Source organism: Aquarana catesbeiana, linkage group LG10, assembly GCF_042186555.1.
Source record: "Aquarana catesbeiana isolate 2022-GZ linkage group LG10, ASM4218655v1, whole genome shotgun sequence".
In the NCBI taxonomy this organism is placed as follows: Eukaryota; Metazoa; Chordata; class Amphibia; order Anura; family Ranidae; genus Aquarana; species Aquarana catesbeiana.
This window is the reverse complement of record NC_133333.1, coordinates 163,818,604-163,962,782: the sequence shown is the minus strand read 5'-3', so window position 1 is coordinate 163,962,782 and position 144,179 is coordinate 163,818,604. Positions and strand designations below refer to the sequence as shown.

Below are 144,179 nucleotides of genomic sequence, written 5' to 3'. Positions count from 1 at the left end.
AAAAGATCAAGATATCATCCAGGTATGCGATCACAAACACATCTAGAAAGTCCTTGAGAACATCATTAATCAGGTGTTGGAAAGTCGCAGGGGCGTTGCAGAGTCCGAAGGGCATAAATAAGTTTTCATAATGCCCGAATCGGGTTCGGAATGCTGTTTTCCACTCGTGCCCGGCCGGATACGGATCAGATTATATGCCCCTCTTAGGTCAAGTTTAGTAAAAATGACGGCAGTCCTTAATTTCTGGAATAGTTCAGGTATCAAGGGTAGGGGATACCGATTCTTGTGATTTTATTCAGTTCTCAGTAGTCTATACATGGGCGGAGAGATTTGTCCTTTTTGGTGACAAAAAATATTCCGGCACCAGCTGGGGAGGTGGAGTGGCGTATGAAGCCCTTGGCCAGGTTTTCATCTATATACGTCTTTAGTACTTCTTGTTCCTTTTCTGATAAAGGAAAGATGCGTCCGAAAAAAACTCGATGGGGCAATCGTAGGGATGATGAGGTGGAAGAGAGTCTGCCCCCTTCTTACTGAAAACATCAATGTATTCATGATATTGTTTAGGTATGGCCTGGCAAATTTTCTGGTTGGTGTCCAGACACAGCAGAGTGGCTGGAGGATCCGTATCTTTCTTTCAGTGTTCTTGACAGTAGGATGACAGGAATTTTACTTCTCCAGATGCCCAGTGAATGTGTGGATTGTGAGCCTGCAGCCAGGGAATGCCCAGGATAATGGGAAACATAGGAGAGGTGATGGCATCAAGAAACAGCAGTTCCTTATGTTGGGAGGAAGTGGTAGCAGACAAAGGCAGGGTTTCTTGAGTTACTTGTCCGGATCTAATGCGGGAACCATCAGCTAGGAATACAGAGAGTCCATGGGTTTTAGTCCGTAACGGGATGTTATGTTGGCTGGCAAAAGTTAAGTCAATAAAGCAGCTGCACGCTCCGGAGTCAATGATGGTGTTGACCGGGATTATCTCTTCTTGGAGCTGTAATTAGAGAGGAAGGGCAAGGTGGGTAGAACTTGCAGACAGAGCAGAGAGACTGGTATACACAGGAGATGGGCACTTGCTTATTTTAACTGGACAATTAAGGACATAGTGCCCGGTTCCACCACAATAGAGGCACAGATTAAGTTGCCGATGTCGAGCAAGTTCTTCGGACGACAAGGCAGGTCGCATCAGTCCTAATTGCATAGGTTCCGAAGTGTCAGGCGTGGCATTAACTGGATTCGTACTAGGTGAGGGTAAGTAGCGTGCTGCAGGAACCGGTGCTCGTGCTGTCATCCAGGCCGGGCGGGATTGTAGAGCAGAGCGTTCAGACCGACGCTCCCGGAGGCGACGGTCAATTTGAATGGTCAAGGAGATCAAGGCCTCAAGGGTATTTGGTATACCCACTCGGGCAAGTTCATCTTTTAATCCTTCAGATAGACCCATGCGGAACTGGTGACGCAGGGCCGCATCATTCCACTGAGTGTCCGCGCTCCAGCGTCTGAAGTCAGTGACATAGTCCTCAGCTGGTCTGCGGCCTTGCTGGAGCGCGAACAGAGCTAATTCAGCTGTGGCAGTCTGTTAAGGGTCCTCGTATAGTTGCGCCATGGCTTCAAAAAAGGATGACAAAGATTGGGTTAGAACTGAGTCCCCCTCAAGTAATTGATGAGCCCAGGTCTGAGGTAGGGATGAGCTTCGAGTTCGAGTCGAACTCATGTTCGACTCGAACATTGGCTGTTCGCAAGTTCGCCGAACAGCGAACAATTTGGGGTGTTCGCGGCAAATTCGAATGCCACGGAACACCCTTTAAAAGTCTATGGGAGAAATCAAAAGTGCTAATTTTAAAGGCTTATATGCAAGTTATTGTCATAAAAAGTGTTTGGGGACCCGGGTCCTGCCCCGGGGGACATGGATCAATGCAAAAAAAAGTTTTAAAAACGGCCGTTTTTTCAGGAGCAGTGATTTTAATAATGCTTAAAGTCAAACAATAAAAGTATAATATTCCTTTAAATTACGTAGCTGGGGGGTGTCTATAGTATGCCTGTAAAGGGGCGCATGTTTCCAGTGTTTAGAACAGTCTGACAGCAAAATGACATTTCGAAGGAAAAAACCCATTTAAACCTACTCGCGGCTATTGCATTGCCGACAATACACATAGAAGTTCATTGATAAAAACGGCATGGGAATTCCCCACAGGGGAACCCCGAACCAAAATTAAAAAAAAAAAAATGACGTGGGAGTCCCCCTAAATTCCATACCAGGCCCTTCAGGTCTGGTATGGATATTAAGGGGAACCCCGGCCAAAATTTAAAAAAAAAATGACGTGGGGTTCCCCCTAAATTCCATACCAGACCTTGGTATGGATTTTAAGGGGAATCCCGCACCAAAAAAAAAAAAAAAAACGGCGTGGGGTCCCCCCAAAAATTCATACCAGACCCTTATCCGAGCACGCAACCTGGCAGGCCGCAGGAAAAGAGGGGGGGACGAGAGTGCACCCCCCCCGAACCGTACCAGGCCACATGCCCTCAACATTGGGAGGGTGCTTTGGGGTAGCCCCCCAAAACACCTTGTCCCCATGTTGATGAGGACAAGGGCCTCATCCCCACAACCCTGGCCGGTGGTTGTGGGGGTCTGCGGGCGGGGGGCTTATCGGAATCTGGAAGCCCCCTTTAACAAGGGGACCCCCAGATCCCGGCCCCCCCCCTGTGTGAAATGGTAAGGGGGTACTTACCCCTACCATTTCACTAAAAAACTGTCAAAAATGTTAAAAATGACAAGAGACAGTTTTTGACAATTCCTTTATTTAAATGCATCTTCTTTCTTCTATCTTTCTTCATCTTCTTCTGGTTCTTCTGGTTCTTCCTCTGGCGTTCTCGTCCAGCATCTCCTCCGCGGCGTCTTCTATCTTCTTCTCCTCGGGCTGCTCCGCACCCATGGCATGGGGGGAGGCTCCCGCTCTTCTCTTCGTTTTCTTCTCTTCTTCCTTCTTCTCTTCTTCTCTTCTTCTCTTCTTCATTTTCTTCTCCGGGCCGCTCCGCATCCATGCTGGCATGGAGGGAGGCTCCCGCTGTGTGACTCGGTGACCCTGCCCCCCTCTGACGCACAGGACATGATGGGACTTCCCTGTGGCATTCCCGTGATGTCACAGGGAAGTCCCGTCAAGTCACTGTGCGTCAGAGGGGGGCGGGGTCACCGGGTGGCCCCGCCCCCCGTTATTTAAGAACTGTCAGACGAGGAGACGCCGTCACACAGCGGGAGCCTCCCTCCATGCCAGCATGGATGCGGAGCGGCCCGGAGAAGAAAATGAAGAAGAGAAGAAGAGAAGAAGGAAGAAGAAAACGAAGAGAAGAGCGGGAGCCTCCCCCCATACCATGGGTGCGGAGCGGCCCGAGGAGAAGAAGATAGAAGACGCCACAGAGGAGATGCTGGACGAGAACGCCGGAGGAAGAACCAGAAGAGCCAGAAGAACCAGAAGAAGAAGATGAAGGAAGATAGAAGAAAGAAGAAGCATTTAAATAAAGGAATTGTCAAAAACTGTCTCTTGTCATTTTTAACATTTTTGACAGGTTTTTAGTGAAATGGTAGGGGTAAGTACCCCCTTACCATTTCACACAGGGGGGGGGGCCGGGATCTGGGGGTCCCCTTGTTAAAGTGGGCTTCCAGATTTCGATAAGCCCCCTGCCCGCAGACCCCCACAACCAACGGCCAGGGTTGTGGGGATGAGGCCCTTGTCCTCATCAACATGGGGACAAGGTGTTTTGGGGGGCTACCCCAAAGCACCCTCCCAATGTTGAGGGCATGTGGCCTGGTACGGTTCAGGAGGGGGAGGGCTGCACTCTCGTCCCCCCCTCTTTTCCTGCGGCCTGCCAGGTTGCGTGCTCGGATAAGGGTCTGGTATATATTTTTGGGGGGGCCCCACGCCGTTTTTTTTTTTTTTTGGCGCGGGGTTCCCCTTAAAATCCACACAAGACCTGAAGGGTCTGGTATGGAATTTAGGGGGAACCCCACGTCATTTTTTTTTTAAATTTTGGCCGGGGTTCCCCTTAATATCCATACCAGACCTGAAGGGCCTGATATGGAATTTAGGGGGACCCCCCACATCATTTTTTTTTTTAAATTTTGGTTTGGGGTTCCCCTGTGGGGAATTCCCATGCCTTTTTTATCAATAAACTTCTATGTGTATTGTCGGCAATGTAATAGCCGCGAGTAGTTTTAAATTGGTTTTTTCCTTCGAAATGTCATTTTGCTGTCAGACTGTTCTAAACATTGGAAGCATGCGCCCCTTTACAGGCATACTATAGACACCCCCCAGCTACAAAATTTAAAGGGATATTACACTTTTATTGTTTGACTTTAAGCATTATTAAAATCACTGCTCCTGAAAAAACGGCCGTTTTTAAAACTTTTTTTGCATTGATCCATGTCCCCTGGGGCAGGACCCATGTCCCCAAACACTTTTTATGACAATAACTTGCATATAAGCCTTTAAAATTAGCACTTTTGATTATTCATGTTCATGTCCTATAGACTTTAATGGTGTTCGCGCATTCGAACGAACTTTTTTCCTGTTCGCATGTTCTGGTGCGAACCGAACAGGTGGGTGTTCGGCTCATCCCTAGTCTGAGGTTCCCCTTGTAGGAGGGAAATCACTAACCCCACCTTGGTGACTTCCAGCGAGAAGGTTCGGGGCTGTAGTGCAAAAAAGAGCTGGCAGGCATTGCGAAAGGCCCGAAACTTAGCCCTGTCTCCAGAGAATCTCTCAGGGATGGGGACCCTTGGTTCAGGTGGAAGCATCACAACTGAAGGGGCTGGAGCAGTCTGTACAGGAGCTGCGGCTGAAGAGGAGGCCGGAGGGTTAGACCCTGCAAGATTCTGAACTTGTCCTTCCAATCTGTTATAGTTATCCTGAAGGGATTGCACAGCTTGAGTAAGGGCCGCAAGGTGTGTGCATATTTCCTTCATCGGAGAGGTGTCTCCTGCAGGCTCAGTCATGGCTGCTTCATACTGTTAGGTACCTGGTAGTAGAGCCTGACTTGTAGGAGAAGACCTCTCATGCAACGCTGGTTCAGGAGCCACTGGAGTGGGGACAGTGGTCTCCTGAGCGCAGTGGGGTAGGAGTGCCTGTTGGAGTGTAGTCTCTGATGCTGGATAGAGGTAGAGATCCCTCCAGGGATGGCTGGACTGCAGGTAAGGTGGTGACTGGAAGCAGCAGGCTGACACACTGGAGTTGCAGAGATCACAGGAGCTGGAGCTGGAGGTGCAACAGCAAGAGCAAACGGCAGGCACAAGCAGGGTCAGACAGTCCGGGTCGGCAGGTAGATGAGACAGGTAATCACGGCAGGCAGAGGCAGAGTCGGTAGTCAAGCAGAGGTTGGCAACGGTATCTGGTAGAGGCAGCAGAGTTGTCAGGCAGGCCGGGTCGGGTTGGAGCAGGACGGATGGTCAGGCAAGCCGGGTCAAATCAGGTAATAGTCACTCAGATGCAGGTTTGACAGGAATCACAGAGCTGAGACGAAGCAGCAATGCACCCATGGAACAATGGAACAGGGGAACTCTTATGCGCTCTTTGGCGCCAAAACGTGCGCTAACGTGAACGCGCACGCACAGCGCACCCGCACGCGCCCGAGCGCCGCGCTGATGCATGGAAACAGTAGCAATTTGTTGCCGTGTTTGCACAGGGGCGCGCCGGCGCATAGAAGCGCCCACGTCTGGCGCTGGTAGATCCCTGACAGACAGTCTCTGCAAGCCCAAATGCCTTATGAGGGTCCGGGCAGCCGAAGGAGCGGAGGAGATAACTGCAGGGTGTATTATGGAGTCCCAAGATGGCTGCCGGCTTCCAGAAGTAGGCCGAAGCCGCGGTCTATCCTAAGAGACGGCCACCGAATGAGTGAATACAGCCGCCTCTAGTCCCTAGATCCCCTCCGGGACAGGCAGTGGTAGAGGACTGGGCAATCTAATGCCCCCCCGGGGACTCAACTGCGGGTGGTTGCGCAGTATGGGCTACTCACTGTGTCCCAGGGGAGCGTCCGCAGGCCGCAACAGAGTGGAAGGCTGCATGATGCCGAGGCTGACTGTCAGGGGTACTCCCAGGGCTTCTCCGAGCTGATGGGCCATCCCGTGTGTTCCTCAGAGATGGATCGACTGTCCTGTATGGATATATTGTCTGTCCACTCTCCGGATCACGGGTCCAGGCTGCAGGGATCGCCAGTCAACCTGTAGGCCCCAAGATGGCGGAGGGCCTCGATGATCCAGAGGAAGCTTCAGTAAAGAAGGGAATCTGGCCAGTTAAGTCCCAAATAGGCACCGGGATCAGAGCAGCAGGGGTCTGGGGTCAGAATTATGTTTTCTGCGGTTGCGACAGTGCAGAATAAGGCAGCGGATGGCACTAGATTGGTGCGTTGTATGAGGAGCTGGGCTCGTACACGTCTCTCCCGGCCTTGTCTTATTTTGTTGGCCACTATTCAACATGTTTTTCCGTGTTTTTGGTGTTACGTTGGGCAGGTCAAGATGTAAGGTCCTGTGACGGTGTTAACAAAAAATTTTGGGTATCATTGTTGATCCTGATTTTATGGTGTGTTGATTACCAAGTGATAGGCTATAAGATCTTCGTGGGTTGGTGGCGGCCATGGCTCGCCGCGCTAAGGTGAAGTGTCGGGACTTTTAGCCATTGTTAGAGAAGCTCAACTTGGCCGCATTATGCCGTGGGGAGGGTATTCTGCAGATGCTTGGCGGCTGCTACGGCGGGGGTCTCTGCCCCGTATCACTTTACTTTGTTCGGATAGGTCGGGTTCATAGGGAAGATTTGCAGGTGTGGCAGGTGTTTCTGGAGCTGTACAACAGCAGTCGTTCTGGTTGGCGCCAACGGTACAGGCGAGGGAATGTGAGCTGTTTACGGACGCTGTAGGGTCTGTAGACATTTCGGCTTATTTTCAGGAGAGGTGGTACACAGACCGGTGGCCAGATTAGTTGGCGGGGTCCGCAGTGCTTGGGAATTTAATGTTATTGGAATTGTTCCCCATAGTGTTGGCAGTGGAACTTTGGGGCGGGTTGTGTAAGAACCGGAGGGTTCGTGTTCATTGAGATAACATGGGGGTGGTACATGCGATTAACTCTCGGTCAGCTCGTCTTTGCCGGTAGTTCGTTTGGTACGCCATTTGGTACAGTGTTTAACAAGTAATTTTGTTTCATCTGCTGCGCATATCCCGGGGTTCGAGAATGAGGTCGCTGATGCGCTTTCTCGCTTGCAGTGGGACACTTTCCGTCGGTTGGCACCGGAGGCGGAGCCAATAGGGATCCTGTTCTCCAGTGGTTTATGGTTGCACGTTCTGGCGCTGTGCTGTCGTTGGTTCGGCGGGCGGTAGCGGAATCCACCTGGTGGTCTTACGAGCGGGTTTGGTGGGAGTGGCCTTAGCTGGTGAGTGACATTGGTGATTGTGCCAGCAGTGGCGATAGGCTCAATACGTTTCTTTAATTTTTGTGAGGAACTGTGAAGGAGGGGTGTCTGTTGGGTCCTGGAATTACAAGGTGGCCGTTTTGGCAATTTGTTTAAATTGGTGGGTTTAGAACGTTACCAAGGCTTTCATAGTGAATAAGGCTTTTAGGGGTTACAGGAAGGGGCACTCCGGGCCTTATTCCAGTACGTCTGGTGTCGCGGGAATGTTAGAGGTGTTATAGGGGTGTTGCCCCGGGTTTGTTTTTCACCTTTGAAGATCAGCTGTTTCAGACAAATTTTGTGGTGGCGGTAGGCGTGGGTGAATTGGTCATCCCTTCCGAATCGGTAGCGGTGGTTAGGATGTCCTGGATGTCTTGGGATGAGGTGAGCTGGTTATGCTCCTTGTTCGCAAATCTAAGATGGATCCTTTCGTCAAAGGGGTCAGGGTTGGATTGGGGAGGGCTTCTGGGCTGGCCTTTGGCCCGGTCACAGTACTTTGGGAGTGGTCAGGGATATGGTCTCCTGGTGGGGGGGCCCTGTTTATTCACGAAGATGGGTGGCCTTTGGTCAGGTATCATTTTGTGGCAGTGTTCAAACTATGCCTGAAGGTGGCCGGAGGGGTTTCTCTGTGAAGGACTATTCGTCCTATTCATTTAGAATTGGGGCGGCGACTGAGGCATCGCGATGGGGTTAATGATCATATCTGCAGCGCGTTGGGCGTTGGGAATTGCATCGGTTAGAGTGTAGATTCGCCCTCTACTGTGATGAGTGCGCGGAGGGGCTTCTTCTGGTGCTTCCAGTGTCTGTGTTTTTTGTTTGTTCTGTTTATCATCAAAATTTTTTGGTTTTCTTTTATAAATACAACTTAGTTCATCATTATACAGCTTTGTATTCCACTAAGTCATAGATAAAAACTGTACAATTACAATACATTCATTCCACGATCTAACATGTATAACCCTTCACCCTAAATAATAAAGAAAAAAAGAAAGGAGGAAAGAGAGAAAAAAAAAAAGGGGGGTGGGGAGTTCCTCAATTCTCTCGCTCCTCACCCTCAATTTGTTTAAATGAAAGTCAATTAATTACGTTCTACTCTTCCTTGAGATTACCCTTCATTCTATCATACCCCCCTAGCCCCTTATATTCCAATACATATGGTCAAATCTTACCCTCTTCCCTTTCAAAAAAACAAAAAAAACAAAAAACAAAACCCGTGTAAGTGCCCTTATCCTCCACTCTGTTCCCCCCAAAAAACAAAGAGTAAGGGGTTAATAATAACCACTTTCTCATTAAAAAACAAAAAAAGATTAGAAAAAAGATTAGAAAATTGTGTATGAGGCCTTTCTGGCCTTATTATAAAAAAAAAACTGTGAAAGTGAAGTGTCTTTATCGTCCACACTAATCCCTCCGAAAAACAAAAAGGAGTGAGGGGTTAATAATAACCACCTTCTTCTTTACCCTTGTGAGAAAAAAAAAAAGCGATTGACAAGTTTGTGTAAAAGGCCATTATTGGCCATATTATCACCCAAAAAAAAGAAAAATACGAACCCTTGAAAAAAGCCCTTCGGCCACACTACTCCCCCAAAAAACTAGAGAGTAAGGGGCTACTAGTAACCACCTTCTCATTAACCTTGTGAGAGAAAGAAAAAAAAAAAACACCCTTGAAAAAGCCCTTTTCAGCCACACTATCTCCCCAAAAAAACTAGAGAGTGAGGGGCTATTAATAACCACCTTATCATTAACCTTGAGAGAAAAAAAAATCCCTAAATAGATAGGATCAGTATTCAAATTATTCAAAATTCCACCTCTGTGTCAACCTCTTAAGCTATACAAAGTCCCTGGGAACTACACCACTTTCTAATCTCACCTACTTCATGGTACTTCCCTCCTAACTCTGTGGTATAATGTACCCACCCTGCCCATATCTTTTCGAATTTCCCTTGTTGGTCCTTCACTACATGGACCCATCTCTCAGCTTCCATTATTAAGTTAACTTCCTTCCTTCAGTCCATTAGAGTAGGGCAGTGGGTCTGTCACCTTCTGGTGCTTGCAGTGTCTGTGTTTTCTGTTTGTTCTGTGGGCTGTTTCTGGGGCTGTGTATGGTGGGTAGTGTGTGTGGGATTGGTTTTGTGTTTATGTTCCTGCTGTGTTTCTGTCTTCCAGTCCCGGTGTGTATGATGTGTATCCAGGGTCATTCTTACGTGCACTGGGGGGCAACAGGGGCATTGGTGAGGCCAGAGAGGAGACAGTTGGGTTCCCCCCGGACATAGACCATGGCACGGTGGTTAGGTATAATGGGTATGTGGTGGCCCAGAGTACTGCAAACAGTTCAGCAATACGCTCCAAGGGATGTTGCCCCTGGATGTACTGTTGTGGTATGTGGGGGGCAACGACCTTTGCCTCAGGGCTTGTGGAGAACTCATTAGGGATGTGAAGTGGGAATTTTTCTCCGACTTCGTACGTCCTTCCTGGACACGGGGACAGTATGGTCAGACATCATTGGTAGGGTGGACCTGGTCTGTGATGGGCAAAAAATAAGACGAGGATATACTGGTTAACAAGGCAGTGGCTAAGTTTGTGGTCTGTAATGGGGGGACTGGTGGTTCGCCACCGCGTATGGAGGGTGACATAGGCCTTTATTTGAGGGGCGAGGGGGTACATCTGTCCGCAGTGGGCATTGATATGTGGTTTCTGGGGCTCCAGGTAGGGCCATAATGGGCCTTAAGGCTGTGGCGGGTCACCCACGCGTAAGGTGTCACTGGTGGGCATCTGTGGCAGGGGTCTCTGGTTTCTGAAGGTCGGAATTGGTGGTTGTTATATATACATATATGGATGTATATATATAATATATGGAGTGGTACGGGATGAGACCTATTTCGGTATGGGTACCTTCCCTATCTGGAAATATGGGCTATCGGTCACCGAGCTGAATGGTGCAAGAAGGTGATAATCATTTGTCCCTGTACTGGTCGGATCTCGTGGCTAGGGGCCAGGATGCTGTGGTGGTGGTGGTGGTCAGCCGGTGAGATAGAATTCATTACCTTTTTTCAGGAACCTCAGACGTAGCAGCCAGTTAATTGGTTCTATATTGTATATATGTTAATTATGTGAATTGGTTATATATGATATATATATATATATATATATATATATATATATATATATATATTATAATAAAAGGTTATTTTATAAAGTGGATAACCTTGGAATTAATAAAGGGGCCATTTATTTAGCCATTTAACCAAGAAGGTGTTATGTGTTTAATTCTAAAAATTTAAGTTCAGTGGGAAAGATGGGCTAAGGTTGGTTAGTAGGGCAGCTAGCAAATCAGCTTTATACCAGTCAAGTGTATTCTGATGACCTGGAAGCCTCCTCGCTGTAATACATAAGCTCAGCGGGGAGGGTTCCCCCATGCACATCGAGTGTGTCAATGGGGGAATTGACTCAGTTTTTTTTGTTCAGCCCACTGCTTAAAGGAATAAAACTGATTAATCTATGGGCTACTTTAGATCTACTAGCAGATCTAGATGCACTAACAAATTGAAGCCACACTCCGGCTAATACTTTATAAACAGTTACAGCAAACATTTTTTTTCTTTTTGGGATAAAGGTTTTACTTAAGTGAAAGCCGACTATTGTAAGCACCCCTGTCGGTGTTAAATGGTTTGTCTCATCTCTGTAACTGATACATTTGCAAGACAGCTAAAACAACAGACTTACTGGCTGGATCAACCAATGAAAATAGAAGAAAAAAAGCCTAAAAAAGAAAACTAATACAGCCATCACATCTAAGAATTGGTAAACTGCTATAAAATAAATGTTTCCTTTGGGATTATTACTGCTTTAAATCTCAGCTAATAAAATGACATGTAGCTGCAATCTATTTGTATTATGCAAAAAATAATTAAAAAAAAAACACAAGAAATTATGAAGACAGGTTATACAATGCAATATTTAGGCTTGCCCAAAGTAGTCTTTTAGGAAATATTCTCAGAACATTAATTGTTGACTAACTATTGCTAAACCACTAAAACAATAAATGCAGTCAAATGACATACAATAACTAGGTGTGGTTTAATTGCTGTATCCAAATTAGGTTTTAGCCTAGATGAGTGGTTGTCATATAAAAAAGGGTTGACAGCAGTATCAGTGTGTAAAGGTGAGATACGGTGCCAATATACTGTAATCAAAGTGAATTCCAGACAAACTAAATACACAGATTAACTACATGGGAGCTCTTTTACCTGTCAAAGCATTTGTATTTCTGTCCATCCAGTCCTTACTTTTCACAGCTCTGCCACACAGCACAGTCCTGTCTGCCAGAATAGAAGACCTATTTTTTTTCTGCTACAGTTAATGCAGATCTTCTACATCAGTAACAAAGTTTATTTATTCAAGGTTCTTCCCTCCCCTCCTAAAATGGTGCAAAATAGTACCTGTGATGGGAAAAATAGATAATATACTTGCCTTTCCCTAACTGCTGTAGTGCAGGGGGTGATATCCTTCTGCTGTTAAGAATAAATGCTGAGTAGTCCAAAACTCAGGTAAAGTGCAGGATTATCCACTCCTGAGATTTGGGTGACTCGGCATTCCCTGGATTTGCTTGGAAGGAGGATGATGTCACCCCCACCAAGGTGCTACAGAAAGAAGTCAGAGAAATGTAAGTATGTTATCTAACAAACCACAACATAACCCCTGTAAGAGGGAGGGCCACATCCTAAAAAGGAGGAGGGGACCTCAACAACCACAGAGAAAGGGACTCTTATTGTGCCAAAAAATGAGGAAGAATAAAACCTTCAATAGTATTAAAACACCATTTTATTGTATCACATTAAAAAAATGAAGTGCCATCAAAAGTAAAATCATATCATATAAAACTAATAGAGTGTTAAGCCTCATACACATGATAGGACTTTGTACAAACTTTCCCGTGGATTTTCGTACAAAGGGCGTTGGCCTTAAACTAATTAAGCACACACACGGCAGGACTTTTTCATCCAACTTTCTCCAAATCACGTGGTTTTTTTAGCTCTTTACTGCCACCCTTTGGTCAACTTCTGTATTGGCGAGTTTTTTCTTTCGCGATGAGCGACAAGCATTGCCGACAGGTGTTTGTTATGAATCATGAGGGGGAAATCCACGCCAAATTTTAAATAAAAAAATGGCATGGCTTCCCCTCCAGGAGCATACCAGGCTCTTAGGTCTGGTATGGATTTTGAGGGGAACCCCCTACGCTGAAAAAACAGCGTGGGGGTCCCCCCAAAATCCATACCAGACCCTTTTCCGAGCACGCAGCGCGGCCGGTCAGGAAAGGGGGTGGGGGTGAGCGAGCGCCCCCCCTCCTGAACCGTACCAGGCCGCATGCCCTCAACATGGGGGGTGAGTGCTTTGGGGCAGGGGGGCGCCCTGCGGGCCCCCCCCACCCCAAAGCACCTTGTGCCCATGTTGATGAGGACATGGGCCTCTTCCCGACAACCCTGGCTGTTGGTTGTAGGGGTCTGCGGGCGGAGGGCTTATCGGAATCCGGGAGCCACTTTTAATAAGGGGGCTCCCAGATCCCGGTCCCCCACCCTATGTGAACGAGTATGGGGTACATATTACCCCTACCCGTTCACCTGGTGGAAAAAAGTGTCAATAAAAAAACACACTAGACAGGTTTTTGAAGTAATTTAATAGGCAGCTCTGGGGGTCTTCTTCCGACTTCGGGGGTCTTCTTCTGACTTCTCCGCTCTCTCCGGCCTCTTCTCCCGGTGTCCGGTTCTTCTCCCGCTCTCTGGCCTCTTCTCCCAGTGTCCGATTCTTCTCCCACTCTCCGGTTCTCCTGCCGGGCTCTATCCTATCTTATGCTATTTGCGGCTCTTTTGCTAACGGTGGCCCGGTCTTCTCTGCCGTCTTGTTCCCTCTTCTCTTATTCCGATGTTGACACGACACTCTCTCCCGCTGTAATGCTGTGTGCGAGGTGCGCAACAACCTATATAGGCATGGGGCGTGGTCACCGGGTGACATCACCCTGCCCCCTTATGACGTCACAGTCCTGAGTCATGATGGGAGGGGGGGCGCTCGCTCGTCCCCACCCCCTTTCCTGACCGGCCGGGCTGCGTGCTCAGATAAGGGTCTGGTATGGATTTTGGGGGGGACCCACATGCCGTTTTTTTGGCGTAGGGGGTTCCCCTTAAAATCCACACCAGACCTAAGGGCCTCGTATGCTCCCAGAGGGGAATTCCCTCTCATGCTCGCTGCAGTAGGAAAATGTGTTTTTCCTATTGCAGCCAGCGCGATATGTACAGTACCCTGACACCGAGAACCAGCGCGATGGGATCGCGCTGGAAACATTCTTGCAGGCGGGTACTGCAGTTTGTACAAAAGTCTGATGCTTTTGTGTACACACAATCGGACTGTTGTTGCTGGAAAGTTTGTCTGTTCGCACAGCCAACAAAAGCCCGATGAAAACTGAAAAAGTTTGTCCGATGGAGCGTACACACGGTCGGATGTTGCCCCAAAACAGCTAATTTGCATGTTTGTTGTCAAAAAGTCAGATCATGTGTACGGGCCTTTAGACAGTCAAACACAAAAAAGAACACCGCTCTGGTCAGTGAAGCCCACTATGAAAGGTTTGAGAAGCGGCATACCCAAATCCAGGTGCTCCAAGGCTCAGGATGTCCTTCCTACATCCAAAAACTGTATCCTGAATGATGAAACGAAAGAGTCAGCACTACTGGAAGTTCCATCTGTGATCTTTATTTAGTCATGACCAGGTTAAAAATGACAGCTATCATTTTTTAACCTGGTCATGACTAAATAAAGATTGCAGATGGAACTTCCAGTAGTGCCGACTCTTTTGTTTCATCATTCAGTGTTAGAGGACAATTATACCTTTGTTCATGCCCCCAATCCCTTGGGTGCAGCCCATCTGTTCTCATACTTACCTCTGTCCATGTTCTAGCAATCACAGGAGCATACAGCCTCTAATTCCAATAGCATCTCCACGTGGTCCTCTTCATCTTGCACATGTGCGCCACAGCCTCAAAATTCCTATGAAGAAAGAAGAATCAAAGGACCACTGGAGGCCATTGTGCACCTGGCATGGGTTTTTTTTGGTGGAAAGGATGTAATGCTCTGGGCAAGAGAGGAAAAGAAGAGCAGCACCATCTAAGTGTAGCAATGTGAAAGCTTTAATATAGTAAAAGATGAAACATTTACAAGATTAAAAATAGAAATCGCTGTGATAATGGTGATCATCCGCTCGGATCCAGGATCTGTGTTGCTGAGGGAGTGATGCTGATCGCTCTGACGGCGCTGGTGGCTTCCAGTGCTTCCAGATGTCTCGGGTACACTTGGAGAACGAAGATGACATCACTACTGGGTCCTTGGTGAGCGTGCGTGGCATGCGTTCGGAGCGGAAAACTAGCGTGAGAAAGGAGCCTGCATGCAACGAACGCGCGCATCTCTCTCTCTCTGCATCCCGTAGAGCTTCTTCTTGCTCCAAGACAAAGCTGCCACTACAGTGGGCTGTTATATTTATGGACTACCTATTCATGGACTTATTCATTTTAGTGACTTTTTAAAGACTTGTCCACCAGAGCCTCATCGTTGTCCCCTCAGTTGTGCCAATAATGTGTGTAGCCATGGTGTTAGCACTACTGACAAACAATGCGCCAAATCACCCCACTGCCAGACTTCATGCATCCTTTCCAGAGACAATGAACAGTCTTTTGCAAGCTTTGTTTTTGTTTTATTGGGGGGTACAACTTGGATATGGATTGGGATATGGGATGCCCATAGAATCAATTCTTGCCATCATATTTACAGATTTAAGTTACTTTGATCATAGTTAGAGCCTGAAGATTGAATGTGCATACTTGACTAAGTAGAAATCTTCTCCTGCAGCTCCCTGCAGACTGTTACTCCCTCTGGATCTCCATGCAGACTATTGCTCCCTCTGCATCTCCATGCAGACAACTGTTCCTAATGCTGCGTACAACTGGTCGGACTTGCAGCTCCCTGCAGACTGTTACTCCCTCTGGATCTCCATGCAGACTATTGCTCCCTCTGCATCTCCATGCAGACAACTGTTCCTAATGCTGCGTACAACTGGTCGGACTTGCCAACGGGATAACCTCCGTCGGCATTTCCGACGGAAAAATTTAGAACATGTTCTCTATCTAAGTCCATCAGAAATTCTGACAGAAAAAAGTCAGATGGGGCATACATACGGTCGGAATATCCGACCAAAGGCTCCCATCGGAATTTTTCTGTCGGAAATTCGATCGTGTCTACGCGGCATAAGAGCTTTCCATCTGTCACCGTGTGAGGGACAGAAACATCACTTTTTTACACTTTTGTAAAAGTAATGGTCTTAGTTCTCTTCACCACCTGCCCAAACTTGCTTCCTCTTGCATAACTGGTTTCCTTCTGCACAACTTGTAATTACGTTTAAGGTATAACACATACTCTTCTAATGGGTATGAAGAACTCACTCTGAATAAGCCCCTCTACTGGCTCTGGTGACTCGCTGCTACTAGGCCTGAGGCCTGCAGAACCTCTCCCCGGAGGCCTAGTAAGTTAAAGTCTATCTTCTAGGAAATGGACTACTGCTTCCAGCCAGTCCAACTTGCAAATCATGTGCCAGTGGGCCACACTGATTTGACACAACTCCCCACAGTCTCTTCTCTGATCCAGGACTCTTCACCATCCACCGTGTACATGATAAAGACTCTGCTAGTGACTGTGTAGAAGCAGAGTTCCCTTACAGAATCCCTGGCACCTCCAGCCATCCACTGTGGTAACACTCACCGACCTTCCAGCCCTGAGTCCTTGATGAGAAACCATCCCAGGACCTTACGCTCCAACAGCTTCTCCTGCCCCTCTGCTCCAGGAGTTCCCTGCCACCGACCGTGTGGTGACAGAGACATTGCCAATGACCGTGTAGAGGCAATGTTTCTCACAGTTCTCCCCGGGCCTCCTCCTGCAATCCCACCCCCCCCCCCAGATGGGGGTGTGCTTCTGTGGCTGTCTAGCTCCCCATTCCTCATGTCACCCAGTCGACTACTCCTCCCCAGCAGCATGTGACCTCAGCCTATATAAGAGGCCCGCCCCCTGCCAATGCCAGGGATTGGTCAGGGCTCCCACATGGGCTGCCTGCCACTCCAGCTCTAGGCCCAGCCTCCTCTTCCAGAACATTCTCCCTGGAAGCAGGGGAGGCGCCTGAGACTGGCGCACAGGTGGTCACACCCACTGCTACTCTAACCACTCCCAGCCCCAAGATCAAAACAGACAGGCCTAGCTTGCAGCATAGGCCTGCCTAAATTTGCCTGTGCTGAACAAACCTAGTAAAACAACCCTTACTAGCACCTAGGGATGAGCTTCGAGTTTGAGTCGAACTCATGTTCAACTTGAACATCAGCTGTTCGCCAGTTCGCCGAACAGCGAACAATTTGGGGTGTTCGTGGCAAATTCGAAAGCCGCGGAACACCCTTTAAAAGTCTATGGGAGAAATCAAAAGCGCTAATTTTAAAGGCTTATATGCATGGTATTGTCATAAAAAGTGCAGTTTTTTCAGGAGCTGTGATTTTAATAATGCTTAAAGTGAAACAATAAAAGTATAATATTCCTTTAAATTTCGTACCTGTCGTGTCTATAGTATGCCTGTAAATTTCGTACCTGTCGTGTCTATAGTATGCCTGTAAAGGGGCGCATGTCTCCCGTGTTTAGAACAGTCTGACAGCAAAATGACATTTCAAAGGAAAAAAAAGTCATTTAAAACTACTCGCGGCTATTAATGAATTGTCGGTCCGACAATACACATAAAAGTTCATTGATAAAAACGGCATGGGATTTCCCCACAGGGGAACCCTGAACCAAAATTTTTTTTAAAATGGCGTGGGGGTCCCCCTAAATTCCATACCAGGCCCTTCAGGTCTGGTATGGATATTAAGGGGAACCCCGAGCCAAAATTTTTTTTTTAAATGGCGTGGGGGTCCCCCTCAAAATCCATACCAGACACTTCAGGTCTGGTATGGATTTTAAGGGGAACCCCGCGCCAAAATTTAAACAAAAATGGCGTGGGTCCCCCCAAAAATTCATACCAGACCCTTATCCGAGCACGCAACCTGGCAGACCGCAGGAAAAGAGGGGGGGACGAGAGAGCGCCCCCCCTCCTGAACCATGCCAGGCCACATGCCCTCAACATTGGGAGGGTGCTTTGGGGTCCCCCCAAAGCACCTTGTCCCCATGTTGAGGGGGACAAGGGCCTCATCCCCACAACCCTTGCCCAGTGGTTGTAGGGATCTGCGGGCGGGGGGCTTATCGAAATCTGGAAGCCCCTTTTAACAAGGTGACCCCCAGATCCCGGCCCCCCCCTGTGTGAAATGGTAAGGGGGTACCCCTACCATTTCACAAAAAAGTGTCAAAAATGTTAAAAATGATAAGAGACAGTTTTTGACAATTCCTTTATTTAAAGTCTTCTTCTTTCTTCTATCTTCTATCTTCTTTCTTCTATCTTCCTTCGGTTTTTTCCTCCATCTTCTTCTTCCTCTGGTTCTTCCTCCGATCCTCTGCTTCTTGCTCTGGTGTTCTCATCCGGCATCTTCCTCCGCGGCGTCTTCTTCCCTTCTTTGTTCTTGGGCCGCTCAGCATCCATGATGGGAGGCTCCCGCTGTGTGACGCTTACATAACCGGGTGACCCCGCCCCCTCTGATATCACGGGGAAACCCATAGGGAAGTTCCCGTCAAGTCCCCGTGCGTCATATAAGTGGGAGACAAGAGGAGCCAAACACATCTACACTTTTCAAGGTGTAAATCTCAACTCTAGGACATACAGTAGTTCAAGAAAGTACATTGTAGTATCTAAAACATTTTCAGTCATAATTGGTCTTTGCCAAGTAAAGGTAGCTTAACCACTTGACCTCCGAAAGATTTACCCTCCTTCATGGCCAGGCCATTTTTTGAGATACGGCACTGCATTACATAAACTGACAATTGCATGGTCGTGTGACACTGTACTCAAATAAAAAGTATGTCCTTTTTTTCCTCATAAATAGAGCTTTTGGTAGTATTTGATCACCTCTGTTTTTTTTTATTATTTGTGCTATAAACAAAAAAAAAGACAATTTTGAAAAAAACTGAAAATACTGACCCTAATTTTCCTTTCCTGATGAACTCCATGGCAGCATACGTATGGGTTAACCCTGCCTTCACTCCTCCCCTATAGGACCCCACTCCCATAAATCTTTGCTCTGAGCCAGAGGCCACGTTCTGTAACTAGCCTCCTCAAGACACTTGGGGGAAACTCCTGCTGCCATGGAGTCCATCAGAAAGAAAAATTATGGTAAGTATTTGATGGAAATTTTCAGTTTTCCTGACAGACTTCATGACAGTATACATATGGGAATTAACTCGCCATACACCCCAAGGCTTTAATTAGTACCATCAACAGACAGGACCTGCAAGCCAAAATAAACAATGGATAAATAAGCAGACTCTACACAATAATGAGCCATAAAACATATTGATTGAGGTCCTTTAAGACCACCCTACAGACTACTTTGGGAACCACAAGCTGCAAAGCTGCCCAAAATGTAGACCTACTCCTGGTCGAGTGAGCAGACACTACCTCCAAAAGGAGCCCAGCACTTGGCTCTCTGAGCTTGTTGGATGGCCTAGGCAAACCGTGCCATAATCATCCTAGATGAGGCATGTTCCTCTGTCCTTTCTGGTGAAAGAATGAACAGGCGTTCTGAATACTGAAGGAAGTTGTAACTTTGTAGATATAACTTCACAATATCTGAGGGATTCCTAGAACTGAATAAAGGCACTGCTGGGAGTCAACTCAGGACTCCCTGTTTACTAGACATGCGCTTTAACCAACTAAGCCACAGCACGCCCTCTCCCACGTGTAAAGGACGCCAGCTAGAATTCTAAGGATGGAACAAATTTTTTGGCTCCCATGAAAGACTCATGCACCCTTGAGAATTGAGTCAAGCATAGGTAACAGCACCGCTCAAACGGGAAAGAATGTTAAAAAGGTTCTTCGTGACCAGTGAATCAATCACAGAGGCTTTTTATGCCGACGTTATAACCAGGAACTTGACAGAGAGGCCTTTAATGGAGACCGCTCTAGAACAGTCCGCTCCGATTCCCAAAAGGGAGTTGAGAACAAGAGGGAGACTCCATTTGGAAATTTTTGCTTACTCCGAGGTCTGAGCCTAGCTGCTCCCTTGAAGAATTGTTGGACAGGAAAGATGCCTAGACTGGGATACACCTGTGACGGCCGATAAAGCTGACACTTGAACTCTGAGGGAGCTGACCGATGGAGCCAGGTCTGAAACCAACTGGAGGAAACCTAGAATATTTGAGACTTCTAGATTACTACATGATCTGTCAGCAGCAGACATGTATTTGAACAAACTTTGACCAGATTCTCCCATAAACTTTGTTTGCCTCCGATTTTGAAAACCAAGCCATCAGACACAACCGTGCTAGTCATGGATGTAGGATTGCACCCAGTGACAGAAGGTCTGGCCTGAGGAGAAGGTTCACTGGGTCCCGGAAGCTGAACCATGCTAGCAAGGGAAACCCTGGCCTAATTGGCCAATAAGGCTTCACATCCACTACCTTCACAACCTCTGTTCAGAGTCTTCGTAGAAACCCAAGGTTGACCAGGACTGGAAGACATGCACAGATCCTACTGCATTTCCAATGATCCATCAGGGCATATATGCCTGAAAACCTGCACCATTCGTTGTTGTCCAACTAGACTCTGGAAAGAAAGTCTGTTCGAATATTTTGGACTCTGGGGACATAGACCACTAAGATGTAGGCTTGAATCTTCTGAGCCCAAAACATAATAGGCTCCACTTCTTGTAATAGAGAACAGGCTGTGAGTCCCCTTTGTCTTTTAACATAGGAGACCGCTGTAGTGTTCACTAACCTAAGAACACTGACGTTCCCTTCGTTATATGGTGAAAGGCCTGTAGGGTGCAGAAGGCTGCCCATAGTTTCAGAATGTTCAACACAACCTGTGAAGTTGACCGCCCTGCCTGCCTTGAGCCCCCCCAATCCGTATTGCTTAGTATCGGATTTGAATGTGAACCAGGAAATGGGGCGATGGAATGGCAAATGAGCCAGTTTTCCATTGCAGCCACTGTGGGACTCATAACTGAGGTAGATCACCTGAATTCTGCTTTCTGGCTCCCCACTGCTGGAGAAACCCCTTCCGGAAGGGCCAACTTCCCCGGCTTCCACTTGACCGTTGGAACTGTAAACCCCAGTGCCAATCATTTTAGACACTGAAAGAAACGCAGGTAGGAAGAAGACAGGGCCAGGAGTATTCTGTTCCAGAACATCGGGATCCAGGGTCAAGGCAATGGTCCTCTTGATTATATTGAACTGAGCCCCGAGGCACACAGGAGACTGAGCTACCATATGAATTCGAGGAGCATTACAAAGACCTTGTCAGGGCTGGGCTCAGCCCTTCCTTCTCTGAGCTGGCCGCTGAGCTGTCGGCTAATTGCCAGCTCCTATCTCTCCACAGTTACTCAGCTGTTGATGATATCCTGCTAGTCAGTCCTGCCTACTTAAGCCTTCCAGCCCAGAGGCTCTCTGCCTTCACCTTAATCAACATCACAGAGACGCTCTCCTGCATTCCTGTTAAAAGACTTGCTGAACTCTGGCTATGTTTTGACTACATTTGTTCTATTTACTTTTATTGTTAAACAAGTGTAATTTAACTGTACTTCTGTCACGGTCTGATTTCATGGTTTCTGATAGTAGGCGAAGGCCATGAATTCAGAAGATACAGTCAATCCACTTGATGGTAATATTTTTCCAGATTGGATGAGCAAGATCACTGCATGGAACAGTTTGCCATGGCATTACAAACGCTCATGAGTCGCACGGCTGACCTGGAATCTCCCACTGTGGCTGCTCCGGTACAATCTGTGTTGAAGGCTGTTCCTGCTCCTGCGCCAGTCTCTGTGCAGGCACCCGCCTCGAGTATTACCACTATAAGAGGTATGTCTGGTTTCGCTTGGCTTCCCCAGTGATTTGGGGGTGATCCAGTCCAATGCAGAGGGTTTCTCAACCAGGTTGAGATATACTTTGAGATGCTGCCCCAGGCGTTTCCCACGGGCAGAGTAGGTTTCGTGATATCTTTGCTTTCTGTGAGAGCCTTGGCCTGGGCAAACCCTCTATGGGAGACGCAAAAACCTGTTGTCTTGAGTTACCCTGAGTTTGTGGCCTCCTTTAAAAGGGTATTTGACGTTCCCGCACGCTCCGCTTCTGCTGCCAAAAGTGCCTCATGTCCATCAAACAGAGTATGAGAACTGTTGCTAACTACGCCATTGAATTCCGTACTGTGGCAGTAGAGGTTGCTTGGAACAATGAGGCCCTCATGGCTGCTTTTTCTCATAGTCACTCGGATACCATCAAGGATGAGATAGCAGCCCGAGATATACCCACTGAGCTGGAGAAGTTGATCCCGTTTGCCATCCTCATTGACTCCAGACTCAGAGAAAGACTCTCTTTTAAGGGGCGCTTGCAAAGCCTCCTGTACGTTTGTCTCCAAACTTTGCAGTCCCACCTGTGCCTCCCTCACCTCCCATGCCTCCTGGTACCGAGTCGGGCAGTGAAGGTGAACCAATGCACTTAGGTTTCACGCGTCTCTCTGCGGATGAGAGAGCCTTTAGGAGGAGGGAGAGATTGTGCCTTTATTGTGGCCAGGCAGGTCACTTTTTGAAGTGCTGTCCTACCCGTCCAGGGAATGCCCGAACCTTGAGGTCCTGTCATTGACAGACCTTAGATGGCGTTGTTTCATCCCCAGTTATCCAGAAGGATAAGCCTCTGGTTTCGGTCACCCTTTCCTGGGCTGAGTCGTCCGTCGAGATACAGGCTCTAATTGACTCTGGCGCTGCAGGCTTGTTCATTGATGCTGCCTTTGTATCAAAACACTCGATTCCACTGCAGCTGCGTGACACTCCACTTGCCATTGAGGCTCTTGACAGGAGATCTCTACAGCCTGCCCATGTGACTCATTAAACGGTTCCGTTGTCCATGGCCGTAGGGGCACTTCATCATGAGATAATCCAATTCCAAGGTATTTCCTCACCTAAATTTCCACTGGTTATTGGTTATCTTGGTTACAGAGGCACCCCTCTTTTGATTGGCTCCGTGCTGAGGTTCTTTCCTGGTCACCACAATGCAGTGAGACATGCTTCCAGAAGGTAGCTTAGGTCCTGTGCACCTCTTCTCTCTCCTCCCTGCCAGAGGAGTACCATGATTTTAGTGATGTCTTTGACTATGAATGCGCAATTGACCTTCAACCTGGTGCCATACCTCCTCGTGGTTGGGTTTACCCTTTGTCGGTCTTGGAGGATAAGGCCATGGAGGAGTATGTTGCAGACGCACTTTCTTGAGGTTTCATCCGCAAATCCTAGTCTCCTGCTGGTGCTGGTTTCTTCTTTGTGAAGAAGAAGAGTAATGAACTGAGACCTTGTATTGATTACAGGGGTCTCAATCATTTCATGATTAAGAATGCCTATCCGATTAGGTTGATTACAGAGTTATTTGACCGCCTCAAGGGAGCAACGGTTTTCACAAAACTTGATTTGAGAGGGGCATACAATCTCGTGAGGATTAAGGAGGGCGACGAGTGGAAAACTGCGTTTAATACCAGGACAGGCCATTATGAGTACCTTGTAATGCCTTTTGGCCTTTGTAATGCCCTGGCAGTTTTCCAGGAATTTATTAACGATGTTCTCCGAGATTTGTTGCAGTTATGTGTGGTGGTTTATCTTGATGATATTCTCATATTTTCCAAGTCCCTGGAGAGCCATCACAAAGATGTCTGTTGTGTGCTTCAGAAACTAAGAGAGAACAATCTCTATTGTAAACTGGAGAAGTGCGAGTTCCATCGTGAACAGGTTAAATTCCTGGGCTATGTCATTTCCACTACTGGTTTTTCGATGGACCCAGAGAAACTTTCGGCAGTCCCACAGTGGCCCTGACCAATGGGTTTACGTTCTCTGCAGCATTTCCTGGGCTTTGCCAACTATTATCGGAAGTTTATTCATAACTTTTCGTCTCTGGTCAAGCCCCTGACTGATATGACAAGAAAGGACGGTAACCCACAGAGTCGGTCTCCGGAGTCAATTAATGCCTTTTGGAGTCTCAAGGCTGCCTTTGTTTCTGCTCCTGTGTTAATACATCCTGATCCTACGTTACCTTTTATCCTTGAGGTTGATGCTTCTGAGACTGGTGTTGGTGCCCTTCTGTCTCAACGTCCTACCTCTGAGAGCGCTATGCATCCTTGTGGCTACTTTTCCAAGAAAATGTCACCTGCAGAGTACAATTATGAAATTGGTGAAAGAGAGCTGTTGGCAATCATTTTAGCCCTGAAAGAATGGAGACATCTCCTCAAAGGTACCACTGTGCCAGTTCTCATTCTTACTGACCATAAGAATCCCACATTCTTGTTTGAGGCTAAACGCCTCTGTCCCAGAAGGGCGCAGTGGTCTCTTTTCTTGTCAAGTTTCAATTACATTGTCTCATTCTTACCCGGTACTAAGAATGTAAGGGTTGACGTCTTGTCATGACAATTTTCCTCCACTTCCAAGTTGGAGTCGCTTCTGGTTCCTGTGATTCCTCCTGATCGTATTCTGGCTACGGTTCGCACCAGTCTCACTTCTCCTTTGGGTGGCAAAATTCTTGCTGCTTAGGTCCATGCTCCTCCTGAGAAACCTTGTGACTGCTGCTTTATCCCAGAGAGTCTCTGTACTGCCGTGCTCCAGACTTACCATTCTCCCAAGGCAGCTGGCCACCCTGGGAAGAATCAACCCGTTTGGGACATTTCTCAACAATTCTGGTGGCCTAGTCTACGTGCTGATGTAACTGCCTTCGTAGCTGCCTGTTCCGTGAGTGCTCAGAGTAAGACTCCATGACACCTTCCAGTGGGCCTCCTACAACCCATACCCAATGGAGAGAGGCCCTGGACCCACCTGCCTATGGATTTCATTGTGGAGTTACCCAACTCCCAAGGCAACACTATTATCCTTATGGTGGTTGACCGGTTCTCAAAGATCCGTCATTGTATTCCACTTAAGAAGTTGCACACTTCTAAGGAACTGGCTTCCATTTTTGCTCGGGAGATCTTTCACTTACATGCAATGGCGTCCCTAGGGGGGCCAGAGGGGGCCCTGCCCCCGCAACATTATGCTGCGTCTTCCTAGCAGGTTGGGGACAGGTTCTGGCTGTCATCTCGCAACCTCTGACTTCGTGTTCCCTCACTGAAGTTCGCACCTCGGTTTATTGGGCCTTTCCCTATTCTTTGCAGGATTAACCCAGTGGCTTAAGCATTAGACCTTCCGTTTAATATGTGTATTTCAAATGTATTTCATGTCTGCTTATTAAAACCTTTGATCTGCAACTGCTTTACCACCTCGGTGCCACGTCCTCACCCTGTACAGGTTGAGAACCATGAGGAGTATGAAGTACAGTCCATTGTTGACTTCCGTAGGTTCCGTGGGCGCATACAGTACCTGGAGCATTGTAAAGGTTACGGTCCTGAGGAACGTTCTTGGGTCTCATCCTCGGATGTACATGTCCCTGTCCTCCTTGATTTCCATAGACGTTTTTCCCTCAAGCCTGGTGGTCCTCCGAGGGGAAGGGGTCGTGGAGGAGGGGGTACTGTCAAGGCTGGGCTCAGCCCTTCCTTCTCTGAGCTGCTCAGCTGTCGGCTAATTGCTAGCTCCCATCTCTCTCCACAGTTACTTGATGATCCTGCTCATCAGTCCTGCCTACATAAGCCGTCCAGTCCAGAGGTGCTCTGCCTTCGCCTTGGTCACATCACAAGAAACTATCTCCTGCATTCCTGTTTAAAGACTGGCTTTGCTGACATCCCTTCTGGCTCCAGATCCTGCTTACTGTTCCACTACTTTGATCCCTGACTTCTGGCTTGGCTGACTATCTGTTCCAGTTACTGAACTCTGGCTATGTTTTGATTATGTTTTGTTACCCTGAAAAATCTATATTTAAGATTTTTCATATCTCATAGATATGATGTGGGTTAAATAAGAGTTCTTTTCAACCAAGAGTGAAAGCTTCAAATATAATAACATTTATTAGGACGCAGTTGAAAGTCTAGCTAATACACAATCGTCTATCTATCGTCTTACACCAAGGAAGAAAATATTAGGTTGAAATAAAGTATTTACATGAAGGAATACAGGGTATATTCCTCAATACAGTAATCTACACACATATTTAGTTACAAGTAAAAGGGCATTCCTTTCCCATAATTACCCATCCTTACCAAAGCTCCTTTCAGCTTGCTGGTCTATCAGAAAAAGACCGTTACCTCCCCCTTGGCTCTGAGTATATCAAACCAGGCTGATGTCTCATTGGTTGGCCTAGCTTGGATCATGATTGGAGGACTGACTCCATAAGTCGGCTCCTTTTCATGCAAATCCTTGTGACTATGCTGGCCGGGAGTTAATTGAATTTCCCCAGGAAGTTAGGTGTTGATTATGGGTTGGGCCCCCTCCAATGCATATCCCAACATGGGATCCTTTCAAAGGAGTAGGTGTAAAACAATTGAATTGGCTCTGCATTGTTTGTATATACAAGTCTTGGCCCACATTCTCTGCTCTTAGCACAAGCTTAAATGAAACCCTTTTTGCCCGGCTTTCATAGATGCCAGCTACATGAAATATATTCATTATTACAATGTTTTACAGTTATTAATGGAGATTTCATATAAACTCATAAGGCAACAGTTTGTTCTTTTTACTTTTATTATTAAACAAGTGTGATTTAACTGTACTTCTGTCTCGGTCTGATTTCATGGTTTCTGATAGACCTGAGCTCTGGGCTCCAGCAGCTGCCCTTTGTTTTTGGACAGTAGGAGAAGAACATCCACATAACTATGCAGGTGTATGCTCCTTGTTTTGATAAAGACCATAACAACCAATAATACCCTGAAAATACATAGGGTGATGTTGAAAGCCCAAATGGCTGGAGGAACCACAGGAACTTGTGGAAGTCTTCTACAATGGGCACATGAAAGTAAGCATCTTAGATCCATTGGAAGCAAGCCAGTCACCTGGCTGGACCCCCTATGACATTGTCAGGGACAATGTTTCCACCTTGAACTTCTCCTTTACTGAAAATTGCCTCAGGTGCGCAAGGTCTAAAACCAGCCTCTGCAAGCTGTTCTTAATGACCATAAAGAGGGGCAAGTACCTGCCCTGAATTCTCTCACGTTCAGAGACTGGCATGGCAGCAGTTTGCGACACCAGTGACTTATGGACCATGCATGTCCCAAAAGACTATTTTGACGACCCAATAGTCTGAGGTAACGTCTTGGATATCCGAGTTCAAGCTTCTAGCATACTTCTGAGGGGAAATCTGGTTTCCACACCAGCTCTTCGTAAACTCCCGACCTGGTCTGTAAAATGTGAACTTTCTATTCTCTAGACTGTCATCTTCTGGCCTATCAGGTGCTGGTCTTGAGGCAGGACCCCAACTTGCCAACTGTGGCCTCGGGACACGGTGCCATCCAGCTTGCCCAAGATGAAGCTCCCTCAAAGGGATTGCTATATTACACCTGCTAGAGGCAGGATCAGCAAGCCTAGACTCCAGCCATAGCACTCATTTGCCGTAACTGATGAGAGCATAACCTGTGCCACTGTTCGGATTATGTCAATTGGAGCCTCACTATAGAAAACAACACCAGCTCGGGGTCTTGAACTACAGAGTTTCTGAAAACACTCTTGAATACTGCTTCCACATTCTCCAGCCATATTTTCATCCTTTTCAACATGGCCACATAAGCCCAAGCTGACTTTTGGGCTATTCACTGCATCTTGCAAGTTACAAATAGAGTGTTGTTGCCAGTCTACAAAGATAATGAATGCAAAAATTATATATGGTTACAATGGACAGACAAATGCTATCAATGTATTAAGGCAAATCCTAGGATAGAAAAAGTTAGAGAAAGGAAAAGAGAAATAGCATAATACGGATATGTTACACAGACAGCCCTTACATGACCATGCTCTGTCTTCCATGAGGCTAAGAAAAGAGCCAGGGGTGTGTATTCTGATATATACACACTTGTAAAAACCCACCCCTCCTCACCCCCCTTCCACATGCTAAGACTGCTACATTGAGCCAATGGGGGTGGGGGGCTCTCTTAAGCTAGGACACCAGCTATCACCTCCTGTTCCCTTCCCACCTCCCACCTCCTTTGAAATGACATTATTATGCTACCAAATGGTCAGAGAACAGGCTTTTGTCAGATAGCTACTCCAGATAAATTTCCACAGCTGGGCATGGTGTCTTGGTTTATTCTAAACATGTTCTGAAACTATAGAGTCATTGAAAGATCACTGTAAGTCACATTAATAATAAAGTCTATAATTTTCAGGGCTTACATTTCCACATTTCCCCCTGAAGTTCATTCTTGAACTTATGCCCTCCCACAATGATTTTGTACCCACCCACAACAGCCCAGAAGCCCTGACCCTCCCCACCACCAATGCGACCTCCTCTTCTTTTTTCGAGCACACTGGAACCCATCAAGGTAGACTTGAGACAGCAGAGAAATCCTGGTGCTTTTTAGACTCCACATTCTGACCATGAGTGCCTGTGCTGCGATGTTTCCATGCTCCTCTGTCTTGGAAGAGCGTAACTCCAACATCAATGGTGGGATCCTGGCATCTTTTAGTCCCGTAACTTGGAAATGCTGTGTGATGTTTGCAAAGATCGGATCGGACTGCAAAACGACACTGTTCAGCATGGTGAAGGAAAGTTAAGGACAGTCTAGTCATTGCATCTTGGCTTCAATATATGGCATTATGGTTGTTGTTGCTTCTTCAGGCGGTGGTAGGGTGGGCCCCAGACAGTTGAGCATGAATATAAAAAGAAAAAGGAGAATGTCAGTGTACAGTTATTGGAGGAATGCCAGACAGGAGCAGCGGTGTGGCCACTAAATACTTATAAGGGGTGTAATGTGGACGAGTAAAATGGGATCCCCACAGGGTACGGAGTCCGAGCCACAGCCAGTATCCACTAGAGCCCTTGAAGGTAGGGTTAGTCAACATTGCATGCTATTACCAGGTCCCTTGGTACACCACACCTGCTCACTGGTCTCAGGTTAAAGCAATAGACAGACTGGGAGATGTAGAATTACAATGAAACATAAGAACTGGATGTCCAGGGATACTTTGTGAAATGTGGTACTTGTATGTTTCAGGAAACCATTATATAGGACCCACTGGACTCTTAAAAACGGAGTCAGGCAGAAACGGTAAAGCCTTACAATTCACAGCTCATCTCTGATATTCAAACAAAAGTTCCAGAAGACAAATATATTTACCTTTATAGATATAGAAGAACATTATCAGCTAATGGACTGGTACCATCACCTAATGTAATTAAAGATGCAAAAATGAAACAAAGAAAGTAGGAAAGTGAAAGAAAAGAAAAAAATAAAATAAGCAAAAAAAAAAATTAAAAAACATACAGGTTTAATGCTGCTTCAACCTAGACTGTTTATCACACACATTTCACTTTATGTCAAAGAGCATTGAATCTGCATTCATAAAAACAAATGTAGGCATGGTGTTAGCACTACTGTAAAAACAATCCGCCAAATCACCCCACTGCCAGACTTCATGCGTCCTTTCCAGAGACAATGAACAGTCTTTTGCAAGCTTTGTTTTTGTTGTTTTATTGGGGGGTACAACTTGGATAGGGATAGGAATAGAAATTGGATAGGATGCCCATGGAATTAATCGTTACCATCATATTTAAAGAATTCAATAAATTTTGAACAAAATTAGAGCCTGAAGATTGAATGTGCATGTTTGACTAAGTATAAATCTTCTCCCGCATCTCCATGCAGACTGTTAAGAGTTCTCCATCCATTACCGTGTGAGGGACAGAAACATCACTTTTGACCGTGTAAAAGCAATGGTCTTAGATCTCTTCACCTCCTGCCCAAACTTGGTTCCTCCTGTACAGACTTGATTCCTCCTGCACAAACTTATAGTTGCCTTTTGAAGTATGACACATCCTCTTCTATTGAGTAGTATAAACTCTCTCTGAATAAGCCCCTCTACTGGCTCTGGTGGCTCGCTGCTACTAGGCCTGAGGCCTGCAGAACCTCTCCCTGGAGGCCTAGTAGGTTAAAAGCCTGTCTTGTAGGACTACTGCTCCCAGCCAGCCCAACTTGCAAACCATGTGCCCTCCGGCCACACTGAAAGGACACAGATCCCCACAGTCCCTTCTCTAATCCAGGACTCCCCACCATCCACCGTGTGCATGATGAAGACTCTGCTAATGACCGTGTAGAAGCAGAGTTCCCTTACAGATTCCCTGGCACCTCCAACCATCCACTGTGGTAACACTCACGACCTTCCAGCCCTGAGTCCTTAATGAGGAACTTGTCTGGACCATGCATTCCGACAGCTTCTCCCGCCTCTCTGTTCCAGGAGTTCCCTGCCACCGACCATGTGGTGACAGAGACATTGCTTATGACCGTGTAAAAGCAATGTTCCCTGAAAACTGTCCTGAAAAAGTATTATAAAGTGCCTTGAAAAATAATACATTGCAGCTGTTGCAGCAGCAACTTAGCAAAAAAAATAATAAAGAGGAAAAAAAAAAAAATAGATAACTCCTCTCCCATATTAGTTAACAACAGGTGAACAGGATCACTGTCACTAAAAATTTACAAGTCTTGTACAAAAAAAATATTAAAAAGGAGAGAATAAAACAATGGTTGCCAAAAACGTTTAGAATTTAGTCAAACCCGACTGCACTTTATTGCTCAAATTTTTTTAGAGCCTTTTAACCAAAGCAACAAAAAGAAAAATATAGTTCTAGGGTCTTTTAAATGCGCACTATACTTTACATTGGTCTCCTAATAGATACCCACATCAAGACAGCAACAGGGTGGAGTTTACTAAAGCTGTGGCCCTAAGACTGTACCTGAATAAACTTTTCCCACTAAGAAACCTTAGTGTGAGATATTTAGATTAACCTCTTTCGATCTTGAGATATCACCCAAAGCGTCCACTCCGCTCCTCCTAAGACATCCTGATTCCCAGCTTCCTTGTTACCTCCTCCCATTTTCATCAGGACGGCTCCAGAACCTCTGGTACTCCCCACCCCAATATGTCCAGCCAGCCTACCCTGTCCACCACTAGATGATCCCTAAAAACTCTTTTATTCCGGGAAGCCTACCCCACCTCCACCTAAAATGTTACCTCAGCCAGCTCCATATCAGATAATTCCCAGCAGCTTTTATTTTTGTACCACCCTCCTCCCCTAAGATCATAAACCCCTTGAGCAGGGCCCTTATATTCACACCCTGCATAAACTGTTGGCACTATCTAAATCCTGTTGCCCAAACTACTCAACTACCCAACTTTTAACTCCTCCCCGAATCCCAACAGAGGTTTCAGTAGGTGTAAGGGGATGTCAGGTTTGCTATAAATTACCCGGGGGTTTCTTCTATATCCATGCCAAGGACAAGAGAATAGGTACAATAGACTCCCCGAGGTAGTGTACCCTGCTGGAGTACAATTTAACTTGATGCTGAAAACAGTGCATCATTAGACATGTGATACCAGCACCAGTACCCTGGCCTCAAGTATTTTTAACTTTGTTTAGGACCAGTTGGGACACTACCTCAGCATCCATTAGACATGACCCCTTCCTGTGCCAGCGTTGCTGTCTCATGATTCTGTCCTTTTCCCCGATGCAGAACAACACCTTCCTTTCTCAAGCACTCATCAGTACCAGTCATCCGAGGCTGTCCAGACTCAGGCCATCAGAACAAGAAGGACTCCAAAGTGTAACACAGTAGAGTCTGATAGTATAGTACCCAAATTGACCGTGATATATGCACAATGTTCTGTCCCTGCCATTAGAGATGAGAATAGTACAAGTTAGATTTTGAGAACCCTGGAACTGAGTCATCCACCAATCCATACGACTCATAGTCAACTCGGATACTACCCCCACCTGCCTGTCTTTGCAAAGTGGAAATTGTCCGACTGAGAAAGAGTCAGTCACTTCTCCAAGGTCCTGGATGCTGGACAAAATAAGTTGGATTTCCTAACCCCTTCCCTGATATGTAGCACAAGACCTCCCAATGTGTTCCTGATTATCTCCAGCTACATAGTGTTTAAGGTACCCAGTGACCCGCCTCCAGCTCCAAAGGCAGTTTCCCGTAAGCCTCTCTTTTTCTTAAGAATGGGAAATAGTCTGAATAGCCGGAGATTGAAAACCACCTGCCAATGGGTACACTTGATTCTTTATAAAGGCTACACACCTTTTCCCTCCTTTATCAATTCGGTAATCAGACAATGTTATCCTTCACCCATACAAAATAAACTGCCTACACTATTCAGACAGGACTCAAACGAATGACAGGGGCATAGAGCAACACTGGGGCGCTGTTCTTCCTGGCATGCAGGACATGGACAACTAGTTAAGGTACACAAGGAGTCTAGGACAGGAAGGACCCCTATGGGTATTAACTGAGGAGAATACAGCAAGCCCACAACCTATAACCAAAGTGAGGGCCCTTGGAACAGCCTCAAGAGCTGGTAACACCCTTTACAATCTTCCTGCACAACTCTTCTCCAGACTCACCCAAAACTATACAACACGAGGCCAGACCTATACACTCTCAACTTGTATACAATCAGGAAGGCCCTCGTACTACACATCTGAAGGTAAATCTAAAGGAAATTAAACAACAAAAAATGCATAATGTGTATCCAGCTCTAGGAACTGCTGCTACCAGACACAACTGGCCAACACGCAAAGAATAATCCCTTGCAGCACTGAGGTGCTGGGATCACTAAACAGTAGGGGGTACAATTCAAACTGATCGGTGTACCTTGAAACACACAGATATTAGTGACAGATATGCCAAAGACACATTAGACAATTGGTAACAAATAGCCACGTAAAAACAGACAAACAGGAAACTCTTGGAGCAAATAGAATTGCATGGTGACACTGGGCAGGAAACAGGCTTGAAATACACTTGAGTACACACAGATAGACTGCTAGGGACATTAACATACCTTAGCCTGAGACAATGAGCAGAGCTTGAACAGCCAGGCATGGCTGGTCATGTAACTACTTACAATAACAGCAGGGGGGTTAGTCAGTCTTAAACACAAGTCTACACAAAAGTAACATCAGACCTTTACCCTTTAAAGCCATGGAACTGCAAGTATCAGCATAGCCACTGATCTTTGGGAATAGGAAACAGATATGTAACAGATCTATGACAGATCCAATTCAAACTCTGGATAATACCAAAACACTCTTGCCACTAAATGCAGTACCACTGACAGAGATTTATAACACTTCTTATGCCGCTTACACACGACCGGACTTTACGGCATACTTTGCCCGGCGGACTTTTCGACGGACTTTACAACGGACTTTCCGAATGAACGGACTTGCCTATACACGATCAACCAAAGTCCGACGGACTCATACGTGATGACGTACGACCGGACTAAAACAAGGAAGTTCATAGCCAGTAGCCAATAGCTGTCCTAGCCTAGGTTTTTGTCCATCGGACTAGCATACAGACGAGCGGACTTTTCGACCGGACTCGAGTCCGCCGGATAGATTTGAAACATGTTTCAAATCTAAGTCCGTCAAACTTTTGATAAAACAAAGTCCGCTGGAGCCCACACACTATCGAATTGTCCAACGAAATCCGGTACGCCGGATCAAGTATGCCGTAAAGTCCGATCGTGTGTACGCGGCATAAGCCTAATATATGTGTCATGATGCGTACACACGAGCGGACTTTTCGGGCAAAAAAAATCCGACGGCCAATCTGGCGGACTTTCGTCTGACTTTTGACGGACTTCCGACGGACTTTAGAACAAACTGACTTGCGCACACATGGTGACACAAACGTCCGCGTTGACGTGCACCAGGTCTGACGAGTCTATAAAACAGAAGTTCAATAGCTCGTGCGCCACCCGTTGGGCCCCTTCTGCTAATCTCGTGTTTATCTCGTGTTAGTAGAAGTTTGGTGAGAGACGATTCGCGCTTGTGAGCCTCGTATTTTTCAGATCGTTTAACTGTTGTTCAGTTTGTGCTTGTGAGGTTTGTATCTGCTTTTCAGTGCGTGTAGTCAGTTCGCATTGATATATGCAGTGTGTTATTGTCCGCTCGTTGCTGATTTTCAGCTCGCTCTTCACAGGCCTTGCTGTTCTTCAGTGCGTTCTGTTAAGTTCGTTCTGACCAGCCGACCGTTTTGAAGCCATGTTGCGTTATGTACTCATTGTAGAGCTCATGCATTGTATGTGCTTGGTGCTGTAGTTCATTCTTCAGCCCAAGCCCAGTCCGTGAACAGGGCGAGGAAGAATTCATGGACGAAGAATTGGTTGCTTCAGCGTGACCAGTTCTGTCACATGCCTTTGCTCCGTGAGATCCGTGAGAATAACCCTGAGGTTTTCAGGAATTTTCACCGGATAATGGACCCCGTTTTTGACCGTTTGTTGGCTTTGCTAAACCCCTTATATCAGCAGGCAGGATACCTGCATGAGGCAAGCCATCACCGCGGAGCAGAGGCTAGTCGCCACGTTACGCTACTTGGCAATGGGGAGAAGCCTGCAGGACCTTAAGTTCTCTACAGGCTTCTTCCCCCAAGCTCTGGGGATCATTATCCCAGAGACCTGTTCTGCAGAAGGTCCTGCAGAAGGACTATATTAAGGATCAATTTAAGGACACACAGACCATTTGCAGACATATTGGGGGGAGGGGATTGTAAATCAATTTAAGGACACACAGACCATTTGCTGACATTTTGGGGGGGGGGGGTTTAAATCAATTTAAGGACACACAGACCATTTGCTGATATTTTAGGTAGGGGGAGGGGATTGTAAATCAATTTAAGGACACACTGACCATTTGCTGACATTTTACGGTAAAGCAATACAATGGAGCTGACAAAATACATTGTTAAGTGACTACACTAGGTGGATATGGGCCCAGCATAGCATGCTGGGTAGGTTAGTGAATGCTAATATGCATGCAGTACAAAAAATATAATTAAAATATTACAGCATGCATGAGGACAAAGGGGACATTCACACTATATTGCAATCATGGTAATTAGTGCTTGAGTAAAGAAATACATTACATTAGCAAACATTAAATGCAATAAAATGTGATGCAAGGTAAGAATTTTTATCCTTTAACATCACATTTTATTGCATTTAATGTTTGCTAATGTAATGTATTTCTTTACTCAAGCACTAATTACCATGATTGCAATATAGTGTGAATGTCCCCTTTGTCCTCATGCATGCTGTAATATTTTAATTATATTTTTTGTACTGCATGCATATTAGCATTCACTAACCTACCCAGCATGCTATGCTGGGCCCATATCCACCTAGTGTAGTCACTTAACAATGTATTTTGTCAGCTCCATTGTATTGCTTTACCCTAAAATGTCAGCAAATGGTCAGTGTGTCCTTAAATTGATTTACAATCCCCTCCCCCTACCTAAAATATCAGCAAATGGTCTGTGTGTCCTTAAATTGATTTAAAATCCCCCCCCCAAAATGTCAGCAAATGGTCTGTGTGTCCTTAAATTGATTTACAATCCCCTCCCCCCCAATATGTCTGCAAATGGTCTGTGTGTCCTTAAATTGATTTACAATCCCCCCCCCCCTAAAGTGTCAGCAAATGGTCTATGTGTCCTTAAAACTGATTTACAATCCCCTCCCCCACCCAGGGCCGTTTTTAAGGCAGGGCAAAAGGGGCAGCTACCCTGGGCCCTATCATTGTTGTGGGGCCCAAAGCAGCTGCCTCATACTTGCCAACTATCCTGGTTTAAACTTCCTCGTCCCTTGAGATTTTAGTCCTGTGCTTTATCCCAATATCTCAGTGTGAAGTGCTGTTACTAATGCTGCCCAGCTCTGCCCTTTTGTTGTGTACAGATAACTCACCTGCAGACCCTGTGTTTACATGTAAATTACTGGCATTCATATGTAAATAGCGACTGCATTCATATGTAAATAGCGGCGGCCGGTGGCATTAATATGTATATCATGCCCCTCCTGAGGTCATATCCACAGTAATCTCTAGCAGCCAATCAACAAACAGAAATCATGTGCTGTAACCTCTAGCAATGAATCAGTAAGCCGTAATGTGTGCTGTAACCTCTAGCAACCAGTCAGTGAGCGGTAATGATACACTGTAACCTCTGGCAACCAATCGTAATAGCTGCCTGATCTGATTCAGTAAACTGATTTTGAGTCTAGCTGCTATTTATTGTATGTCTCAATGCTGGTGGAGAGCGAAACTGCATGGGGGGGCCCAAGAAAAGTTTTGCCCAGGGTCCAATTAATATTAAAGACGGCCCTGCCCCCACTCTAAAATGTCTGCAAATGGTCTGTGTGTCCTTAAATTGATTTACAATCCCCTCCCCCCTAATATGTCAGCAAATGGTCTGTGTGTCCTTAAATTGATTTACAATCCCCTCCCCCCCCTAAAATTTAGCAATGTGCCATCAGAGGGGGTGATGAATCTGATAAGTGGGCCTTACATTTTAGTCTTTAAATAATACTTATTACAATTAATGTTTTACTGATGCTGGGCAAGAATGTTTTTTGTGTAATGTGCTTGCAATGTTATGTGCAAAAGTACTTATATTTTTTTTTCTTGTTTGAATTCCCAGTTTCCTTCAATGCCACAGGAATGGCATCCCATTTTGCCACCCGTTGGGACTTTCCCAACTGTGGAGGGGCTATAGATGGGAAACACGTCCACATCGTGCCACCACCCCATTCGGGGTCATACTATCTTAATTATAATGGGTTTCATAGTATTGTCTTAATGGCGGTGGTGTCGGCACAATATGAATTTCTGTATGTGGATGTGGGGAAGAATGGCCAGATGTCGGATGGAGGAGTCTTCGCCCAGACGGAGTTCTACCAGCGTCTCCAGAGTGTTGGCCTGGGATTGCCATGTGATGCGGATAACGTGGAAGGACTCCCGTTTTTCTTCATTGCAGATGAAGCCTTCGGTCTGGGCGAGCACATGATGAGGCCATTCCCCTAAAGAACATTCACCCCAGAGAGGAGGGTATTTAACTTCCGGCTGGTCAGAGCGAGAAGAGTTGTGGAGAATGCCTTCAGGATCATGGCCAGCCGGTTCCGCCTGTTTAAGACAGATATCCACATGGCGGAATACAAACTAAATCACCTTGTCCTAGCGTGCTGCATCCTGCACAATTATTTAAACAAACATTCCAGCAATAATATTGCATCACTTGGGCCTGATCCCGGACTTATAGAGAATCCTCTGAAGGGCATGGATACTGGCTGTACTGGCTTGGCCCCCCAAAGCAGACGTCAAGTTCAGGATCAATATGTTGATTATTTTATGGGTAGGGGGGCCATTGCAATGCCAGACAATCTCTAATTTTTTTGAATAAAAAATAATGATAAGATAAAATCTAGAATTGTATTTATTGCTTGCCTTTCTTTTTGGCTATCTCCTAGGTTATCCTAGTGCACTTGTAGTGCCAAGTGTATTTTCCTTTAGTAAATAAGCCCATTGTCACTGTAAACACCAAATAACTTCCAAAACTGATATTGAGCATTGAAAGAAGAAGCCACACATCTTGTTGTTTAATAACAGATGTTTTAATCTGTGCACATTCACATGTGCGTTTGTGAAAATGTTATGATTTAAAATAGATATAATTTTTTGTTCAAACAATCTAATTTTTTTTTATTCCAAAAATAATTTTTTATTTAGAAAATTTTTATAACAACCAGGCCTCTATTTTTTTTTTTGTTTTATTTTTTTTTTTTAACAAACAGGCCTCTATTTTTTTTTTTAACAAACAGGCTTCTATATTTTTTTTTAACAAACAGGCCTCTATTTTTTTTTTTTAATAAACAGGCCTCTATTTTTTTGTATTTTTTGTATTTTTTACAACAACCAGGCCTCTATATAATTTTTATTTTGGTTTTTGCTAATTTTTTTTATAAACAGGCATAAAACCTTTAAAAGTCAAAGCCCAGAATGGGGTCAGCAAAACAGAAAATGAAGAACATGCATGATCAATGTTTTTTTGTAAAAAAGTTATTTAGATTCTCCCCAAAACATTGATCGTGTTCTTCATTTCCTGCTGCATATTGTCCAGCCAATTACGGATTAGGTCAAGGCTAGAGCGCATGGCCTCTATATCCCCATTCCAGGCCATGATCTGCCCAATTAATCGTTGGGCACTGTCGGTGGTAAATGGTTCCCCTTCCACATCACCTAAAAAAAACGAGTAAAACTTGTACAGTAAAGATAACCACATGGAGCAGCATGCAAGGTAATAATCACAATATGAACACACGACAAGTACTTACTTTTTTCAGCACTTTCTGGATTCGTCTGTACTGATCCAGCTCCCTGAGTTTAAGGTCGGACCATCGTTTGCCCCAGCTGATCTTTAGAGTGTCGTACCCCAAATTTATGATGCAGGCTCTTCATCACTTTCGCCATTATTTTTGCATTTCTTAAATTAGGCTGGGGGTACGGTCCATGCTTCCCATCGTAATCTTTTTTTTTTCAAAATTGATACCATCTCCACCATCTCTTCAAAGGCCATATTGAAGGCCTTAAATCTCCTCTTCCCGGATCGGGACATTTCGGCTCCGGGCTTTCTTCGTTACTGGAGTTAGTACACACCTGCTGTGTCCCCGCCATTGTTACTTCTACTGCGCACTGTAAAGAGAAGGGGCGGAGAATATTCTTTAAAAAAGAACGTCAGGGGCGGGCGACGCAGGCGGAGTTTCACGCATGCGCAGTTTGTATACAAAGCTATCACGCATGTGTCGTACGTAACTTCTGTGCACAGAGGATAGAGGAACAGAATTTGCGAGCATCCAAAATGAAGGTAAATTTTATTAACTTTGTATCAGCCTATACTGCTTAAAGTTTGAGGCCTATGTTGGGATAAGTAAGATTATGAGAGTTTAGCCTAACATTAGTGTTTTTGTCTTGTGTATTATCTTTGACAGAAAACATGAATACTAAGTTTAAGGACCCTGAATTTCTGAGAAGTACAGGGAGATGAGGAATCTATGGGAGGTCAAACACCCTGCATATTATATTAAAACAATAAGGAAGTCAACGCTGAAGAAACTTTTATTATATATTTCGTGTTTGTGCAGACTTTCATCCCAGAAGCAACCTTTAAGTTTGTGGAAAATAAAATTGGAATCTTGCGAAATATGTATAGGAGGGAGCATAACAAGATCCAGATTTCCCTGAGATCAGGAGCATCAGCAGATGATGTGTATGTACCCAGGCTGTAGTACTACGATAAACTATGTTTTTTTGATGACCAGACTGAAGCCAGGGCATCACTTTCAACCAGGGCCGTCTTTAATATTGATTGGACCCTGGGCAAAACTTTTCTTGGGCCCCCCCATGCAGTTTCGCTCTCCACCTGCTCTGAGACATACAATAAATAGCAGCTAGACTGAAAATCAGTTTACTGAATCAGATCAGGCAGCTATTGCGATTGGTTGCCAGAGGCTTCAGCATTCTGAACTACACGTACCATGATGCTTTGCTCTACATCCTCACACAGGAAGAGAGGAAATTCACACATAGAGTCCAGCAAACACTAGAGGGAGCCAACCCCACATTAACAACACAAAAAGTGTCTCTAACTTATAAGCATAATAGCTGACCTTGGCTACACCTTAAAGCAGGGTTTCTCAACCTTTTTACTGTGGAGGAAGCCTTGGCAAAAAGTCTGAGATCTCGGGGAACCCCTAAAAAAAGATTTCCGACCTACAGCTCACGGAACATCGGATCTGATCAGCAAGCTGTAGATATAACCAGTATCTAATAAATAAGAAATAGTCAAGCATAAAAGATTGATACCTCCCCCCTAGCATTCATGAAATCACAAATTGATGTTTAAAAATAACATAAGCAGCCACTATAACAATAAATCAATAATCACAGAATATGCTACAGAAAAACTATAACATTAGCGGCGCTAAACAATCACACAACTTTGTTGGACTGGAAGAGAGAGGCTGAAAGATGGGTGCATGTAGTTAAAGACAGAAAGGATACATTCAGGGAAATATGGGCAGGATGGGAACACTGCTCTATATAGATTGAGTAGAGTAATAATATATAGTGCAGCATAGTATCCAGGCTCGGATGCAGGTACCCCTGGGAGGGGAATTTTCCCTTTATTTTTTTTTTCCTTTCCTTTCTCTGTTCTCATCATTTTTCTTCCAGGTGATATATGCAGGGTATAGAGTGGTACACATGATTTTTTGAAGGGTGGGAATTGACATTGGGAGGGGATAAGGGGTTGGGGAAAGAGAGAGGGGATAGAGCACATAGGAGGGAAGGGTAGTTGGGGGATGGAGGGAGGAGCCGGATGTGGGCGTCTGAGTGGACGCCAACACTGAGCCCGTGAAGCCCAGGATCTCCCTCCAGGTAATGCAGACATATGACGGGATTGCATCCCAGCCTTACTCGAGCTCCACATGATCCCCTCCCTCCCAGCACCTTTGTAAGCCACAGACGAGGTAGATGAGATAGACAATTTTAGAAGCCGGCGGTAAGTCTCTTATCTGCTGCTGCGAGTGGGTCGGTGTAGCGTCTTCCCCACCCTGGCTGAGAAGCCGATCACGAGTTCAGTGGAAGCTGGGGGCGCTCTGCCCTTGCCGTGGAGACGGGGAAGCGAGATGGGGAGACGCACATGCGCAGTGTGATAGTGTGTCATGTGTGGAGATGGACAAGCAGCGCTGAGGACTAGGAGATAAGACCGTTACAAGCGTTTGCATATGTAAGCGGGCCATAGGAGCTACAGGTCACCCTGAGAACAGCAATCTTCATACAGACCACAGCTATGGAAAGACTGGAAGGCAAGTAACTCACTCACTAATATTATATAAACAAAAGAAAAATTTCCATGCTGATAGTGAGATTGTGAGAGACTATGCTCATTGAAATATATGACTCTTATGATTCTTGTATCCAACACACACACTGCCCCGGTTTCATGAAGCTACATGAATGATGAAATTTTAGAGCATACACAGGCTGTAGAAAATATAAACGTGGAAAAAATATTTAAACCAAGATTTGTGGAAGTGTTGTAGGATTGACATCTAAAGAGGACTGACTAGGCTAACCAGGATACCAAAGGCAGTATCAGCATTTATCTACGCAGGTTGCTGGTTTTTTTTTTTTTGTTTTTTGTTTTTTTCTCAGCCTGCGAGGGTAGATAAGAGGACCAACAAAAGGACTGAATTTGTATTGCTTTCAGGCTGGGTTTATCTTGGAATCTACATCTTATACTCTCACAGGTGTACATTAAAAAAGTAATAATGTGTAATTAAAAGTAATACTGAGAGGGGAGTCCTCATATACGCCCGCCACCTGGGAAGGGGGTCCGTTGCATAGGAGGGGTAAATCAACTAAAGGGGCTGGCACCAACCCGTCCAGAGTAAGTGCAAGTCCGGGGATCATCAGAAAATATATGGTACAGGAAGGCGACAAAGACAGTCCGGGTAGACAAACAGGGGCAAAAGTAAAACACCTGAAGGAGTGCCAAGGACGGGATTGAGAAGACAGTGCGCCGAGTCTGACACCCATACGGCAAATAGCGAGTTATTAGAGGAAGACGTAATGACAGAATACAAACAAAAAAAGCAGATTCCAACAAAAGGCGAAATGGCGGAAATGTTTGCGAGGCTGGAAATATCGATAAAAGGAGAAATAACAACTTTACATGAAGACATTTACTAAAAAGGGTAGAAGATATGGAGAAAAGGATGGACATGCAAGAGGATGTGATAAAAAAGCTTAAGAATCAGATGGGGGAGATGCAGAAGGAACAGATGAATATAAGGTATAGAATGGAGGACCAAGAGAACCGGAACAGAAGGAAAAACCTACGGATCAGTGGCCTCCCTGAGATTCAAGGAGAAAAGGAGGAATTGCAAGAAAAAATCGACAACATTTTTGGCCATATGATAAACACATCCGGTGAAAGTAGTAAAATAAAGCTTGAAAGAATCCACAGGATTAGAAAGCCCGCCGAAATAGCTGGGGATGTTCCAAGAGACGTCATCGTAAGATTCTATAACTTCCAAGATAAAGAACAGATTAGGGCATACTTAAAAAATAACCGATCAGCTAAATATGGAGAGACTAATCTGCAGATTTTTCCAGACCTGGCAGCGGAGACACTAGCCAGGAGAAGAACCTTAAAACCCTTGCTTGAGTTGCTCAAAGTAAATAACGTTCAATACTCATGGGGCTTCCCATCCTGCCTACTTGGACGCAAAGAAGGCCGATCTGCAACCCTAAGATTTCCTGAAGATGCCCCAAAATTCTGTAACTGCTTAGGGAAGGAGGGGGTGGGTGGGAGGAAGCCAAAAAAGGGCTCCTACCGGGAAACTACGATCTATGACTACACAGATCACTACTCTGATGGAGGGTCAAATACAGAGAATTCCAGGAACTAAGAAAAAATGACTAGTGCAAATATAATTTCGCACAACGTCCGAGGCCTAAATTCCCCCCATAAAATGCGCTAATATTTTGGGCGAATTAAAATATTTCAAAGAAGAGGTTGTATTGTTACGAGAGACACATTTATCCCTGGGCAAGAACCACAACATTTTTTCAAAAGACTTCCCAGTATGGTTCTATGGGGATTCACCTGTAAGCCGTGCGAAAGGAGTTGCCATAGGGTTTGCCAGGGGGATAAAGTTCGATTTGGAAGAGAGACTGACCCGGAAGGGCGTTATCTGTTCTTAAGGGGGAAACTCAATGGAACCGAATGCTCACTGGCAAACATATATGGCCCCAATAAAAATCCAAATAGATATCTCCTGGGAATTCTGACTGAGTTTATGGAATTTAAGAAAGGGGTTGCCATTATGGCTGGTGATTTTAATCTCTGTCTGGAGCCAGGAAAGGACACTACGTCGCATGCACGGGGGACGGATGTGGCAGGTATGAACAAGGTGAAACAGAAACTGCATCAGTGTCAACTTGTAGATGCATGGAGGGCGCAACATTCCAACTCAAGAGACTACACATTTCACTCCCCTAGATTTCTTGTTGATTGAGCACAGATGGCTGGAGGCAGTAACTAGCACTAATATCGGAATTATGACCTTCTCAGATCATGCGCCCGTGAGTCTACAACTGAATATAGGAGAGCTACAAAAAAATAGCAATATATGGAGGTTTAACGAAGAACTATTAAATGACAAAGAAATAGGAAAACTTATAAAAGAAGAACTAGAACTCTACTTTAGGATGAATGAATCAACAGAAATATCAGAAGCCATTGTTTGGGAGGCCCATAAAGCCTATATAAGGGGAATATTTATTAGAGCTGGGTCTGAAAAAAAAAAGGTCTAAGCACGATATAATAGCTTTAACAAAAGAAATCTATGATCTAGAGCAGCTCCATAAGTCAACTGGGAAGGGGGAGGTGTTATTAAAACTTTACCGTAAAAAAGAGGTAATGAGAGACCTAGTAGAGCAAGAGACTCGAGCGACATATAATTTAATTAAGAAAGAAAGGTATCTAGGGGGGAACAAACTGGGGAAGTTCCTCGCAAAGGTATTAAAAAAAAAGAAAGCTGCCAACTATATTGAGAAAATAAAGACAACAGGGGGGATATGAGATATAGAACCAGAGAAATTGCTAAAATTTTTTAAAATTACTACGGGGAGCTATACTCAATTAATAAGATCACACCAGTAGAGAATGGGAGAAAAAAAAAGCTTTCTTAAAAGATATAGGATTAACTAAAATAGCAGAAGAAAAAATGTAATGTCCTAGAGGCCCCGATAACAGATGACGAGATACAAAAAATGTTAAAAGAAACACCGGTTGGTAAAAGCCCTGGGCCCGATGGCTTGACTATACTTTATTATAAAAAATTTCAGGACATATTAATCCCTAAATTATGTTCCTACATGAATGGGATTGGGGCAAAATGGGATATGAGGAAAGAGGCTTTGGAGGCCATTATTACCATCATGCTGAAAGAAGGTAAAGATAGCACACTCTGCTCCAGTTATAGGCCCATATCACTCTTAAATACGGACACTAAACTATTTGCGAAAGTTTTGGCGGGGAGACACCTTGATCAGGTCGGATTCATCCCAGGCAGGGAAGGGAGGGACAACGCCATTAGAACACTCTTGGTAGTGCAGAGAATAAAAGATAGTGGAGCCCCAGGACTACTCTTGTCGATAGATGCTGAAAAAGCTTTCGATAGGGTAGACTGGGGTTACATGCAGAGCATGGTGGAGAAGATAGGATTTGGGCCAAATATGTCCAGATGGATAAATTATAAATTAAATAAATTATACGTATGACCTACGGCAAGGGTTAAGGTGAATGGAACACTCTCAGAGCCGTTTGAGATGTTCAACGGTACAAGACAGGGGTGCCCACTCTCCCCCCTACTATTTGTGCTAGCGTTAGAACCCCTCTTAACAAAAATAAGGCAGAACCCGGATATTAGTGGAATAGAAGTTGGAGAAGAGGTCCATAAACCGGCCGCTTTCGCAGATGATATTTTATTCTATATAACCCGCCCGAGGATTACCCTACCAAATCTGCTAACAACCTTAAAAGAGTATGGAGAAATATTGAACTTTAAGATAAACCCTGCTAAATCAGAAACATTAGAAATTAATAAAGGAAAAAAAGGGGATCTCTCTTTTCAAAAGGACTTTCCATTCGTGTGGGGGAAAAAAGAACTTAAGTACCTAGCAGTTAAGATAACTACATCAAGAGGGTCACTATACCACTCTAATTTTGTGCCACTCCTCAATGAGATTAAAGAGAAGTTGAACAGAATTACAAGAGGACAGCTATCGTGGGGAGGTAGAATCAATATATTTAAGATGACAATCCTACCCAAACTCTTGTATAAGATGCAAATGCTACCAATTCCACTCCCACAGGCTTACTTGAAAACATTACATACACTATTTTTAAAGTTTACTTGGAGAGGGAAAAAACCACGTATTAGTTTTGCACAACTAGAAAAAGAAAAGGAGAAGGCGGGTGGGGGGGGGCTCCAGATATTAGAAGTTATTATGAGGCAATTATTTTATCACGATTACTAGAATGGGCAAAAAACAATAAGGAAAAGCGTTGGGTGAAAATGGATAGCACGATATGTAAAGTAAAAATGGGAAAAATAATATGGATCCCACCACAATTTAGAAAACTTAGCACAGATACACATGCCATCACTAGACATGCATTAAAAGTGTGGGATAATTTGCACAAAAAAAGGAATGGGAGTATAACTCACCTTTAATCCTATTGAAGGACACAGAATACTTTGCACCAGGGATGGAGACATTGTTTGGGAAATGAATCTTACAAGAGGATGTACAATTAAAGGACGTGATGGAACAGGGTAGAATCTGTACATACCAGGAACTAGAAAATAAAGCGTAACTCATAGTAATAGATCGATGGCGATATAGTCAATTGAATCACTTTATCGAAACTCTCCCCCAACCCGTCAGATCAGATAAAAACTTACACTCCCTGGAGAAACTATGTGTGGATAAAGTAGGGAAGAAGGGGATTTCTAAGATTTATAGAGCGCTATTGGAATTGAAGGGAGTAGAAATGCCGCCATTTATTAAGAAGTGGGAGTTGGAATGGGACATACAGCTGAAAGAACCAGAGATTGATGTGTTATCACACTGGGGGCGTGCCTGGATGTTGGAGTGAGAGGAGGTGTGTGAGACCTCTCCCCCGCTCGATGCCTCTGTGACCATCCAAACCAGCCTGGTGGAGTTAGCCTAGCTTGACGCGCTCTTCCTCCCTGCAAACCAGACGCTTGCTCGGCTGCCTGGCTCTCTCTGATCCTACCTGTGCACACCGCCGGAAAGCCGATGCTGTCGCTCGGACAGCGGGAGAGGACAAGGTCCAGAGAAGGACGGTGCTAGCAGCTCCCCCTTAGAGCAGCGAGGAGGAGCTTGAGACGCCCGCTGTGTTTGGGAGGGCTGCCGGGGCAACGGCTCCGGCACCTGCGGGAGGAGGAGGCGGGGACGGCGTTCGCCGAAAGTAAAGAAGGCGGTCATCAGGAGCGTCCCTGCGCTGCCCAGTTAGTCTGGCAGCTTCAAGGTACCAACTATTTTAGCTATCATAAAAGTGATCTGTCTCCCTTCTCCTCCTAACGGCTGAATTGCTGCCTTTGACGTGGTGGGGGGGAGGCTCAGGTGACTCGATCCATCTACAGCGGCTTGCCCCCTGCGAGGGAGAGAGACATTGAGCTGGTCCGTGAGGGCTGTATAAACAAGCTAGATGCTGGCTTGTGGTAATAATGTAATAACCCAATAGCGTTGAACTATCTATTAAATAAGGCTGGGTGATAGCACCAATAGTAATTAAAAACAAGAAGGATATCATTGGGACTGTGATAACATTGAAACAACGCAAACTTGACGAGCGTTAACCCCTTCACATATTCCCCTGGTCTATATATTCAGCTATGACTAGAAAAAAGGGAGAGGAGTCGCAAGAGCAGGAGAAGGCTAGCTCCCAAACTACCTGTACATCTAAAGAGAAGGGGAACCAGGCAGCAGCAGCAGCGGCCAAACTGGAAAAATTTGCACACTCTTCTACCTCATCACCAACCAAAAGCACTCAGCAACAGAAATCTTATGTGGGTGGTCCTGGGGATAGGAAGAGCCTAGGCAAAGGGTCGGCGACAATGCACACCACAAAAACTGCGAGCAGCAAAAGCTCTGCGGGTGAGCCCTTGGGAATAGCAACCAATAATGTTGCTGATCTAAATGTATTAGCGACAGTTGAGCCTACACTGAAAGATGTTTTATGCGCTGTTAATTCCTGTAACTCCTCAGGCGATCTGTGTGATCAGCTGAAGGGGTTAAAGGAAGAGCTACTCACAGTAAGCCAAGAATTGCAGAGGACTATTGCTAGAACAACCACTCTGGGGGAGAGGTTGAGTCAGGTAGAGGACGATTTAACCCCAATGAAGCTAGAGCTCAAAGCAATGAAAACGCAGATGGGTCTATATAAAGCCAAAATGGAGGAAATGGAAAATAGGTCTCGCAGGAACAACGTGAGGGTGGTGGGCCTTCCGGAGCCGTGTGAGGGTCCCCACCCCGAGGAGTTCTTGGAGAAGTGGCTTAGGGGAATATTTGGGAGGAAACCTTTTCTCACCTCTTTGCAATCGAAAGAGCCCATAGAGTGCCATCCAGGGCCCCATCATCAGGGGGGTATCCCAGGCCAAAAATTATGAAATTTTTCAACTATAAAGACAAGGTGATACTGATGTGCAGGGACAGAGAGCTGGGGGATATCCTGCACAATGGAGCTAAAATCTTATTTTTTTTCCCAACTACTCTCCAGACCTTCAGAAATGAAGGGTCGAATTTAGGGACATTAAACGTAACCTACAGGACTAGGTTCCGACACGTCTACGCATCACTGCCTTAGGGGCTACCCATTTTTTTGATACAACGACAGGTGCAGCAAAATGGCTCGACGACAACAAAATGGACCTGTAGAGTTATGGGTTGAATAACGCTAATCAAGTTTGAATTTTTTTTTCTCCTTATACTTTTTTCTTTTTTTTTTCCCTTCTTTGTTTGCGGTATATAGTGGATGGCATGAGGGAGGGGGGAAGGGGCCGGGGGTGTGTGATAGATGGAAGCACCGATGAAGTATGTGGGTTCACTAGTTATGTATGTTTTCAGTATTACTTTGATGTTTTGGAATTGGGTAGTGGGAGGGGGGGGGGAGTTTGAAGGTGAATCACAAGGTAATTGTCCCATACCTGAGTAGGGGTGGGGTTTTTTTTTTTTCTTTGAATGGTTAGGAGGGAGGAAAAAGGTCACAAGTAAAGCCCCTAGGGCTAGCCTAGTTAGGCGGGAGGGGGGGCCACGAAAAAGGGTGTGGAGTAGGGGGATAGACAACATAGAAGATGGGGGGGGAGGGGGGCTCATAGAGAGAAATAGGGTTAGATTACGGGGTGAATGTAAGGCACATGTATTTAGGAGGAGGGGGTTTATAAAAACAAAGTATATTTGCACATGCTGTTCATATTTGCAATTAAGCAACATGGGGGGAGAGGGTAGAGTGGGCCCTGGATGTGGGGGCCCCTCACCCCTCTCCCCTTTCCTCTTTCCTCTCCCCTTTCCTTTTTTTTTTTTCTGGTTGTTTTTCTTGCTTTCATTTTCACTTTTTCATTTTTAGATGCTTTTTAAAACTCTAAAAATAGGCTCTTGGAACATCAGGGGTATGGGCGACCCTGTAAAAAAGGCAGCTGTGTTCTCGGTGTTGGAGGCTTATGGTGCTGAACTGGCTTGCCTGCAGGAAACTCATCTTACTAATGAAACTAAATTATATGTTCGGAATAATACATTTCAAGAACAGTATCACTCAGTCTATACCTCTTATTCAAGAGGGGTGAGTATACTAGTAAAGAAAGGTATTTCATTTTCCTGCAGGGAAGCCAGGATAGACACACTGGGATGTTACGTCTTCTTGAGCTGCGTTGTGGAAAATAAACCTTTGGTGATAGCAAATGTTTACATCCCTCCCCCGTTTAAAACGGAGACCATGCTGGACCTGTTGGAGTTTGTGGACAGTAGGGTAGACATTCCGATAAAAGTGGTGGGGGACTTTAACACGGTTCTGGACAACAATATGGATCGTTTTCCGCCCGTGATCCAGGCGGAAAGGATATCAGAGGGGCGCCTAGGCCAACTTCTTGAAGAGATTGGATGGTGTGACCTGTGGAGATCTCACAATCCAAACACTCGGCAGTATTCCTGTTACTCAGGGTCATATTCTACTCTCTCGTGCATAGATATGGCAGTGGGTAACAGTGAAGCTTTGCGACTAATAAGGAAAATAGAGTATGGGCCGAGGGGAATATCGGACCACTCGCCCCTGACCTTGACGCTAAATTTAAATGTTAGATCTAACCAGAAAATGTGGACAATAAACCCACTATGGTTGGAGTTGATAAGCAGCCCAGCAGAAGTAGTCTCCAAATTAAAAGAGTTTGTAACATTCAACTCAGGTACAGCACCAGTAGGGGTAGTGTGGGATACCCTAAAAGCATACCTTAGGGGACTACTACACCAGCAGGTTGCTATAGTGAGGAAAAAGTCAAGGGAATGGGAGGTAAAGGCAAGTATTGAAGCCACGGAATCAGAAGCACAATATGTGTTAGATCCAACCCCTGAGAAACAAGAGACTTGGCTCAAGAAACAACAGGAGTACAAAGCAGTAATTAATAGAAGAACAGAGAACAAGAGACTTTTCCAGAAACAAAACTATTTTGGCGAAGGGGAGAAAGTGGGTCGGATGCTTGCACTTGTAGCTAAGTCCAGTTTATCCCCATTTATCCAGTTTATCCGCCATCTCCTCAATTAGGACACCGGCTAGAAAGATTACATCTGATCCCGCTGAGGTCTTAGAGTCTTTTTTCACATTTTATAGAGACTTGTACAAGTCGCGCCGGAGTTCGGACCGGCGTGATATGGACGGGTTTTTAGAAGGGGTTGACCTGCCCGTACTCTCGGAGAGGGATAGAAGAGAGATGGAGTCCCCTTTGACATTGGAGGAGATGCAAAAGGCAGTCGCGGAGTTGTCAGGCCAGAAATCTCCGGGCCTAGATGGGCTGCCACTGGAGATCTATAGGAAATATGGGGAGGCTTTGCTTCCGGAGCTCCTAAAAGTGCTGGAACAGGCGGCCAAGGATGGAAGGCTACCCTCTTCAATGTCGGAGGCTGATATAGTAGTGATACTGAAAGAGGGGAAAGACCAACCGGAAGTCTCTTCGTACAGACCGATATCACTGTTGTGTTCAGACGTCAAGATTGTCGCAAGGGTGTTGGCATCCAGACTGAATAAACATATTGCAAAACTTGTGCACCTGGACCAATCGGGGTTTATCCCCAGTCGGTCCACATGTACAAACATTAGAAGGGCCTACTTGAATCTTTAGGTACCAACAGAAAATGCAGGATCTAGAGCTATACTGTCTTTGGACACAGCTAAGGCCTTCGATAGCCTAGAGTGGGAATACCTCTGGTGGGTGCTAGAGAGGTTTGGATTTGGCCCCGCATTTATCGGCTGGTTAAAAATCCTATACAACCATCCAAGGGCAAGGCTTAGAATAAATAACGAATATTGAGATAGTTTTCCCCTCAAAAGAGGGACAAGACAGGGGTGCCCCTTGTCTCCTCTGCTGTTTGTTTTGGCCATGGAGCCACTGGCAGGAGCGGTGAGATCATCATCCGAACTACAGGGATTTCAGAGAAAAGGGGGGGGAAGAGAGAATAGCGCTGTTTGCGGACGATGTTCTATTTTTCCTGGGGGACACGACCTCCTCACTGGAGAAAGTGATGCACTTAGTGGAGGACTTCGGAAAGTTCTCGGGATTAGCTATCAACTAGGAGAAATCATCGCTCCTACCGGTTGACCCACTGGTTAATCCTATCTCGATGTGTCTGCCCCAGCTAAAAGTCACGGGGAAGATGAAGTACCTTGGTATCGTGCTGTCCAAGGACCCTGGTGCGTTTATTGAGGTCAATTTGGTCCCTCTCTTATCAAAATTCAAGAGAAAACGTGATATCTGGAGCAGGCTCCCCTTGTCCGTGGCGGGTCGAGCCAATTTGATCAAAATGGTATGGATGCCGCAGTTGCTATATTTACTTTACAACTCCCCAATTTGGATTGGGGAGAAGTGGTTTCAAAAAATTCAATCCCTCTTTAGGGAGTTAATATGGAAAAAAGGGCAGGCCAGGATCGGTCTGCAAAAACTGCAGCGCCCCGCCACGGAGGGGGGACTAGGGGTTCCCCATCCGTTTAGCTATTTCTTGGCAGCCCAGTTACAACAATTAGGGGGATGTGCCATCGAGGGAGGGGGAAGCAATAGAGTTAAAATTATCCTACAGGGGAACCCACACAACTCATTAGTGGAAGCACTGGAGGCAGACTCACTGAAAGGAGAGAACCCGACACTCAAAATGATTACTAGGGTCTGGCAGGCAGCTAAGAGAATTGACACGTACCTCGTATGTGAGCCTGACGTGCAGAGGGAGACCTCTCGTACAGCCCTGGTTCCCAGATCACTGGAGTTGAGGACAGTGACCGTAGAAGCACAGTGGGGTATGAGTGCCTGGTGGATTCTCTGGAACTGGAGATGATGTCCACTGGGAGACACTGGAACTGACTGGAGTGCCGGGTGCAGGTAAGCTGGATACAAGTCAGCAGGTAAGCCGGATGCAGGTCAGCAGGGTGCAGGTGAGCTGGATGCAGGTCAGCAGGATGCAGGAAGCTGGATGCAGGTCAGCAGGATGCAGGTAAGCTGGATGCAGTTCAGCAGGCTGCAGGTGAGCTGGATGTAGGTCAGCAGGATGCAGGTAAGCTGGATGCAGGTCAGCAGGGTGCACACAGCAGGCAGAAGCAAGGTCAGACAAGCCGGGTCATACACAGTGGATCAGTTCAACAGATTCGGCAGGCAAGGAATAGTCAAGTTCGGGCTGGTTTCTGGTAACAGGAGATCAGACAGGCAGGTAAACAGAATCAGAGTCAGGGAAAGCCAAGGTTCAGGATTGGAGACAGCAGCGTGGTCAGAGAGCCAGGTCAGGTGATCGGATGCTGATTACAGGAACAGGTCACAGGTGAAGCTGCAGATAAAAACAGCAAGTGCTGAATTGTGGAAGCCCCTCTTAAAGGCCACTGGGCGCCAAAGCCGAATCACTGTGCATGCGATCTCTGCGATCGGCACATGCGCATTGGCGCACGCCTGTTCGTTACTGGGAACCTGTTGGTGGGGATGCGCCTGAGCCCTGTTGCAGGTCTGGAAGTAGTATGTCCATGACATTGCCCCCCCCTTAAGGGCAACCTCTGGGTGCCCAAAAGAGCTCTTTTCTGAGGATGTCTGCGGAAGAAGGCCTGGATCAGTTCTTGGGCATGCACATTTTGCTTAGGTTCCCATGAGTTCTCCTCTGGTCCATAGCCCTTCCATTTGATTAAAAATTGAAGTTGGTTACCTCTTCTCCTGCAGTCTACGACAGCCTCCACCTCATACTCCTCATCCTTATTAATAATAACGGGTCCGGGTGGCCCCGTTCCTCTGTCCGGGAAAGGGTCGGGTACTGTGGGTTTAAGCAGAGACACGTGAAACACCGGGTGCACTTTGAGCGACTCAGGCAGGGTAAGTTCATAGGAGACCTCATTCAATTTCCTTTTAACTGGGAAAGGGCCAATGAATCTGGGTGCCAGCTTCTTTGAAGGGCAAGCCATCTTGAGGTTGGTGGTAGATAACCACACCTGATCACCTGGTTGGAGACGTAATTCACCTCTTCTCTTCCTGTCATAAAGCCTCTTGTTGGTTGCCTGCGCCTTGGCCATAGCTTCTTGCAACAACTTGTTGTTGCGACCCAGGAACTCGACAGTGCTTTGTACTGCTGGAACAGGAGATTCTGGAATAATGTTAGGCAGGAAGACAGGATGGAACCCATAGTTCGCAAAGAACGGTGACTGACCTGTGGCTGAATGGCTGGCATTGTTGAAAGCAAATTCCGCTAAAGGCAACAGTGCTACCCAATCATCTTGGACAAATGAGGTAAAGCAACGGATGTACTGTTCCAGGGTTTGGTTCGTCCTCTCAGTTTGTCCGTTAGTCTGGGGGTGGAAAGCAGATGACATGGAAAGTTCAATTTTCAGAATTTGGCATAGTGACCTCCAGAAGCGGGAGGTGAACTGGACTCCCCTGTCAGATACAATGTTGGTTGGTACCCCGTGCAGCCTTACGATCTCCCTAATGAACACCCGGGTGGTTTCCAAAGCAGACGGCGTACTCTTTAGGGGTATAAGGTGGGCCATCTTAGACAGACGGTCAACCACTACAAAGATAGCTGTATGTCCTTCAGAAGGGGGTAGTTCCACTACAAAGTCCATGGCAATCATGCTCCAGGGTCTGTCAGGAATTGGTAGTGGTCTGAGGAGGCCCCAGGACTTGGTCCTGGCAGACTTGCTTTGGGTACAGATGACACATGACTTAACATAGTCCTTGCAATCTTCCTCAAGCTTCGGCCACCAAAACATGCGCTGGATTAGTTCACGAGTCTTGTGAACCCCAAAATGTCCGGCCAGCGGGTGGTCGTGACACAGGCTCAACACTTCTGTCCGGCAACTTTCTGGCACAAAAATGTTGCTGTCCTTCCAAAGCATCCCATCCCTGGGTATCAAGATTGATCCTGGAGGACCGGACACCCCCTCTGAGGCTTGTTTTAGACCAGACATCAGGTCTGTCTGGAAAAGCAGAAAGTTGCCCTCAGATAAGATGGTGTCCGGAACTGAAGTTTCTTTGGGGTCATCGTACATTCGAGAGAGAGCGTCAGGCTTGATGTTCTTTGATCCTGGCCGGTAGGTGATGTGAAATGAAAATCTGGAAAAGAATAACGCCCATCGTGCCTGACGCGGCTTCAAACGTTTGGCAGTTCGTAAATATTCCAGATTTTTATGATCCGTGTAGATAAGTATGGGATGTGCCGCTCCCTCTAGCAGGTATCGCCATTCTTCAAGTGCGGCTTTAATGGCCAAAAGTTCACGGTCCCCCACATCGTAATTCTTCTCTGCAGGCGAAAGCTTCCGAGAGAAGAAAGCTATGGGGTGCATGAGATCCTTGAGTCCTTGGCGCTGAGAAATAACTGCCCCCACAGCTGTTTCTGAGGCATCAACCTCGAGTAGGTAAGGAAGAGAGGGATCCGGATGGCTCAAGATGGGGGCAGAGGTAAAGAGTCCCTTTAGGGTAGAGAAGGCAGCTTGAGCCTGGGGATTCCACTGGAATCGGACGTTTTGTCTTGTTAGCTGGGTGATCGGAGAGATAATTGCAGAAAATCCTTTGATGAACCTTCTGTAAAAATTGGCGAAGCCAACAAAACGTTGCACCCCCTTTTTATCTGAGGGTGCAGGCCAGTCCAGAACAGCTGTGACTTTTTGTGGGTCCATCTTGAACCCTTCTGTGGAAATTACCAGGCCCAGAAATTGGATACTCTGCCGCTCAAATTCGCATTTTTCTGGTTTGGTGTATAAGCCATGCTGACGGAGTCGGCAGAGTACCATCTTGACGTGTTTCCGGTGCTGATCCAAGGATGAGGAAAAGATCAGGATATCGTCTAAGTAGGCTATGACGAAAATGTCCAGATAGTCTCTGAAGATATCATTTATCAGGTGCTGGAAGGTAGCAGGGGCATTACACAGGCCGAAGGGCATCACCAGATATTCATAATGGCCAAACCTGGTACGGAAGGCCGTTTTCCACGCGTCCCCTGCACGAATGCGAACCAAATTGTAGGCCCCACGAAGATCGAGTTTGGTGAACACAACAGTAGTTCTTAATCTTTGAAAAAGCTCAGGTACCAGGGGTAAGGGATACCGGTTCTTGACCGTGACCTTGTTCAGCTCCCGGTAGTCCACACAGGGACGCAATGAGTGGTCCTTCTTCTCCACAAAAAAGATCCCTGCCCCAGCTGAAGAGGTGGATGGCCGGATGAACCCCCTCTTAAGGTTTTCGTCAACATATTCCTTTAAAACCTCCAACTCCAGCTCAGACAGAGGGAAAATTCGCCCAAAGGGGATTTCAGCTCCGGGCAGTAACTCAATCGGGCAATCGTAGGAACGATGAGGAGGAAGTGTCTCTGCCCCTCGTTTACTAAAAACGTCTAAGAACTCGTGATACTGTTCAGGTACTGCTGAGCGTAATTCTGAGTCAGCTTCCAGGCACAGCAAAGGACCAGATATCTTGGAAGGTAAGGGCAGACAATGTTCTTGACAGTAGAGGGACTTAAACCTGATTTCTCCGGAGCCCCAGTCAATTTGCGGGTTGTGGGCCTGAAGCCACGGTAGACCCAAGATGATCGGGAACAGAGGGGAAGCAATAGCATCAAACCTAAGCAGTTCCTTGTGGTTCGAGACAGTAATTACAGGCAGTGGGGGAGTCTCATGAGTCACCTGGCCAGATTTAATACGGGATCCATCTGCCAAGAAAACAGAAAGTCCTTGAGCCCTGTGCTGGAGTGGAATGCGTTGTTGGTTGGCAAAGTTCAAATCAATAAAACAACTGCATGCACCAGAGTCTATTATTGCAGTAACAGACACAGTCTTTCCAGAAAACTGAAGGGTGATGGGAATAGCCAGGTGAGTAGAGAGAGCTGGGTGACTGTGTGGTGGGATGGATGAAGATCTACGGTACTTGGCAGGACACGAATGTACATAATGGCCTGGTCCCCCGCAGTACAAGCACAGGTTGAGCTGTTGCCGACGTAGACGTTCCTCGGCAGACAATGCGGGTCTCATTAGTCCGACCTGCCCAGGTTTCTGAAAGTCCGGTATTAGTTTGGTTGGTGCAGGATTAACTGGGACCGGTCTAAGGGGAACAGGACGAGAGGTCGTAGGCCCTTGGGGTAACATCCAAGTTGGTTGAGTTTGCTGGGTCACCCTCTCCATCCTGCGTTCCCGAAGACGACGGTCTATCTGAATAGTTAGGGTCATCAAGGATTCCAGGGAATTTGGTACACCGACCCGAGCCAGTTCATCCTTTAGTCCTTCTGACAAGCCTAGGCGAAACTGGTGCCGTAAAGCTGCATGGTTCCACTGGGTATCCGTGCTCCAGCGTCTAAAGTCCATTATATAATCTTCGACCACTCTGCGGCCCTGCTGGAGCGTGCTAAGAGCAGCTTCGGCAGTGGAAGTTCGTTGGGGGTCATCATATAAGAGTGACATTGCGTCAAAGAAGGATGACAAAGAGTCCAGAGAAACATGGTGTTCTTCCAGCAGGTGATGAGCCCAGGCTTGTGGTTCTCCCAGCAGAAGTGAGACAACAAACCCCACCTTGGTGTTTTCCCGCGAAAAGATTAAGGGTAGTAAGGAAAAGTACAGCTCACATGCATTACGGAAAGTCCGAAACTTGCTTCGATCCCCAGAAAACTTCTCCGGAATTGGGACCCTGGGTTCTGGAGATAACATCATTACAGGGAGTGCGGGGGAAGCCTCTGATGACAACCCACTGGAAGAAGGGTTTGTAATACTCGTCCGGGACTGCACTTGTCTCACCAGGTGTTCATAGCTGTCCTGAAGCGATTTCACCTCTTGAGTGAGGACGGAGAGTAATTGGCGGATTTCATCAGTAGCAGAGGTCCCTCTTGCAGGCTCAGGCATGGCTGTTTGATACTGACACGTACCTCGTATGTGAGCCTGACGTGCAGAGGGAGACCTCTCGTACAGCCCTGGTTCCCAGATCACTGGAGTTGAGGACAGTGACCGTAGGAGCACAGTGGGGTATGAGTGCCTGGTGGATTCTCTGGAACTGGAGATGATGTCCACTGGGAGACACTGGAACTGACTGGAGTGCCGGGTGCAGGTAAGCTGGATACAAGTCAGCAGGTAAGCCGGATGCAGGTCAGCAGGGTGCAGGTGAGCTGGATGCAGGTCAGCAGGATGCAGGTAAGCTGGATGCAGGTCAGCAGGATGCAGGTAAGCTGGATGCAGGTCAGCAGGCTGCAGGTGAGCTGGATGCAGGTCAGCAGGATGCAGGTAAGCTGGATGCAGGTCAGCAGGGTGCACACAGCAGGTAGAAGCAAGGTCAGACAAGCCGGGTCATACACAGTGGATCAGTTCAACAGATTCGGCAGGCAAGGAATAGTCAAGTTCGGGCTGGTTTCTGGTAACAGGAGATCAGACAGGCAGGTAAACAGAATCAGAGTCAGGGAAAGCCAAGGTTCAGGATTGGAGACAGCAGCGTGGTCAGAGAGCCAGGTCAGGTGATCGGATGCTGATTACAGGAACAGGTCACAGGTGAAGCTGCAGATCAAACAGCAAGTGCTGAATTGTGGAAGCCCCTCTTAAAGGCCACTGGGCGCCAAAGCCGAATCACTGTGCGTGCAATCTCTGCGATCGGTACATGCGTATTGGCGCACGCCTGTTCGTTACTGGGAACCTGTTGGTGGGGATGCGCCTGAGCCCTGTTGCAGGTCTGGAAGTAGTATGTCCATGACAAGAATAATGGGGTACAAGGGAACTTCAGAATATTCGCCAATCTGGCACAACAAGCATTTACATGAGCTACTATCTGTCGATAGGAATAAGATGTGGGAAAGCTGTGGGATAAGCCGGCTGATACAACTATATGAGAGTGACACCCTGAAATCTTTCGAGGAACTGAGGCATGAGCATGGGATATCAAACCAAGCATTTTATAGCTACCTACAGATTAGGCACGCTCTGAGCAAGCAGTTTAGCAGGCAACCCCCTATATAGTGAAAGATTCCACTTTTACAAAAAATAATTAAATCAGAGATCACCAAGGGTTTAATCACAGAGATATATACCCAACTAACAAAAAGAACAAACATGCAGGCTGGCCTATTTGGGGGCAGGGACAGGTGGGCGGCTGATGTGGAGGAGATAAGGGACGATCAGTGGAAAAGGATCCTGGAACTTGGGTCAGAGGTGTCGGTTTCTCCCTCGCAAAAAGCCTCCCACCTGATGCTGTTGCATAGAGCCTATTATACACCCAAAAAGCTGTTTATGTTCGGCCGCAGAACCAATGACTAGTGCCCTAGTTGCAGAGGAACAGGCGATTTAATACACATGTTTTGGAGGTGCCCTAAACTGGTTAGGTATTGGCCTGAGATTTTAAAGAAAATAAACATCACGTTCAGAGTTAAATTAGAGCTCGATCCCAAGATCTGTGTGTTGGGTCACGTTAATAATAAGTTGAGCGACAGGTGTATTGTTATAGCGGTAGCAAGATGCTTGTTTCAAGCCAGAAAACGAATAGCACAATCTTGCCAATCAAGAATACCCCCGACTCCAGAAGCCTGGGTTAGAACCGTCAACTCCTTAATGTGGACTGAAAGGACATTCTATAACAGATCAGGCAATTACAACAAGTTTGTTAGACTATGGAACTTGTGGGTCCAAGTGATGCCATGTTCCTTATCAGTGCTACATTAGAGCCTGAGAGCAATCGCCTCCCTATCAAGGAAGAGACGTTGAGTTAGGTATAGCTTGGAGATGTGATGCTAAGAGAGAACAATGAAAAGAACAGTAGCCAGATATAGGGTGTGCCTTGGAACTATTTGGGCCCAACAATGGAGGGTCACTGGGGGGTGGGGGGGGGCTCATTAGATAGAAAAGTAACAACATATAGTCAAACATAGCAACAATAAGTGACGCAGCCGGCTGACCTTGCTGTTTGTGTTTTACTTGTTAACTTTTCATACTATCGCAATAATTTAAATAAAGAATATATAAAGCCAAAAAAGAAAAAAGAAAGTTTGAAAGGCCACAATGATGTGACTGCATTAGAGACATTTATGAGTATCAATCTGAAAGTTGTCTCTAGATAAAGCTTACTAAAGTGGTTATAAAAAAAAAAAAAAAAAAAAAAAGAGATATATGTGTTATTGAAGCGGATACATGCAACAACTGTTAATTTTAAGATGCTCGAGTGGCTACGTGGTATATTACCCCAGACAGAGCATATAAGTTCCAGAGCGAAACATCACAATATTGTTGGCGGGGAAGAGATCGGGACGACAAGATCGGGACGACAGCGCATATCTGGTGGCAATGGCCGGAAATCAAAAAATATTGGGGAGAGATTAGGCAAATCATAACTGAAATAACCAATATCGAAGTCCCGGATGATCCTTGGGGATGTTTATTCCATCTGATTAAAATGCCAACTAGGACCTATTTGAGAACATTATTACCACAACTTTTGAATGCAGCTAAAAGCCTTATTCCTAGATACTGGCAAGTAAATAAGAGACCCACGTTGCAGGATTGGTTTAATAAAATAAATGAAATTCAAAGTCTCGAATACTTGAGGTATAGTGAGGAGATGGGATTGGAAGAGTGTGAAGAGAAATGGAGGGAATGGGCAGAATACAAGTGTTCCATAAGGTGTGCTGAGGCGATGGGAATCTAGAACAAAAAGGAGACGTGGCCCCCAAGCAGTTAGGCAGCTGGATGTCGAAGAAGCTGAGAAAAGAATAGACTAGAACCGGTAGGAGCAAAGGAGAGGGGAGGTGAGGTAAGGAAGTGTTTTGAGGGGGGGGAGATGGAGGGGTGGGTACATCAGGGGTTTACATACTTAATGTATATTAAGCGTAACATGAGGTAAGCTGCAATTCAAAGGGAAAAAAAAAAAAAAGAATTCCACAATGATGTGAAAACAAGACGGGATGAAATTGAACTGTAAAGTTGAAAATATGTTCCCCGGAAAATGTTCACTGAAGTGGGAAAAAGAAAAAAAAGAGGGAAGGGTAAGGGAAAGTGGACACAGAGGAGGGGAGATAGCTGGAATAGATATGGTAAAGGGGAGATGAGGTATATACTCACTTTAGGTAGGTAAGAGGGTAGTATGGCTCTCAGAAGCCTCGTACATTATTTTAATTTTTTTTTTTTATTTCTCCTTTTCTTTGGTGTTTAGACTGAGGTTGATATGGCTCTGAGAAGCCTCTTCATTTTTATTCTTGCTTAATTTGTTTCCCTTTTTTTTCCCCCTTCTTCTTTTTTGTGTGTGTAATGATGGCTTTTTTGAAGGGTATTATGGAATGAATGAATTGAGTTTATCAGTGGAAGAGGGGGTGTAAGGCACAACAAACACAATGCATTTGGAAGAGGGAGGAGAGTCGGGGGGGGATGTTTAATTAGAAATCATTTTTTTTTTTTCTTTTTCCTTTTTTTTTGGGGAGGGGGAGATAGCTGATGTTGATAAGGGTATTTCTATTTTGATAAGTATGAATATATGTGATTTGGAGTCTGTTTTCATGGATATGTTAAATACTAATAAAAATGTAATAATAAAAAAAAAACAATCACACAAAATGATTGAAATGATAGTGTCCAAATCATGAATATATCGTGAATAATGGATTGTCCATCAGAAAAGTTCATACGGGGTTAAATCCAGCTGAATACTGTCACCACACGTGTGTGCAACAATCCCTTAGGGTAATTAACTTACCAGACAACCAAGGGTATTAAGCTTGTGTTTTTAACAATCTCTGTCAGCAGGCTCTGCGTCTCTCCATCTAGGTAATTGCTCACAGCAAGCAAAAGAAAAATGGGCATATAGCGTAATCCAGTAAAATGTATTGATAATAAAATTTTCCCCCTTACAAATGCGCACTTACAATGTTAAAATTAAAAAAAAACAGGCATAAAAAAACTTCCAAATCTCTCGTCACTATCATATGTCCACGTCTCACCGCTCAGCTGATTTCTCGTGAAGCGGTGTTCCCAGGCTGCATAAACAGATAGTCCTACAGCGTAGGATGCTGCGTGGGCGTGACCACTGACCACCTTTTCACGAGAAATCAGCTGAGCGGTGAGATGAGAGGTGGACATATGATAGTGACAAGAGATTTGGAAGTTTTTATATGCCTGTTACATTTTTTTTTTAATTTTAACATTGTAAGTGCGCATTTGTGAGGGTGAAAATTTAATTATCAATAAATTTTACTGAATTACACTATATTCACATTTTTCTTTAGCTTGCTGTGAGCAATTACCTTGATGGAGAGACGCAGAGCCTGCTGACAGAGATTGTTAAAAACACAAGTTTAATACCTATGGTTGTCTGGTAAGTTCCTTACCTTAGGGGATCGTTGCACTCCCGGTGTGGTGACGGTATTCAGCTGGATTTACCCCGTATGAACTTTTCTGATGGACAATCCATTATTTACGATATATTCATAAATTGGACACTATCATTTCAATCATTTTGTGTGAATGTTTAGCGCCACTAATGTTATAGTTTTTCTGTAGCATATTTTGTGATTGTAGATATAACCACACTTATTGTAGAAATAGCTTTAAATAATAAAATAAAAATTAGAATTCACTTGGCACCAACATTATAGTGTGAACAGGGCACATAGAAATCAATTGTTTTCTTTATGTCCTTGCAGAGACCTACGTTAGAACAAGCCCAAAATATTCTAAGCAAGTCAAATTTTCACATATTTTCCATCAGTTTTTTTGCACATATGCTGTGAACGAGGCCCTACAGAACTTGAACAAAACTCCCAAATATTGTGATTCATAAATAGGACAGCAGACTAGGGGAACAGTTAGGACTTGTTCAACATACATGCATAAGAATTGATGGAAGATGATGCAGATTTGACCTGCATAGAATACTTTGGTCTTGTTCACATCATGTGCAGAGACATGCATTTTCCTAATGTAGGTCTCTGCTAGGACATAAAGAAAATAACTGATTTCTGTGTGCCCTGTTCACATCACAATGTTGGTATCATTTGAGAGTTTTTCTCTGCAGAAAAATGCATACATGTTACATATTTCTGTGCAGAAAAAATACGCACATGATACCAATGTTGTTTTCAATAGGCACCGACAGCAAGTACTGTCAATGCGGACATCTCAAGTCTCCCGCGAGGTGCAGGAGCCTCCCGCATTTCGGGGGCGCCTCCCGGACACCCGCAAGTGCTGCCCAGTATCCTGTATCCTGATCCTGTATGGTCCCCTGGTTCACAGTCGGGGATGATCGGTGCAGCAGGAGAGACAGCTGTGAACACCAATCTCCCTGTATAGCTGACATCCGCTTCTCTTTCTCTCCCTTCCGCGGCTGACGGCTAAAAAGCTATACAGGGAGATCGGTGATCACAGCTGTCCCTCCTACTGCACCTATCATCCCTGGCTGTTCCCTGTATCCTTCTCCTCCAGCCCCCTCCCTGTCCTTCTCCCTCCCCCTTCTTCTCCAGCTCCCTGTCCTCCTCCTCCGCCCCCCTTTGCCCTCCACAGCCGGCTTCCCTCCTCTCCTCTCCCGCCAGCTGTGGGGATCTGTCAGGATGAAAGGGACCGGTCATTTACTGGCCCCTGCCTTTTCTGAATTGGACACAGTGAGCAAGATCACATCTGTGTCCTGTGAAAACTGAGCAGAGTAACCTGCCCCCCAACCCCCCAAACAGGGTTGATAAAAAAAATGCAAAAAATATAAAAAAATGAAATTGTAGACAAAAATTATAAAAAATGTAATTATAAAAAAATATATAAAATAAAAAACTACTGACACCACCCCCCTGCCCTAGCAACACTGTCCACTGCCCCAACCCCCTCCCAACAAAAAGCATTAAAAAAATGTAATTGTAAAAAAAATATATGTAAAAATAAAAACTACTGACACCATCCACTGCCCTACTGACATCACAGCCACATACTCCACACCCCTTCCCCAGAAGCACTGTGAAAAAAATAGTTAAAAAAGATTTAAAGAAACTAATAAACAACAACATTGTAAAAAATAATTGAGAAAATAATAACAACAAAAAACTACTGACACACTGCTCTACTGACACCGTCCACTACCCCCCCACCCCCAATCATTGTGAAAAACAAAAAAGAAAAAAAAATTAATTATTAAATGCTCAATATGTAGCATGGTTTAAGCCACACCCACCTCCCTGAAATGCGTTTTTGCAGGTTGGGATGTCTGTCAATGCCCATTAATACCTGGTACCGCCTCTATAGAGGGTGGTGCCAGGAGGAGTGCTGACAGTGGGAGCACATGGCTGGAAGTTACAGGAGGCGAGATCCTATGTATGGTAGCGACTGAATGCAGACTGCAGGGACCTGTGGTTGGACAAGACTGAATGTAGCAGGTGAGATCATACTAGCATTATGTAAAATTATGGCATAACATAAAGCTATTATAATCTCACCTTCTGCTACATTCAGCCTGATCCAGCTGTGTGCCCCAACTCTCTGCTCCCCTCCCTGTGTAGTCTACATTCAGTGCTGTTATACATAGGATGCCACCTCCTGTTCTCTGCTCTCTGCACTCTGCATTGTGTTCCTGCAGTCTGCATTCATCCCTTCTGTAGACAGGAACCCATCTTCTAATCCAGCCATGAGCTAATTTTCTCTGCTCCCCCCTCCATAGCGTGTATCACTGCTGCCATTCAGACAGATCTCACCTTCTGATCTGGTAATTCCGCCTCCATAGTCCTCATTCTCGGCTCTCTTCATGGCTCCCACTCTGTGCTCTCTGCCTTCAGTCTTCATTCTTGGCATGGCTACCCGCTTCCATTCTCGGCTCCCAGCCTCTAGTCTTCATTCTCGGCTCCCATGGCTACCCGCCTCCATTCTTGGCTGCCCCCCTCCATGCTCTCCATTCTCGGCTCCCATGGCTATCCGCTTCCATTCTCGGCTTCACACCTCAACGCTATCCATTCTCAGCTCCCCGCCTCATCGATCTCCATTCTCGGCTCCCCACCCTCATGCTCTCCATTCTCAGCTCCCATGGCTGCCCGCCTCCATTCTCGGCTTCCCGCCTCCTTGCTCTCCATTCTCAGCTCCCCACTTCTATGCTCTCCATTCTCAGCTCCCAGCTGAATTCAAAACTCCTGCTCTCTGCATTTCTCCTGACTCTACCTTCGGAGTTCTCTGAGCCGAAACTACAAAGAGGGCATCGGGTATCAATGTGCGCTGACAGTTCTCACTGTCAGCGCGCATTGGGAATACTGGAAACAACATTGGGTGGATATACATCCGCCACAATGTTGAATTGCAGCGGAACCACTGGGGACCTAGGGTTCCGCGGAACCCTGGTTGAGAAACACTGCCTTAAGGGGCAACTCCACTTTCGTGGGGGAAAAAAATTGCAAATAAAGAAAAAATATAGCGTATACAATTATACAAACACACAAGTCATATTGTGATTGAATGTTATTAAAAATTACCTTTCCTTTTCAATCTGCAGCTCTGTCATTTTCTGAAAATGCAATATGGCTACCTGGAGGTGTTCTATCCCCCAGAAACAGAATTTCCTGCTTGTGTGATTGGCTTACTGATTTTTCCAGAAGTCTGCACTAAGATACAAGTCAGATATCAGGCACCCCCTACAACAAAAATATCATTTTTGGTGAGATACTCTCAATAGGAAATCACGTCTAAAGCAGCTTTCCTCATTAGTTCCCTGCAGGATACAGACAAACACACAGGGATTTCTTCAGAAAAACAAATGGTAGAAGATTGCAACAAAGTTTAAAAGCCTTGCAATGTACATAGATCACACAGGGGGAAGGTTTTTTTTTCTCAACAAAAGTGGAATTATGCTTTAAAGGATAAGTATACTTTTTGTAGGTAAAAAATGTGCATTTATTTATTTCGTTTTTTGGAGACTGTAAAGCATTGCGCTGGTGCCATGTAGGTCTCCTGCAGATCTGTCAGGCTATCTGTGTGCTTGTACATCCTGTATGGACAAGCAGATACACTGACAGGAAGAATCAATGAATTATCATGGCGCTCTACAGTGCCATGTTAGTTCACTGAGAACTACAAGCCAACAGCCACAAAGGATGTTGGGGCTTGTAGTTTATTCACACACAGAGCTGAGTGAATGAATGATGTGGCCATGTAGGTGGAGCCCCGCACGTCTGTGCTTATTTCAAAAAGTGACAGCTAGTGGCAGGAACTTCTCCCCGTACTGCTTAAATTGTTATACCTGTGCAGGTGTACCCATCATTCATTTATATGTGCCCCCTTATTAAATGTCACTTACCCTCTAACCACCAGAAGTCACTACAATTTCACCATAAATGGGCTGCTTTATGGGTATAACACTCACAGACCGACAGGCCATTATGGACTTATCACACGACAAAAAGCAACCACAACCGACTTAATTCCTTTCTGGATCTATGGCGAGAACGCATTCATACCAACGCAAGCGTGTAGTCGGTCTTTACATCCACTCTCACGCAACATTATATACGCTGACTACCTGACTATCACCTGCTATCTACTGAAAATTTGTTGGCTAAAATAGATGAACAAGGGAACCTCTTGAGATACCATAATTTACTAATGTTTCAAATTCCACTCCACACAGTCAAGCTATGCATTCATGATTTATGTACATTTGTTAGAATGTTCAAGCTCCTTGTTTGCTTTGGCGATGTGAATTCGATTAGGGATCACTCCCATAGCTCCCAACTGTCCCTGATTTGGAGCAATGTCCCTCTGTCCCTCATTCCTCCTCATTTGTCCCTCATTTTGGTCTGATCTATATAGTTGTATATAAAATGCACTTTTTATCTATCAAAAAGTGTTTTCCAGCACTAAACCTTTCATCTGATTTCTAAATTGCTGCATTTTATATTTCAAAAGCCAATATAAAGGAATAGTGGTGCTAAAAAAAAGCAATTGTAGTTTTACCAATCTTGTTTTTTGTACAATTCTCCTTTAAGGGGGCGTGGCAAGGGGTGTGTCCTATGCCTGCATACTTTTGCTGATAGGTGTCCCTCATTCCCATATCAAAAAGTTGGGAGGTATGATCACTCCCCCCCCCCCCCCAACAAATCTTTTCATGTGGACCATCACTTTCCCATTATGATGATCTGTATCATTTATTCGCAGGTCAAGTTGTCTATTGCATCATTTCCTTTCACTGAAAAGAAATCTTACCGAATATTGTATTGTTTTTATTGCAAAAACGAAATAAATCTTCTTTAAAAAAAAAAAGATGTCACTTACTTGTTTGTGTATAGCAGCTTGATTTAGGAGGTCAGAGGTCACCCAAATTCTGAGCATGGCTGCTTTCTCAAGTGTTATATAAATAAATAAATATATATATATATATATATATATATATATATATATATATATATATATATATATATATATAGACCCTACGTACTTCAATAAAATGCTATCAGTAGGATTCTCTGTGTCAAAACTGTATTTGCTGTGAGAGGATTCATTCAGCCACTTGGGCAATTACTATGTACAGCTTTATAGATAATAAGCAGTTTCACCATCTATCAAAAGATATGTTGTGTGGGCATTCATAATGACTTGACTTTGGGTGTTGTTGGGTCAGTTTAGCATCCACCCCACCCCAGCATCCACCCCAGGTCAACACCCAAAAAGAGAGCAATCTTGTTTTGTAGCCCTCAGGCCTTCTCTCTACACCCAATTCTTACCTTGACTAATTCTGTTCGGGAATAACCTACAGGACCAGTTTATATCTGGGAACCAACTAATTGGTTTTTATGTATCTGTGTAATGGGCATTTAGCAACCTTCTTGTAGATGATAAACAAAGTTGCCAAATTTTTTTTTGCCTGCTACAAAACAATGAACAGGAGTGCCCCTTTTAAAGATAGACAGCAATGAATGCTGCCATTTCCATGCAGAAGCTTCTTGACCGCATTCACCCCCTTATATCACATGTTGCAATTGATTCCTGTTGCAAGCTAATTAGTTGGCTGGGATAATGTGTGATGGTTACCAGCGAGTATTCCTTACAATAATGTCCTGCACAAGCATAGCAGGCAAACAGCCCATAGGCAGTACAGGGTTGACCCAGAATGACAACTTCATCCCTCTCTAGACATATAACCCAAGTGTTAACCAGCACAGGGGTTTTCATTGCAAACATCTTGGGATGATTAACTATTAAAGTCTAATGAATGCAAAACAAGGCACCCTTTAAAATCATGCACAACCTTGAAGCACCCTATTTTAAAATATAAAAAAACAAAATTAATAGTTTTACATTCTGTATTGTAGCAGCATCAACACACGGGTCACCCAGCATTAGAGGTGATTTATTCCTCCATCTTTGCAAGCTGGGATTGTGGTCATAAAGTAGTACTTTCCTGACATATCTTAAAGGGTAACTCCACATAAAAATAGCTAATAAAGAAAAAATAATATAGTTATACATTTGCAACACACAAGTCATATTGTTATTGAATATTATTAAAAATTACCTTTCCTTTTCAATCTGCAGCTCTGTAATTTTCTGAAGATGCAGTGCAACATGGCTACCTGGAAGTGTTCTGCCCCCCAGAAACTGCTTGTGTGATTGGCTTACTGATTTTTCCAGAAGTCTGAACTAAGACACAAGTCAGATATCAGGCATCCCCTGCAACAAAAATGTCATTTTTGGTGAGATACTCCCAATAAGAAATCACATCTAAAGTAATGCAGGCCCAGCAGCTTTCCTCATTAGAGCCCTGCAGGTGCAGCAGCTGATTGATAATTATGAAACCGCTCCCATTAAACTCACTTTCCCACATTGATACAGACAAACACACAGGTATTTCTTCAGAATAACAAAAGGTAGAAATATGCAACAAAGTTTGTTAGAGTCCTTGCAATGTACGTAGATCACCCTGGGGGAAGGTTTTTTTTTTCTCAACAAAAGTGGGGTTACGCTTTAAAGGATAAATGCACTTTTTGCATTTATTTTTTTTATTGTTTTTAGAGACTGTAAAGTATTGCACTGGTGCAGATCTGTCAGTTTATCTGTGTGCTTGTGGGGTCTATACTGAGGAAAGGGAGTCTGTACTTATTGAGGGGATCTGTATTGAGGGGAGAGGTCTATAATGAGGGAGGGGGGTCTGTACTTAGTGAGGGGGTCTGTACTGAGGAGGGAGGTCTTTGCTGAGGGAGGGGGGTCTGTATTGAGGGAGGGGGGTCTGTACTGTGGGAGGGGGGTCTGAACTGTGGGAGGTGGGTCTGTATTAAGGGAGGGGGGTCTGTACTGTGGGAGGGAGGTCTGTACTGAGGGAGGGGGGGTCTGTACTGAGGGAGGGGGATCTATATTGAGGGAGGGGATCTGTACTTTGTGGGGGGGTCTATAGTTAGTGGAGGGGGGGTCTGTACTGAGGGGCGACTATAGTTGGTGGTGGGGGGGGTGATACCATTTTTTTCCGCACCGAGTGACACCAACCCTAGTGATGCCACTGGTACTGGAACTTCTCCCCGTACTGCTGTCACACAGAGCCAGTGGATCCTGAGCGGCTGCAGGAGGGGGATCATTTAATCAGGAAAATAATTAGGACCACTAAAAGGAGCTGACAACCATAGAAAATCAACGTATTAGGAAAAATATGGTGAGAATTGGTGATGGCTAGGCGAATGCTTGTGAAATTTGTTCAACTTCATCCCCCTCTAGACATATAACCCATGTGTTAACCTGGACAAGGGTTTTCAATGCAAACATCTTGGCATGAATAAATATTAAAGTATAATGAATGCAAAACAAGGCACGCACCCTTTAATGTCATGCACAATCTTGAAGCACTCCATTCTAAAATGTAAAAAACAAAACTAATAGTGTTACATTTTGCAGCAGCATCAACACACGGGCCACCCAGCATTAAAGGTGATTTATTCCTCCACCTTTGCAAGCTGGTATTGTGGTCACAATGTGGTATTTTCCTGACATACCTTCAAGGATAAGTTCACTTTAAAAAATAAAAAATAAATGCACATTTTTTTTGCAGGTAAAAAAAATGTACATTTATTATCATTATTATTATTATTATTATTGGAGCCTGTAAAGCGTTGAAGAATGCTTGTAAAATTTGTTCAGCATTTTTTTTTATAAATAGACCCCTTGGTCTTAAATTGTTATACCTGTGCAGGTGTACCCATCATTCATTTATATATGCCCCCTTATTAAATGTCATTTACTGGTGAAGCAATAACTCTCGGCGGAGCTGCTGGTTTAAGCGGGCTTGTTACCTTCACTCTCCTTCCCTCTGTTTCACCGGCACTGGGTCTAGGGTTCCGTTGAGTTTACCTCCGGACGACACAAGCACCAACACTTGAGTACGTTTTCAATGCTTTATTGAACAATTAACAAAGCAAGTAGCAGGAAAGAGGCAGAAGGGAAACTGCAGGGAAAGCTCAAATACCTTTCTGTAGGATTCTTGACAAATGTCCTTTAGAGTTGAATATTACAGTAGAATGCACTCCCCTTGTGGGACACACTCTTTGCTCGCCTGGATAGGCCTCTCTCACTTGCCTAGCAGCCAGTACGTAGCACGAACAAAAGTCTCTGCCACAGACTTGCTTGGGATGAACCCGTACGATCCTCTGCCACAGGATGTATTGGTTTTGCGGTGAATGTCAGTCACAGTGCTTGAACCTTTAAGCCAAACCCAGCAACACTATGCTGTAAAGTTACTTTAGGATACGTCCTCCAACCGAGTCACCAGGCCCCTCTCCAGACCAGCACTCTGCATGATCCTTCCATGACGGGTCCTCCCCTGGGATCTCCTCGGTTGTCCAGCTTCTTCACTCTGGATAGACAGCTCAGGACCATTCCTCGGCTGCTGTGGTAGGCCCCAGACAAGCTTCTGGGCCCACCCATGCACCGCAGCGACGCGGGCCTCCGGAACGGAGGACCATGAGGTAGCACTCTAATGCATACCTGACGGCCAGGAGGGCCAGCAGGTGGCTGTAAAACGACCCTAAAACATGGTGTCTGTCCCATAAATACCCTCTCCCAGAATCCCACTCGGAGGACCACCTCCCCCGAGTTGTCTCCGGGATAGAAGAGCATCCATACGCTTTGACACGTTGCCTTTCCAACACTAGGCGATAATAACAACGACACCCACCGGCCCAGTATGGAAACACATGCAACGTCAGCCAAGCTGGAACAGAGGCAATTCTAACTTCCCCTAACGAGCAATTTACTAAATTTACCTATCAAATGGTAGATCGCAAATCTACCAATCTAAAGAGCCTATGACATAGGCTCTTAGCCACGTGATCAGCCGTGACCAATCACAGCTGATTACAGCGGTAACCAGAAAGTGCCGGTAAACGGCTTACCTCGGTTCACGCTGACAGGGAGAGATGATTGGCGGCTCTCCTGACAGAGGGAGGGTCTGCGCTGATAATCAGCACATTGATTATCAGTGCAGCCCCCATCAAAGGTGCCCATCAAAATGCCAATTAGTGCCCATTAAAGTGTCAATCAGTGCCCATCAAAATGCCAATCTGTGCCCATTAGTAACATCTGTCAGTGCCCTTCACAGATGTTAATCAGTACCCATCAGTAATGAGTGTCAGTGCCTCCCCCCTATTAGTGCCATCTATTAGTGCCCATCAGTGCCACCCATCAGTGCTACTTATCACTGCCCATCAGTGCTGCATATCAGTGCTGCATATAAGTGCCTCCTTATCAGTGCCCATCAGTGCCACCGCATCAGTGCCCATTAGTGCAACCTCATCAGTGACCATCAGTGAAGGAGAAAACAGAATTTTATAACAGAAATGAAGAAATGTTGGTCTTTTTTAGTTTGTCTAGCAAAAAATAAAAGACCCAGTGGTGATCAAATACCACCAAAAGAAAGCTCTATTTGTGGGAAGAGAATGATAAAAATTTAGTTTGGGTACAGAGCTGAGGCTTTCAATTACAGGCTGTGTACTGGAGATCTCTCCCCATTGCCTTTTTTCTCTTATGCCCCGTACACACGATCGGACATTGATCGGACATTCCGACAACAAAATCCATAGATTTTTTCCGACGGATTTTGGCTCAAACTTGTTTTGCATACACACGGTCACACAAAGTTGTCGGAATTTCCGATCGCCAAGAACGCGGTCACGTACACCACGTACGACGAGACTAGAAAAGGGCAGGTCCGAACCAAGCGCGGCACCCTTTGGGCTCCTTTTGCTAATCTTGTGTTAGTAAAAGTTTGGTGAGAGACAATTCGCGCTTTTTCAGACTCGTGGCTTTCAGATCGTTTTCAGCTGTTCAGTTTGTGCTTGTGGGTTTGTATCTGCTCTTCAGTGCATGCATCAAGTTACGCGTGACTCTGTTCTGAGCAGCCGACCGTTTTCTAGCCATGTGGCGTATATGTACTCCTCGTAGAGTTCGTGCTGTGTGGGGGCCTGACACAAGCCCAGTCCATGAACAGGGTGGGGAGGAGTTCATGGACCAAGAATTGGTTGCTCCAGCGTGACCAGTTCTGTCACATGCCTTTGCTCCGTGATATCCGTGAGAATAATCCTGATGATTTCAGGAACTTTCTCAGGATGACGGACGCACCATTTCTTGGCTTTGCTGACCCCCTATATCAGCAGGCAGGATACCTGCATGAGGCAAGCCATCACTCCGGAGCAGAGGCTAGTCGCCACCCTGCGGTACTTGGCGACGGGGAGAAGCCTGCAGGACCTCAAGTTCTCGACAGGCATCTCCCCCCAGGCTCTGGGGATCATTATCCCAGAGACCTGTTCTGCCATCATCCAGCTCCTGCAGAAGGAGTATATTAAGGTAAAATTTTTATCCTTTAATATCACATTTTATTGTATTTAATGTTTGATAATATATTGTATTTCTTTCCTCATTCCCTAATTACCATGATTGTAATATGCTGTGAATGTCACCTTTGCCCTCATGCATGCTGGATTTTTATGTAATTTTTTTTTTTGTCCTTCATACATATTTGCCTTCACTTATCTCCCCAGCATGCTCTCCTGTCCCTATATTCACCTCATGTAGTCACTTAACAATGTATTTTATCAGCACCATAGTAGTGCTTTACCCTAAATACCCCCCAAAATGATTAAAAATGTGATTTGTGCTTAAAATTCAGGCAGAGTGCCAGAGGCTTTTTGTTTGGGGTCCCCAAATCAGTTGGAACCCTCCCTCCCCCAACTGCTAACTCAGCTGATACCAATTCTCTATCTATCCTCAATAATCTATCTGCTGGCCAAAGTAATACACATCATTTAGGCATTCATCTCTCACATCTCTCAATGAAGTGGAGAGGGTTACCTGTCCAAAACACCCCCCCCCTAAAATGTTAGAAATGGCCCATGAGGGGGGGGGGGATCTGATAGGTGGACCTTATACCTTGGTCTTTCAAAACTCCCTAAAATAAATGTTATACTGATGTTGGGCAAGACTGTTTGTGTCTAATCTGCTTTTTTCCTTCCAACCCACAGGAATGGCAGACTGTGGCCTCCCACTTTGCCCAGCGATGGGACTTTCCTAACTGCGGAGGGGCAATTGATGGGAAACACGTCCACATCGTCCCACCACCCAACTCGGGGTCATACTATTATAATTATAAGGGGTTCAATAGCATTAGATGTTGGCAGTGGTGTCGGCTACTTACGAGTTCCTGTATGTGGACGTGGGGAAGAATGGCCGGATGTCCGATGGTGGAGTCATCGCCCAGACGGAGTTCTACAGGCATCTCCAGAATGGCAGCTTGGACTTGCCACCTCCAGCAGACAATGTGGAAGGACTCCCATTCGTCTTCGTTGCGGATGAAGCGTTTGCGCTAGGGGACCATCTTATGCGGCCATTCCCTATGAGGACCCTCACCCCAGACCAGAGGGTTTTTAATTACCGGCTGGCCAGAGCCAGAAGAGTGGTGGAGAACACATTTGGAATCATGGCCAGCCGGTTCCGCCTATTTCTTACACCCATACACATGGCGGAGTACAAACTGAATCATATCATCCTGGCGTGCTGTGTTCTACACAACTTTTTTATGGCAAAATTCTGCCAACTATGCTGCCTCAGATGGGCCTGAGGAATTCCTAATGAACCAACCCTGACGACGCTTGAAAGTGGCCGTCCTTGCTTGCCCCCCCCTGAGTGCTCGTGAGGTCCGTCTAAGATACCGTGATTACTTTGCGGGTAGGGGGGCCATCAATATGCCAGACAATGTCTGAAACATTTTTCAAATAAAAAAAGCATTTTAACTACTAAAATCTTTGGTGACATTTACTACTTGTGTTTCTTTTAACTGACCCTGACAGAAATGTGGTAAGTCCTGAAAATGGCGTGATTGTGTAACATTAAAAAGCACTGTTGGGTGTTATTTACTAAAGGCAAAGACACTTTGCACTACAAGTGTACTTAAAACTGCACTTGTAGTGCAAAGTGGATTGTCCCTTAGGAAATTAGCCCCATTGTCACAGTAAACACCAATTAGAGCACAACAAAAGTTTGGGAGCATTGAAACAATAATCCACACATTCTTGAGTATCAATCTTTTTAATACCAGAACAATCACATGTGCATTTGTAAAAGGTTTTTAAAACAAACCAACATGTTTGTTATATAACATTTTTGGGGTCACATTACTAAAAGTAGAAATGTCCATTTAAGGTAAAACAGGCATGTTTAAAACCAACAAGAAAGACACAAATCTGGAACTTACAAAGTTCAACTTTTAAAGAAATTGAAGGCAATATCAGACATGAATATTTATAAACTGTGTTTGATATTGCGTTCAGATGGGGTGAAGTCACCCCTGGAAAAGCCAAATTTTGAAGATGCACACAAATTGACGAATGTCAACATGTGCTAGCTGCCATCATGGGGGATCAATGGACGTGTTTTGGGGGTGCAACCCCTTCCTCCCAGCTACTTTATTATTGAGGAAGGGGTTGCAGCCCTAAAACGCATACATTGATCTCCCGTGATGGCAGATAGCACATGTTGACACACTTTGTGCATCTTCAAAATTTGGCTTTTCGCGAATATGTCAAAAAATGTTAGAAATTTAGAGGTTACAAAAAGCACAAAAAAGGGAAGGGATTTGGAGGGGTTTTAAACTCTCCCTAAAACATCAATGATGTTCTTCATTTTTTGTTGAACATCATTGATGTTTTTCTGGATGTTTTCCAAGTCTCTATTACACCCCATGATCTCCCCGATCAGGATCTGTGCACTTTCAGAGGTGAAATGACCTGGATCCACAACATCACGATCACCTAAAAAGATAGAAACAAAAACACACCATGTATTATAAATATGCTGGCATCCATCTCTTACCTGAGCCTGTGGTCGCAGACACTCACCTGATGTGGTGACAATTTCCACCACATCTTCCTCCTCCTCCTCATGTTGTCTTTGGTGAGTCTCCACTTCTTCCTGAGGAGGGGGGTCTGTTGTCTCCTCGGATGAGGGGTGTCCTCCGAGTCTTTTCTCCCCTATGTAAAAAAAATAGGTATACTTAGCACACAGATATTTGATGGCAGAAATAGGAATATGAAACATTGCTTGGAAGTGGGGTACAATTGTCTGTTTTGGCAGACTTCCAAGATGAAGAAATATTTTTGTCCTTTGTCAAGCTTGAATACTTACCTGTTTTGTACAAGCTTCACAGATGGAGTCACCCCTACAGTATACACTGGAGCACCTGTGTGGGCCCCCTAATAAAAAGTGTGTTCTTGTGTCCCACACTAGTGCTCCGGCGTCCAGATTTGAAAACTGCTGCTGAGTGTCCTCTCCTTACACAGAATCTAGTTTGCATTTCATTCTAGTTACAAACCCATCTACACAACCAAATTATTTTAAGAGAAGTAGGCCATAAAAAAATCTATTCAAATGCATATGGCCAAAACAATGGTGTTTTCTAGGCCGAACGAACAATGTTTCATACGAACGAGTAATGTGCCCATGAACATGAAAGTTGCCATTTTAAACTGTACAACAGTAAAGAAAAGCACATGGAGCAGCACGAATGTAATAAACATAAAGAATAGGAACACAGGACAACTACTTACTTTTTTGCAGCAGTCTCCTGATCCTTCTGTACTGCTCATGCTCCCTTACTTTGAGGTCCGACCACCGCTTCCTAAGCTGATCCTTGGATCGTCGTACCCCGAAATTCCGGTGCAGACTCTTGACCACTTTCGCCATGATCTTGGCCTTTCTGACATTGGGGTTGGGGTAAGGTCCATACTTCCTGTCATAGTCGGCCTTCTTCAGGATGTCCACCATCTCCAACATCTCCCCAAAGGACATATTTGATGCCTTAAATCGTCTCTTCCGGGATCGGACGTTTCTGGCTCCAGGCTTTCCTCCTCCTCGTTGCTGTAATTAGCACGCACCTGCTCTGTCTCCGCCATGTGCTCTTCCCCCACTGCGCCGAATGAGAAGGGGTGGGGAATAGACTAGAAAGAACGTCAGGGGCGGGCGGAGTTTCACGCATGCGCAGTGTATATAAAGCGTAACACGCGTGCGTAGTACATACGATCTGTTAGCAGAGGAAGGAGTAACGGAGACGGCGATTGTGATAACGAAGGTAAGATCTAAACTTGGACCTATACTGCTTCTAGATTGAGGCCTATATTGTAACAAGATTAGGAAACTTTAGACTGACATTTAGGGTTTGTCTTGTGTATTGCAGAGAAAATGGATGGCTTCAATGACCACAACTTCCTCCCCCTGTTCATAGACAAATACAGGGAGCTGCCCTGTCTGTGGCAGGTGAAACACCCGCAATATAATAATAAACAAAAGAGGCAGACAGCGCTGGAGAAACTGTTGGAGTTGGTGAAGCCAGTGGTCCCCACGGCAACCATCCCCTATTTAAAAGTCAAAATTTGTTGGCCTGAGGAGCACTTATCTTAGGGAGCGCAAGAAGGTCACGCATTCCCAGAGACCTGGAGCTGCAGCAGATGACGTTTATGTCCCCAGGCTGTGGTACTATGAGAGACTGCAATTTCTGTCAGACCAGACTGAAGTCAGGGAATCCCTCTCAACGCTTCCTTCCACCCTATCTTCCACCCCAGCTGAGGCTTCCGACATCCAACCTGGGACTTCCAGCCAGGAAGAAGTGGAGGAGCCCAGCTGGAGCCAGGTATAGCAGCATTCTTCTACAGATTTCTGGTCAATAAAAAAATGATGTTTACTAGATGCTATTATTCATCACTAATTGCTGTTTAATAAAGTGTTTTACATATTAATAGACAGTAGTGAGCAAAAATAATTGAGACAAGAATGAAAAATGCTGGGCTCAGAATGATAATCTGTTATAGTTGTTAACATTCAATTTGCAACAGTCATTAGGTGAAAATTGTATGTGATTGATGAATAAAAAACTCGAACTATGTCCCTTTTTCATACACAGGAAGACCACAGCAAGGAGGAGGAGGCTGTGGAATGTGGCACACAGGAGGAGGCTGTGGAATGTGGCAGCCAGGAGGAGGTGGGGGTTAGTAGCAGCCAGGAGAAGCCTTTGCCCAGTAGGAGCTTGACCGAATCGCAGGTTCCTCCCCTCCGCCTTCCAAACAAAAGACCCAGGAAGGGTAGTCATGTGCAGGATTCAGCGCTCAGGTTGATTCAGGAGGCTTCTGCGTCCCTCAGAGCCACCCCCACTCCTGAAGAGGCCTTTGCCTGCATGGCTGCCACCAAACTGCAGGGCATGCAGGAGGGCCAATGCCTCCTGTGTGAGGACCTTCTTTATAAAGTCTTAACCAAGGGGGTGAGGGGCAAAATCACACCCAATACCCACCTGAGTGAGTTGGACCATCCCCCTCCTCCTGCCACAACTCCACCACCAGAGCCACAGCGTGGAAGGAAGCGTGGAAGGAAGGTCAGAGAGTGATGACCTGGGTTCAGTCTGGTCTGGCAAAAGATGCAGGCTCTTGTATGACCACAGCCTGGGGACATACATGTCATCTGCTGCTTTCATGATCTCTGGGACTTCTGGACCAGACTGCACTCCCTTACATATGGACTCCTCTGGCCACCAATTTTGCAGTAAAATAATTGATGTCTGCCCTGGGGGTCAAAGGCTTTGACAATTTCTGCTGTTTCTCCAGCGTTGCCTCCCTCTTTGTTTGGTTCTGAGTCCTTAATAAAGGAATTTTTGTTTCAATTATTATTGCCTATGTGTGTTTTCCTTCAAAAAGGACAGTTTGTTTGTGAGGAGGCAGGTACATTTGTAAACTACAATGTGAAATTAACAACACCAACCAATCTCCTTGAGATTAAAGATTAAATAATACAAGATAATAATGGTGTTGTGGTAACTTGACACACAAAACACACACAAAAATATTCAGGATGTAAAATAAATAAAAAAAAAAATTACAACAAGATCAGGCTTGAAAACAATACAAACCAAAAAAAAAATATATAGATTTTTGGTCAGATGTGACAAATCAAAATATATTGATGAAATCTTGATAAATAATAAAGAAAGAAGTTTGTGAGAAGTCTGTGCGAATATCAGCAGCAAAACAACTTCATTCTTCTCACATTATAAAGAAGAAGAGAGTGCGCTGCATTAAACTATTTTAAACATTGCAGCCTGACGAAAGTGCTCTATCCATTCCGAACGCTAATTTTACCAGACCGAGCTGTTCCGTCTCGGAATTTCTTCTGAGCATGCATGGCACTTTGTGCGTCGGAACTGTCCACACACGGTCAGAATTGACGCGATCGGATTTTGTTGACGGAAAATTTTATAGCCTGCTCTCAAACTTTGTGTGTCGGAAAATCCGATGGAAAATGTCCGATGGAGCCCACACACGGTCGGAATTTCCGACAACAAGCTCCGATCGCACATATTCCGTGACTGATAGCAGAGGAACGAAGCAGTAGACAGAAATGACACTTAGTGCTCCTAATTGAGATAAGTACATACTATATCGGGATATGCTTTGTTCATATTTCATGTCTGAGGTTTACAATCACTTTAACCACCTCCCACTCACGCTATAGCTGAAAGACAGCTACAGCATGGGCTCACACTGCCGGGCGGGCATCTATGGATGTCCTCCTGTGATCATACTTTTCCACGCGCCCCCTGCGGCATTCATCGGCACCAATCTGTGATCACAGTGTTCTTTGGACACAGCTGTTCACAGATCGGTGTAAAGAGCCAAGCAGAGCTGCTCTTTACCATGTGACAAGCAGTGTCCAATCACAGCTGATTACAGTTTAAACAGGATTTGCCAGTTATCGGCAGTCTTCTCCTTGTGCTGACAGCAAGTGAGGAGAGGAGAGCCGATAACTGGCAAATCCACACAAGGGACATCTACACTGATCATTAGGGCACTGATCATCAGTGTCCTGATGATCAGTGCAGCCCCAACAGTGCCCACAAGTGCTGCCAATCTGTGCCACTTATCAGTGGCACCTATCATTGCCCATCAGTGCCTCCTCATCAGTGCCCATCAGTGCTGCCTAACAGTTCAGCCTCGTCAGCGCACATCAGTGAAGAGAAAAAATTACCTATTAAGAAAATTTTATAACGGAAACAAAGAAAAACTTTTTTGTTTTCAAAATTTTTGGTCTTTTTTCATTTGTTTAGCAAATAATAAAAAACACAGTGGTTATTAAATACCACCAAAGAAAGCTCTATCTGTCTCAAAAAATTATACATTTTGCTTGCGTACAGTGTAGCATGACTGCTCAATTGTCATTCAAAGTGTGACAGCGCTGAAAGCTGAAAAACATACCATCCAAAATGTTTATTTTATTTGCCGATTAATATATTTATAATAAATGTACATACATCTGTTGTATACACCTATTGAGACAACTCACTTGTGTGCACGCAAAGTTTGCGCTTCCTGCATTCGGCAGAACGTAACCAAGATGCAGGGTGAGGGACTGCCGGCTGTTAAGATTAAAAACTGTTTTGTGCCACAAAAATAAATGTTTCTGCCATTCGGTTTTGAAGTCATTGCAATTTTAGATTATGTAACCTCAAGCCCCACCCACACACAATCCCAACCATGACATTACATGGAGTTTGCATGTTCTCCCTGTGCCTGCATGTTTCCTCAGGGTACTAAGGTTTCCTTGCACACTCCAAAGACATGCTGGTAGAGTAATTGGCTCCTGTCTAAATTGGTCCTAGTATATGTATGTATGAATGTGAATTAGGGTTCTTAGATTGTAAGCTCTTTGAGGGCAGGGACTGATGTGAATGCACAATGTATATGTAAAGTGCTGCGTAAATTGACGGTGCTATAAAAGTACCTGATGTAAACAAGTTAATGTATGTATTCTTAACTTAAACCTATGGTCTATAAACTGAAAAAAATTGAGTTGGCTTTACTTGAACCTATGAAGGAATGTAAGTGGGGGTATGGCGCTCCCTTGTGAGGGGTATGAGTGATAAAGTATATGTGATACAGTAAGTGCTGAAGAAAATTGAATGAATTAATATATAGTATGTGACATACACAAAGGGTGAAGAGTGCAATAACTCATAATGGATTAACCCTAAAACATTATTAGGAAGTGTGAACCAAAAAACATGTGATGAAAAACCCTTATATATATTGCATACACATGTATAACAAATGTAAGGTAGTGGCAAAAAGTGACCACTAGGTGCTGCTGCTATATACACTATGCAGCTAATGTGATGAATACAGCGTGTTATAAAAGTGAATGACAAATGCAATCAAATCCAAAAAATAAAACGAAAAATTATATGGAATAAAAGAAAAAACCAAATCGCAAAAAGTTTGTTCAAAGGTGGTACGTCCCAAATTGTAAAAAAGTTCCAAGAGCTTTAGTGACTGTAGTGCCCACAAAGGTGAATATCCGTGACTTCTGTGCTCCCCTTTTGGCTCCCCACTCACCAGCTCCCAGTACCCCTGCAGGGGTGATAGACACTTTAAGATCCCAATGCCGTCCTCTTGGTCGGTGTCCCGTGGTTGCTAAGAAATGATATCCTCTCTCCCAGGAGTTCCAGCTTACCGCTTCATACCACGTCCAAGAAGGGGATCACCAGAGAAATCATTTATAAGTTGTAAAGTTAGTATGACAACTCCATTCATTCATTAATTTGGAGGAGCTCATTGATAATAAAAATCCATCCACACTCACCACTGTGGGGAGCCAAAAGGGGAGCACAGAAGTCACGGATATTCACCTTTGTGGGCACTACAGTCACTAAAGCTCTTGGAACTTTTTTACAATTTGGGACGTACCACCTTTGAACAAACTTTTTGCGATTTGGTTTTTTCTTTTATTCCATATAATTTTTCGTTTTATTTTTTGGATCTGATTGCATTTGTCATTCACTTTTATAACACGCTGTATTCATCACATTAGCTGCATAGTGTATATAGCAGCAGCACCTAGTGGTCACTTTTTGCCACTACCTTACATTTGTTATACATGTGTATGCAATATATATAAGGGTTTTTCATCACATGTTTTTTGGTTCACACTTCCTAATAATGTTTTAGGGTTAATCCATTATGAGTTATTGCACTCTTCACCCTTTGTGTATGTCACATACTATATATTAATTCATTCAATTTTCTTCAGCACTTACTGTATCACATATACTTTATCACTCATACCCCTCACAAGGGAGCGCCATACCCCCACTTACATTCCTTTATACATGTTAGTCCTCTTTGAGGGCTTAACTAGGGGAGGCAGCACACCTTAGATTCTCTCTTTTTTGGCTATTTCCTCCCTCTTTTTCCCTCTTCCTTCCTCTCTCACCTTTGGGGTATATACCCCCTGCATCTTCTCTCTGTACTCCTCCTTCTTCTTCCCTCCCCCCCCTTTTCTCTCTCCCCTGTCATCTGTCCTAAGCGCAGAGATTTTGTGGCTTTGTTACTTAAACCTATGGTCTATAAACTGGAAAAATTGAGTTGGCTTTACTTAAAACTATAGTTCCAGACAAATGAATGTATATATTCCTAACTTAAAACACTATGGTCTATAAACTGAAAAAAAATTAGTTGGCTTTACTTAAAACAGCAAAGTTGAAAACATGAAAAGTCTAATGAGTCAGACAAGAATAGGTTTAGTTGACGGTACTTAAAAAGCTGATGCAAATAGTTGCCTCAATTTTTTTGAGTAGACCCAGCACAATATTTTTTACAGTACAGTTTCACCATATCAAAAGATATGTTGTGTGGGCATTCATAATGACTTGACTTTGGGTGTTGTTGGGTCAGTTTAGCATCCACCCCACCCAGGTCACCACCCAAAAAGAGAACAATTTGTTTTGTAGCCCTCAGGGCTTCTCTATACACCTAATTCTTACCTTGATTAATTTTGTTTGGGAATAACCTACAGGACCAGTTTATATCTGGGAACCAACTAATTGGTTCTTATGTATCTGTGTAATTGGCATTTAGCAACCTTCTCGTAGATGATTAACAAAATTGCCATTTTTTTTTGTCTGCTAGAAAACCATGAATAGGAGTGCCCCTTTTGAAGATAGACAGCAATGAGTGCTGCCATTTCCATGCAGAAGCTTCTTGACCGGCTACACACTCTTATATCACATGTTGCAATAAACGCTAGGAATGTTATATGTAATTGTGGATGTAGGAATGTTATATGTGATTGTGGATGTTTTGTAATGTTATTTTTTTTTTTAATGAAAAAAATAATAAAAAGAATTTAAACACAAAATGAAAACATTCATACTTCCCAACTTTTGAACTTCAATATGAGGGACACTTAAGGTAAGGGGTGACCTGCAGCACTGTCAGGGGAGAATTCTGAGAAGAACTGTCAAATATGCCAATACCCAATATGACCATGCTAATGCACGCATGCGCATTAGCGAACGGCACACAATGGCGAATGCACGATTGCGACGGAACATGCATTAGCAAAACATGCTTATTGCCAGTGTTGATTAACAGACTAAAGTAAAAGTTTGGCGCTAACTCAGATAAACAGATCAATATACATCCTTAATAAACTCTCTATATATCCATTCAATCCAAAAATGTATACCACAATAAAAGCACAATAAATTGTGAGAAAAATAAAGAAGAGAAAATCTCATCAGGAAGAATCTAGTCACCGTAGTGGAAATATTTTGTGCAGTGACTAACAATCGTTTTAAAAAATGGGGTGGTGGCGCAGCCTATTGGGTGTTGTAAATATAACACAAGTCCATTAAAAGTCATTTGAGCTAACCAGCTATGTATTAGGGATCAGTCCACTATGTCAAGACAAGCCTAGCAGGGGAGGCGGAAGCAAACTCCAAATATGCAAAAAGAGAGAGAGAAAAAACACAGGCGTCTCTGAGTATGGACTGTAATATTTAATAATACAAAGTCCATTAAAAACTCACATTGAGGTATCTGTGTACAGGCAGATAGGGGTCCAGTGAGTCATGCTATCGATCGTCAATGCAGTGTTTGGGAACCACGTCTCGCATGTCCAGATGGTTTGGGCATCCTTGCCAGCAGGATACTGCGGTGCTCGAGCGGGATCCATGACCAGTGTAGATAAGATGCACACCTCCCCGCTCCACACTTTCTAACCAATCCCCCGCTCACCACCTTTCTTAAACAACTTTCTTTTAACCCTTGCTGTACCCTTATCACCCCTGTCATACCGGCCCTCTGCTAGCTCCTTTGCACTCCTCTCGCTCCAGGCCTCCCTTGAGCAGTGTAGATAAGATGCACACCTCCCCTTTTAGTGATTGCCGCCATTTATTATGCTCCAACCTAAAACTCCCACTTAACCTTACCTATAATGACAAAACCACACTTTGTTGGAGTAAAACTGGCCATAGCAGCCTTTAATTCACAAATATAAAATATATATAAAAATATATATATAACATTTTAACCATAACAAAACTCAAATATCAGTTTCTCCCCCCCGGTGTTCTTTGACGGCACTTCCCAACATAACTCTGTTCCACTTCTACACTGCGGGCCTTTTACCGTACTAGGCCTACGGCCGTGATAACACCAGCCCAAAGACAACTCGTTACCCGCAGTGTCACCATTACCATCTTCAGATAACCCGTGTTAACTGTACACACCAAGGGTCCTCCACACTTCTATCTCATAGGTTAGTTACCACCGTCAAAGACCACCACCACCGCCACAGCTAACAAGGGTGAACCCCTTACCCTTGGGAGCCCCTCCACACTCTCAGTGCCCTCTGTATCCCCTCCTCCAACCTCAGGGACCAGAGATCAATTCCTACCTCGGACAGGTGAACCCCGTCCCCTCGAAGGTAAAGCCCAACATGCTTCTCCAACTCCCAGTGGTGGACCACCAAACCTCCGTTCCGGATCACGAACTGGCCCACCCTTTTGTTTACCTTAATACGGGCTTTGTTTAAGCAGTCCGCAGACCTTGCCAACCTCCAAGTTGTCCTGGCCACAATATCGGACCAAATGATCAACATCCTAGGGAAGGAAGTTCTCAAGCGTAAGAAGTCAATCTTAACATCCTTGATGAGCTCCCTTATGGGAAGACCCCCCAGGTCGTTACCACCGACGTGAAGCACCAACACATCAGGCGGTCTGTCCAGACATGCAAAATGCTGCACCTCAGGCAATACCCTAGCCCACTGCATTCCTGGCCTTCCTATCCAGCGGATACATGCCTCATCCCTGGAAATCCACAATTGCCTGCCATTAGGTATCATGTCTGCCCGCCTTGTCCCCAAAACACATAAGAGTGGCCCAATATCCAGACGAGACCCCTCTGGATTCCATCTGAAAGAAAGGAAGAAAAACCCCAGGTAACCAAGGTAACGTAACAGCTAACCAACCCCCATCCTGTAACCCTTGAACAATCCCCTTAATCACCACTTCTCCCCTTCAAGTTCCAAATCAGTGGGCCGCTCTCTACTCGACCACTAAGTGCGGGCGAGCGTAGGTACGGAATCTCTGTGAGTCCCAACGGCCAATCCGCTTAACAGCATCTTCGTCCAACCCACATCGAGCAGCCTCTGTGGCCGCTCCAATGCATGCAATCCAGACCCACTGCCTTCAAGCATTTCCTGAAAACTGCCACGAACTGAAATTTTGACAAAGGTGACCCATCATTGTGAATCAACAACGCCTCGTCCGCTACCCGGCGAATTCCCAGGAAGTCCCTCACCGCCCTCACCGGGCACACCGGAGAGTCTGGCAACTGATATAGCCACACCTTCACCCCCTTGCCACCCTGATCCGTCTTGGACCGTCTCAGCAATACCTCAACGCTAACCCCTTTGAACGCCATGTCCTCTGCTTTCAAACCCCCCAGAACCCTCCTGGAAGGGCTAACCAGCTCGCTTATCCGGAAGGCACCAAAAAAAGGCCAGCGAAAACGCTGCCTGAAATAAGGACACCTTGTATGCCAATGTGCATACCGTACCCCATGTGGACCCACTCACCGATCCCCTTATCCAACCTGCGGGGGGGTCCAAGGCGATCGACCACATCCATCGGGGACACGGAACACTCTCCCGTTCTGCTGTCGGAGCCAATTCCCGAAATTTGTCCCACTGAAAACGTGACAAGGCATCAGCCAACGTTTTATCCACCCCCGGGAGATGCACCGCATATATAAGGATAATCAGCTGTAGGCAACACAGCACCAAGTGCCGCAGCAGCCAAACGACAGGTTGTGACGACGCTGAGATGCGGTTAATGACTTGCACCACTCCCAGATTGTCACAATTCAATCTGACCTTCGAATCCCTGAACGACTCACCCCATATCTCGATTGCCAGCACCACTGGAAACGGCTCCAGCAGCACCAGATTTTTACAGAAACCAGCCTCCACCAAATCACTGGGCCTTGATAGAACGCCCCATACCCTGTAGACCCGGCTGCATCTGTGAACAGATCCAAATCACAGTTACTCACTGGGCCGGCCATCCAGAACGATTTAGTGTGACAAAAAGTATCCCACACCTTCAAGTCTTCACTATGTTCACGATTTTCCCGTGTGATGCAAATGAAATGGTTTGGAGAACTGACCCCCTGCAGTGGCTGCCGACAGCCAGAACACCCTGCCCGTGGGAATGATGCGACAGGCAAAATTCAGCTTTCCCAATAAGGACTGCAGCTTTCTAAGCTGAATCTTTCGTAGCCCCAGGATCACCCCTTTAAGAGCCACCAACTTATCTTCCGGTAATCGACACTCCATAGCTTCTGAATCGATGACTATACCCAAGAAGCTAAGAGCGGTAGTCAGGCCCTCAGTCTTATCACCTGCTAGCGGGATACCAAATGTACCCGCCGTATGCTGCAAGGTGGATAACAGTACCGTACATACATTCGATGATGGGGGTCTTACGCAGAGGAAGTCGTCCAGATAATGAATTATAGAATTCAATCCTGAAACATCCCGGACCACCCACTCCACAAAGGAGCTGAAGGTTTCAAACAATGCGCATGAGATTGAGCAGCCCATAGGCAAGCAACGATCGACGTAGAACTCACCCTGCCAGCAACACCCCAACAACCAGAAACTGTTAGGATGTACAGGGAGCAGGCAGAAGGCCAATTCGATGTCCGCTTTTGCCATTAGCAAGCCCTTACCACAGTGGCGCACCCATTCCACAGCCGCATTGAAGGACAAGTATGACACTGTGCAGGCATCCGGTTCGATTGCGTCATTGACCGAGCCTCCCTTTGGGAATGATAAATGGTGTATCAGCCGAAACTTATTCGGCTCCTTCTTGGGTACCACTCCTAGAGGGGAAATCACCAAATTCGGCATAGGCCGCTCCTGAAACGGCCCGGCCATGCGACCCAATGCTACTTCCTTACCCAATTTCTCCCCCACCACCCCGGGGTGAAGCAATGCCGATCGCAAATTTTTTGCAACTGGTGGGATGACAGCTAATGAACTAGGGATTCTGAAACCCTCCAAGAATCCTTCCCGCAAAAGCCGAGCGGCCGCCCGGTCCAGATACCTATTTAGGAAAGGTTGCATCCTTTCCCCCCTCACTGGTGTCCTCCCTTTTGTTACCAAACTCTCCTGGGCGACCCTTCCCCTTTTTAAAACAGCGGGATCCGGGATGAGATCCACCGCAACTTGAGCACTTGTGTTTAAAGCGACAGGCGCCTCCAAACTTACATGTTCATTCATTATATTGCCAGCAGACGCCCCATTTTTTGGTGGCCAGATGTCCGGGGGAAGATGAAACACCGGCCCCCCTAGAAAAAACTGGTTCGGGGCACGCGCCGAGGACATAAGCTTCATTCAGAGGCTAATATCATTATGGTCCCAGCACAGGGAGGGACGTACTGCCCTGCGTTGCCGGAACTGCTTGTCGTACCTGAGCCACGCCGTACCCCCGTACACTCTGTAGGCCTCCCCTATCGCGTCCATGTAGCAAAATAGTGCCGAACAATGTTCGGGGTTCCTCTAACCTATCATGCTCGCCATAATGGAAAACTTGGCGGCACCCACACTGACGCTCGTGGCACTTGTGCCCGGTGCAAACCGCTGTACCAGGTCCCACAAGCCCCCCAACAAAGCCTGCAATTGTGCATCGGGCCCCCCAGAGGCCCACCCATTGCGGTCCCTGACCCCCCCACAGCAGCTACACCCAACAACCCCTGCAATGCATTTGTAAGTGATACAGATGACACAGAAGGTGACTTACTGGGCCGACCAGGGGGTGTCCCCATCGCCGCTGCCCCCGAATCCGATGGTGCCAGACACTCCTGCATCTCGTTTGCCTCTGACCCACTCAGCTCTCCTTCAGACCGGTCACTGGGCGACTGCAGGGGCTCCGTGTCATCTATCCCTGGGGATGAGGGCCTGGACGCTGCCGTCTCCTGACCACGCTGGCCACACCTCCCGTCACTGGCTCCGCCCCCGATTTCACTGTCTTCTTACCAGGGGCTCTGGATACAGAGCTGTTGGGCTGTCCACTTCTCCTGGCAGGGGTGCATCTCCGGGCCTCCGAGCCGCCAGCCGCAGATGGGGTAGGCCCGGCGGCCGTTACAGTCATCCTTCCGTACTGAGACCTCCCCCTGGCTGAGGGGGTGTCCGTTGAAGCACGCTAACCTCGCCGAGTGGGCAGGGGGGAGACCCTGGCTCGCGCCGAGGCCCCGCCCACTGAGCTCTGCCGATGATGAGGATTCCGTCCAGGCCCCACAGTAGCGGAAACCGGTTGACGTTTCGCCGGTGGGCCTGATGAGTCCCGCTCGGGCGGGGCTCCTAACGTGGCATGATGCTCTGGGGGAGGCTCCTGGTGAAAAATGCTCTGGAGGCCACGGGCCAGGTCCTGTCCCCCTACCTCCGCTCCCGCCTGGTCTCTAAGGAGTGTAGCCAGCTGGCTGTGAAGCCATTCAGGGCCATTGTTGGCAGCAGCCGCCCGTAGCTGGGCAATCAAGCTCTCAATGTCGGGCATTACCGCTGCTCGGGGCTGCAAAACTTCTCCTCCTAAAACTCTCCCTGCAGTGTTGCCCGGGACACCCCTCCTGCCCCCTAAATAAACTAAACCCCTCCCCGCTCCACACTTTCTAACCAATCCTCAGCTCACCACCTTTCTTAAACAACTTTCTTTTAACCCTTGCTGTACCCTTATCACCCCTGTCATGCCGGCCCTCTGCTAGCTCCTTTGCACTCCTCTCGCTCCATGCCTCTCTAACCGAGGGTTGGAGTGCAGCTGAAATCCAATGGAGAGTGCTGGAAGGCAGCGCTGGGTGAGATGGCGTCACTGGAAAGGTGTGCAGAGTGTGCACACTCCTTTCTCAAGCTGATGGAACTTCGGCTGAAAACAGCCTTTTATGTGCCTAGCAAATGCTGCCATCTAGTGGGGAGAGTGAAGATTTCTCTCCATACATGGAAACAACAAGCTATACATTGAAACGGATTTGTACAATGTGTATATATACAAGATCATCTATATATTATTATTATTATTATTATTATTATACAGGATTTATATAGTGCTGACAGTTTACGCAGTGCTTTACAACATTAGGGCAGACAGTACGATTACAATACAATTCAATACAGGGGGGGAAATCAGAGGGCCCTGCTCGTCAGAACTTACAATCTAGGAGGATATACATATATATATATTAAGAAATAGGCAGACATACAATGTATAACAATAAATAAGTACAATTAAAATATTACAGAATACAGAAGAATACAGGCAGAATTTGTTCACATATATTTAAAAGAATGATTACAGGAAGTCATATGAAAAGAAGAGGAAGGGAGAGTTAAAAAAAGGGGGGGTTCCACAGGTATTGATGGGGAAAAATTGTGGAAAGTCATAAACAGTTTGTAATTTATAACTTGTATTTTGACATAGTGTTATCAATGGTAAGTATTAATCCTAGTGCCATATACGTAACCCCATAGTTAAATAGGCTATATACAGTTGTGCTCATAAGTTTACATACCCTGGCAGAATTTCTAATTTCTTGCCCATTTTTCAGAGAATATGAATGATAACACAAAAACATAGGTGAGTTGAAAGCTCTGGTGCATGAGGAGAGCTATGATTGCTGAAACTTGGCTTCAATCCTCACATGACTGGGCTATTAATATTCCTGGCTATGCACTCTTTCGGAGAGACAGGGTAAAAAGGAAAGGTGGCGGGGTTTGTCTCTATGTGAGAAGTGATCTCAAAGCAAGTGTGAAAGAGGACCTGGTTGATGGAGAGTGTGATGAGTGTGAAGCATTATGGGTGGAACTGCATATAGATGGGCGTAGTTCAAAGTTAATCATTGGTGTTTGTTATAAACCACCCACTGTTAACGAGGAAGTGGAGACTCAGCTCCTTGCACAGAAGGAAAGGGCTGCAAGGGCTGGGACAGTGATAATAATGGGGGATTTTAACTACCCAGAAATTGACTGGAATAATGGCACTGCTAGGACAGTTAAAGGACAAAAATTTATAAACCGATTACAGGACAATTTTATGGTCCAGTTTATTGAGGCCCCACCTAGGAATGAAGCTCTGTTGGACCCGGTAATCTCAAACCATGCAGAGCTTATTACTAATGTCCAGATAAAGGAACACCTGGGTAGCAGTGATCATAACATGATTTCATTTGATGTTAGCTGTAAACAAGAAATACATACGGGAAAGATAAAAAGACTTAACTTTAAGAGAGCAAATTTTCCAAGGATGAGGGCTGCTCTCAAGGTTTTAGACTGGGAGGGAATATTTGCATCGATAAACACAGAACAGAAATGGGAATTCTTCAAAAAGACTGTTTGGGACCTCACTGCAAAGTATATTCCCATGGGCAATAAGTTTTAAAGGCTAAAAACAAAACCTATGTGGCTCACTGCCATGTTAAAAAAGCTATAAACAATAAGAAAAAAGCTTTTAAAAAATATAAAAATGAAGGAACACTAGTGTTGTTTAAATGTTACAAAGAATTTAATAGAATATGTAAAAAGGAAATCAAGGGTGTAAAAATTCAAAACGAACGACAGATGGCAAAAGATAGTAGGACAAACCCCAAAAAATTCTTCAAATATATTAATAGTAAAAAGGTCAGATCTGAGCATGTAGGCCCTTTACAAAATAATCTAGAGTGGGTGACTGGGGACAAAGAGAAGGCAAATTTATTAAATACTTTCTTCAGCTCTGTGTATACAAAAGAGCATGGGGTAGCTCATGTCCATAATAGGGGTGGTGTTGACACAGCCCCGAATGATCCACAATGGCCCAAAAGTGATATGGTCCAGAAATATTTAGACAGAATAAAGGTGGATAAAGCACCTGGACCTGATGGCATCCACCCACAGATCCTAAAAGAATTGAGCTCTGTAAGTTCAAAGCCATTGTAACTAATTTTTAGGGACTCATTAATGATGGGAATAGTACCACTGGATTGGCACAGGGTAAACGTGGTGCCTATATTTAAAAAGGGATCAAAGTCTTTACCAAGTAACTACAGACCTGTTAGTTTAACTTCTATAATCGGGAAGATACTGGAGCGTTTAATAAAAGACCACATATACGAATTTTTGCTGAAAAAAAACATTTTAAGCAACACACAGCATGGATTCATGAAAGACAGAAGTTGTCAGACAAACCTGATTTCTTTTTATGAAGAGGTGTCACGTACCTGGTAGGTTTTGAGCCTGAAGTGCAGAGAGAGACCTCCCCTACGGCTCCCACTCTCGGCCCTCTGGAATGGGGACAGAGGACACAGGAGTAAGGAGTGGTATGGGTGCCTGGCAGGATCAACAGTCACCCAGAAGTCCTGGAGTGGTGGAAACTCAGGAACCAGGAACTGACGAGAAGACTGGAGACTGGAACGCAGACTGGAGCCAGGAACAGCAGCAGGTAAGTAGGCAGAGAACTGGAGTGCTAGACTGGAACCAGGAACCACAGCAGGTAGTAGACTGGATACTGGAATGCTGGACTGGAACCAGGAACAAACAGGAGATAGCAGACTGGATACTGGAGGGCTGGACCGGAACCAGGAACAACAGCAAGTACCAGGCTGGATACTGGAATGCTGGGCTGGAACCAGGAAGAACAGCAGATAGCAGGCTGGGTACTGGAATGCTGGACTTGAACCAGGAACAACAGAAGATAGCAGACTGGATACTGGAGTGCTGGACCGGAACCAGGAACAACAGCAAGTGGCAGGCTGGATACTGGAATGCTGGACTGGAACCAGGAACAACAGTAGGTAGCAGACAGGGTACTGGAGTGCTGGACTGGAACCAGGAACAACAGCAAGTGGCAGGCTGGATACTGGAATGCTGGACTGGAACCAGGAACAACAGCAAGTAGCAGGCTGGGTACTGGAAGGCTGGCCTGGAACCAGGAACAACAGTAGGTAGCAGACTGGATACTGGAGCGCTGGACCAGAACCAGGAACAACAGCAGGTAGCAGGCTGATAGCAGGTATCAAGCAGAAGGATAGTCAGACAGGCCGGTGGTCGGTATCAGGCGGACAGCAGAGGTACCAAGGATCAGACAGGAGAATGGTCTAAGCAAGCCAAAGGGTCAGATGCAGGCAGATAGCTGGATAGTCAAACAGGAAGCCGGGTCAAATAACAGAAGGTTTCAGACCAGATCAGGTTTTGGCACACGGAACGCTGTAGAGCAGACAGCGGGGACTGAGTGTGACAGGCAGGTTTAAATAGCCCGCCTGGTGCCAACGCGCGCAGTGAGCCTGGAACGCCAATTACTGGCAGGATCTTCCTGACAAGAGGTAAGTAAAACCTTGGACAGAGGGGTGGCTGTGGACGTGGTATACTTGGATTTTGCAAAAGCGTTCGACACAGTTCCCCACACGCGGCTCATGTGTAAGGTAAAGTCTACAGGCCTGGAAATATCAGTTTGTAAATGGATAGAAAACTAGCTAAAAGACAGAATTCAGAGAGTAGTGGTTAATGATTCTTACTCTGAATGGTCTAAGGTTATCAGTGGTGTACCCCAAGGTTCAGTGCTGGGACCCTTACTTTTTAATATCTTTATAAATGATATTGGGTCTGGGATCAAAAGTAACATTTCTGTTTTTGCAGATGACACCAAGCTATGCAGTGGAATAACGTCCTTACAGGATGTCTCCAATTTACAAGCCGACCTCAATGCACTGTCTAATTGGGCGACTATGTGGCAGATGAGGTTTAATCTTGAGAAATGTAAAGTTATGCACTTGGGGGCTAAGAATATGCATGCATCATACATGCTAAGGGGAGTACAACTGGGGGAATCCCTGGTGGAGAAGGATCTGGGGGGTTTTGGTAGATCATAAGCTCAATAATAGCATGCAATGCCAAGCTGCGGTTTCAAAAGCGAGCAAAGTCCTTTCTTGTATTAAGAGAGGTATGGACACCAGAGAGAGAGATATAATTTTGCCCCTGTTCAAATCATTAGTAAGACCTCATCTGGAATATGCAGTTCAGTTTTGGGCATCAGTTCTCAAAAAGGATATCGGGGAACTGGAGAAAGTGCCGAGAAGGGCAACCAAACTAATAAGAGGCATGGAGGAGCTCAGCTATGAGGAAAGATTAGAGGAACTGAATTTATTCACTCTTGAGAAGAGGAGAATAAGGGGGGATATGATCAACATGTTCAAATATATAAGGGGTCCACATAGTGAACTGGGTGTTGAGTTATTCTCTTTACAGTCAACCCAGAGCACTCTTTACATCTAGAGAAAGAGATTTCATCTCCAAATACGGAAAGGTTTCTTCACAGTAAGAGCTGTGAAAATGTGGAACAGACTCCCACCAGAGGTGGTTCTGGCCAGCTCAGTAGATTAGTCCAGAATGCAAATGCAGCACAAGTGTTTTCCCCGCACCAGTATGGATCCAAACTAGGTATAAAATGGATGTTGCTCTCCAGAGATAAAAGGCCCCAGGTGCTGGCTAATGCTAATCCATGCAGTGAGTAGAGGAGAAAGTCCGGACAGCCGCACACCAGGAAAATATAATCCAACGAAATTTCTTTATTGTAAAATCAGGATCAAATCATGTACAAGACACCATGGATAGAATGTACAGGCAATCAGCTAACGCGTTTCACGCTCTTGTGGAGCGCTTAAGCGCTCCGCAAGAGCGTGAAACGCATTAGCTGATTGCCTGTACATTCTATCCATGGTGTCTTGTACATGATTTGATCCTGATTTTACAATAAAGAAATTTCGTTGGATTATATTTTCCTGGTGTGCGGCTGTCCGGTCTTTCTCCTCTACTCACAGCTCAGTAGATTGTTTTAAGAAAGGCCTGGATACTTTCCTAAATGTACATAATATAACTGGGTACTAACATCTATAGGTAAAGTTGATCCAGGGAAAATCCGATAGCCTCTTGGGGGATCAGAAAGGAATTTTTTCCCCTGCTGTAGCAAATTGGAGCATGCTCTGCTGGGGTTTGTTGCCTTCTTCTGGATCAACTGTGGGTATAAAATTGGTTACATTGGATTGTACGATATTTTTTATTCTATTTATTTATTGTTTTTAAGGTTGAACTGGATGTCTTTTTTCAACCTGACTAACTATGTAACATTTTTTTCACTCATGGTTAGTGTTTGCGTGAAGCCATTTATTATCAATCAACTGTATTTACTCTTTTTAAATCATAATGGTAACAGAAACTACCAAAATGACCCTGATCAAAAGTTTACAAACTCTGGTGATTTTGGCCTGATAACGTGCACACAAGTTGACACAAAGGGATTTGAATGGCTATTAACGGTAACCATCCTCACCTGTGATCTGTTTGCTTGTAATTAGTGTGTGTGTGTATAAAAGGTCAATGAGTTTCTGGACTCCTGACAAACCCTTGCATCTTTCATCCAGTGCTGCACTAACATTTCTGGATTCTGAGTCATGGTGAAAGCAAAAGAATTGTCAAAGGATCTGCGGGAAAAGGTAGTTGAACTGTATAAAACAGGAAAGGGATATAAAAAGATATCCAAGGAATTGAGAATGCCAATAAGCAGTGTTCAAACTCTAATCAAGAAGTGGAAAATGAGGGGTTCTGTTGAAACAAAAACCATGGTCAGGTAGACCAACTAAATTTTCAGCCACAACTGCCAGGAAAATGTTTCGGGATGCAAGAAAAACCCACAAATAACTTCAGGTGAAATACAGGGCTCTCTGAAAACATGTGGTGTGGCTGTTTCAAGATGCACAATAAGGAGGCAATTGAAGAAAGATGGGCTGCATGGTCGAGTCGTCAGAAGAAAGTCATTACTATGCAAATGCCACAAAATATACAATACACCAAACAGCACAGAGACAAGCCTCAAACCTTCTTTCACAAAGTCATTTAGAGTGATGAAACCAAAATTGAGCTTTTTGGCCACAACATAAATGCTACATTTGGGGAGGAGTCAACAAGGCCTATGATGAAAGGTACAGAGGTGGATTGATGATGTTTTGGGGATGTGTGAGCTACAAAGGCACAGGAAATGTGGTCAAAATTGTTGGCAAGATGAATGCAGTATGTTATCAAAAATTACTTAAAACATTTGTATTCATTAGCCAGGAAGCTGCGCATGGGATGTACATGGACATTCCAACATGACAATGATACAAAAACAAGGCCAAGTCGACCTGTCATTGGCTACAGCAGAATAGAGTGAAATTTGATGCAGTCTGCGGTGGTGTATAGTCTGAACACTGACAGACTGACCCCCCACCCCTTCAACCTCTGCAACAATGCTGGCAGCACTCATAAGTCTATTTCCCAAAGACAACCTCTGGATATGATGCTGAGCACGTGCACTTAACTTCTTTGATCGACCATGCCGAGGCCTGTTCTGAGTTGAACCTGTCCTGTAAAACTGCTGAATGGTCTTGGCCACCATGCTGCAGCTCAGTTTCGGGGTCTTAGCAATCTTCTTATAACCTAGGTCATCTTTATGTAGAGCAAAAATTCTTTTTTTTCAGATTCTCAGAAAGTTCTTTGCCATGAGGTGCCACGTTGAACTTCCAGTGACCAGTATGAGAGAGTGAGAGCAATAACACCAAATTTAACACACCTGTTCCCCATTCACACGTGAGACCTTATAACACTAACGAGTCACATGACATGAGTCAAAATGGCTAATTGGGCCAAATTTTGACATTTTCACTTAGGAGTGTACTCACTTTTGTTGCCAGCGGTGTAGACATTAATGGCTGTGTGTTGTTATTTTGAAGGGGACAGCATATTTACACTGTTATACAAGTTTAACACTCACTACTTTACATTGTAGCAAAGTGTCATTTCTTCAGTGTTGTCACATGAAAAGATATAATAAAATATTTACAAAAATGTGAGGGGTGTACTCACTTTTGTGAGATACTGTAAATGGTTGTAGTTAGTTAGTTAGTTAGTTAGTTAGTTAGTTACTGTAGTTAGTTTTAGTTTATTTCGAACATGTAAAAAAAACAAAAATTAAAAATAAAATAAGTAATTATTCAGTAGAAGACAATCACAAAACAACTAGTTACAAGAGAAGACAAAAAAAAAAAGAACTATAAAAAATAATTTAGTTTACATATCTGAAAAGGAGTGGGAAGACATGCAAACATATTTAATTTGACCCCTTCTCCATAGTTTTTTAATCAAATACTTTTTTTATTTCAAAAACATATAAACAAATATAACAAATTAGTCCATGTCATATCATAAAGTAATAAGTCAAATAGAAAACAAACAAAGACATAAACCAAGCATACTTTGCACCTCTCTGTGTAACTTAGCATAAAATGAATAGAACATACTAAAATTATAAGTACACTCTGCACATCAGCTTGAATTCCCCCAGTGTCAATCATCAAGTTATAGCAATTTCCTGCAAGCAGCAACAAGTTATCTTTCTTTTACACTCTCTATGCCTCTCTCTTCTACCACTACTCCTTACTCCTGTCTATCTCCTCTACCTTCATTCCTTTCTACTAGACAAACCATCATATAATTCATTAGTAGGTTCTATCCAATGTAACCATATTTTATTAAATCTTTGGGGTGTACCTCTATGTTTGTATGTTAATTTTTCTCTTTAAAGTAAATAATTGAATTCATTGTTTATGGGTTGGAGAATCAGTGGATGTCCATTTTTGTAGAATAACTTTACGTGCTAAATATAGGGATCTTATCCACATAATATTCATTTCTTTTTTTTTTTAAATCAGAAAATTCTTTATTGAGCCACAAAAGACAAATTACATAGTAGACAGTCAAGCATTGAATATGGCACAATATATGGTATGAACACGGATCATTCAGTTCTGTCTTGACCATGTATATTCAGTGAAAATAAAAATTGTTGCTACAGCAGTGGCATCTAATAGATTTTACATTTATATACCAACAAACCGCACTGCGTAAGAGAACAAAGATTCTCCCACCCAATGCAGCTACCAGATGACAAACTGGCCATCTAACCATAAACCTTGCTCCTGGTCTGTCCAACTAGGTTTAGTTTCCCGGATACACATCATAAGTAGACCATTTACCGCCTCAATTAAACAAGCTGTATACACTTAAACTTGAAATATTCTGTGCATAATTAATTGTGGGGGTGCCAATCCTGGGGAATCCAGCCAAGGTTGCCATATAGAGTTAAATTTTCGAGAGGCATTTCTATGCTGATATGTTAGGTGTTCTCTGATAAGGATATAATTTACTTGCTCTATCCATTGTTTTTTGGTGGGGACATTTACAGATAACCAGAATCTGGCTATCAACTTACGGGCCAGATATAATAATCTGATAATTGCTATGTTGTTAGGAGGGGGATATATTTCTTCATCAATTGCTCCTAATATACATATCAGAGGATCCAAGGGGATCCTAATTTGGAATACTGACGAAATTGTGTCGGTAATATCGCCCCAGTAGCGGTGTAGTTTGGGGCAGCGCCACATCAGATGGATCAGTGATCCCTCCTCTCCACATCGTTTAGGGCATAAGGGGGAATCCCTTCTGCCCCATCTATGTAGTTGTATTGGCGTACGATAAGCTCTGTGTAGCAAGAATAGATGCGAAAGTCTATGTGTTTGTGATACAGAAGTTAATGGCCCTGTCTGAAGGCATGTGTCCCAGACATCCTCACCCACCTCTCCCAGATCCTCTATCCATTTACGTCTGCATGGTAAATTAGCAGTGTCTTGTAAAGCCAAAAGCAATTGCGAGTAAATGTGAGATATAAGACCCTTTTTATCCTGACCATAGAAAATGTCATTAATCAGAGGATGGGTAACAAGCACTAAAGCAGCTGACCGGCCTTGAATCTGAAGGGCATGACGTAACTGTAGATATCTATAGAATTGGTGTCTAGGGAGCCCAAACTCCGACTGCAATTCCATAAAGGATTTTAAAATATTTTGGTGAAATAATTGAGAAATATTCTGAATTCCGGCATTCCTCCACATCTGGAAACCCTCTAGTTTATATACTTCTGTTAGGTTCGGATTGTTCCATAGGGGAGTCTCTGTCAGGAAACCCATAATCTGTAGTTTAGATTTGACCGTAGACCATAATTTTTTGAGAAGAACTATGGTGGGGGCTGATTGTGGCAGGTGTGATAATCCCGCCTCCAAAATTGCCAGCACCGTTGTATTTAATGTTCCAGTTCGCAGCATGCTTTCGACCGAGTCAGAGTCGTTCAACAAACCAAGACCACACAAGTGTTGCAATTGAGAGGCATAAAAATATAGTTTAGGGTTGGGAACAGCAGCTCCACCCCGTTCTTTACCATACTGCAAGGTGGAAAGACTTATTCTAGCTACTTTTTTCCTCCATATTAGAGATCTAAACAATGTCTCAATACGATTAAACCATTTTCGAGGTATCCATTGTGGAGAATTGTGCATGATGTATAGAAGCTGAGGTCCCCAGACCATCTTAATCAAATTTATTCTACCAATTACTGATAGGGGGAGCTTACACCAAGTATTGCATGTCATTTGAAGTTTTTTGACAAGAGGTAGTAAGTTATCTTCTAAGTATTTTTGTGGGTTGACTGTCACCTGAATACCTAGATATTTAAATGAGGAAACCATTTTAAGTGATCTTGCACTAACCGGCAGATCAATCGTTGGCTCATCTACCGGAAGAATTACGGATTTACTCCAATTAATGGAGAATCCCGACAGTGTACCAAAATGTTGTATTATCTGCATTACGTTTGTGAGTGAAGCCTCCACATCCCCTAAGTAAAGTAGAGTGTCGTCCGCATAAAGAGAGATCTTATCAGTAAATGGGCCTCTGACAAAGCCCATAATTGACTGTGATGATCTTACCATCACTGCCAATGGTTCAAGGGCCAATGCGAATAACAGGGGTGAGAGTGGACACCCCTGCCTCGTACCTCTAAAAAGAGGAAATGAGTCCGAAAGATCGCCATTTACGCGGATCCTGGCTGTGGGGGCCGAGTACAGCAGCTTAACCCATTGAATGAAGTTAGTTCCTAAGCCGAAACGCTTCAAGGTTTCCCATAGGTATGGCCATTCGACACTGTCGAAAGCCTTGGCAGCATCCAATGATAGTATTGCTCTTTTGCCAGGGTTGTCGACAGGGATCTGGAGGTTAAGAAAAAGTCTTCTTATATTAAGGGCTGTGGATCTTGAAGGGATAAACCCCGATTGGTCCCTATGTATCACTTTGTGTATGACTTTAGCGAGTCTTGTGGCTAGTACCCTTGCTAGCAATTTAACATCTGTTGTTAATAAAGAAATAGGCCTATACGAGTCAGGTAGGTGGGCCTCTTTGCCTGGTTTAAGGAGAAGAACGATTATTGCTTCATTCATGGATTGGGGTAAACTTCCAATGTTTTTGGCATCCTCAAATACTTCCTTTAGGTGTGTTATCAGAATTTCAGAGTAGCGCTTATAGACCTCCGCCGGCAAGCCATCCGATCCCGGAGACTTACCAGGAGAGGAAAGCGCTAACGCCTCCAATAGCTCCTCATCCCCAAGAGGAGCATTCAGTAGTGCTACGTCCTGGGGTGGGATCTGCGGTAACTGGCATTGGTCTAAAAAAGAATTAATTTCCGACTGGGAAGGATTGACTTTCGTGGAGTACACATCAGCATAGAAATCTCTGAACGTGGACAATATTTCAGTGTGGGAGGAAACCAGAGTGCCCAGTGGGCCCATGATTGAGTCTATATGGGACGACCCCTTTTGGGATCGTATCATCATAGCAAGCATATGCCCCGTGGTCTCTCCCTCCTCAAAATATTTTTGTTGAAGAAAAAACCTCTTCTTCTCAGCAGTAGTTAATATTAGATGGTTGGCCGCATGCTGCGCCTCAAGAAAAGACCTCTCAGTGCTCTCCGAGGGGAATTCAATAAAGGCAGCCTCAGTCCTCTTAACCTCCCTCAACACAGTTTGTTCCCAGTTCTTGGTCTCGGTCTTAATGGCATTAATAGACTTGATAAATTGGCCTCTCAAAAATGCTTTTAATGTGTCCCAAAAAATACCTGGTCTAGATGAAGGTTTGTTAAACCTAATAAAAGATTCTAAGGTATCAAAAATGGGATCAGGTATAGGAAACAGTGACAACCAAAAGGGGTTGAGTTTCCAGTAGTTCCTCTTTAGAACACCCGATGTGGAAATCTCTATGCACAGGGGAGAATGATCAGAGATAGTTCGTATTTCATATTTTGTAGAAGTTACCAATGGGAGCATCAAATCATTACCCAGACCGAGATCAATCCTGGAGAGAACTTTATGCGTAGCAGAAAAACATGAATAACTTTTTATCTGTGCGTGATTCATCCTCCATACATCTCTCAATCCTAGTTCCGCAATAAGGCGGGCAAAGGACGTCTGACCTCCCCTCACCCCACCCAAAGGAATCTTTGCGGTCATTTTGTCCAGCTCCGCATCTAGGTAATTGTTAAAATCCCCAACAATAATTGCTGGGATCCCCGGATGCTGTGAGAGGAAGGAGGCCAGCGTCTTAACAACTTCTAACGAAAAAGGAGGCGGGATGTAAATATTCCCAATAATGCACTGTAACCCATCTAATGAACATACCAGGAAAACATATCGACCGTGAGGGTCAATGACCGACAATGTATACGTAAAACTCATGTTTTTGCCTATCAGAATGCTGACTCCCCTAGCATAGGAAGAGAAGGCAGAGTGAAACTGAGCAGCAAATAATTTTGTAGAGAATGGGGATTCTTGATCAGGTAACATATGCGTCTCCTGGAGACATACTACTGAAGATCCCATGCGTTGAAGCATATGCAATACAGCTAGGCGTTTCACTCTGTCTCCCAGACCCCTAACATTCCAGCTAGTAAGCGTTATCTGTTTAGCCATAAAGCATTAGAATGTAAGTATATGAGGGTAAGTCATATAGGACACATAGAGAATGCTCCTGAGAGCCTTCAGTGTTATATTGAACAAAACTAAAGAGATTGGGCATTTGGTAAAGTTTCCTTGGGGTAGGTAGAATTCGTTGGAGCAGTACCAGGACCATTAGGGTAACTGTGTCCCTAGGGACAAAACTGAAAAAGAAAACAACATAATAAAACAGAAACTGTAGCGTCCACGTAGGACCCGTAACTGGGGGGCTAATTTCAGTAGCCGGCTTTGAAGAGCCAAAAGGCAACAGGCCTTGAGTTACTGGCATAGACTTAACTATCAGCAGTAAGTTGTCCATGCGATATCCTCCGCCTTAAAGCAAATATTGTCATCTTGTGACTAGAACTATTATGGACGGATAGTAATTGCACCAACATTGCATTATTCAAAGAGATTTTCCCTTTTGTTTCTCAGAGGATCAGGAGGGGTATTGAACTTCAGGTATTTCTGCGTCTTCTGCCTAAATCTTCTCGTAAGGATTTTTCCTCTCTGTCCAGCCATTGTACTGCCATCGCAGGTCTCTCAAAAAAGTGCACCTCATTTCTGGCTACTACACGGAGACGAGCCGGATAGAGCATAGAATATTGTAGGTCCAGAGAGCGGAGTCTCTTTTTAATATCATTGAACTGGGCCCTCTGCTTTTGTACATCCGCCGAGAAGTCTGGAAACAGTGATATTTTGGAGTTTTCGATCACCAGTGCGTCTCCCAGAGTGCGAGCTTTTGAAAGAATTATGTCTCTGTCTCTGTAATGAAGCATTTTGAAAAGGAAAGCTCTAGGAGGATTACCTGGGGGCAAGGGTCTAGACGGAACCCTATGTGCCCGCTCCACTGCAAACATAGGGGAGAACGAGTCTTTCCCAAATTTATCAAGCAGCCATTTTTCAATAAAATCAACTGGGTTTCTGCCCTCCATTTTTTCAGGGATACCAATAGCTCTGACATTATTTCTGCGTAATCTGTTTTCTAAATCGTCGATTTTCGTAGCATGTTTGGCTACCATTATTTGTTGAGCATGCGAGGCTCTTTGCATGGGGGCCCAGTCATCTTCTATGGTACTAATACGTCCCTCATCCCCTTCTCCATAGTTAATAACAAACTATTCCCATCGTTGTAAAGTAATACAATATTTAATAATTCAAATATAATATACTAATTACCAATAATCTAACTACACAATTAACTGATTGCTGTCCGCCCACCGTCAAATGACGGCAGGGCGGGGCAGCTCTTGTTCAGGGACGACGTCATATGTGATTGGACACAGCCGATCACATGGCTCTTTAGCCATGTGATCGACTGTGTCCAATCACAGCCGGTCACATGTAAACAAGGAAGTGCTGGTAATCGGCGCTCTTCGCCTCACACTGACAGAGTGTGAGGAGAGGAAAGCTGATGAGCGGCATCTCCTCACAGGGGGACATCTGGGGATGTAATCAGGGCACTGAGCATCAGTGCCCTGATTACAATAAATAAATACAGTGTCACAAACAGTGCCCACCATTGTCCACCAATGCCAGCATATAGTGCCCACCAGTGGCAGCAATCAGTACCCACCACTGTCCACAAGTTCCACCAATCAGTACCCATTAGCGATGCCAGTCAGTGCTGGCAATCAGTGCCGCCTATCAGTGCTGCCCATCAATGTCCATCACTGCTATCGATCAATGCCCATCAGTGTCGCCCATCAGTGCCACCCATCAATGCCCATCAGTGCCCATCTGTACCACCTATCCGTGCCGCCTATCTGTGCTGGTTATCCGTGCCCACCAGTGCCGTCTATCAGTGCCCACCAGTGCAGCCTATCAGTGCCCACCAGTGCCTCCTATTAGTGCCCATCAGTGCCACCCAACAGTGCCCATCAGTGCTGCCTACCAGTGCTCATCAGTTCCACATATCTGTGCCACCTATCAGTGCCCATAAGTGCGGCATATTAGTGCCTCCTCATCTTTTTGGCTAAGATCAAGTGTAGTATCTGTTCTTATCAGTTTCCAGGAGGTGACACTTGCTTCCTCAGTCCCTGTCTGGAGCCTAACACCCCGGGGGATCAGGGTAAGGTCCTTCCCTAGTGGAGGACCAGTGTAAACACCCGTTGCATGTTTTTGTGTTTCACTCTCTATGTGTGTGCACTTTTTTTGGAACCTTGTGGAAGTTTTTGGGTGTGTTTTGCACTCCACTGGCTTTTCAAAAAAAAAAATATATTAGTGCCTCCTCATCAGTGCCCATAAGTGCTGCCTCATCAGTGCCCATAAGTGCCACCTCATCAATGCCCACGAGTTCAGCCTATCAGTGCCCATCAGTTCCGCCTCATCAGCACACATCAGTGAAGGTGAAAAAACATTTTTTTTTCAAAATTTTTGGTCTTTTTTATGTGTAAAAAATAAAAAAACCCAGCAGTGATTAAATACCACCAAAAGAAAGCTCTATTTGTGTGAAGAAAATGATAAAAATTTGTTCGGGTACAGTGTAGCATGACCGCGCAGTTGTCATTCAAAGTGTGACAGCTCTGAAAGCTGAAAAATGGCCTGGGCAGTGCCTGGTAGGCAAGTGGTTAAACATATGTATGCATATATACATGCACATACATACCAAAACGAAACTAACAATAATGTAATTAAATAAACAGATATACATATTGTAAATATCCGGAGTGATTATACTCAGGTGGTGCATGCGGTTTGAAGAAATCGTGTCAATCCCGACTGCATTTTTAAAGGCATGGCAGCCCACTTTTATTTAAAGGAAATAGAAAGTTCAAAATAAACAGCAGATTCCCTCGCATGGTGTAGTCAGCATTACAGTCCTGCTTCGAACAAAACAACATTCAGCCTGGTGTAGAGGGTAATCCTGAGGCAGGGTTAAGAAGGGGTTAATTGAAGAGGGCAGATACTTCCCCTTCAGACCTGCTTATTAACAGCTGAGCTGAAAATGTCAGAGAGGAGCAGTGTGTTTGGAGAGAGAGACACAGCAGCATGCTGTGTGAGTAGATCCTTTGCTGGATGGTGTACCTGCTGGGGTGAGCAAAACCATATCAGAGACTGTAGCTCTGGCTAGAGAGACTGAACTTTTCCTATATCTGCACTTGTATTACAAGACAAGCATGTAATTTCTTCTGTTTGTTTTGCTGAATAAAGCCATTTTTATTTTACTGAACTGTTTGGGCCGGCTTTTCACCCCTCTGATCCCCTACAAATTGGTAGAGGGTGCATCAGGCAGTTTGAGCGGTACAGTCCAATCCCATGTCCTGGGTTAAAGCTGCACACATGGTGAAGTCTTCTGAACAAGCCATGGAGGACATGATTAAGCAGCTGGTACTGGCTAATGCACAAGCGAGAGGCCCACCATCAGGAGGCCCAAGGCCGTCAGAAGCAGGCCCTGCTGCAAGTGCAGGCCCGCTATGAGGAGGCCCAGGCCTGGCAGGAGCAGATCCTGGTGCGGTCAGTCACTGTAAAACAGGAAAAAAAATGCTTACCGAGTGAACAGATAGTGGGATTACAAAAGGCGGTGACCCAGCAGGCTGAAATAAAAGATGACCCCGCTATAAAGAGTGACCCCCGGAAGGCAGTGCAGCGGACCCTGCAAAAGATGACAGCCTCAGACAACATGAAAGCATACCTGGCAATGTTTGAGCTGGTTGCAGCAAGGAAAGGTCTTCTGGATAAAGACTGGGCAGTAGGGATGAGCCGCACCAGAACCTGCGAACGGACAGAAAATTTGCGCAAACTTTAGAACCCCATTGAAGTCTATGGTACTCGAACTTTCAAAATCAAAAGTGCTAAATTTAAAGGCTAATTTGGCTTGCTGGTCCTGCCCCAGGGGACATATATCTATGCAAAAAAAAGTTTTAAAAACGGCCGTTTTTTCTGGAGCAGTGATTTTAATGATGCTTAAAGTGAAAAAAAAAAGTGAAATATTCCTTTAAATATGGTACCTGGGGGGGGGGGTGTCTATAGTATGCCTGTAAAGTGGTGCGTGTTTCTCGTGCTTAGAACAGTCCCTGCACAAAATGACATTTTTTAAAGGAATAAAAGTAATTTAAAACTGCTTGCGGATTTAATGTAATGTCAGGTCCTGGCAATATGGATGAAAATCAGTGAGACAAACGGCATGGGTACCCCCCACCCCCCAGTCCATTACCAGGCCCTTTGGATCTTGTATGGATATTAAGGGGAACCCCGCACCCAAATTAAAAAAAGGAAAGGCGTGGTGGCCCCCAGGCCCTATATACTCTGAACAGCATTATACAGGCGGTGCAAACAAGTCAGGGACTGTAGGTTTGTTGTTAAGTAGAATCTGTTTGTAATTTTGAACTGGTACATTTTTAAAGTGTAAGTGTTTAAGCTTTTTGGAAAACATAGGGAAGGGTTATCACCCCTGTGACATTTGTTTTGCTGTCTGTGCACCTCTTCAGAAGATTTCACCTCACTTTCTGTCCCAATGACAAATGTTTTTTTGACAATTTGGGGTTTTTAGTGAAACAAGGATTGGTGATAAAGCATCAGTGGAGAGGAGACACGTTTTTCCCATATTAACTCTTACAGGAGAGAATTTCCCTTCCTAGGGGTAGATTTCATCTCACTTCCTGTTGTCTCCTTCCGTTTTCCAAGTAGGAGTCGTTTTTAAGTTGGATGTTGGAAAGTAGGGGCATGCCCTATATACTCTGCAGAAATTGCAGCCTTAGGTGTTGCCACAACACTGTAAACCCTCACAGTTACTCCTAGTGAGTGCAGGAACGGGCTCTGCTGTGAAATATTAGACCAAGAATTGTAATTACATACCCCTGTTGAACAGGAGCAGAAAAATTGGGCCTTAGGCACTGGTGCCACAACACTGCAACCCCTCACAGATACTCTAGTTGGAGCGCAGGAATGAGTCCTCCTGCAAAATATTGCTTTAAAAATTGTAATTACACGCCCCTGTTAAACAGGGGCTGAAAAATTGGGCCTTAGCCACTGGTGGCGGCGCCCAGAACCAAAAATATTCTTACAAACTACCAGCATGATCATTGAGGAGGAAGAGGATAGTCACTCAGCATAACAGGATAGTCACTCAGCATAGGCAGTCTTGAAGGGATCTGACATTTAAAAAAAAAATTATTTGGTTACATCAGCATCAGGTGCTTGGTAGCTGGTGGTGATCCAAGACTGATTGATTTTTATGAAGGTCAGTCGATCGACCGAGTCGGTGGACAGGTGCACCCTGTGATCGGTTACAAAGCCTCCAGCAGCACTGAATGTGTGTTCCGAAAGAACGTTGGATGCAGGACAGGCCAGTAGCTCAATTGCATACTGTGTAAGCTCTGGCCAGTGATCCATCCTCAAGACCCAGTAACCCAGAGGATTTTCAGTGGGAAAGATGTCCAAGTCAGATCTTGCCCCTAGGTATTCCTTCAACATGTAAAAAAGACGCTGGCGATGGTTGCTGGAACCGATCATACCTTGGGGCTGCGAACTAAAAAATTGTCAGAACGCATCGGTCAGACGTGCCACCTTCTCCACCATTCCTTCTTTGACTGACCAAAGCCTCAGCAACACGTTGTCCAGGAACAGGAGTTGTAACCTCCCAGTCTCTGGGAACGTGTTGCACAGACCTTTCTGCAAGGCATCCCAAAGATGTTTCATCCTCTGCTCCCTCTGCGACGGCAAGTTAAGGTCCGCAACCTTACCCTTGTAACGTGGATCAAGGAGGGTTGCCAGCCAGTATTGATCCCTCTCCTTGATACCACGAATACGAGAATCCTTATGCAGGCTTTGCGGGATCAGGCCATGCAGCGTAGGTTTGCTGAGGCATTCGGTCCGGAGTCCTCTTGGTCACTAAGGACGACATGATCCGCAGCCACCTCCTCCCAGCCAGGTACAAGTCCATGGGTTTCTTGGGACTGTAAATGATCCCTTAAAGACTGCTGCTGATGCTGAGTGCTAGGCTCCACCTCCATGCTGACACAATCCTCCTTGTACTCATCCTCGTCCTCCTCTTCCTGTGTGATCGGCAGGCACGCAGGAACACTGTCTGGATAAAGGGGGCCTTGAGAGCTAAGGAAGTCCTCCTCTTCCTGCCTCTGTTCTGCCTCAAGTGCCCTGTCCATTATTCCACGCAATGTGTGCTCCAACAGGTGGACAAGGGGGACAGTGTCACTGATGCACGCACTGTCACTGCTCACCATCCCCGTGGCCTCCTCAAATGGTGACAGGACAGTGCATGCATCCCTGATCATGGCCCACTGGCATGGGAAAAAATAACCAAGCTCCCCTGACCCTGTCCTGGTGCCATATTCGCACAGGTACTCATTGATGGCCCTCTGCTGCATGTGCAGCCGCTGCAGCATGGCCAATGTTGAGTTCCACCTGGTGGGCATTTCACAGATTAGGCAGTTCTTGGGCAGGTTAAATTCCTTTTGGAGGTCAGCTAGCCGAGCACTGGCATTATATGACCTGCGGAAATGTACACAGACTTTCCTGGCCTGCCTCAGGACATCCTGTAAGCCCGGGTACCTGCCCAAGAACCGCTGCACCACCAAGTTAAGGACGTGAGCCAAACAGGGCACATGCGTCAGTTATCCCTGTCGGAGGGCGGAGAGGAGGTTGGTGCCATTGTCGCAAACCACCATACCTGCCTTAAGCTGGCGTGGCATCAACCACCTCTGAACCTGCCGCTGCAGAGCTGACAGAATCTCTACCCCAGTGTGGCTCCTGTCCCCCAAGCACACCAGCTCAAGCACTGCATGGCATCTTTTGGCCTGCGTGCTTGCGTAGCCCCTTGAACACCAACAGAGCACCGTTGGTTCCGAAGACAAATCAGCACAGGAAGAGGCCATGGAGGAAGACGAAGAGGAGGGGGTGGAGGAGAGAGGTGTGGCAGAATCACCACTAGTAGTATTTTGGAGGTGTGGTGGCGGAACAACCTCCAACACTACTGCACCATATCCTGCATCCTTCCCAGCTGCCAGAAGAGTCAACCAGTGCGCGGTGAAAGATAGGTAACGTCCATGTCCATGCCTGCTGGACCATGAGTCAGTGGTAATATGCACCTTACCGCTGACCGCCCTGTCCAGCGAGGCCAAGACATTGCCTTCCACATGCCGGTAGAGGGCCAGAATCGCCTTCCGTGAGAAAAAGTGGTGTTTGGGAACCTGCCACTGAGGAACCACACATTCCACAAACTCACGGAAGGGGGCAGAGCCTACCAACTGAAAAGGCAGCAGTTGAAGTGCTAGCAATTTAGTCAAGCTAGCATTCAACCGCTGGGCATGTGGATGGCTGGGAGCAAACTTCTTTCGGCGGTGCAGCAGCTGGGACAGGGAAATTTGCCTGTTACAATCTGACGTCGGTGTACAGATAGCAGATTGCTCCCAAGTACTTGGCTGTGACACACCTAATTCTACACCTTCATTCCTCTCAGTGCAGTTCTCAGAGGCTGAAGGTATAGTGGGGTTGGAGATCCCAGCTGACGAGGAGCAAGGAGAGGTCCTCTTTGTTCTTTGGTGTGGGACTTTTAGGTACGCTGGCCAACGAACTGCATGGCAGGTCAACATATGTCTGGTCAAGCATGTGGTGCCCAAGCGGGAGATGTTTTGGCCACGCGAGATACGCTTGAGACATATGTTGCAAATAGCAGCGGTGGGATATGATGCACTCATCTCAAAAAAGGCCCACATCAAAGAACTTTTGGAATAATGTGCAGAGACAGCAGCGCCCTGCACATGCGGAGCTCTGCGGTGTGATGCAGTCGGTGTGCTGCCCTTAAGCTGGCCCCTGGAGGGAATCCTGCCCCGTTGGTGATGTGCTTCCTCCCTCTTCTTCCTCCCAGGACTGCTGTGCTTCTTGGGCACCCCCTCTCTCTGGGCTCACGTTACTGCCTTCCTCTAGTTGGGTACCATCATCAGAGCCTTCAAAACGCTGGGCATCCTCCTGCAGCAAGTACCCAACACTGTGGTCAAACAGTTCAGAGGACTCCTCAGGAGGACATGGTGGGGCTAGGGAAGGAGTGACTGATGCCATTGAGCCGAGGGAAGAGGCCGCGTTGGAAGCTGCTTTTCCAGACAAAGTACCCTGAGCCTGGATGAGAGAGGATGAGGACGGCTTGGTCATCCACTCTACCAAGTCTTCTGCATGTTGCGGCTCAACACGGCCAGCTGCCGAAAAAAAGGATGAGCGTGTCCCACGGCCACGTGCTGATGAGGATGCACCGTCTCCATGACCAGCACTGTTGCATCTAGACACAGAGCCTGCTTGCCCTCTTTTATTGGCTTGTGACTGTCTGCCTCTCCTTGTTGGCCTTCCAGACATACTAATGGCCTGCAGTGAGATGTAGCTGCACAAAGCTTGGATGTGTATATATATATACTGATACTGCAGCTAGCAGAATCAACTGTCTGCCTGTAGTATTATTAGTATGAGAACACACCAGCAATTGTCTTCAGGTAGCTTTAGGTGCACACTGTGCAGAGGAAGCAGTACACTAATAGGGCATACACACGGTCGGACTTTGTTCGGACATTCCGACAACAAAATCCTAGGATTTTTTCCGACGGATGTTGGCTCAAACTTGTTTTGTCTACACACGGTCGCACAAAGTTGTCGGAAAATCCAATCGTTCTAAACCCGGTGACGTAAAACACGTACGTCGGGACTATAAACGGGGCTTTCATCTCTTTATTTATTCTGAGCATGCGTGGCACTTTGTCCGTCGGATTTGTGTACACATGATCGTAATTTCCGACAACGGATTTTGTTGTCGGAAAATTTTATCTCCTGCTCTCCAACTTTGTGTGTCGGAAAATCCGATGGAAAATGTCCGATGGAGCCCACACACGGTCGGAATTTCCGACAACACGCTCCGAGCGGATATTTTCCATCGGAAAATCCGACCGTGTGTACGGGGCATAACTGTAAATACTGTAGCTGCCTGCCTTTGGTATTAATAGGATTAGAAGAACACCACTAATTTTCTTCAGGTAGCTTTAGGTGCACACTGTGCAGAGGATGCACTACACTAACTTGTAAATACTGCAGCTGCCTGCGGTACTGTACTAATAGGATCAGAAGAACACCACTAATTTTCTTCAGGTAGCTTTAGGTGCACACTGTGCAGAGGACGCACTACACTAACTGTAAATACTGTAGCTAATAGGACTAATAGGGCCAGAAGAACACCAGCAATTTTCTTCAGGTAGCTGTAAATACTGTAAAAACGCCTGCCTGCCAGTAGTAGGAAGAGAATAACAGGAACGGATGTAGCTAAACTGAATACAGTATGTATGTGTGTGTGTATATGTGTGTGTGTATGTGTGTGTGTGTGTGTGTGTATATGTGTATATATATATATATATATATATATATATATATATATATATATATATATATATATATATATATACATACACAGTGGGGACAGAAAGTATTCAGACCCCCTTAAATTTTTCACTCTTTGTTATATTGCCGCCATTTGCTAAAATCATATTGACAGAAAAACACAGAATTGTTGACATTTTTGCAGATTTATTAAAAAAGAAAAACTGAAATATCACATGGTCCTAAGTATTCAGACCCTTTGCTCAGTATTTAGTAGAAGCACCCTTTTGATCTAATACAGCCATGAGTCTTTTTGGGAAAGATGCAACAAGTTTTTCACACCTGGATTTGGGGATCCTCTGCCATTCCTCCTTGCAGATCCTCTCCAGTTCTGTCAGGCTGGATCGTAAACGTTGGTGGACAGCCATTTTTAGGTCTCTCCAGAGATGCTCAATTGGGTTTAAGTCAGGGCTCTGGCTGGGTCATTCAAGAACAGTCACGGAGTTGTTGTGAAGCCACTCCTTCGTTATTTTAGCTGTGTGCTTAGGGTCATTGTCTTGTTGGAAGGTAAACCTTCGGCCCAGTCTGAGGTCCTGAGCACTCTAGAGAAGCTTTTCGTCCAGGATATCCCTGTACTTGGCCGCATTCATCTTTCCCTCGATTGTAACCAGTCGTCCTGTCCCTGCAGCTGAAAATCACCCCCACAGCATGATGCTGCCACCACCATGCTTCACTGTTGGGACTGTATTGGACAGGTGATGAGAAGTGCCTGTTTTTTTCCACACATACCGCTTAGAATTAAGGCCAAAAAGTTCTATCTTGGTCTCATCAGACTAGAGAATCTTATTTCTCTCCATCTTGGAGTCCTTCAGGTGTTTTTTTAGCAAACTCCATGCGGGCTTTCATGTGTCTTGCACTGAGGAGAGCCTTCCGTCGGGCCACTCTGCCATAAGGCTCCAACTGGTGGAGGGCTGCAGTGATGGTTGACTTTCTACAACATTCTCCCATCTCCCGACTGCATCTATGGAGCTCAGCCACAGTGATCTTTGGGTTCTTTTTTACCTCTCTCACCAAGGCTCTTCTCCCCCGATAGCTCAGTTTGGCTGGACGGCCAGCTTTAGGAAGGGTTCTGGTCGTCCCAAACGTCTTCCATTTAAGGATTATGGCAGCCACTGTGCTCTTAGGAACCTTAAGTGCAGCAGAAATGTTTTTGTAACCTTGGCCAGATCTGTGCCTTGCCACAATTCTGTCTCTGAGCTCTTCAGGCAGTTCCTTTGACCTCATGATTCTCATTTGCTCTGACATGCACTGTGAGCTGTAAGGTCTTATATAGACAGGTGGCTTTCCTAATCAAGTCCAATCAGTATAATCAAACACAGCTGGACTCAAATGAAGGTGTAGAACCATCTCAAGGATGATCAGAAGAAATGGACAGCACCTGAGTTAAATATATGAGTGTCACAGTAAAGGGTCTGAATATTTAGGACCATGTGATATTTCAGTTTTTCTTTTTTTAATAAATATGCAAAAATGTCAAAAATTCTGTGTTTTTCTGTCAATATGGGGTGCTGTGTGTACATTAACCACTTGCCGACCGCCTCACGCATATATACGTGAGCAGAATGGCACGGGCAGGCAAAATCACGTACCCATAAGCGATTGCCTTCCCGCGGGCGGGGGGTCCGATCGGACCCCCCCCCCGGTGCCAGCGGTGGTCGGCATTTGGCTAGGAGCGATGAGAGACGAGGGGGAGACCATCCGATCGTGGCCCCCCCCTCGCGATCGCTCCCAGCCAATGAGGAACATCCCCTGCCTGTGTATAGTACACACAGGCAGAGGATGTGATGTAATCTCTCCTCGGCTCGGCAGTTTCCATTCTAGCGCCGAGGAGAGAAGACATGTAAGTGCACCAACACACACACACACAGTAGAACATGCCAGGCATACTTTACACCCCCGATCCCCCCCCGATCGCCCCCCGATCCCCCCCCAATCACCCCTCCCCCCTCCCTGTAACACTGACACCAAGCAGTATTTTTTATTTTTTTTCTGATTACTGCAGGGTGTCAGTTAGTGACAGTTACTGTGGTAGGACAGTGAGTGTTACCCCCCTTTAGGTCTAGGGTACCCCCCTAACCCCCCCTAATAAAGTTTTAACCCCTTGATCACCCCCGGTCACCAGTGTCGCTAAGCGATCATTTTTCTGATCGCTGTATTAGTGTCACTGGTGACGCTAGTTAGGAACGTAAATATTTAGGTTCGCCGTCAGCATTTTATAGCGACAGGGACCCCCATATACTACCTAATAAATGTTTTAACCCCTTGATTGATAACACCCATGCACGCAGCATACGCCTCCCTTAGTTGTATAGTATCTGATCGGATCAATATGTGATCCGATCAGATCTATACTGGCGTCCCCAGCAGTTTAGGGTTCCCAAAAACGCAGTGTTAGCGGGATCAGCCCAGATACCTGCTAGCACCTGCGTTTTGCCCCTCCGCCCAGCCCAGCCCACCCAAGTGCAGTATCGATCGATCACTGTCACTTACAAAACACTAAACACATAACTGCAGCGTTCGCAGAGTCAGGCCTGATCCCTGCGATCGCTAACAGTTTTTTTGGTAGCGTTTTGGTGAACTGGCAAGCCCCAGGCAGCGTCAGGTTAGCGCCAGTCGCGCTAACACCCACGCACGCACCGTACACCTCCCTTAGTGGTATAGTATCTGATCAGATCAATACCTGATCCGATCAGATCTATACTAGCGTCCCCAGCAGTTTAGGGTTCCCTAAAACGCAGTGTTAGCGGGATCAGCCCAGATACCTGCTAGCACCTGCGTTTTGCCCCTCCGCCCAGCCCGGCCAAGCCCACCCAAGTGCAGTATCGATCGATCACTGTCACTTACAAAACACTAAACGCATAACTGCAGCGTTCGCAGAGTCAGGCCTGATCCCTGTGATCGCTAACAGTTTTTTTGGTAGCGTTTTGGTGAACTGGCAAGCACCAGCGGCCTAGTACACCCCGGTCATAGTCAAACCAGCACTGCAGTAACACTTGGTGACGTGGCGAGTCCCATAAGTGCAGTTCAAGCTGGTGAGGTGGCAAGCACAAGTAGTGTCCCGCTGCCACCAAAAAGACAAACACAGGCCGTTGTGCCCATAGTGCCCTTCCTGCTGCATTCGCCAACCCTAATTGGGAACCGACCACTTCTGCAGCGCCCGTACTTCCCCCATTCACATCCCCAACCAAATGCAGTCGGCTGCATGAGAGGCATTTTCTTTATGTCCTCCTGAGTACCCCTACCCAACGAACCCCCCCAAAAAAGATGTTGTGTCTGCAGCAAGCGCGGATATAGACGTGACACCCGCTATTATTGTCCCTCCTGTCCTGACAATCCTGGTCTTTGCATTGGTGAATGTTTTGAACGCTACCATACACTAGTTGAGTATTAGCGTAGGGTACAGCATTGCACAGACTAGGACACACTTTCACAGGGTCTCCCAAGATGCCATCACATTTTGAGAGACCCGAACCTGGAACCGGTTACAGTTATAAAAGTTAGTTACAAAAAAAAGTGTAAAAAAAAAAAAAAAAAAAAAAAAACACATACAAAAATATTAAATAAAAAAAAATGGTTGTCGTTTTATTGTTCTCTCTCTCTCTATTCTCTCTCTATTGTTCTGCTCTTTTTTACTGTATTCTATTCTGCAATGTTTTATTGTTATTATGTTTTATCATGTTTGTTTTTCAGGTCTGCAATTTTTTATACTTTACCGTTTACTGTGCTTTATTGTTAACCATTTTTTTGTCTTCAGGTACGCCATTCACGACTTTGAGTGGTTATACCAGAATGATGCCTGCAGGTTTAGGTATCATCTTGGTATCATTCTTTTCAGCCAGTGGTCGGCTTTCATGTAAAAGCAATCCTAGCGGCTAATTAGCCTCTAGACTGCTTTTACAAGCAGTGGGAGGGAATGCCCCCCCCGTCTTCCGTGTTTTTCTCTGGCTTTCCTGTCTCAACAGGGAACCTGAGAATGCAGCCGGTGATTCAGCCAGCTGACCATAGAGCTGATCAGAGACCAGAGTGGCTCCAAACATCTCTATGGCCTAAGAAACAGGAAGCTACGAGCATTTTATGACTTAGATTTTGCCGGATGTAAACAGCGCCATTTGGAAATTGGGAAAGCATTTTATCACACCGATCTTGGTGTGGTCAGATGCTTTGAGGGCAGAGGAGAAATCTAGGGTCTAATAGACCCCAATTTTTTCAAAAAAGAGTACCTGTCACCACCTATTGCTATGATAGGGGATATTTACATTCCCTGAGATAACAATAAAAATGATTTAAAAAAAAAAAATATGAAAGGAACAGTTTAAAAATAAGATAAAAAAGCAAAAAAATAATAAAGAAAAAAAAAAAAAAAAAAGCACCCCTGTCCCCCCTGCGTCGGTCTGGCGTCAAATGTAAACAGCAATTGCACCATGCATGTGAGGTATCACCGCGAAGGTCAGATCGAGGGCAGTAATTTTTGCAGTAGACCTCCTCTGTAAATCTAAAGTGGTAACCTGTAAAGGCTTTTAAAGGCTTTTAAAAATTTATTTAGTTTGTCGCCACTGCACGTTTGTGCGCAATTTTAAAGCATGTCATGTTTGGTATCCATGTACTCGGCCTAAGATCATCTTTTTTATTTCATCAAACATTTGGGCAATATAGTGTGTTTTAGTGCATTAAAATTTAAAAAAGTGTGTTTTTTCCCCAAAAAATGCGTTTGAAAAATAGCTGCGCAAATACTGTGTGAAAAAAAAAAATGAAACACCCACCATTTTAATCTGTAGGGCATTTGCTTTAAAAAAATATATAATGTGTGGGGGTTCAAAGTAATTTTCTTGCAAAAAAAATAATTTTTTCATGTAATCAAAAAGTGTCAGAAAGGGGTTATTCAAGTGGTTAGAAGAGTGGGTTATGTGTGACATAAGCTTCTAAATGTTGTGCATAAAATGCCAGGACAGTTCAAAACCCCCCCAAATGACCCCATTTTGGAAAGTAGACACCCCAAGCTATTTGCTGAGAGGCATGTCGAGTCCATGGAATATTTTATATTGTGACACAAGTTGCGGGAAAGAGACAATTTTTTTTTTTTTTTTTTTTTTGCACAAAGTTGTCACTAAATGATATATTGCTCAAATATGCCATGGGAATATGTGAAATTACACCCCAAAATACATTCTACTGCTTCTCCTGAGTACGGGGATACCACATGTGTGGGACTTTTTGGGAGCCTAGCCGCGTACGGGACCCCGAAGACCAAGCGCCGCCTTCAGGCTTTCTAAGGGCGTAAATTTTTGATTTCACTCTTCACTGCCTATCACAGTTTCGGAGGCCATGGAATGCCCAGGTGGCACAAACCCCCCCCCCAAATGACCCCATTTTGGAAAGTAGACATCCCAAGCTATTTGCTGAGAGGTATAGTGAGTATTTTGCAGACCTCACTTTTTGTCACAAAGTTTTGAAAATTGAAAAAAGAAAAAAAAATATTTTTTTTCTTGTCTTTATTTTCAAAAACAAATGAGAGCTGCAAAATACTCACCATGCCTCTCAGCAAATAGCTTGGGGTGTCTACTTTCCAAAATGGGGTCATTTGGGGGGGGTTTGTGCCACCTGGGCATTCCATGGCCTCCGAAACTGTGATAGGCAGTGAAGAGTGAAATCAAAAATTCACGCCCTTAGAAATCCTGAAGGCGGTGATTGGTTTTCAGGGCCCCGTACGCGGCTAGGCTCCTAAAAAGTCCCACACATGTGGTATCCCCATACTCAGGAGAAGCAGCTAAATGTATTTTGGGGTGCAATTCCACATATGCCCATGGCCTGTGTGAGCAATATATCATTTAGTGACAACTTTGTGCAAAAAAAAAAAAAAAAAATTTGTCACATTCCCGCAACTTGTGTCAAAATATAAAACATTCCATGGACTCAACATGCCTCAAAGCAAATAGCTTGGGGTGTCTACTTTCCAAAATGGGGTCATTTGGGGGGGGTTTATGCCATCTGGGCATTTTATGGCATTCAAAACTGTGATAGGTAGTGAGGAGTAAAATCAAAAATGTACGCCCTTAGAAATCCTAAAGGCAGTGATTGGTTTTCGGGGCCCCGTACGCGGCTAGGCTCCCAAAAAGTCCCACACATGTGGTATCCCCATACTCAGGAGAAGCAGCTAAATGTATTTTGGGGTGCAATTCCACATATGCCCATGGCCTGTGTGAGCAATATATCATTTAGTGACAACTTTTTGTAATTTTTTTTTTTTTGTCATTATTCAATCACTTAGGACAAAAAAAATGAATATTCAATGGGCTCAACATGCCTCTCAGCAATTTCCTTGGGGTGTCTACTTTCCAAAATGGGGTCATTTGTGGGGGTTTTTATACTGCCCTGCCATTTTAGCACCTCAAGAAACGACATAGGCAGTCATAAATTAAAGGCTGTGTAAATTCCAGAAAATGTACCCTAGTTTGTAGGCGCTATAACTTTTGCGCAAACCAATAAATATACACTTATTGACATTTTTTTTTACCAAAGACATGTGGCCGAATACATTTTGGCCTAAATGTATGATTAAAATTGAGTTTATTGGATTTTTTTTAGAACAAAAAGTAGAAAATATCAATTTTTTTCAAAATTTTCGGTCTTTTTCCGTGTATAGCGCAAAAAATAAAAACGGCAGAGGTGATCAAATACCATCAAAAGAAAGCTCCATTTGTGGGAAGAAAAGGACGCAAATTTCGTTTGGGTACAGCATTGCATGACCGCGCAATTAGCAGTTAAAGCGACGCAGTGCCAAATTGTAAAAAGTGCTCTGGTCAGGAAGGGGGTAAATCCTTCTGGGGCTGAAGTGGTTAATGAGGAAAAAAATGAACTTAGGCGGCCTTATATAGTGTGGGGCGTGTACTAAACCCTCTGAGTCATAATTGGCCAAAGCCACCCTGGCTTTGGCCAATTATGGCTCTCTGTACAGACGGCGCTGTGATTGGCCAAGCATGCGGGTCATAGAGCATGCTGGCCAATCATCAGCCAGCAATGCACTGCGATGTCGCAGTGAATTATGGGCCGTGACGCGCCACTTAAATTTGGCGCGAACGGCCCATATTGTTCGTAATTCGGCAAACGGCCGAACACACGATGGGTTCGACTCGAACACGAAGCTCATCCCTACTGGGCAGATGTACTGGCTCCTTTTCTGACCGCACGCCCCCAACAAGCATACTGTGACTTGACCCCTGAATCCGCATGGGACTATAAATCACTGAAAGCAGAAACCCAACCAGGCTGGGAGTGACTGTCTCATTAAGGGTGAACTGAGTTCATGGCTGGCGCTTTGACAAGGCTAATCCTGCCCGTGCGCAGCTTTACCACCTGATGCACTTGTTCCAGCACTGGCTGAAACCTGAGGAAAAGACACCCACTCAGATTGTGGAAAGAGTCGCACTGGACCGTTTCCCACAGGGGTTTCCCAGGGAGCTCCACCGATGGGTGGCTCAGTCAGAACCTCAGTCCCTGGATGAGATGGCTGCTGCTGTCGAGTGCTACGGATGTGCGGAGAGTCCCTCTGTCCCCAGGGAGCTGGCTCATTTCAAAGAAGTGCGTTCCAACACCAGGATGGCACCCATTGATCGCATGGTGTCTGCTCAGGGCATAGTACAACTACCAGGAGTACCCCAGGACCCCCGACAGGGGGTACCCCGTGAAGTTCGCTGTTGGTCCTGCCATCAACTGGGTCATCTGGCGGGCCGGTGCCTAAGACAGGAAGAACCAATGGAGTGCAACATGGGTCGCCATCGCTCCATGTATGCCCATGCATTATGTGCTACAACCTGCCTAAATCCACGTAAGTGTGTGGTGCAGGTCAATGGACAGGAGGTAGTAGCGCTCCTTGACTCTGGGAGTGTCGTCACTCTGCTCCGAGCGGATGGTTTGCAAAGAAAGCTGGGTACCAAGGGAACAGGTCGGGGTCATCTGTGTGCATGCTGATGTTAAAAACTATATGGTGGCCTGTGTGACCCTGTGTACACCAGCAGGAACTGCTACACTAAAATTTGGGGTGGTTCCGGGATTACCTCATGACTTACTAATCAGGTGAGACTGCCCCATGTTTTGGGACCTGTATGAGCAGAAGCTCAAAGGTTCAGGGGTTTCCCCAAAAAAGCAAGAACCAACAGAAGTTGTAAATAATACTGTGTTCCAGGAGGTTATTACTGAGGATCAGTAATGGGTTGCTGAACCTACAGGAAGTGAGCCCGATCCCTGGAGGTGTTTGCAAGATTGGAAGCGGAAAGTACCTCCTCTGAGCCAGATATGTCAGATCTCGGGGGCTTCCGGGAAGATTTCCTTAGTACTCAGATGAGGGACCCCACTTTGATCCCTGCTAGGGAACAGGCCAAAGTCTTAAACGGTGAACCACAGCACCCTGGGGTGGGTGTGCAGTTCCCCCCATTTTGCTGTAAATCACGACTTGTTGTACTGAGTAACTAAAGTCGATGATGAAGTGTTAGAACAACTAGTGGTACCCAAACCTTTTAGGTCTAATGTCTTACATTTGGCTCATAGTCATGTACTTGGGGGTCACCTTGGAGTGGCTAAAACTCAGGAACAGGTTTTACAGCCTTTTTTTTTGGCCCAGTGTATATTGGGAATTTAAGGACTATTGTGAGTCCTGCCCCACCTGTCAAAGAACCGCTTCAACACCCCATTTTCGCAGTCCACTGGTACCGCTTCCAATCATTGAGGTACCCTTTGATCGCATAGCCATGGACTTGGTGGGCCCCTTACCCAAGTCAGCTAGGGGACACCAATACATTTTAGTTGTCCTTGACTATGCCACCAGTTATCCAGAAGTGCCCTTTAAGAAATTGCTCCTCCAAGGTCATCGCATGAGAGTTGTTTCAGATATTAATGAGAACAGGGCTCCCATCCGAGATATTGACAGACCAAGGTACCTTGTTCATGTCAAAAGTGATGAAGGAACTCTGTAAACTGTTTAAGATTAAACACTTGCAAACTTCAGTGTATCACCAACAAACTGACGGCTTAGTGGAATGGTTCAACAAAACCTTAAAGAGAATGCTAAAAAAAGCAGTGGAGGAGGATGGTCATGATTGGGATTGCTTGTTGCCTCCCTTATTGTTTGCAATAAGAAAGTTACCCCAGGCCTCCGCAGGGTTCTCCCCCTTTGAGTTGGTTTATGGGAGACACCCTTGTGGACTACTAGACATAATTAAAGAGACGTGGGAGCAGGAAGCTTCCCCGTACTGGAGTGTGGTAGAACACATCTCTCAAATGCAGGACAAAAATTATGCCAATAGTACGGGAACATTTGCAGGCTGCGCAAAACGCCCAGAGTTGTGTATACAACCAATCTGCCAAGGTTAGAGAGTTTAAACCTGGGGATTGGTTGCTGGTGTTAGAGCCTACCGTGGAGAGTAAGTTTCTTTCCAAGTGGCAAGGACCCTTTGAGATAGTTGAGAGGGTGGGGAAGGTCAACTATAAAGTCCATCAGCCCACCAAACGTAAACCCTACCAGATTTACCACGTTAACTTGATCAAAACATGGAAAGATAGACAGGTTTTGACAGTCAGTCTGAAGGTCCCGGAAGATCCTGATGCTCCGATTAAGAAGGTAGGGATTGCAGAGGCTCTCTCCCCTCCTCAGAAACAGGAATCCTGGGAGATTTTGCATAGGAATCAAGACTTTTTTTCAAACCTGCCAGGCCTAACCTCAGTAGTTGAACATAATGTCATCACAGACCCTGGTGTTCGGGTAAACCTCAAACTCTACCACATACCCAAAGCTCGTCGGAATATTGTCTCAGCCGAGCTTAAGAGTATGTTGGACCTTGGGATCATTGAGGAGTTTTCAAGCAGCTGGTCCAGCCATATAGTCCTTGTACCAAAGCCGAATGGAACCTGGTGGCTCTGCAATGACTTTCGCAAGTAGTTAAATGAAGTCTCCAAGCCAGATGTGTATCCCATGCCCCGGGTGGATGAGTTAATCGAGAGATTAGGACCAGCCCGGTACATCACCACTTTTGACCTGACCAAGGGATACTGGCAGATTCCGCTTTCCCCAGAGGCTAAAAAAAAAAAACGCATTTGCTACATCAGAGGGGTTATGGCAATATGCCCGAATACCATTTGAGTTACATGGGGCCCCAGCCACTTTCCAGATAGCCATGGACTTTGTCCTAAGACCTCATAAGGAATTCTCAGGAGCCTACCTTGATGACATTGTCATCTTTAGTCAGGGCTGGGAGAGTCACTTGCCAAAGGTCCAGTTGGTCTTGGATGCACTCCGAAGGGTGAGGTTTACAGTGAACCCGCAAAAGAGCAAGGTTGGGTTGGAGGAGGCCCGCTACCTGAGGTATGTTGTAGGCAGGGACGTGATTAAACCCCAACTAAACAAGGTCAAGACTATACAGAAATGGCCCCGTCCACTCATAAAGAAACAGATGCGTTCTTTCCTTGGAATTGTGGCCAATTATAGGAGGTTTTTCCCCAACTTTGTGAGCACCTCTGACTGATCTCACCAAGGGAAAGAACGCAACTGTTGTTCAGTGGAGTGTGGAAGCAGAAGCAGCATTCTGCCGGTTAAAGCAAGCTTTGTGCCAGGAACCAGTGTTGGTAGCTCCTGACTTCCAAAAATAGTTCCTAGTACAAACAGAGGCCTCAAAGTTGGGTCTGGGTAGAGTACTGTCCCAGATGGTTGGGGGAGATGAGCATCCCATTGTGTACTTGGGAATTGAGGAATTGTGTAAAGGGAGTGTCTCGCAATAAAATGGGCTTTGGAGACACTCCACTACTACTTGTTTGGCCGACCCTTCAAGTTAGTTTTGGATCATGCACCGCTTACCTGGATGGCCCAAAATAAAGACTCCAGAAATCACCCGGTGGTTCCTCGCTCTACAGGACTTCAAGTTTGTAGTGGTACATAGACCAGGAAAGGTACATCAGAATGCGGATGCCCTTTCCCAGGTCTATTGCCACTTGGTTCGTGATGTCCAGACCCCTGGCCTGGAACGGGGGGGGATATGTAGAGGGTCAGCCTGGGCCAGGGTTAAGAAGGGTTTAATTGAAGAGGGCAGGTCCTTCCCTTTCCGACCTGCTTATTTCCAGCTGAGCTGAAAATGTCAGAGAGGAGCAGTGTGTTTGGAGAGAGAGACACAGCAGCATGCTGTGTGAGAGGATCCCTTGCTGGATGGTGTACCTGCTGGGGTGAGCAAAACCGTATCAGAGACTGTTGCTCTGGCTAGAGCCGTGTACTTTGACTATATATCAGCCTGTTGGCTAGAGAGACTGAACTTTTCCTTTCCTGGTGCTAGGGATGAGCTTCGAGTTCGAGTCGAACTCATGTTTGCGGTGTTCACGGCAAATTCAAAAGCCACGGAACACCCTTTAAAAGTCTATGTGAGAAGTTTAAAAGTGCTAATTTTAAAGGCTTATATGCATGCTTATATGCATGGTATTGTCATAAAAAGTGTTTGGGGACCTGGGTCCTGCCCCAGGGGACATGGATCAATGCAAAAAAAAATTTTAAACGGCCGTTTTTTCGGGAGCAGTGATTTTAATAATGCTTAAAGTGTAATATTCCTTTAAATTTCTTATCTGGGGGGGTGTCTATAGTATGCCTGTAAAGGGGCGCATGTATCCTGTGTTTAAAACAGTCTGACAGCAAAATGACATTTCAAAGGAAAAAAAGTCATTTAAAACTATTTGCGGCTATTAATGAATTGTCGGTCCGACAATAAACATAAAAGTTAATTGAAAAAAACGGCATGGGATTTCCCCACAGGGGAACCCCGAACCAAAATTTAAAAAAAAATGGCATGGGGGTCCCCCTAAATTCCATACCAGACCTGGAGAGTCTGGTATGGATTTTAAGGGGAACCCCGCGCCAATATTTAAAAAAAAATGGCGTGTGGTCCCCCCAAAAATCCATACCAGACCCTTATCTGAGCACGCAACCTGGCAGGTCGCACAAAAAGAGAAAGGGACAAGAGAGCGCCCCCCCCTCCTGAACCGTACCAGGCCACATGCCCTCAACATTGGGAGGGTGCTTTTGGGTCCCCCCCAAAGCACCTTGTCCCCATGTTGATGGGGACAAGGGCCTCATCCCCACAACCCTTGCCCGGTGGTTGTGGGGGTCTGCGGGCAGGGGGCTTATCAGAATCTGGAAGCCCCCTTTAACAAGGGGACCCCCAGATCCTGCCCCCCCCGTGTGAAATGGTAAGGGGGTACAAAAGTACCCCTACCATTTCACAAAAAAACTGGCAAAGATGTTAAAAATGACAAGAGACAGCTTTTGACAATTCCTTTATTTAAATGCTTCTGGTCTGGTATGGATTTTTGGGGGGACCCCACGCCATTTTTTTAAAATTTTGGCACGGGGTTCCCTTTAATATCCATTCCAGACCTGAAGGGCTTGGTATGGAATTTAGGGGGACCCCCGCAACATTTTTTTTTTTTAATATTGGTTCGGGGTTCCCCTGTGGGGATATCCCATGCAGTTTTTTTCAATGAACTTTTATGTGTATTGTCGGACCAACAATTCATTAATAGCCATGAGTAGTTTTAAATGACTTTTTTTTCCTTTGAAATGTCATTTTGCTGTCAGACTGTTCTAAACACGGGAAACATGCGCCCCTTTACAGGCATACTATAGACACCCCCCAGGTATGACATTTAAAGGAATATTACACTTTTATTGTTTCACTTTAAGCATTATTAAAATCACTGCTCCCGAAAAAACGGCCGTTATTAAAACTTTTTTTTGCATTGATCCATGTCCCCTGGGGCAGGACCAGGGTCCCCAGACACTTTTTATGACAATAACTTGCATATAAGTCTTTAAAATTAGCACTTTTGATTATTCATGTTTGAGTCCCATAGACTTTAACGGTGTTCGCGTGTTCGAACGAATTTTCTGCCTGTTCGCATGTTCTGGTGCGAACCGAACAAGGAGGTGTTCGGCTAATCCCTTCCTGGTGCCTATCCATGGCAGCATATGCTTGGTTGGTCGCCCCACCCCTGGCCAACCCACAGGACCATTATAACTCTATAAAAGAGAGCGAAGCCCCCCACGCCCCATTCTCTGTTCTGTCCTCAAGGCCAGACAGGATCATGGATTCGTCAGCCCCTGCCTCACCCAAAAAAAAAATTGGAGCCGCCATTCAGGTTAATGCTCTCCTGAGATGAGGTCCCTGTCTGGGCTGGGCTGAGCCCTTCCTTCTCTGAGCTGACTGCTCAGCTGTCGGCTAATTGCCAGCTCCCATCTCTCTCCACAGTTACCCAGCTGTTGATTCTGCTCGTCAGTCCTGCCTACTTAAAGCCGTCCAGCTCATTTGATCTCTGCCTTCGCCTTTGTCAACATTACAGGGACTTTCTCCTGTGTTCCTGTTGAAGACTTGCTCAACTGATGTCCCTTCTGGCTCCTGATCCTGCTTGCTGTACTACTACGTTCATCTCTGGCTCTCTGACATTGGCTTGGCTGATTACCTTATCCGGTTACTGAACTCTGGCTTGTTTTGACCACGCTTACTCTGTTTACCTTTTTATAATTATTATTAAACAAGTGTGATTTAACTATACTTCTGTCTTGGTCTGATTCATGGTTCCTGATTGTAGGCGAAGGCCATGAATTCAGAACATACAGTCAATCCACTTGTTGGTAATATGTTTTCCAGATTGGATGAGCAAGATCATTGCATGGATCAGTTTTCCATGGCGTTACAAACGCTCCTGAATCGCACGGCTCACCTGGAATCTCCCACTGTGGCTGCTCCGGTACAACCTGAGTTGCAGGCTATCCCTGCTGCTGTGCCAGTCTCTGTGCAGGCACTCGGCTCGAGTATTACCCCTACAAGAGGTATGTCTGGTTCCGCTCTGCTTCCCCAGTGATTTGGGGGCGATCCAGTTCAATGCAGAGGGTTTCTCAACCAGGTTGAGATATACTTTGAGATGCTGCCCCAGGCGTTTCCCACGGACAGAAGAAAAGTAGGTTTTGTGATATCTTTGCTTTCTGAGAGAGCCTTGGCCTGGGCAAACCCTCTATGGGAGATGCAAAAACCTGTTGTCTTGAGTTACCCTGAGTTTGTGGCCTCCTTTAAAAGGGTATTTGACGTTCCTGCATGCTTTCCTGCACGCTCCGCTTCTGCTGCCAAGTGTCCATCAAACAGAGTATGAGAACTGTTAGCGACTACGCCATTGAATTCCGCACTCTGGTAGCAGAGGTTGCTTGGAACAATGAGGCCCTCGTGGCTGCCTTTTCTCATGGTCTCTCGGATTCCATCAAGGATGAGATAGCAGCCTGAGATATACCCACTGAGCTGGAGAAGTTGATCACGTTTGCCATCCTCATTGACCCCAGACTCAGAGAAAGACTCTCTTTTAAGGAGCGCTTGCTGAAGCCTCCTGTACGTTTGCCTCCGAGCTTTGCAGTCCCACCTGTGCCTCCCTCACCTCCCATGCCTCCTGGAACTGAGTCGGTCAGTGAAGATGAACCCATGCACTTGGGCTTCACGCGTCTCTCTGTGGATGGGAGAACCTTTTACGAGGAGGGAGAGATTGTGCCTTTATTGTGGCCAGGCAGGTCATTTTTGAAGTCATGTCCTACCCGTCCAGGGAACGCCCGAACCTTGAGGTCCTGTCATGGTCAGACCTTAGGTGGCGTTGTTTCATCCCCAGTTATCCAGAAAGATAAGCCCCTGCTTTCGGTCACTCTTTCTTGGGCTGAGTCGTCCATCGAGATACAGGCTCTAATCAACTCTGGGGCTGCAGGCCTGTTCATTGATGCTGCCTTTGTATCGCAGCACTCGATTCCACTGCAGCTGCGTGACACTCCACTTGCCATAGAGGCTCTTGACGGGAGACCTCTACAGCCTGCCCATGTGATTCATGAGACAGTTCCGTTGTCCATGGCCATAGGGGCTCCTCACCATAAGATAATCCAATTCCAAGTTATTTCCTCACCTAGCTGGTTATTGGTTATCCTTGGTTACAGTGCCACAACCCCTCATTTGATTGGCTCCGTGCTGAGGTTCTCTCCTGGTCACCACAAAGCAGTGAGACATGCTTCCAGAAGGTAGCTAAGGTCCTGTGCACCTCTTCACTCTCCTCCCTGCCGGAGGAGTACTGCGATTTTAGCGATGTCTTTGACAAAGGTCAAGCTGGTAGTTTGCCTCCACACCAGCCTTATGATTGCGCAATTGACCTTCAACCTGGTGCCATACCCGCTCGTGGCCGGGTTTACCCTTTGTCGGTCTTGGAGAATAAGTCCATGGAGGAGTATGTTGCAGACGCACTTTCTCAAGGTTTCATCCGCAAATCCTCGTCTCCTGCTGGTACTGGTTTCTTCTTTGTGAAGAAAAGGAGCGGTGAACTGAGACCTTGAATTGATTATAGGGGTCTTAATCGTTTCACGATTAAGAATGCCTACCTGATTCCGTTGATTACAGAGTTATTTGATCGCCTCAAGGGAGCAACGGTTTTCACGAGGCTTGATTTGAGAAGGGCATACAATCTTGTGCGGATTAAGGAGGGCCACGAGTGGAAAACTGCGTTTAATACCAGAACAGGCCATTATGAGTGCCTCCGAGTGGTCTCTGGAGTCCATTAAGGCCTTTGAGAGTCTCAAGGCTGCCATTGTTTCTGCTCCTGTGTTGGCACATCCTGATCCTACATTGCCTTTTATCCATGAGGTTGATGCTTTTGAGACTGGTGTTGGCGCTCTTCTGTCTCAACGTCCTACCTCTGAGAGCGATATGCATTCTTGTGGCTACTTTTCCAAGAAATTGTCACCTGCGGTGTGCAATTACGAGATTGGTGACAGAGAGCTGTTGGCGATCATTTTGGCCCTGAAAGAATGGAGACATCTCCTCGAAGGTACCACTGTACCGGTTCTCATTCTTACTGACCATAAGAATCTCACATTCTTGTCTGAGGCTAAACGTCTCTCTCCCAGAAGGGCGCGATGGGGTCATTCTTGTCAAGTTTCAATTACATTGTCTCATTCTTACCTGGTACTAAGAATGTAAGGGCTGATGCCTTGTCACGACAATTTTCCTCCATTTCAAAGTTGGATTCGGTTCCGGTTCCTATGATTCCTCCTGATCATATTCTGGCTATGGTTCGCACCAGTCTTACTTACTTCTTCTTTGGGTGACAAAATTCTTGCTGCTCAGGTCCATGCTCCTCCTGAGAAACCTTGTGACCGCTGCTTGCCATTCTCCCAAGGCAGCTGGCCACCCTGGGAGGAATCAACTCGTTTGGGCCATTTCCCAACAATTCTGGTGGCCTAGTCTATGGGCTGATGTAACTGCCTTCATAGCTGCCTGTTCTGTGTGTGCTCAGAGTAAGACTCCACGACACCTTCCAGTGGGCCTCCTACAACCCATACCCAATGGAGATGGGCCTTGGACCCACCTGTCTACGGATTTCATTGTGGAGTTACCCAACTCCCAAGGCAACATTGTTATCCTTATGGTGGTTGACCGGTTCTCAAAGATGTGTCATTGTATTCCACTTAAGAAGTTGCCCACGTCTAAGGAACTGGCTTCCATTTTTGCTCGGGAGATCTTTCACTTACATGGGCTACCCAAGGTGATTGTCTCGGACAGAGGTAATAAGTTTGTCTCCCTGTTCTGGCGAGCCTTTTGTGCATAGTTGGGAATTCTGCTTGCTTTCTCCTCTGCGTATCACCCGCAGTCTAATGGGGCTGCAGAACGAGCCAATCAGTCCTTGGAGCAATTCCTACGTTGCTATATTTCTAACCATCATAACAACTGGTCAGACCTAGTACCGTGGGCAGAGTTTGCTCATAACAGTGCCTTGAATTCTGCTTCCCGATTGTCCCCGTTTATGGCGAATTATGGTTTCCAACCTTCCATGTTGCCTGACTCGCTTGTTCCGCAGAGTATTCCTGCATTAGAGGAGCATCTCCGTGGTCTTCGTTCCACTTGGGCACAAGTCCAGGAGGCTTTGCGTCATGCTAATGATAGGTACAGACTCCATGCTGACCGCAGACGCCTGCCTGCGCCTTCCTACCAGGTTGGGGACAGGGTCTGGCTGTCATCTCGCAACCTCCGACTTCGTGTTCCCTCACTGAAGTTCGCACCTTGGTTTATTGGGCCCTTCCGAATTCTTCGCAGGATTAACATAGTGGCTTACGCATTAGACCGTCCTTCTAATATGTGTATTTCGAATGTATTTCATGTCTCCTTTTTAAAACCTTTGGTCTGCAACCTTTTACCACCTCGGTGCCATGTCCTCACCCTGTACAGGTTGAGAACCATGAGGAGTATGAAGTACAATCCATTGTTGACTCCTGTAGGTTCCGTGGGCGCATACGGTATCTGGTGCATTGGAAAGGGTACTGTCCGGAGGAACGCTCTTGGGTCTCATCCTCGGACGTACATGCCCCTGTTCTCCGTGATTTTCATAGATGTTTTCCCCTCAAGCCTGGTGGTCCTCCGAGGGGGAGGGGTCATTGAGAAGGGGGTACTGTCAGGGCTGGGCTCAGCCCTTCCTTCTGAGCTGGCCGCTCAGCTGTTGGCTAATTGCCAGCTCCCATCTCTCTCCACAGTTACCCAGCTGTTGTTGATTCTGCTCATCAGTCCTGCCTACTTAAAGCCGTCCAGCTCACTTGATCTCTGCCTTTGTCAACATCACAGGGACTTTCCTGTTGAAGACTTGCTCGGCTGACGTCCCTTCTGGCTCCCGATCCTGCTTGCTGTAGTACTACATTCATCTCTGGCTCTCTGACATTGGCTTGGCTTACTACCCGATCCGGTTACTGAACTCTGGCTTGTTTTGACCATGCTTACTCTGTTTACCTTTTTTTTTAATTATTATTATTATTATTATTATTATTAATATTATTATTATCATTATTATACAAGTGTGATTTAACTATACTTCTGTCTCGGTCTGATTGATGGTTGCTGATAGTGCCGGTACTTGAGCTGCTAAATGCGCTTAGGAGTGGGGGAGCCCGTTTTTCTGTGGATCTTTTTGAGACAGTGTATGGGAGACTCACCATTTGGTCTCCACAGCGGCTCTGCAGCTCTGTCCTGCCTGATCCTACTGCCAGACTTCCTTTCTCTGTTTTCTCCTGCTCTGTAGTGTAGAGGTGCTGTCTCTGTAATTGCAGCCTGTGTGATAGGTGTGGATGGGGCGGGTAGCCAGAAGTGCAGGAGAAGCCATCTTGGTTGTTCCTCACAGCTGATTTTGCCCTCACTTTATTTAAATAGGTGGGGGAGCAGGGGAAAATGGCTCTGTCTTGCCTCCGACCTGCTCTACTGCTTGCTTGCCATTCTGCTACCCAGAGGACCCAAGGTAGGAAGTGTTACATACTTTTTAAAGAGCCAGTGTGCTGCATTTTCTTTTTCTATGCTGACACTCCATTTGCTCTTTCTCTCCCTCCTTTTTTTTTTTTTTCTCTGAGGTGATTTTATTTTTATATTTTTATAGCCTGTCACCGTACACAAAAGATCCTCAACACCCCTCTAGGTATGGGGCTGCAAAATATTGGAGAGTAAAATAAAAACAGGAGGGCCTAATTTAAAGGGATATTGCTTTGTCCATCTCACAGAAGATCCAGTAGTCATGGCCATACACATGGACACTCTTTGCATTCTGCTCGAAGATCACATGACTCAGCACATCATGCTGCTGGGTTCTCTGGGTCTTCCCACAGTGCATCCAAACCCCATGAGAAAGCCTGTTGGGCTTGAGGTAAGCAGACGCTGCCCGACAAACTGGTCTGTGACAACTGTTTCTCGGAAGCCTCTTGAGACAAAGAAAAAGAGGAGACAATGGCATCTATGAAGAAAATGATCCAAGTCTCGATCAAGGAGTTGGCCTTTTCTCAGGAGATAGCCGGGCCCTCAGGGATTGATAGACTGACATACGCACCTGGCGACCAGGGAGGCTCAGCTACAGCTTCAAAAGATGAAGCAGCAGAGGATTCCTCTACAGCCCTGGACTTTGCCATTATTGACCCCTTTAGAACAGCGGTAAAAGAGGCCATATAATGAGAAGAATCTGTTGAGCCTCCGCCAAAGTGGTGGAAATACTTCCCTCATCTAAAGAAGAAATCTTTAACTTTCCCCTTAATGGATGAGATCAAGGACGTTGTTCTTGAAGAGTGGAAGAAAGTCGATAAAAGACCGGTACCATTCAACTGTTTCCAAAAGCTTTATCCCCTTTCAGATGTGGACTCACAACTTTTTGACGCACTGCCCCCAGTGGATGCCTCGGTCATGAGGCTGGCATAAAACATGACACTGCCACTGGAAGATGCGGTCTCCTTTAGAAATAGGCTTGACCGCAGGATTGACGCACACCTGAAAAAGTCATACAAAGCAGCAGGGGGTGCTTGCAAGCTGGCTGTGGCCTAACCTCGGTCTCCAGAGCAGTTAGAGCTTGGACAGAGAATGTTGAATCAGCTCTGCGGGAAAGAGTGGATACAGAGCAAATAATCAGAGCCTTGGATGAACTGAAGTTGGCCTCAGACTTCATGTCAGAAGCTGCTATTGACTCTCTGAAATGCTCAGCAAGAACAATGCTATACTCCATAACCACTAGAAGGGCTCTCTGGCTGAAGCCCTGGGCAGTCGACCCCCTCCTCAAAGCAGACATGTTGTTGCATACCTTTTGATGGGAAAGCCCTATTTGTGGAAAAGCTGGATGCAGCAATTGCCAGAGTGACAGGTGGGAAGAGTGGGTTAATACCCCAAGACAGGCTAGAAGGAGAAAGTATCCCACAAAGAGACCTTTTCAGCAAAAACTGAGAGATACGAAGGGTTATCGTCCTGGTAGAGAATACAGGAAAGGCTGGAGGGGCTCTCAGTTGACCTTCCTGAAGTTGGCCAAGGCCAAGGCATCCACCTCATCACAGGAGAACCCAAAGCCCTTTTGACTTTCTACCCACCCACGCCTACCCAGTGGGTGCTCATTTAAAAGCATTCGCTCAGGTGTGGGTGGAGACATAGGTGTGCGCAGCCTATTGTATTAGGGTGTGCTCTAACACATATGCCTTTGTGACATATTAACCGGCCTCTTCCCCACTCGTCATCCTAAAACAATGGGGGGGGGGGGGGGGGGTAGGTGAGCACACAGGGGAACCTGGGCAGCAGAAAGAAAAGGAACTGGCACAAGAGGGGTGGCATACATTGGTACCAATCCCCTGTATTTTCCTCCCGAGGCAGCTGAATATCGGTGAGAGGAAGAGGAGGAGAAGCCTACTTTAAGCTGCTGCAGAAGAAAATACAGATCAGTCCCTTAATTTCCACTCCAGCTGCCTATCCTGTCCAGGTTCTGGGGGTCGGCAAGTAAGGATCGCGGCTTACCTGTCACCTGCCCACAATTGATGGGTTGCCAACTCCAGGATTAGGGTGTGCCCAGGCACACCTGGCACACCCCTTGCGCACGCCTATGGGTGGAGACTTGCACAGATCAGTGGGCAGTCTCCACCATCCAGCTTGATAATTTCTGGAAGTTCAAACGTCAACCTCCTCAGGCATCCTTCTTCCCCACCAGGATTCCCAGGTCAATGGAGAAAGCAGGAATTTTGCGACAGTATTTGCAAACACTAATTCTCCAGAAAGTGGTAGTACCCATTCCAGATCCCAAACAGTACTCAGGCTTTTATCCTCCACTTTTTCTTGTGTGCAAAAAAAATGGGAGGATGGAGGCCAGTACTGGATCTGAAGAGATTGAACAGATTCTTTCTCCTGGAACATTTCAAGATGGCGTCACTAAATACGGTCATATTGGCAGTCCAGCCAGGTGACTGAATGGTCTCCATAGACCTCCAGGATGCATACCCACATGTAGACATTCACCGTCATTTTCAGGCTTACCTAAAATTCAAAGTGGAGGACATCCACCTTCAGTTCCAGTGTCTCCTATTCGGTATATCTACAGCACCAAGAACCTTTACAAAAGTCCTGGTGGCAATTCTAGCACCACTCAGAGAACGGGGGATCAGGGTCCTGCACGACATCTTGATATTATCTCAGTGCAGAGTAATGTTATTGGCACACTTGCAGGAGGCAGTAGATGTCTTTACCAGATTCGGTTTGATAATCAATTCAAGAGCCAGCTCACTCCAATGCAAGAGATTATATACCTGGGCGCTCTGTTCAACACCCAAACCGGTCAGTTTCCCCCCACCGGCAAAATTCTCGGTCATCAGAGAGAAGGTGAAGCTGACCTTGTCAAGCCAGTCTATGTTGGCATCGAGATGCCTCAGCCTTCTGGGGATGTTTGCCTCATGTATTCCGATAAACAAGTGGGCCTGCTGGCACCTCCGGACTTTTCAGAAGGGATTTTTAGCCCAGTGCAGAAGGAAGTCACTGCAAATAGTGGTGACTCTGAGCATGAAGAACAGTCTCTGGTGGGGGACAAGGCACTAAAGCCTCCGCAATCACTGCCATCTTGGTCCCATCTCTTGGACCATTCTTACATCTGATACTATTTGGTTAGGCTGGCGCACTCATTGCGGATCCCACTTGGTCCAGAGAAGATGGCGGTTCAACACCACAACGTAGTATCCAATGTGCTGGAGCTTAGAGCAGCCTGGATGGCATATCTCTTCTGGCTTCCTCTCTGAGGGAAATCGCTCCTGATACATATGGACAACAGAGCGGCGGTGGCCTATGTGCAAACCAGCGCGGCACACACAGCAGATCCCTGATGCAAGAAGTGGAGCCGATTCTGTCATGGGCAGGGGAGGGGAATCTGCTAAACTTCAGAGTGGCCTAAATCCCAGCCTTTCAGAATCACCAAGTGGATCTGTTGTCCAGGAATCTGGCCGACCACAACGAGTGGTCTCTGAATCAGACAGTGTTCAATTGGATTTGTCAACAATGGGGTCACCCCCAAATAGACCTTTTTGCCTCGCCTCTAAATACCAAGACGCCGCTCTTCTTTTTCTCGAGATATGTCTGCCGGATGTCATCGGGGGGTGGATGCGCTAGCTCAGTCATGAGATTTCCACTTGGCCTATGCCTTCCCTACAGTATATATGATCCTACGTTTTCTCCAATGACTCAGCAAGGAGAGAGTGATCGTGTTGGCAGTAATCCCTTATTGGGCGCAGAGGCCATGGTTCACCCTGCTGATGCATCTGTCCCTCTGCAAACCCCTCTCTCTCTCACATCTTCAGGACCTTCTGTCTCAGGGAAACTTTGTGCATCTGCATCCAGAGACTTTGAGTTTAAGAATCTGGAAGTTGAGAGGAGATTGGAAGAAGTAGGGTGTTCCAGCCAAATTATCAAAACTCTGCTTCAGGCAAGGAAGGCCTCCACAAGCAATACATATTACAGGGTTTAGCAGAAATTTCTTGAATTAGCACAAAGAGAGCAGTTTGACCCACTAAGACCAGAGGTTCATAACGTGCTGCAATTTCTCCAGTCAGGCCTAGGTTTAGGATTAGGCCTTAATACCCTGAAGGTGCATGTCTCAGCTCTCACGGACACCAGATGGGCCCTAAATCCTCTGGTAGAATGCTTTCTAAGGGCAGTAATAGGACTAAAACCACCAAGAAGAAGTCTATACCTCAAATGGGACTTACCGATAGTGCTAAATTTTCTTGCAGCACCTCCCTTTGCGCAGAGTCTCGGAAATTCAAGCTCTAGGCTCTTGAGATCCCTATATCGTTTTCTATCCAGACAGGGTAGTCCTTCAGCCTATCCATCAATTCGCACCTAAGGTCCCTTCCACATATCACTTCAATCAGGAATGGGACCTGCGAGCATTCCTGGAAGAATAGAATTAATCAAAACTGCACAAATTAAATGTAGCAAGAGCCTTAAAGTCCTACATCTCCTCTACTTTACACCTCCAGGAAGATGAAAGATTATTTTTAGTTCCCATTGGTGCAAGGATAGGGCGAGCAGCATCGAAGCGCAGGATTATACACAGGGCTTACCAGGCTAGTGGGCTTCCTGTTCCTCGGGAAGTGAATGCACACTCGACGAGGGATTTCGTCTTCATGGGCAGCCTTGGCAAAGGTCTTTCCTGAGACAATCTGCAAAGCAGCAAGCTGGTCCTCGTTTTCCACATTTTTGGCTCACTACAGGCTAGATCCAGCTGGTCTCACATCCCCAGATTTTGGGAGGAAGACCTTACAATTTTCTGTTTTGTAATAGTCAATTAAAAATTCTGTTTTATTCAGCATTCCCTCCCTGGTAGTGAGTTATTTACCAAGCGTATGCTGCCATGAAGGCACGAGGAATATGGAAAATTGAATGAATACTTACCTTAAAGTAATTTTCCTTTCCTGGTGCCTATCCATGGCAGCATATTCCCCTCCCTTGTTCTTATTCTTGTGGCTGAATCAAGTCTAGTTACGAGAATGGGGGTGGGGGTGCTTTGCTCTCTTTTATAGAGTTATAATGGTCCTGTGGGTTGACCGGGGGTGGAGCGACCAACCAAGCGTATGCTGCCATGGATAGGCACCAGGAAAGGGAAATTACGGAAAGGTGCGTATTCAATCTTCCATTATATCTGCACCTGTGTTACAAGACAAGCCTGTCATTTCTTCTGTTTTGTTTTGCTGACTAAAGCCATTTTTATTTTACTGAACTGTCTGAGTCAGCTTTTCACCCCTCTGATCCCCTACACTGGCTAATAAGAGCAGCTCTCCTGCTCAGGTCTTGCGCCTTAGGCCTTGGTCTGCCTCCCACAGACCAGACGCTCAGCACCTTTGTACTTGCCACTAGCAGCCTCGTGCTGCACTGGCTCCCTCCTGACTCCTAGGCCAGACACCCTGTCTGCGAGCGGAGCTGTTTTCAAGAATGAGCCCAAAACCTTGGTCTGATCATTATTTAAGGCTGGGTTCACATATGAGCCGCATGCGGCTCATAGCAGGGGTCCGGTGCGTCCTGGTTCACCGCTTTCAGGTCTGATTTCAGCCCGAATTTTGGGCTGAATTTGGACCTGAAATGTAACAAAAGATGCACAGAACCCGCTGCGGAGATATGTGAACCTGCTCTATAGAGAGCCGGTCAAAATCTCCTGCTATTGCAAACTGAATGCGGGGAACCCGCATCCAATTTGCAATGGTGTGAACACAGCCTAAAGACTAGAACACAGCTGATCCATTGGTAGACTGGCTGTTCTCTAGACCAGTGTTTCTCAACTTCAGTCCTCAAGGCGCCCCCAACAGGTCATGTTTTCAGGCTTTCCATTATTTTGGACCAAAAAAAAAAAAGATGGGGGAAACCTCAGATGAGAGAACCCCAAGAGATAAAGTGGCTACTGACGTCATCACGGTCATGTGACGCCGCTCATGCGATCCCCCATTCATCAGGTACCGGGAGAGCAGAAGCCTGCTTGGTGGCCTAAAGAACCCACGGATCCGCCAGGTATTATCGTGGCAAGCTCAGCTGTTACTGCATGAACCCACTGCTCGTGCCGGCTATGAAGCAGCATTGTCTCTCCACTTGGCCATGGATGGCCTGAGACACACAGCGCGGATTTCATGATCGCGGCCGTAAGAATGGAACCTACCTACATTATTGGCCACAGGACCTGGTAATGTAGGATCTCTTTCCTGCCTCAAGCATTAGTTCAGAACTTTAATGCATTCCTACAATAGTTTCTTCACCTTGCTTACTTGATATATCATTTATCTATCAAGTGGGACCCTGCTTCATTGTGGTCAGTACTTCCAGGTTTTGCTAGCTACTGACCTCTACATGTTCATGTGTGACTGTTGTATACATTATTACTGCAGGCAATCAAAAAATCATAAATTAGAAGAATTGCATTTGTGCAGACATCCTTTTTTGGTACTCAACACTGTTTGCCACTTAGGAACCAGTAGCCTGTCCAATGCACATGTTTGAAGGCCAACAATTCATTGTGCTTTAGTGGGCAGTAGCTATACCAGCAGCCACCTGGGTACATTTATTTTGGATGTCATCACTAGATGTAGAACATCACTTCACTCTTGCAGGACTCACTTGAGTGACAGAAGTCACCTTTGTGCATTTTCATCTGACTTTTGTATACACAGCTCCGAAGTATATGAACTTAGAGGCTTTATGCATTGATTTACAGCTTGTGATCCCATACCAGGAGTTCCAGTGCTAGATATTTTTTCATCAAGTATCCAGCTGGCTTACAATATTTGCTGTTTCCATTACCCCCAGGGGGCCATACACACATAGCCTGTCTCAATAGGATCCCTTATTGGTGTATTCCTTTGCTCCATTGATCAAGCGGTATCCACCGCAGACGACCTATGGGTGTATGGTAATTTGGTGTCCAGACATTTTTGTTATTTGTTTAGTTCATTTTTTTATATGTCTGTATGTCCATTGTCTAAGTACCACACTCCATCCCAGCAGTGTGGGACTTAACAAACCATAACCAGTGTAGATATTCATTGATTCTCAGCAATTTGAGCAAGGTTTTTATTCTTTACCTCGAATAAACTTTTGTACATTTTTACCAGACTCATGGCTACGGCAGCAACACCTTACCTGGGTGAATGGCATTGGGTCTGTATTAATTAACATACAGTATATGGTAGAGGTGCCATCAGTGGACAAGTCATCTTTTTGTCTCGTGTTTCCATTATTTTGCACTGGTGATTTGATCAATTTCACTGCCTTAGTAATTACTACAGCCGTTTCATCTGAGGGAAATCCTGAAAACATGACCTGTTGGGGTGCCTTGAGGACTGGAGTTGTGAAACACTGCTCTAGACCTAGACCCTGGCTGGGTACCGCTCTGCTACAATATGTACAGTGTCTTGAAAAAGTATTCATACCCCTTGAAATTTTCAACATTTTGTCATGTTACAACCAAAAACGTAAATGTATTTTATTGGATTTTATGTGATAGATCAACACAAAGTGGCCATAGGTGTGGGCAGCCTATTGCAATAGGGTGTGCACCTCAAAGTTTAAACACACATGAACGCCACCTGCTGTCACAGGGAGGAGGCTCTGATGGTGGGAGACAGTTGATTGGGAGCATATTACCTTACATCCTAAGTATAAGTGTAATGTGTTCCTAGTTGAACCTAGCCTTTAATATAATGGGGGCATTTACACTGGCCACCGGCACCCCTACCAGCCACCTGGTGCCACCCCTGGATAATGCTAATGCACATGGAGTGATTAGGGTGTGCCCAAGCACACCCAGCACACCCTGTGCACACGCCTATGAAAGTGGCACATAATTGTGAAGTGGAAGGAAAATTATAAACAATTTTTCCAAATTTTTTACAAATAAATACAGTGGGGCAAAAAAGTATTTAGTCAGCCACCAATTGTGCAAGTTCTCCCACTTAAAAAGATGAGAGAGGCCTGTAATTGTCATCATAGGTATACCTCAACTATGACAGACAAAATGTGGAAACAAATCTAGACAATCACATTGTCTGATTTTTGAAAGAATTTATTTGCAAATTATGGTGGAAAATAAGTATTTGGTCACCTAAAAACAAGCAAGATTTCTGGCTCTCACAGACCTATATCTTCTTCTTTAAGAGGCTCCTCTGTCCTCCACTCATTACCTGTATTAATGGCACCGGTTTGAACTTGTTATCAGTATAAAAGACACCTGTCCACAACCTCAGTCACACTCCAAACTCCACTAAGACCAAAGAGCTGTCAAAGGACACCAGAAACAAAATTGTAGACCTGCACCAGGCTGGGAAGACTGAATCTGCAATAGGCAAGCAGCTTGGTGTGAAGAAATCAACTGTGGGAGCAATAATTAGAAAATAGAAGACATACAAGACCACTGATAATCTCCCTCGATCTGGGGCTCCACGCAAGATCTCACCCCGTGGGGTTAAAATGATCACAAGAACGGTGAGCAAAAATCCCAGAACCGCACAGGGGACCTAGTGAATGACCTGCAGAGAGCTGGGACCAACGTAACAAAGGCTACCATCAGTAACACACTACACCGTCAGGGATTCAGATCCTGCATTGCCAGACGTGCCCCCCTGCTTAAGCCAGTGCATGTCCGGGCCCGTCTGAGGTTTGCTAGAGAGCATTTGGATGATCCAGAAGAGGATTGGGAGAATGTCATATGGTCAGATGAAACCAAAATAGAACTGTTTGATAGAAACACAACTCCTCGTGTTTGGAGGAGAAAGAATGCTGAGTTGCAACCAAAGAACACCATACCTACTGTGAAGCATGGGGGTGGCAAAATCATGCTTTGGGGCTGTTTCTCTGCAAAGGGAACAGGACGACTGATCCATGTACATGAAAGAATGAATGGGGCACTGTACCGTGAGATTTTGAGTGCAAACCTCCTCCCATCAGCAAGGGCATTGAAAAATTAAACGTGGCTGGGTCTTTCAGCATGTGAAAAAAGAAAAGTGCGTGAGTGTGGCGCTGTCCCAGAGTTGTAAAAGAAATGTCTGCATATATACAATTTTATCCAAAGTGTCACGTGTGTATTCCCTTAAGTGAAATATGTATGGCAGTTATTACCACTCCTATGGGTTAAAGTGACTGGTGATTTAAACATAAGAAGCATAATGAGTGCAATAAATCGCATCCAAGGTGTCTAGTGCTATATTCCCTCAAAAGGAAAAAACGGTATTAACCACTGCTAAGAGCATGAAGTGGTCTGTGTCTAAACACTAGAAAACACAAAGTTGCAATAAATACATCACACGTGACATGCAAAAAATTCTAAGGTGTCTGGTGCTAAATAAATAAATATTAAACTATTGCTCTACAAACGTTGCAAATAACAAAGTGACAAGTGCCCTATAAAAAGGTCACTCTAAAAAGTACTAAACACACGTGCCATGCAAATGGTTCTATGATAATAAACAGTTCATGTGGGTATATGCCCGGTGCACTATAAGTGAAAAAAGGCGTCCATTGTAGGATTCTTCAAAGCCCACAACAGGTGTTATTCCAGTGCTGGTGTCTCGCGTTGTGATTGTCCAGAGACTCACCAGCTGTATATCCCCTGCAGGGGTAACGAGTAGTCACAGTATGTGCCACTGTGCAGCAGTACTTGGCAAGACCAGGACCAGGATGATATCATAAGGACATATGGCCGCTGGAACGCAGGTGCACTACGGACCGCACAGCATATAAGGATAGGGGAGACGATGCAGGGACCACGCTCCCGTAGAAGTCCGTGTGACGAAACGTACGTAGGGCGTGGCGTTTGACTGAACGCCTTGCTGACATCTCCCTGCAAAGCTGACGCTTAGGAACATCTTTGTAAGCATTGTACACCGCTCATTTTTTCCACTACAATGTGAGTACCCTTTTTATCTGACCTAATAAATAGTGTTTTTAAACGGTTTCACACTATGGAATCCTTTCTTCTTATGTCCTTATGATATCATCCTGGTCCTGGTCTTGCCAAGTACTGCTGCACAGTGGCACATACTGTGACTACTCGTTACCCCTGCAGGGGATATACAGCTGGTGAGTCTCTGCACAATCACAACGCGAGACACCAGCACTGGATTAACACCTGTTGTGTGCTTTGAGGAATCCTACAATGGACGCCTTTTTTCACTTATAGTGCACCGGGCATATACCCACATGAACTGTTTATTATCATAGAACCATTTGCATGGCACGTGTGTTTAGTACTTTTTAGAGTGACCTTTTTATAGGGCACTTGTCACTTTGTTATTTGCAACGTTTGTAGAGCAATAGTTTAATATTTATTTATTTAGCACCAGAGACCTTAGAATTTTTTGCATGTCACGTGTGATGTATTTATTGCAACTTTGTGTTTTCTAGTGTTTAGACACAGACCACTTCATGCTCTTAGCAGTGGTTTTTCCTTTTGAGGGAATATAGCACTAGACACCTTGGATGCGATTTATTGCACTCATTATGCTTCTTATGTTTAAATCACCAGTCACTTTAACCCATAGGAGTGGTAATAACTGCCATACATATTTCACTTAAGGGAATACACACGTGACACTTTTGATAAAATTGTATATATGCAGACATTTCTTTTACAACTCTGGGACAGCGCCACACTCACACACTTTTCTTTTTTCACTTTTTCCGCTCATTCTACCCCCTGTGGAGTCAGAGTATGTGAGGGCAGCAGTCTATCAATTTAGGAATATCCTTCCCACCTAGGCTTCTAATTACACCCATTAGCGCGGATTCCCTATTTCTTCTGTTGGGTCTTTCAGCATGACAATGATCCCAAACACACTGCCCGGGCAACGAAGGAGTGGCTTCGTAAGAAGCATTTCAAGGTCCTGGAGTGGCCTAGCCAGTCTCCAGATCTCAACCCCATAGAAAACCCTTGGAGGGAGTTGAAAATCTGTGTTGCCCAGCGACAGCCCCAAAACATCACTGCTCTAGAGGAGATCTGCACGGAGGAATGGGCCAACATACCATCAACAGTGTGTGATAACCTTGTGAAGACTTACAGAAAACGTTTGACCTCTGTCATTGCCAACAAAGGATATATAACAAAGTATTGAGATGAACTTTTGATTTTGACCAAATACTTATTTTCCACCATAATTTGCAAATAAATTCTTTCAAAAATCAGACAATGTGATTGTCTGGATTTGTTTCCACATTTTGTCTGTCATAGTTGAGGTATACCTATGATGACAATTACAGGCCTCTGGGAGAACTTGCACAATTGGTGGCTGACTAAATACTTTTTTGCCCCACTGTATCTGAAAAGTGTGCATTTGTATTCAGCCCCCTTTACTCTGATACCCCTAACTAAAATCCAGTGGAAAAATACTTTTTCAAGGCACTGTATGTCCATTTACTTGCGCCTGCCCATAGATTTTACATGGGTCTGGGAGTCCAAAACGAAATGGACTGCACAAAAGTGACTTCCGCACATTTGGCTCTAAGGCCCCTTTCACACTGGGGCGGTGGGGGCGTCGGCGGTAAAACAGCGCTATTTTTAGCTCTGTTTTACTGTCGTTTTAACCCCCGCTGGCGGCCGAAAAAGGGTTAAAACCGCTCGCATAGCGCGGATATAGCCGCGGTATTGCCGCGGTATTGCTGCGCTGCCCCATTGATTTCAATGGGCAGGAGCGGTTTAGGAGCGGTGAATACACCGCTCCTTCACCGCTCCAAAGATGCGGCTTGCATGAGTTTTTTTTCTTCTCCTGCCAGCACACCGCTTCAGTGTGAAAGCCCTCAGGCTTTCACACTGAACAAACAGCAGCGGCTGTTTTGGGTCGGTTTGCAGGCGGTATTTTTAGCGCAATAACGTCTGCAAACCGCCCCAGTGTGAAAGGGGTCTAAATCAACAGGGAATCCATTCACAGTTCCCCTGATGATCTGAACAGACATGGCCAGGGTGAAAGAGCCCTATGGGATGTAAATGGATGTGTGTCTAAATTTATCTGGTCTCCAATCAGGTTCATCAGACCAAACACAATAACGCCATGTCCAGGTCGGATTTTATGGACCTGGAGAGAACAGAGTGAATAGATATAAACAGACAGAAAAAAACAGTGTACTTGCACACTGCTATGTTGCAACAAATATGTGTATGAATTCAGAAAAACTATGTATCTAATGCTACTGGATCACTCACACCTTTGCACACTCATAAATGGTGTAAAATATACAAATATAAACCAAATGGTGCCGCACTCCTGTATAACCAAAATTAATGTTACTGTCTCTTTAAATCAGCCTTATCACCACAAAGTCCATCAATGTCCTTTGATGTAATATATGGTTACATAAACCACCAATTCCATCAAAAATGTGAAAATGTTGCTAATGTTTTCAAACATGCAGTTAAATCAATAGTGTCCACCACTGTGTGCTCCTACACTCTTCATGCAAAAGTGACTATCCCCTCACCTGATGTGCCCTTACCTGGAGGATAAGACCAATAAATGGTCTATATGCTCCTTTTTCTCACTATGGGGATCTTTAAAGTGGTTGCAAAGGCAGGAGGTTTTTTATCTTAATGCATTCTTTGCATTAAGATAAAAAGCCTTCTGTGTGCAGCAGTACCACCTCAGCCCCCCTAAAACTTACCCTCAGGTAATATAGATGGTTGGATAAAGATGGAGCCCCATCTCTATCCAATGATGTCCACAAGTGCCTCAGCCTTCCGGGACTCTCCCTCCTGATTGGCTGAGACACAGCAGCGGCGCCATTGGCTCCCGCTGTTGTCAATCAAACTCAGTTAGCCAATCAGAGAGAGGGGACGGGGCCGAACTGTGGCTCAGCGTCTGAATGGATACACGGAGCTGCAGCTCAGCTCGGGTGCCCCCATAGCAAGCTGCTTGCTGTGGGGGCACTTAACAGGAGGGAGGGGACAGGAGCTCCAGCCAGGGGCCCAAGAAGAGGAGGATCCAGGCTGCCCTATGCAAAACCACTGCACAGAGCAGGTAAGTATAACATGTTTGTTATTTTAATAGAAAAAAAAACAAGACTTTACAATAACTTTAATAATGTTCCACTCTTATGGTACCTCTGGGTTTATGATCTCCTCTGCTTTGGGTTCACTTCCACTCATCCACCAAAAGAAAAAAACGTACACAGTGCTTATCTTTTAAAATAACCAGTCTTTATTTTAAATAATATCTAATGTCCAGAACACTCACATTTACATGGTGCTGTGAGTGCACCAGACTGTATACAGCATAAAATCAAAGCCTTGGGCTGAGACATCACTCTGAGGAAGCCACGTGACCCTGTGGCGTAACACTTAGGGGAGAGACCAGTCTGATCTCACGTCACTGTGCGCATGTTACACGAGGATTGAGGTAAACATACTTTGCGGGATTGATACTCTCGACCTAAGGCTTTGATTCTATGCTGTATACAGTCTGGTACACTCACAGCACCATGTAAATGTGAGCGTTCTGGACATTAGATATTATTTAAAGGGTAAGTTCACCTTTAGAGAAAATCTGTAAGGTGAACTTACACTGGACCCCCTTACTCATCCCCCCCCCCGTCCCGCTGACCTGGAGTCCCGCGAACACCTGCTTTGAGACATCGTGTCGTCACTTTACCGGTCCGGGGATTTGAAATCCCTGCGGCTTAATTTCCTATCCATAATTCTCTGCATGTACGAATAGGAGGCATTCTAATTAATGGTCAGCATCTTTACATGGATGGCACTGACCAATCAGAACCCGCCTAGCCCCTCCTGTCAGCACTGGAGAAGAGGAGAGAAAGCCCTTGGGGATTGGACAGGTAAATCAGCAACACAATGTCTCACAGTGGGTGATCTTGGGACTCCAGGTCAACGGGATGGGGGGGGGGTCCAGTGTAAGTTCATCTTAGAGACCTTACAGATTTGCTGTAAAGGTGAGCTTACACTTAAACCACATAGCGCCCACGCTATAGCCTAAAGACTGCTACAGTGCGGGCTTAAAATGCCTGGAGGGTGTACATAGACGTCCTCCCATTCTTGCACCGCCTGTGTGCCCCTGGGGGTACATGAGGCACGTGGCATGCTCTATGATCGCAGTCCTTGGGACTCGGCTGATCACAGAGCAGGGTAAAGGGCCAATCACAGTCACGTGATCAGCTGTCAGCCACTGACAGCTGATCACGGAAGTAAACAGAAGCTGGTTTCCAGCTGTTAGCATGAAGAAAAGAAGCAAGCCATTAACTTCTGTTAGAGGGACATCAGTCTCTTTAGAGATTACCTGTGCTGCAAATCAGTGCCCACCAGTGCCACCTATCAGAGCCCATCAGTGCCTCATCATTAGTGCCTCCTGATCAGTGCCACCTATTAGTGCCTCCTGGTCAGTGCCTCCTGATCAGTGCCCACCAGTGTCGCCTATCAGTGCCCATCAGTGCCTCCTGATCAGTGCTGCCTATCAGTGCCCATCAGTGCTGCCTATTAGTGTCCCCTCTCTATGTCTCATCAGTGCCACCCATCAGTGCAGCCTCATCAGTGCCTCTGGATCAGTGCCCACCAGTGCCACCTATCAGTGCCCATTAGTGCAGCCTATCAGTGCCCATCAGGGAAGGAGAAAAAATTACCTGTTTGCAAAATTTTATAACAAAACATGAAAAAAAAATATATATATATTTTTTAATTTTCGGTCTTTTCTTGTTTAGGAAAAAATAAAAAAACAGTACTGATTAAATACCACAAAAACCAAGCTCTATTTGTGTGAAAAAAAATGATAAAAAATGTAATTTGGGTACAGTGTCCATGAATTGTCATTCAAAGTGTGACAGCGCTGAAAGCTGAAATTTGGCCTGGGCAAGAAGGGGGTATAAGTGCCCAGTAAGCAAGTGGTTAAATAAAGACTGGTTATTTTAAAGGATAAGCACTATGTACAATTATGTACTATGTACAATTTTCTCTTTTGGTGATGTTGAGTGAAAGTGAACCCAAGCAGAGGAGAGCAATAAACCCAGAGGTACCCATAGGAGTGGAACATCATTAAAGATCCCCCATAGTGGGGAAAAAGGTACATATAGACCATTCATTGGTCTTATCCCCCAGGTGAGGGCACATCAAGTGAGGGGATAGTCACCATTGCATGAAGAGTGCTGGAGCACACAGTGGTGGACACTATTGCTTTAACTGCATGCTTGGAAACATTAGCAACTTTTTTATATTTTTTCTGCAATTGGTGATTTATATAACCATATATTACACTAAAGGACATTGATGGACTGTTTTTTCACTTTTTGTATCAGGATACAAACAGACACACGACACACATCTGTTTACATACAGCCGCTCAAAGGAATTGCATGGGTCCATTTTTCCACCATCACAAGACGTGACATTTGTTTCTATTCCAATCCAACTTGGATGAAGATGAGTCTATGGGTCCCCTGCTTAGAAGGAACAAAGGCGACTGTGTGATAGGGGCCTTACACATGCGCTCTGCCTTACCACTGCATCGTATATGGAGACCACACCTAATATTCTACCATGCGGCAGAAAAGCCTGAATTAGGACATTCTTCCCTCAATATCGCCTGTCATAAATGGACACACCGTCTTTACCACTCTGACATCAACATCTGAAAAAAATAAGGTTGGCCATCATTTACAGACTAACACAACCTTTTCCATCGAATGCCCCGTACACACGATCGGAAAATCGGATGACAGATCATCCGACTATTTTCGCTTGCTAGTCCTAAGTAGAAATTGAAGAGGTTACTAATGTTCCAAAAATTCCCGTATGACAGAAAATAAATTCTGAAGTGATGTAATGTGTTGTATTGTATTTGTATTGTATTTTCAGACGACAACTGTACTGATTAAATGAAAATCCTACAATCTGGTATTGATCGGACAAGATTTTCATGCTTGTCCGATCGGATAATATCAGATGAACTGTAGTGATCGGTTATCGAAAGCTGTGTACTAACAATCAGATTATCGTACGATCGCTTTGAAAATAGTATTTTTTTCGTTTTTTCGGATTGTGTGTATGGGCCATAAGACAATATAGACATTCATACAAGAACAGTCATTATTGTGGAGTGTCAGCACATTTCCTCTTTTGCAACGTTCACCTCTAAAGCAGAACATTTCCTGGCACACACATGCCTATATTTATCCAAAAGTCCATTCCTATGACAGTTTGCATATACATGAGTTGGTGCACACATAATATGTACCATCAAAACTGCAACAAGCCATATAAAGGAGATGATGTGTTGCTGAGAGTAGGGATTTTATAAGTGTATGTGACACTCTATAACCCCCCACTGTGCTGGAGAGACAACGATTCAGCAGCTGTTCATGGTGTGTGCAGTTTATCATTCTACCAGTAGAGGGTGGTAGAACAACACGCTTAATAGCAATAGACGAGGCATTGATGAACTAATCTTATGATCGAATTAATATGTTCCATATATTTACCCTACATGACCAATCATCTTTTCCCTTCTCGTTGATGACCATGAATTGTTACAATCTGCATCTTGGGTACATATTTAAAGCCTAGTATGAACTAAGACGTTCCATTAGGAATTCATTTCAATCTACTGAATATTCAGCATTAACAGAGTTTACAGAAAATTAGTGAATTACATTGACACCAATGAACAAAAAAAAAAAAAAAAGTACTTCAATACACCCCAGATGGGACTCGAACCCACAATCCCTGGCTTAGGAGGCCAGTGCCTTATCCATTAGGCCACTGGGGCTGAGCACTTGTAGAAGAACATTAGGTATATGTAAACTATATGTAAATCATATACATTTATATTCTAAAATGCATGTATTTCACTATAAATGAAAGCAATACAATTATCAATCTAAAAAATTCTTTCTTCATACACACATCATTAGTCAGTGAAGATGAAGATCTCTCAACATTGGCAGTCAGGATGGCCGAGCGGTCTAAGGCGCTGCGTTCAGGTCGCAGTCTCCTCTGGAGGCGTGGGTTTGAATCCCACTTCTGACAGCTTTGTTTTCTGCTCCAATAGAGCAATAATCATTATGAACTGTGTATGAATGTGTAAATAAAGCATCAGGTTTCACTTATAAGTTCACAAAAAATATTTTTTACAATGTTATTTTAAAAAGGAATCCATTACACTAGATTGCATGTTTTTTTTAAAGACTCAAGGAACATTTGTTTAAAATACATTTTTATTACGTTTAATATAGGAAAAGAACAGCAGTATATCGAAGAGTAAGGCCCCTTTCACACTTGTGCAACCTGAAAGTTGCGTGACCTAGCTGCGACTTTCACGTGACTTCAACGCGACTTGAGGCAATACCTGTGTAATCTTGAGGTCTCTGGACCTCAAGTCACATCAAAGTCGGACCAAAGTAGTGTAGGGACTACTTTGAAGTCACACAGATATGAACGGTACCCATTGGAAATCATAGGGTACGACTTGTCATGCAACTTTGCAGTCCCAAGTCGCGGGACAAGTAGCACAAGTGTGAAAGGTGCCTAATTCAAAAGACATAATACATCATCAGTACAATGGCAAGGTCACAACTGTATAGAATTCTTAACCACTTGCCGACCAGGATTTTTCGGGCACTTTTTGTTTACAAGTTTAAATCAGTATTTTTTTGCTAGAAAATAACCTCCAAACATTATGCTTTTTTTTTTTTTTTTTTTTTTTTTTTTTTAGCAGCGACCCTAGGGAATAAAACAGCAATCGTTGCAATTTTTATGTCACACGGTATGTCTGCCAGCAACCCACGATTGCTCCACAGAGAGCCAGAGCAGGGATCTGCCAGTGTAAACAAAGCAGATTCCCGTTCTGTCAGGGGAGTAGAGTGTGACCGTCTGTTCCTGGTAATTAGGTACAGTGATCCTCTCTACTCCCAATCA

General features: G+C 45.3%; 2 non-coding genes across 2 annotated transcripts; one reads left to right on the top strand and one right to left on the bottom strand.

Moving 5' to 3' along the window:
• Nucleotides 1–142,958: 142,958 nt before the first annotated feature.
• Nucleotides 142,959–143,031, bottom strand: TRNAR-CCU (transfer RNA arginine (anticodon CCU)). Its single transcript has one exon. It is a non-coding gene; the product is annotated as a tRNA-Arg (tRNA).
• A 177-nt stretch (nucleotides 143,032–143,208) lies between these two features.
• On the top strand, nucleotides 143,209–143,291 carry TRNAL-CAG (transfer RNA leucine (anticodon CAG)). Its single transcript has one exon. It is a non-coding gene; the product is annotated as a tRNA-Leu (tRNA).
• Nucleotides 143,292–144,179: the final 888 nt, after the last annotated feature.